Source organism: Mastigoproctus giganteus, chromosome 10 (genome assembly GCF_048544385.1).
Source record: "Mastigoproctus giganteus isolate SK-2022 chromosome 10, ASM4854438v1, whole genome shotgun sequence".
In the NCBI taxonomy this organism is placed as follows: Eukaryota; Metazoa; Arthropoda; class Arachnida; order Uropygi; family Thelyphonidae; genus Mastigoproctus; species Mastigoproctus giganteus.
In genome coordinates this window covers 225,370,644-225,489,791 of record NC_143584.1, presented here as the reverse complement: position 1 = coordinate 225,489,791, position 119,148 = coordinate 225,370,644, and the positions used below count along the sequence as shown (strand labels likewise).

The 119,148-nt window shown below is 38.7% G+C and overlaps 2 protein-coding genes across 3 annotated transcripts; one reads left to right on the top strand and one right to left on the bottom strand.

Moving 5' to 3' along the window:
• Positions 1-4,154: 4,154 nt before the first annotated feature.
• LOC150079989 (TNF receptor-associated factor 2-like) lies at positions 4,155-100,034 on the top strand. Of its 2 annotated transcripts, XM_090384093.1 has the most exons (15): positions 4,155-4,415; positions 72,944-73,039; positions 83,726-83,960; positions 86,397-86,485; positions 87,771-87,996; positions 88,243-88,356; positions 90,048-90,209; positions 94,654-94,725; positions 94,827-94,922; positions 95,605-95,655; positions 95,749-95,790; positions 96,041-96,103; positions 97,988-98,050; positions 98,692-98,967; positions 99,423-100,034. In XM_090384093.1, exons 2-15 carry the CDS (start codon positions 72,960-72,962, stop codon positions 99,639-99,641), a joined length of 1,788 nt encoding a protein of 595 aa, XP_090240219.1. In that variant the 5' UTR covers positions 4,155-4,415; positions 72,944-72,959; the 3' UTR covers positions 99,642-100,034. The 2 variants fall into 2 exon arrangements, with proteins under 2 accessions (XP_090240219.1, XP_090240221.1); XM_090384095.1 differs by lacking the exon at positions 90,048-90,209.
• Positions 13,203-65,480, bottom strand: LOC150079990 (uncharacterized). The gene is made up of 10 exons (XM_090382729.1): positions 65,091-65,480; positions 63,166-63,321; positions 62,799-62,957; positions 62,102-62,260; positions 61,666-61,827; positions 61,364-61,537; positions 49,974-50,162; positions 31,408-31,470; positions 25,077-25,172; positions 13,203-13,636 (listed from the first exon to the last, which is right to left on the bottom strand). Exons 2-10 carry the CDS (start codon positions 63,292-63,294, stop codon positions 13,223-13,225), a joined length of 1,545 nt encoding a protein of 514 aa, XP_090238855.1. The 5' UTR covers positions 63,295-63,321; positions 65,091-65,480; the 3' UTR covers positions 13,203-13,222.
• Positions 100,035-119,148: the final 19,114 nt, after the last annotated feature.

Below are 119,148 nucleotides of genomic sequence, written 5' to 3'. Positions count from 1 at the left end.
CATATTGCTCTATATATACTATTTGTAAACTTCGTGTGTTCTACGTCTATCGTGCAATTTCTGTTTGCATGACGAAAAACCAGAGTTTCCGGGAGAATAAACAATGCTGCCCTCCCCAGAGACCAACTAACTCAACGACGTTGTGAAAAATGCCCATAAAAATTTTTCGCGTAATCGACGGGACTGGAACTCAGGTCTTTTCCATCCTGTGTGGGGAAGATGGGGATTCTATCAACTGTACTACCCACTAGGGCACATTCCATTATTGATGATCGTATTTTCATTTAAAAAGTGTTAAACTAAAAGTCAAGCAGGTAAATCTTGCTGTAAAAAAGCGCTGAGAAAAATAATCCTGTCAGATTAAGATCAGATGGTAGTAACTTTTGTGTTTGTAGGCTGTAAGGTTTTATGGTCGTTGAATTCTACGGTTGAATATGAGACGTTTTGTGAGGATTAAAATGCGTTTTGATTGTCGAGGAAACGGATTAGGTTATCAGGAGCCATATTAACAACAAAAGAAGAAAGAGCATCTGTGAAATCATTATAATGATTACAGTAAAAAGGAATATGTTTCCAATCTTCAACCTGTCCACGCGTACACAAATCTGAATCTTTCAGTCCCAATGCAAAAAAAATTATCACGAATCGACTCATATTCCATGATTTTAAGTGGTGTCTCTCCTCGTTTGCCACAGTTAATGCCAGCATATTAAACTTTCCTTTTCAACGTCATTTTCAAGGTTTATAGATATTTCTAGAAATTCCATAGAAATTTTCTTCCTGATACGATAAGATAAAATTCGAAAAGCACCAGCGAAGATCTGCAAGGCAGCAGAAGAAACGTGCGACAGACTCAAAGAATAGATAGAAGCATATGTTTTTGGAGAGATATTAGCTTCGCTTGAAATTTTTTGTTGATAACACTGTAGAACTAGCTACCATCAGCACAGGAAACCGAGGGAACGAAACCAGCGTGATAGCTGAGTGACAGAGTTTTTGGGCCGTCCCCGGTCAAGTTTAGATATTCTGATTAAGGCAGCAGTAAAGTTGTTATCTTTTGTAGCGAAATGTTAAAAGTGTGAATGGAAATTTAACCGGTCATCAGTTAGGATACCAAGGTATTTAATGTTCAAAACAAGAGGTAGTTGCAGGGTGCTGATTTTTATTTGAGGAGTTCTGTTTTAGTTTAGTATTTTTTTTAAAAATTACTCTCTTTGTTTTTGTTGGGCTAAAATTTAATTTGGTCGGTCTAATGAACTAAGTCATTTCAGACATAGTTAGCTTGAGCTTCCAAAGCAGATTTGGTCGAACCGCTAAAGAAAATGGCCAAATCATCTGCGTAGGCCAGGATACTGATCTTAGAGAAGGTGCAACAAAAATATTCATTCAAAACAATATTCCTAATGAGGCTCTTAGGACAGAACGCTGAGGACGCTTCTAGAAATATCACGGGTGGTATGCTGGAGTGTAAGTTGGAAAATAATGTTCTTGCCGATCTCACTTCTGACGGGCCTCAAATGTCTTAGAACAGCTGGCTGCTCTATGCAGCAACCAGCTGTTCTAAGACTTTCGAAGGCCTCTCTCGCCAAAGTGAAGGAAAAACGCCATCAAAATCAACAAATATGCCAAGCTTGTACTTAGAAACAATGACGAGATAGAATCTGGCAGTGTGAGTGTGTTCGTTGGGCATGAAAGGACCCAGTGATGTCGCCACGATACCACCGACCCCCAGGACTGTTTGCATCTAATTGTGCAGTGCAGCATGGTTGCAGCTGTTCACCTGCAGGACGTCGAATACGCACACGTCCATCTGCGTGGAGTTTTAACCTTGATTAATCAGATGAGGCGATTCTTTTCCAGTCTTCCAATGCCCAGGAACAGCACTTCTATGCCCAGTGCAGGTGGAGATGGCGATGACTGTCGATCAACATGGGCACATGAACAGGTCGCCTATTCCGTAGGCCTACCAGCAGGAGTTTCCCGTGGGTAGTAAATGATATAACGATCTCGGAGAATAGTCTATCAGAGAAGCTACTGAGGCTGTGAAAGATGAGGAAATGAATAATATACATATATATACTGTAATGGAACCTTTGGAACGGAGTTGAATTATATTCTCATTGGAATGGACGATTACACTGGAATGAAGAGGAGCTGATGTTTCTCGATTCCACAACGGAAATCTAAAAGAGATTATGGCCATTTGTATAGACTACGTAGTTTGATAATTTTACAATTGTTTTTGCCTTAGTACATGTAGAAACGAAGCTAACTTGTACACACGCCAATCACCGTATGCTATGTTGTTATCTTTAACAACCTTAGCATATGTATTAGAAAACAAGGTTTAGATAAAGGATAAGACACTAGGAATAGTATAAAGAGATAATGCACGAGAAATGAATGATGTCGAAGCATGAGGATAAAGGATTAGAGAGAGAGAGAGAGAGAGAGAGAGAGAGAGAGAGAGAGAGAGAGAGAGAGAGAGAGAGAGAGAGAGAGAGCTCCATTGGAATTGACTGTCTGGTATTCTGATAGTTCTGATCAACCAAGTTATGTGAGTTCGATCCCAGATAGGGGCTAGAGAGGTTATCTTCCCCTCCCCCCGTGATGAAAATGACGTGAATCGTTATACTACTGAATGATGATTAAAGTTTGATCATTTTCTGCGAACACTGCTTTAGCTCACTCTTTCTGCGAACACTGCTCACTCTCTAAAGCGAACACTGCTTTAGCTCGCTCATTCTGAGAACATCCCTTAGTAAGGCCATTACTAATCTCAAAAGCATTAAGCATCTCCATCCGTGTAACTAGAAAACTGAAGTCACCGGGTGGAAAAGACCTGAGTTCGAGTCCCGACGATGACGTCAGAATTTTTTATGGGCCTTTTTCAAAACACGGCTAAGTTAGCCGGTCTCAGGCAAGCGTAGAAAGATTTTTTCTCCCTGAAACTCGAGCTTTTCGTCGCAAACAGAAAATCGAACTCAGAACGCACTCAACTTGCTAATAATATACACGGAGCAACATGGCTTTAGTTGCCGATGCTCCTAAACACCCAAACAACAACAACAACAACAACCTGGAGTAGTTAACCAAGTCATTAACCTGGAGTAGTTAACCCCTGGCATTGCTGCTGTGAAGGGTCTATTGTATATACCATGTTTGTATACAATAAAGATTAAAGAAGTCAGCAAATAAATTACCCCACTATTACGAATGAGGAAGTTTTTGGGATGTTTAGATCTTTTCGCAGATATGTAAGTTTGTTTTGTTAATTTGACCATCCTGAATTGGTGATGAAAGAATGTAAAAGTTGATTGAATTCACGTGTAATTAGTGCCCGCTTTATTGCAATAAATATCCATAATTTTTATTCGTTATTTATATTTGGACTAAATTTTTGACATTTACATCTGTGGTGATTATAAATAGCATGCTTATACACTGAGTTGTCGTTTTATTGACACATCTACGCTCCACAGTAGCAGCACCAGTACCGTGCACGCGTTGGAAGTTCAGCAGATGAAACAATATACTGTACTTGTTGACATTAGACTTGAATTTCTGTAGATCGTAATTTTCAGGAATTATGTGAGAAGTTGGACAGTAACGTAACACCTGATGCTGAATTCCATTTTTAAGATCTCTTTGCAGCATCAGTTTTTTCTTTTGGAGGTATAAAGCAGCAAGTGGGAGGGTGTGTATTTTTCCAGAAGAACCCTAGTTACAGAGTGAGACGTCGATTAACTGAACTAATTGGAATCATCTTATATGGTTCATTTGGATAATCGACCTTTCGATACTCTATAGTCCAATACATCTAGTTGCAGGACACGACATAGCAAGCCGGTGTATATGTAACAGGCTGTCGCAATTTGAGGGAAGCGGCTCGTTACTCCTGGCAACATCTGTTAGAGCTACGTTGTGGTGGTGCACGTGACACGGCGCTGACCACGCAAAGTAAGTGCACGCAAGCAGTTGTCGCTCTCTCACCGAACCATCTGGCTAGATTTAAACCACGTGGTTGATGACCTTCGAAACCGTTGGTAAATATCGACAGGAGGAAGTCCGCTGATACGAGGAAATTGTTTTGGTTTTGGTCCTGCAATGGCGGTGCGATTGCGATTGAAGGGAACTTTCCCGTAACTAAACTCAAACGGGGGAGATTCGCAATGAAACTGATCTTCTTAAGATATCTTAGAAGATTGACCGAGCCGTCATACCTCCATGCGCAAGATCTGGCGATTCCTTTAACCCTTTTTTTTCGAATTGTCTACGCCTCTGGGTGATCAACATTCAAGATTCACTGTCAGCATACCGAACACCGAATTTCATTTTGTACTGAGAGTTCTCCCTGGTGACTGTTTTTGCGTTTATTCTGATTGGAATTGGTTGAAGGTAACGAATTTTTTCAGGTAAGAATATATTCTCTTGGACAAAATATGTATAAGGAATTTAAAGTTTCTTTTTCTGTACTTTAATGCAACTTCTCCAGTGAGGTGTACGATATACATTTTCTTTTACCATCCATCAAGGTTTTAGTGGATTATTAAAAAATATAATTCTAAAATTAGGTGCATAGATGGAGCTGTCGATGGGAGGGGGGGAAACAAAACTTAATACATTCTAAGTTTTAATTTTATCGAAAATATTGTAATATTTTTGTAACTTTAATAGTTTTATTTAGAATTAACATGGTTTCTGACAGTGCCATTACTGACATGGCTCTGTTTTTTTTTTTTTTTTTTCATTTATTTTTTTAGACACAAACAAACCATAAATCTATGAGTACAGACTTAAGCTCCGTCCGTACATAACACTTTTATTTACTAAATAACACATAGTAAATGAAAATTATAAATAAACAACATATGCGATAAAAACGAAAAAATTACAAGGAAGTCGAAGTAAGAAAAACAAATATTTTATATAATAGACATCCTGGCATGGAAATTCCTAGTATCCAATAGTAATCAATCCACCACCTTACAAAGGCAAATATTACGCAATTTTTGGCTTGCTCAGTAGGATAGTTACATCTCCAGTACTCAGGATGGCGAATCATGGTCGTTTAGATGATTCTTTAAGGTGGCGAGCCGTTGGACTACTTGAAGCTGGGCAGTCGCAGGCGAAGTGGCACGTTGGCTTAATATGTCAAGCAATGTCGTCTCGGCATTATGGAAGCAGTTTCAGGAGAGAGGAACCATTACAAGAAGAGCTGGCCAAGGTCGCCCGAGGGCTAAATCAATCAGAACAAACCGATATCTGGCTCTAACATCAAGAAGAAACCCTACGATGTCCTGTCATCAACAGTCTCTTGAGGTTACTGGAGCCAGAGGTGAAAACATTTCCAATGGGAATGTGTTAAGAAGACTCAATTGAAGTGGACTCTATGCTAATAGGATACAAACCATTGGCAACATGGAAGCCAATAGTTTGTATCCTATTATCCCCCAAACAACCGCAGAAACTTGTGCCATGAACATGTGACTTGGAGCTCTGAAAATATGGCAGAGTTCTGTTATCTGATGAATCCAGTTTTAACCTACAAACATATTCTAGACGTTATTCCATCTGGAGACAACGAGGAATGCGATAAAAAGAGAGACTGTTTTTACAGGTTTGGGATACACTTCAATGGAAGGGGCAAGAATATTTGCTGATGCTATAGAAGCAATGATAGGGGTGTGGGAAAACTGCTAGCTTGGGGGGGGGGAGGACAGAGAATAATAATAGTTTCAGGAGCGCAGCTAGATGTGAAAGTAATTCTTGCATTTATGCTTTGGTACCTGCAGCAGCATGGAAAGCAAAAGGTGTCTGGAATTTCAGGGTCTGCTGTGGGTCGCCATGGTGTTAGGGTAACTAAGAGTAAGAACACACACATGTATACTTGCATGTATACTAATGTTAGGAGCATTGTAGATAACTTTGATGAATTTGAAGTACTGATTAAGTCGCCGAACGCAGACACTGGAACAGCAGAGACGTTGTTTCGCACAGTGCAGATTTGGAATTTGAGGAGTGCAATGTATACAGGAAGCACAGCAGAGGTGAAGGGGTTATGCTCTTAGTTAAGAAGAATATTAAATCTAAGGCAGTACATCCACTTGATTTGGGTGACGAGTGCAATTTTGAGACAGTTTGGTGTCGCATAAGTGCTGGGAAAACAAAATTGAGAGTAGGAGGTGTTATAAATGTAAGGACTGCGATAAGCATACCAAACAGCTATACAAGAAAATAGAGTGGGCCAGTAAATCAGATTGTCAATTTAACTTCCCAGATATTGACTGGAACTTGTGGGTTGGTCAGTCGTACACTAGCAAGGCTTTTGTGGATTTATTGGATGATTGTTTTCGACAGTAGCACGTTCGAGAGGCAACCAGAGGTAGTAATACTCTTGAAATGATTATCAGCAGTGATTCTTCGTGCAATTAAGAATTGGCAGATAAAAGACCCACTGGGTGGCAGCGATGTTAAGGTAAATGGAAAGGCTTTTGCTCTAGTAAGTGTGATTACAGTGGTCTCAGACAGTTTTTAAATAATTGTGTGCAGTGGGACCTACTGATGATGTTACCCGCAGCAAATTTTAAATAGGAAGTATTCATGGAAGTTATGAAAAACCTTCTAGCTTCTTTCATACTGTTACAGGCTTAGAGATATACGGATGTCAGATGAACTACTGAGACACGTGTCAGAGAAAAAAAAGTGCAAGGGATTCATAGAAATTATCGTGTGATACAGAAGCCTATTATAGATATAGATTTGTTGTAATCGAGTCACAAAGGAGTTATGCAAGCTAAGAGAGATTATAAGAAGTCCCTGGTAAAATATATAAAAAGAAAAACAGAAAAGACTGCTATGCCAAAACTTAACAGTAGAAGAAAGGGGTTGAATCACATTGGGCCACTTGATGTCTTGATGCCTAACTGTGGATAACCTTGCTTAGGTTTGGGACAAATTGAATGGGTGTTTCGCAACTGCATTCACATATGAGCAATTCTTTAGAGTAGCGAATCCCAGCAGTTTATCAAACTCGAACCAGGAGCTAAACGAATTTGCGATAACTGAAAGGAAAATGGAGGGGAAATTGTTGAGGATGGATATAAAAAGGCACCTGGGGTGGATGGAATCTATCCAATTATATTAAGGAAGGCCGCAAATGATTAGAAAACCCTTAGCCATAATTATGAGAGCGTCCCTGGATTCATGGGAGATCACTACGGACTGGAGAAGTGCGAATATATCCACAATTCATAAAGGGGAACAAAAGGCAACATGGACAATTACAAACCTGATAGCTTAGTATCTGTTCTAGGGTAAAATAATGGAATCACTGGTTAAAGAAGACAATTTAGAACCACTTGGACAGGAATGCAGTTACTGCAATCACAACATGGAATTTGTCACAGGACGGTCTTGTGTAAACATTCTGATAGTCTACTATGATGCAGTGACCAAGGAAACGGATGCAAAAAATAATTTTGACATCATATACTTAGATTTCAGGCAGGTTTTGACACTGTTGCACATAAAAGACTGCTCTACTAACTGGAGCAATGTGGCATTAAGGGTAAGTTAAATGAAAGAAGACAGACAATGGTTATCAGAGGACACTGCTCCACTAATGACATTAGTTCAGTGTCCTCTGTTATCAGAGGACTATGAACTAATCTCATTAGTGGAGTTCCCCATGTGCTGGGTACATTGTTGTTTTCAATATTTATCAATGAAATAGATGAAAGTATATCAGACTTAATGTCTAAGTTTGCAGATGATGCAAAGGTTGGCAGGGTGGTTAACACAGTGTTAGGTACTGCAACAAGATCTAGGAAAATTCTATTAATGGGCTAAAAAATAGCAGCTGAAGTTCAATGCTGACTAATACAAGGTGCTGTATATGAGCAACAGTAATCCCAGTAACTTATCAGCTGTGTAGTACTACACTCAGGGTAGTGGACAATTAAAACGACTTAGAGGTAATTCTGAAGTCACACATTAAATTCTCTGAGCAGTGCAATATGCTGCCAGGACAGCTGATGTGGTTTTGTCAGTGATATACAGAAACTTTACTAGCAGGGATAAGAATGTGATTATCCCTTTGTATAAGGCCATGGTTAGGGGGCATTTTAGGAAGGGGCACATTTTAAGAAGGATGTAGATCTGCTGATCGTCCATCCTTTAGGAAGGATGTAGATCTAGTGGAATGGGTGCAGAGAAGGGCAACCAGTTTGGTGAAGGAAAACAAAAGGTTGCTCTTATCTAGAAAGGCTTCAGTTCTGCAAATTGTAGCGTCCCGAGACCAGGCTCTGCTGTGAGTGTTAATTGAGGTACTTCAAGCCTTTCCTGGATTGGAAGTGAATGTTAATGGTGCTCTTATACTTGCTGAGACTACACACATGAGGGGGCATAAATTCAAGTTGATGAAGGATGATTGCTTGCAGGATAGACATGCGGAAAGTTACCTTCAGCCAACGGATAGTTGATTGTTGAACCAGGCTTCCATCTGTTGTTGTGGAAGTGGATAGGTTGAATAAATTCCACGAAGAGAACTAGCCAAATTTTTAAAGGGTACGGATGAGTAAACTGGGGTTTTTTTTTTTGGCTAATACTTTATAATCTTGCTATCTTGCATCATTTGCCATTTTATTACTACTACTACCTTCCCTCCAACTTCTGAGAAAGGGATACCTACTGTGGTGGCGGTATTCTTGTGTAGGGCGGAATAATGATCAATGGCTGCATCCTCTTCATATTTTTGTTAGTGCTGCCGTAACTGCGCAGAGGTACCAACACCAGATCTTCGAACCCTATGTGCGACTTTTTAGGGATAAGGTTAGCCCAGATTTTCATTTCATGTGCGACAACGTCACTGCAAATAGAACGAAAGTGGTGGAGGAATATCTTGTAACTGAAGATATCCAGCAACTGCTGTGGCCAACACGATCAACAGATTTAAATCAGATCGAACATGTGTGGGACGCCCTTGGGCGTCGCAATACATGCCAACAGCCATCGAGCATGGCTGTTGGCATGTATTGGCAGCATGGCCTTATATCGAGCATGGTTCACCGCTGTCAGGACTGTTTATTGGAGGGGATCATATGCTGTATTGATATCATGTGACTAAATTTTCGCGCATCTTATACCAACTTCTGTAACGTGGCCTTTTTTGGTAATTCTTATAGATGTCCCTTATCCTTGTGCGGAGTTTCTCACTGGCTACTCATTTCATCGTTATTCTATGGTATACTACCATACCAATTTTTTCTCGCTTCATCGCAAGCTGCACGAATTTCACCACATTTTATCCGTGTTCTGTAATTTTGTTGAGAAGCGTATATGAATGAATATGGAAAAGTATTTATCGTAGGTGTTTGAATATTAAAATTTTCGTTTTATTTGTTTAGTAAGAAACAACTTTACGGCAAAATTGGTTAAAATTTAATTGTAATTGCTGATTTATATTTGAATCTCGGCTTTATGGTATATTTCTGTTTGCTATGTGTACGTAAAGCAGCAAAGTCAATGAGGGGATCATATGCTATAAAAAATACAAATTATTTACTTCCCGCCTCACAGAGTTAAGTATCCAGTTGACCTCTGAATTTATTCAAACTGTCAGCCTCAACTGCATGTGAAGGCAATCTATTTCAGAAATCAATGACTCGCTGGCAAAAAGAAAACTTCCTACAATCAAATCTAAACCTCAAACCCTGTAATTTGAATTTATGACCGGAGTTTTGGAATTCTTTATAACAGTGAGAATTCAGCCTTCATTCATTTTACTAATCCCTCTCAGAGCCTTATAAATCTCACTCAGGTCACCTCTGAGGTGCCTGGTTGCCAAGCTGTGTAGCCATTGTGAGATCGACAAAAGGTAGCCCTTTTGTCAATCTCACAATGCGAGTTTCACGTCTTTGGACCCTTCCAAGAAGCTCAATGTCTTTTTTTTTTTTTTCAGATGAGATCTCCATACACAGTATTTCAAACGTGTTCTTACAATTGTATTGTTGTTGTAGTAGGGTTTTAGAAGCATCGGCGACTAACGCCATATTTCCCAATGTATTCTTTCTTTAAACTGTGTGTGTGTGTGTGTTCTGTGGTCGATTTTCTGTTTGCTGGATGAAAACCTGAGTTTCCGGGCGAAAAAGCCATGCTGCCCTCGCCCGACTAACTCAGCCACGTTATGAAAAAGGCCCATAAAATTCCTCACGTCTTCGACGGGACTCGAACTAAGGTGTTTTCCATCCGGTGTGAGGAAGACAGCGATTCTATCAACTGTGCTGCCCACGAAGGCGAAATAGGAGAGCAGAATTTCATTATGTTGAGCATAATGAACGCTGAATGCTACCTATACATTGATGATGAAAGACCCTGCAAAGAGACCATACAACCACTTGGGAGCAATCGATGGGTAATATACTCGATACAATTTTCAAGGAATCCGCGACCTTAACTCTGAAAGACCAACATAAAATCTGCAAAGAAAATGAAAAATATATCACCCTGCGCTCGAGCTCCCCTTCACCCATGAGGAACTCAGCGCGGCTGCTACTAGGATCAGAAACCGGAAATGCCCGGGACTTGATATGATCGAACCGGAGATACTGAAAAAAATAGTAGAAATTGCCCGCAAATCCTACTCACCCTCTACAACAGATGTTTGGAAACAGAGAAATTCCCTGCGGTGTGTGGAAAACTGCAAAACACCAAGCTAATTCTGGAAAACCCTACCAAGAACGCAGAATGTCCAGCATCATACAGACCCATCGCGCTGCTCTCAATGGTCAATAAATTATACGAGAGGCTGCTCCACATGCGGATACAGAACCACTATGAAGGAGCAGACCTGGCAGCTAAAAATCAGTTTGGCTTTAAGCCAGGATCCTCTACGGTGGATGCCCTTGGAGATCTGCTTAGGAAGGCAGAAGAGTGCATGAAAAAAATATCTATAAGTCATTTCAGTTGATTTCGCTGGGGCGTTCGACTCACTTTGGTGGCCGAGTATCCTGAGCAGACTGAGAGGAGCTGCAGTACCCATCAATTTATAGAAAGCAATGGAAGACTACCTTTCAGGCAGAAGAGTGGAAATAAATACAAATTATCAAAAAATCACAAGAAACGTACATATGGGCTGTCCGCAGGGGTCTGTCTTGGGGGGGTCTCTCCTTTGGAACATGGTCTTGGACAAATTCCCGTGCCAGGACCTGGGGCTGGCCAAGGACGATCTCATTGTTAATATTGAGGCGGATTCCAGAGTCGATCTGGAAAACATCGCTAATCAAGCAATGCAGAAATTACAATACTGGGTCACAAAAAATCCAGCTAAAAATTGCACCGACGAAAACCATATCCATCTTGCTGAAAGGAACTCTTCAGGTACAGCGTCTGCCCCAAATAAAAATAATGGCCTGATCATCAAATTCACCAAGCAAATGAAGTACTTAGGAGTTATCTTAGATAATAACCTATCCTTCATACCCCACCTAAAATACATAAGAATGAAAATAAGAAGATACCCAGCCGGGTATCTTCTTATTTTCCGTGGATCGAAAAAAACGAACCCTAATGCTATATTATAAGTCAACCTTCATCCCAGCAATAACCTATGCAGCTGCAGTATGGTACACCAAAACAACACTAGTAACCAACAAGAAAATTCTGGACATGACAACCACACGAGCGTGCTGCATGGTACACACACCTGCACTGCAGGTACTTGCTGGAGCACTCCCCCTGGATTTAGAAGCTGTGAAAGCAGGATTGCTCTACCAGCACTCAAAGGTAGTGGCCGCAAATCATCAGGACTTCACAATCAACCCAGCAAGCAGACAAAAAACGGAAAAAGTCCAACTATAGATCTACCTCCTTGAACAGTGGCAGCAAAGATGGACAGAGACGACAAAAGGTGAGATCACGCGTAAATTCATTCCAGAATGTAAGCAACGTGGAGATGGGGGAAACCCCTGGTGCCACTAGACATCAACACACTTTACACTTTACTTATACATTAATGCTAATCAGTTACATATTTTCATGATGCCTGTATTCCTGGATGACACAGGTGTGTTCCAGCACGATATTGCCCCCTACCACGTTGTTGGTATTGTTCGAGAATGGTTCGCCGAACACCAAAGTGATTTCCACGTGTCTTATAGTCCTTGATAATCCCAGAGATATTCTATACGAATACGGGGATCAATAGATCCGGAGTTCGGATCGTCCACCACGGACTATGGTAGATCTAATGGGCTCCAATCCTGGGGACTTGGGGCAGCATACCTCTTGCAACATTCAGAGGCCTTGTAGAGTTCATGCCTCTCCGTGTGGAGGCAGTACTGTCAGAAAGAGGACATATCCACAATTAGCTCGATAGTCATAATGTTTGACTGGACATGTCGTATGCCGAAAGGCGCTGCACTCTGTTGGAAAAAAAGGGGTCATTGTTTTGTGCACCACCATTGTTCAAACGTCTGTAGCAAGCAGTACCACTTGCTACACACACAAAATGTCATATGTGACATTGTCATATGGAAATGTGATGTACATAATCGGTGGTTTAAATACTGTATTAAAAAAAAGTTTGTTTGATAGTTCATTTAATTTTTGAAAGTTTCTATGCCTCAGGTCAGGCTGTTTGCAAGGTGATACTGGTTATTACCAATTCAAGAAGAAATTCCTTATCCAAGTTTCCTAAATTAGCTGATGAAGATGATATATATATAGTGTTGGTTCATTTCATATGGATATAATGCAACTGCACCGATCAGCTTGAAAAGATAATTACAGATATTCCCAGCCTCTCATCTTCAAAGAGAAATTGGATGTTGCCAAAAGGGGGCGTGCAATATTCTTCAGCAGTGCTGCCTGTGTATTGAACAAAGAAGAATCGGTCCTGCTGGACTTTTTATTTTATATTAAATAAATAAATGTTCTATTTATACTCCGAGTCGGCCACATAGAGTTGGAGAAATTCAGAGACAGAATCGACAAGACTTCCCTACCATCTGACTACTATTGTACCTTTGCCTTTCTATGAGCTACCACTATTACATCGAAATGTGGGATTTCTGTTCATTTTGTGTAACTTCTGTGCAGCATTTTGTTTTCCTTCCAATAAATGTACAAAGAAATCCTAGATAGTTTATTTTTTGACTTTATGTTTATTGGGACATCGATATAAACACATAGTTCAGGTCCAAATTCACTGTTCATTTCACCCTTACCATTCAAACTGCCTCGGTTTTCCATGCAGTTTCAGCCTCGACCCTCCTATTGAGTTATGAATGGTGAGACTCGTTGTAGAGTGCTCGGAACGTTGTTCCAAAATGGTGCACACTTGACAGTCACTGAGATTGCAGTTCTTCCAGTGGTCGATGATTATTTTACAAGATATGCAATGTGGAATGGGACAGGACATTCCAGCCCGACAGGAACGTATGTGGTTCAACACATTTCTCATTCTTCGACAGAGTGGAAAGTAACACGAAACGTCCTCTTCCTCTCGGGGCCTTTGTAGCAGTCCGCATTGGTAAGCATGCAGTAAAACTCGAAACTGGGCTTTCAACAATTTTTGCTCCACTGGGGACAGCGACAGGAGGGTTGCTTTTGGGTCCTTAAGCGAAATTGCTGGTTTCTGTAAATGAATGAAAAGTTGTAAATTCAGAATTGAAATGGATCGAACAATTTGTATACTATTTCTACACTAAATAATTTTAATTTCGATTATACGCACACTGGTTAAAAAAATATGAATCTTTATTCGGTATCGAATCGGGTCGCATTTGTTTCGAATAACAGTGTGCGCTGTGGCATGGATTGTATAAGGTGTTTTAGTATTTTGGTCTAATTGTAACCATTATTAAAGAAAAATATCATGTAGCTGCGACAGGAAAAGGACTTTATTGCCGAATAGCTCTTTAGCATATCCTACACAGTCTCAGTAAGAGAGAGAGAGATAAAATGAATGTGGGGGTCACAGAAGATGGTGAAAATCTATAAGTGGTCATCACCTTCAGGATGAAAGGGTAACATTGCAGGGTATATTTGATACAAAATTCAGGTACTCCGTGGATGACATCGGCCTTCCAACATTGTCAACGGACCCAGTCCATTCCACAAAATATTCCCCTTACCATGATACCACTTGAAGATACTTGGGTTGCTTAACAAGGCAAGTAGGGTCTATCGCTTCAAGAGATTCTTGCCACATTGTCTGCCTACCATTAGTGCAAAACAATGTACTGTATATCGTGATTCGTCAGACCATGACTTTCTTCCATTGTTCCAGTGTTCAATCACGATGTTCTTGGAACTACTTCAAGTGGATTTTTTTTTGTTTTCCCCTGAAACGATTGGCTTCCGAATAGCTAGGTAGACAACTGCCAATACATACCCAATTTCTTCAATTTGGAATAGGGCAGTCTTCATTGAATTGGAATGTTACAATGGATGCACATGTCATTATCATACAGGCCTCCTTAGAGTAGCACAGCTTCGCTCTTGAAATATTGTGTCTGCCACATTCATGCATTTGAGATGTGGAAGAACCCCTTGCTTTGCAGTTATTAAAAACCTTTGAGATGGTTGCATTTGAGAATTGAGTTTTGTCTTCCAATTTTTGGACTGTACCTCCTGCTAAACATATACCCATGATAAGCCTTTAAGTCTGAGAGATCACGCATTTTCTCCATCCTGGCTTCAGATTAGTGTAGTCGAACAGCATGTACAGTCTTTATACTCAACGAGGCAACATCATCACCCCCACATCAGTTTTCTCTGCAACTCTTTGCATTTCTTCTGTCTGTGACTGTCTTAATACAAAGGTTCATATATTTTTTTGGTCAGTGTGTGTACATGTACATAACATTGTACTGAGACAATTAATCATCTGCTGATTTCTTCACACTGTTGGGACTGCGAACCGTGCTGAAGAACAACCCTGGGATATCGAAAAAATGAGCTACACCAGTCATTCACGTAGCAGGAATATGGATAGAAGCAATTGCGTTCATGCTAGATGTTAGCAGATCAATAAAATACAGTAGACGGGTCCAGGTCACAAGTTTAGCGATTTCCAATATCAGCAATCAATGTGTTCTTGCCTTTTGCAACTAAACTTCAGCAACCTAAATTTACGATGTCTGACGTAGTCACACCAAAAATATAAACGTCATGAGAAGAGATCTCAGAGCGTTCAAATTACTACAAGGATAAGATACGTTTGGAGCTGCATTGAGTCAGCTTTTATGGAACAGCAGCCCACAAACATCAAAACATGCAATGCCACTTGCTTAGTGTAGAAACTATAGTAATTGTATCCTGAAACTTTGGAAAACTGTGTAATAGAACGATGCATCACTACATGCAGTTTTCTGGTCTGATGGATGTTTGGTGTGACTGTGCCCAGAGAACGTTATTTACTAGAATGTGTCATGCAAGGGGATGGAGGAGCTATCACTATCAGGAGGCCTTCCTCCTGGGTTGGGCTTGAATCACTGGTCATTGTTTCGGGAACGGTGAATACATTGACATTCTGGACAATTTTGGTCTTTCTACACTGTGACAGTGGTATAGGTAAAACTGGCCATTTCTGTTTCCTCGTGGAACGCCCAATGTCTTTGGTTGAGAAAATGGATGAGCAAAGCTTCATGGCACTCTTGGCAGGCCAGGAACGCCAAACCTTAACACCTTTGAGATGAACTGTAAATTCGTCTTTGGGCCAGATATACTCTCACGAGTGACAAGCATGGGGGAAATTCCAGGCCTTACGTCATTTCCGCGGAATGCAACTCTTACGTAAGTCGGGGAGTTACTCTATTTGAATGTGTCCAGTGTCAAGAATACAGAGACTGCCTCAAGAACAAGATCCCTGGTTTCTTCCCAGACCAGGTCCATCAACTTATCAACACCTCAATTAACCTCGCTGCCATTCAAGCTTTTGCTGTGGACGTCTTTGCCTGGCAGAAGTCCTTGATTGCAAACCGTGAACAAACTAACTCCAACTAACCGTCTTTCTTTCTTCCTTTTTTTTTTATATAAATGCACCATGAGAACCTTTTTTTTCCCTCCTTCTTCTTCTTTTTTTTTTGTTTCTTTTTTATTCTCTTTTTCTGTTTTTCTTTTTTTTTCTCTTTCCCTTTTTCTGTTTTTCTTTTTTTTTTCTCTTTCCCTTTTTCTGTTTCTTTTTTTTTTTATTCTTCTGTTTTTTTTTTTGAAATACACCATGAGAACCTTTTTTTTATTTTCTCCTCTGGAGTGGGCCTCTAGAAGAATCTGGCCCACCTTTGGGAACATCAGGTGGGTCAAAAAGTCTCGAATTCAGACACTATGAGCACAATTGGGACTGGCCTAACTTCCTGTGGTGTGGAGGAGTAACCAGAATCATCTCTCCAGGTGATTGATGCTTCTGAGTAGCCAACCAGCCAGACAGAACAGCAGAGCACATAAACATAATACATACAAACGTACACTACTCACATATCTGGCCCTTTTGCAGTAGTACTGCTCTTCACAGAGATACGGGGTGGAATTGAACAAATGTTCTAGAAGCCGCCCTTTACAAAATCACATGTCCACATGCAGTTGCCAGTATCTGGACAACCAACATGATTAAGTGCTCCCTTGTGGTGTTACGAGTTTGCCGTGACTGGCTGGATAGTGGTCGAACAACCAAATACGACACATAGGCTCGACACTTGTGCTGAGCACCATATCTCATCTTGTCTTGTGTCAGCAGCAACACAGCATACTGTCCAGCTAACCACCCCACAGAACAATGCAGGAATAGCAAAACTAATATCCACACTGGCTATGAGCTGGACATTAGATTGCATAGCCTATGGCAGTCAATGACCATCAAGGGTATCCATGCTTACTGTGAGACACAAGAAACTGCTCTTTGCATTGGTATGTCAGCACTGACACTGGAACACCACATGTGGAAACCTGTCACCTGGTCTGATGAATCCCGTTTCCATTTCTCTCACGCTATTTGTCGTATCCACATTTAAAGAAAGGAACATGAGGTTGTGGCACATGCATGCACTGTTACTGTTCAGCAGCTGGAGGCAGGGGTGTTATAGTTTAGGGACTGCTTTCATGGCATGCCCTTGGTATTCTGATCAGAGTTAATGAATGGCTCAATGGAAATGCCTACATTTCTATCATTGCCAACCAAGTACACCCATTCATGATGAGTGTAGCCAGACAACTCCGGTGTCTATCAGCATGATGATGCACCCTGCCTCAAGGAATGGCAAGTTGCTAACTAGGTCAGGAAGATGACAGTGAATTCTCTGGCACCCTATAGTCACTAAACTCGATCCTAACTGAATTTGAGCATGTTTCGGACCTATTGGAAAATAACATTCGATGCTACAACCATCTGCTGACAATGTGTGGTATTACTGGAGACATTGTACATAGTATGGGTAGTCCCAACACAGGACACCCTATAAAACCTTTTAGAATCCATGTGAAGATGTGTATGGGTTGTCTTATGGGCAAAAGGTGTCCCCACGAAGGATTAGGTAGGTGTTGCTAATGCAATGTCAGCTGAGTGTATATAAACAAAGAAATCAATCAATCAACAAATAAATTTATATATATATATATATATATATATATAGGTAAATGAATTAGGTGGTAGTATAATAATATAATATAAATAATATATTGGCTTGTCAGTTAAACCAATAACCAAGATAGGTACCTAACGTGACCAGGAAAAAATACATGCTATGCATTAAGCAATATATTACAAAATATATAAAAATCGATATTTAAAAATCGTATTTAATATTTAATTTTATTTAATTTTACAATTTATATTTATTTAATAAAACAAAATAAAACAAAATAAAACAAAATAATTTAATTTTACAATTTATATTTATTATAATATTTATATTTCACTTTCACATACTAGGATATATATATATATATATATATATATATAAAATCAAGAATAATGGTATTGAGAAGTTAATTAATATAGGGGAGAAATGTGCCTGTACTAAAAAGAAGATAATATAACTTATGGATCAGGGACACTGCATTAGCAAAACGTACCCTACAGCCATAATGTGTATATATATAAAAATTTTTTATGTATAAAATATTGTAAGTAGAAAGCGTGAAGGAGATTTTATTGAATTAGATCTAATGAATATACGGTACACTGGGAGCGATATATGGTATGAAAAGGACCAGAAATTAAAATAAAGATAAGAATTGAAAAAGCGACCAAGATGAAATAACATTGCGGTGTCTTTCACAATTTCAGTGTCATCATCAGAGGTCATCCACCGAAATTATGAAAAAGACAGCAATGTTCTTGCTTCTGTTTCCGACATGCTCTGTACGCTATGGTGCACGTGTATAGTAGCCACGTGTTATGAAGGCAAATTTAGATTTTGAATTTTGCGGTAAGATTATAAGCTAATGTGCCAATAAAATAAGCTAATGTGCCAATTATATTAATTTCTGGTCCATTTCTCCCTTCTTTTCATACCATATATCGCTCCCAGTGTATACCGTATATTCGTTAGATCTAATTCAATAAAATCTCCTTCACGCTTTCTACTTACAATATTCTATACATAAAATTTTTTTATATATACACACATTATGGCTGTAGGGTACATTTTGCTAATGCAGTGTCCCTGATCCATAAGTTATGTTATCTTCTTTTTAGTACAGGCACATTTCCCTCCTATATCAATTAGCTTCTCAATACCATTATTCTTGATTATTATCCTAAGCATTGTCCAGGCCGTGCTCACGCCACCTAGAACTGCTTATATACAATCTTCTTGATAAATATGTTCACCATTCCTATTCCTACTTTTGAACTTACGATCTACACTCTTCATTGTTGCATTCACCCTTCATTCACTCTTCATTTCTTATATATTTTTGACTTTTTATATATATTTTTATATATTTTTGTAATCTATATAAATGGAGCCACATAATAATGAATACATACTACATGGGCAGAGTAGTGTAAATTTGATCCCAGGGACACATGCTCTGCAGAGTACCCCGCAACATGTCTATCAATCTATTCATACACAATTTACACACACAGAACAGAGCACAGCAGCATCTAATGCTTCTAACTTGGATAAATATGGGATCTATAACCTTAAATACAACACATGTAATAATAAACTATGTTTAACCTGTCTACGCATGCACCCGCAACACATAACAAATGACACTACAAAACCTACCTTTTGTAAATCCAGTAACGTTATATACCTAATAACATGCAAAACCTGTAATATAAAATACGTTGGACAAACAAGTAATAAACTACACCTGAGACTAAATCTACACAGATCAGACATCAATAACTACAAATATAGACACAGTAATAATATAGAACAAGAATAGAATATATGCACTTTCAAAAACACAGCTTCAACAATATATATAGCGCATATTAATAATACCGACATTAGAACTAAACAAGAACTATTTATGTTAAAATTAAAAACCTTATACCCATACGGTCTAAATAATAAATTCAACCATAAAATTATTACTAATAACATAGCAGACTGTTGTATATATGACAAATTCAATATAATTAAATTCCACAGTAAACCACACAAATATTCTAAAAAATCTAAGAATACTAACATCAAACATAAGCCTATTTTAGGCAACTTTCATGCTACCCTTAAAGACTGGGACAAAAATAACATAGATGTACAATATATACATAACTTACTTTTCAGCACTAAACACAGTATACTGAAAGCACTACACAGGTTCATACACACATTCAACTTTGAATCCAAACATCTCTTTCATATAATAGATGATATTTGTAAATTCAATCTAAAAAACCCACACACTATAACAGGTACTAAAGAATCAATCATAATCTTAAATTTCCATAGCAAAATAATGGATAACATCAACATTAATAAATATATAAATCATCATAATGACTTGCTTCCCAACAATAGCCAAAACAATATAAAAGTTAGATATAAATATAAGAAACCATTTCGAATAATAGCCTGCAACTACAAACCATAGCAACCAATTTAATATACTATAATACAGACATTAATGACTGCATATGCAAACATAGTACATGCAACAATATATTGATCCTGACCGTGGGCACATCATTACAGGAAATTTAAACATTGTTGCAAACCCAACGCTCAGATATATACTATCACAAGGATTCAAATTCAGACCATGCACCAAAATAAATCTAACTGCTTTCAAGAAACAACTATATCAAGACCTAATAAACTACTGCTTCCGACAAGCATATAAACATAACACACCTATAGAGGCATACCATATGTGGATTAGCTGTACATTCACTCTATTAAAACATAAATATGCATCACTAAGTTCAAATATATATAGCCAGTACAAAACCAACTACCATAACATAGCTAAACTAAAACAAAAACTACTAGAAATACACAAAGACTTCATCATTATACCTGTGGATAAAGCATCAAACAATTATGCATTTATTTGCAAATCATTTTATGCACACACCTTGAGAACTGAACTTAACTCCAGCAATACATACAAACCTATATCCAGTGCCTGCAATATTATTACAAAGAAACTCATAGCCTTCAACAAAAAACTAAAACTGAATATTAACAATTACAGCTAACCATATATATACTTCATTCCAAAATTCCACAAAAAAAAAATAGGATTCAGATTTATAATGTCCTGCAAGAATAATTATGTATACAAACCAGGAAAAACACTTGAACAGCTACTGAAACCTCTGTTAAACATCATATATAACAGAAGAATCATAGGCAACAACCTACCAGTATTAAATTTCTTACAGAATAATAATGTTACCAATATACAAACCTTTGACTTCCACAGCCTATTTACAAGTACTGTATAAACCAAATTAAAAACAGTACTCAAAAATATTTATACAAAATATAAAGAGAATATAACCTGCAATACCAATTACTGGAACAATCTACTGAACTTGTGTATCTCCAATAACTTTGTATACGACGACAAAACAGTATATCAACAAACGAACGTAACACCTATGGGTAGTCCTGCTTCATGCATAATAGCTAACCTATATCTATATTGGACAGAAAACTCATTTCCACAGGACCTTAACCTCTACAGATATATAGATGACCTCATAGTTATCAACTGCCCTAATTTCATCAAAGATTATGGACACTTATACAACAATGATCTCATACTAGAAAAAACAAACAACTACAGCATATTTCCTAGATCTAGAAATTACATTAATAAACAACAAAGCTACCATCAACCTGTATAACAAACGTGATGCATTCAACTTTAATATAGTCAACCTCACACAATGGAATTCCAATATTATCAGAGGAGTACATGCCAACGTTATTAGCATTAGCATAAGCATTTGATGCAAGAAAGCAAGCTTATGCAGCATCAGCCAAAAAAAAAAAAAAAAAAAAAACCATTTCCACTTTACCCCTCTATTCGTTCAAAATACCTGTCCAGCTGAGCCTTAAACTTATTTAGGCTATCAACTTCCACGACAAGGGATGGAAATCTGTTCCACCAACCAACCACCTGCTGGCTAAAGGCAAACTTCCACACGTCTATCTTTCCTAAATTTGAATTTATGCCCTCTCAGGTGATTATTCTGAGCAAGAGGAAGAATCCCATCAGCATTGAGCATGCTCAAACCATTCAAGGCTTTATACACCTCTATCAGATCACCTTGCTGGTGCCTAGTCTCCAGACACTGTAATTTGCAAAACTTAAGCCTTTCTTCGTAAGAGCACCCCTTTGTTCCATTCACTAATCTTGTTGCCCTTCTCTGTACTCATTCCAGCATCTCTACATCCTTCTTGAAATGAGGCCTCCAGACCTGTATACAGTACTATAGGTGTGGCCTGACCATTGCCTTATAAAAGGGAATAATCACCTCCTTATCCCTACTAGAAAAATTCCTCTACTCTTGCAGCCCGTCTGCACTGCTCAGAGAACTTCATATCTGCCTGCACAACCACCCCAAGATCCCTTTCATTCTCTACCACTGTCAGTGTAGTACCACAGAGTTGATACGTTGCTCTGGGGTTGCTGTTTCCCATATGTAGTACTTTACATTTGTCAATGTTAAACTTCATTTGCTACCTCTCAGCCCATCTGCTCAACCTTTCCAGATCCTGTTGCAGCAGCATAGTGTCAGTAGTGTCCTTGACAACCTTGCCAACCTTTGTATCGTCTGCAAATTTGGACATTAAGCTTGATATACCATCATCAATATCATTTGTAAACACAGAAAACAATAATGGACCCAACACTGAACCCTGTGGGACTCCACTAATAACATTAGTCCATGATGAGCAGTGTCCATTGATTACCACTCTCTGTCTTCTCCTCCTCAACCACCCCTTTATCCAATGCAGCAATTTGCCTCCAATGCCACACTGCTCCAATTTGTGCAGCAGTCTTCCATGTGCAACAATATCAAAAGCCTTTCTAAGATCCAAGTATATAATATCAAAGTTATTCCCTGCATCCAGTTCTTTTGTGACTGCATCATAGTATCCAATCAAATTGGTCAGGCAAGACTTCCCCTTAACAAAACCATGCTGTGTCGGAGCTATAACTGAAGTCTTGTCTAGATGATCCTGCAGTGCTTCTTTAACCAGTGCCTCCATTAATTTTTCTGGAACAGAAGTTAAACTCACAGGTCTATAATTACTTGACCTGTGAGTTTAACTTCTCAGGTCAAGTAATGTGTCAGCCTTTGATCCTCCTTTGTGAATTGGGGTCACATTTGCACATCTCCAGTCTGTGGGTACCTCCCCTGAGTCCAAGGAAGCTCCCATAATTATGGCTAAGGGTTTGCTTACTTCCTTTGCTGCCTCCTTTAATATAACTGGATAGATCCCATCCACCCCAGGTGCCTTTCTTGTGTTTATCTTCAACAATTTCTCCTCCACTTTACTCTCAGTTATTACAAGACTCTCTAGCTTACTGCCAGAGTTGAATACACCTCTGGCATTCCCCTCTCTGAATAGCTCCTCATGTTATGCTAACGCAAAGGATCAGAATAGCAACTATTTGCAGCAATAAGGAAACAACCATGATAACATCAATGGTTGTTTCCATTGATGGTACTAAATACTAAAGAAATAAAGAAAAAAAGATACTAAAAAAAAATCTTGATGATACTAAATCTTCATTAAGATACGAAAAAAAAAAAATTAATAAACAACTATTTTCCTAAAGCATATCTTCGCCACCACTTCTGTAAAGACCTTAACATCATAAAGCATAAAAAACTAAGGGACATTAAAATAAACAGCATTATCTTTAATTAATAACAAATCCCATACACATCAAGTATGTAAATAGTGTATATACAATACACTAGGCCTCTGTGGTATCTTACGGTCTAGAAACCTTGTACCCACCAATTGGCCTAACACAGTGTATTAAACATGAATATATTGTAATCATATTTAATCTTAACTCTCATTTCATTATATTCCTACCACATTTTTCACACAACTGACATTAAATACATGATGCACTCACTCCCAGACCTTCTTTCAGGGTCCTAACTATAGGAACGGGTTTGAAACCCCAAACTACTCGAGCCCAACTACTTGGTTCTACTTCATTCTTCTTACTGCTTTACTAGCCACTACTTCTTATGTCCTGTGAACCATTAGTCTACCGAATGCAATAGTGGGATGCTACTTCCTAACTTTACCCAATCTATTTTTCGCCTTAACAAAGTTTAGCTGCTTTTTACTGCCACTTTGTCAGCTATTATATTTCTTAACTATCCTGGGCAGTTTGTACATCATGTATTTAACCAAGCTCATCATCACCACCCATTTCATTTCAATCCATACAGTCATTATGACCACTCATTTCATTTCAATCTATATAGACACCATAACAATATATATGTATTTTTTTCCCCACACCTAACGGTAGCAGCTGCTAGCGTACCTACACATAAATATACTGGCACCCCACCATCTTGGTCTTTTGGTCAGTTTTACAAAGTAACGGTAAGGCCCTTCTACCTGTCTATACCGATATTCCTTACTTTAGTCTATCCAGTTTTTTCAATTCTTTTCACTTGCTTCTGTAAGGTCATCCATGATCTGTATGCACTACATATCATAACCACTTTTATTGGCCATTACCTTATTATCTTACTGCAAAATTCAAAATCTAAATTTGCCTTCGTAACACGTGGCTACTATACATGTGCACCATAATATACAGAGCATGTAGGAAACAGAAGCAAGAACATTGCTGTCTTTTTCATAATTTCGGTGGATAACCTCTGATGATGACACTGAAATTGTGAAAGACACCGCAATGTTATTTAATCTTGGTCGCTTTTTTCAATTCTTATCTTTAGTTTAATTTCCGGTCCATTTCTCCCTCCTTTTCATACCATATATCACCCCCAGTGTATACACCTTATATTCATTAGATCTAATTCAATAAAATCTCCTTCACGCTTTCTACTTACAATATTTTATACATCAAAAAATTTTATCTATATATATAACAGATAATGAAAAAAATTACACGAAAAAAGTGAACATAATATCTATTTATTCAAACAATATCACCCATACAGGAACTTAGTTTAGAGTTTGATATCCTTTTCCCTAAAATTGAATCAGCCCTGTAATTTAAAATTTGTAGTTCCTATCTTGAGGACATTAGTCACTGGTCCATCAGATAAAATCAGATTCTGCATCTTGATTTGCACAATTCATTTTGCAACTTTTGATTTTGGCACATAATTTAAACAATCGAATATTGAACCTTCAAGAATCCATCATTGAAAAAAAATTGGGCTCCACCTAACTGCAAAAAATACAAGGGCCCACTGAAAAAAATTGTCTGCATTCCTTTAGTTAACAGGATGTGCAGACTCTCTACTTAAGAGACAATAAGTTTTATATACACTATTTGGCAGTATGCAATGTTACATCTCATGCTCCAGAAAGGGTTCTATTCATTCGGATAGGTATAGTTATTTATCTCGGTAGTGTTAACGTTTCACTCACCACAAGAAAGGTAGAGAGGTCATGCAAGATACCAGTGAGTCTGTGTTCACTTATTTCCAGGTCAGCTCTGAGTTCTTCATTTTCCCTGTGTAATTCCTAAGAAAGTCGTAAACTTAGTATAAATAGAAACCAAAAACATCTACCATATGAGCTAATTTAAACAGGAAATAAATTTTACAGCAATGGTTGCATTATAAAGATTTCAATAAGTTAAACAAATGCATTTATCATTAAAATAAGGTAGTTTATCTATGAAGAAATTTATTCGACCGTTTTTCAGGGCCGATTTCGTATCTAGAAAAATATAACTATTCGCTAGGATCCGTAATTTGACAGGGCTTGACGAAATTGCTGATTTGTGCATCATTATTTAAATTTTTTAACAAGATCATTTTGTGTGGTCTCATACATGAGATTTATAAATTTGTTTGTGTATTTCTGTAGTAAAGTAAACGTATTGGAAGCCAAGACCTTGGGGGAGTTGATCTTAAAAGGAAATTGTAATATATGACAAATTCAATTTCACAGATATTGATAGATTTCCATATTTCATGGAAATTCTGATGCTGTAGTTATGGAGCTATATGCTTCTTCAATTAGTTTGCCTGAAGAAAAAAAAAAATCCAAAATTTCTAGGAGATTGTGTGACAAAATTTGTTGGACAATTTATTGTTGTCATGTCTGTGTGTGACTGATCAAAAATCTGCTGGATTGGCGACTGCATTAACCAAGGAACCGACAAAAATTACTGCTTCCTCCTACAAGGAACTAGTTGGGTGTGAATGTATGAAAATACTTAAGTTGAAGTAAATACAATAGAGCTGAAGGGATCCATGCAATTAAATTGGAAACAGGCAATGTTGTAGACCATAAATTAAGATAATGATCAATGAATACAATAGAGGCAACCGTCCCCTGATCGACTCCTCCCCTAGCTGAAGGAACAAATTGGACATGGTTGACAGAGACAAGAAAAGATTTTTTTTGTTCTAATCATTGCGATATCCACCTTAACCTAGTAGAAAGACAGTAAAGAAGGCAGGAAATACCCAGAAGAAAATTCATGTCGGAAACTTTTTGTGTAATACATGAATATTAATGAGATTAGTTAAAAGGAGAGAGGATGTGTGTCTGCCAACTGTTGTGCAATTAGATATATATACAGTATACACATATTTTAATTTTTTAAAGAAAACCCCAAGCACAAGATGTAAAGATGTTGTTTGTTTGTTTGTTATTTGGTTTTTAGGAGCATTAGCAACTAAGGCCATATTGCTCCGGGGATATGCGGTGGTCATTCCCAGAACTTTCCGCATCCTCCGTATTTGGTGGTGACGGGTTCGAACCCCAGTCTAATCAAGAAGCGTGTGTGCTACGCACTGCTGCTCCTTCCCACCTGGCTACGGAGGCGCCTAAGATGTAAAGAACCTACAGTTCTTAGTACCATGTATGGGTTGAAGGTTGCGAAGAGAGAAAGAATGAATTTATGTAGATTGTAAATTACTGTAAATTTGCATGAAGGAAGGTTGTTCCAGAGAACGGAAGTTGAGTGAATAAATGAGGAAGAAGAAAAGTTGGTTCGCTTGAAGTCGGACAGTAAAAGGATGTTGACTGGTTACACCACATGTTTGGACTGCTTTGGAAGAGAGAGCAGGAATTATGAAGGCCAATTCAGAAGAATTGGCCTTCGGTGCTCAGGTAGCTAACAACCTAAATGAATATTTTGCATCGACATTCACACATGAGGAGTTATTCAGCAAGGGGAATGCCAGAGGTGTATTCAACTCTAGCAGTAAGCTACAGAATCTTGAAATAACTGGGAGTAAAGTGGAGGAGAAACTGTTGAAGATAAACACAAGAAAGGCACCCGGGGTGGATGGGATCTATCCAGTTATATTAAAGGAGGCAGCAAAGGAAGTAAGCAAACCCTTAGCCATAATTATGAGAGCTTCCTTGGACTCAGGGGAGGTACCCATAGACTGGAAATGTGCAAATGTGACCCCAATTCACAAAGCAGGATCAAAGGCTGACACAAGTAATTATAGACCTGTGAGCTTAACTTCTGTTCCAGGGAAATTAATGGAGGCACTGGTTAAAGAAGCACTGCAGGATCATTTAGACAAGACTTCAGTTATAGCTCAGACACAGCATGGTTTTGTTAAGGGGAAGTCTTGCCTGACCAACTTGATTGGATACTATGATGCAGTCACAAAAGAACTGGATTCAGGGAATAACTTTGATATTATATACTTGGATCTTAGAAAGGCTTTTGATACTGTTGCACATGGAAGACTGCTACACAAATTGGAGCAGTGTGACATTGGAGGCAAATTGCTGCTATGGATAAAGGGGTGGTTGAGGGGGAGAAGACAGAGAGTGGTAATCAATGGACACTGCTCATCGTGGACTAATGTTATTAGTGGAGTCCCTCAGGGCTCAGTGTTGGGTCCATTATTGTTTTCTGTATTTATAAATGATATTGATGATGGTATATCAAGCTTAATGTCCAAGTTTGCAGATGATACAAAGGTTGGCAGGGTTGTCAAGGACACTACTGACACTATGCTGCTGCAACAGGATCTGGAAAGGTTGAGCAGATGGGCTGAGAGGTGGCAAATGAAGTTTAACATTGACAAATGTAAAGTACTACACATGGGAAACAGCAACCCCAGAGCAACGTATCGACTCTGTGGTACTACACTGACAGTGGTAGAGAATGAAAGGGACCTGGGGGTGGTGGTGCAGGCAGATATGAAGTTCTCTGAGCAGTGCAGACGGGCTGCAAGAGTAGCTCATGGAGTATTGTCAATGATATACAGGAATTTTTCCAGCAGGGATAAGGAGGTGATTATTCCCTTGTATAAGGCAATGGTCAGGCCACACCTAGAGTACTGTATACAGGTCTGGAGGCCTCATTTCAAGAAGGATGTAGAGCTGCTGGAACGAATACAGAGAAGGGCAACAAGATTAGTGAATGGAACAAAGGGGTGCTCTTACGAAGAAAGACTTAAGTTTTGCAAATTACAGTGTATGGAGACTAGGCACCAGCGAGGTGATCTGATAGAGGTGTATAAAGCCTTGAATGGTTTAAGCATGCTCAATGCTGATGGGTTTCTTTCTCTTGCTCAGACTAATCACCTGAGAGGGCATAAATTCAAATTGAGGAAAGACAGATGTAGGATAGACGTGCGGAAATTTGCCTTTAGCCAGCGGGTGGTTGGTTGGTTGGTGGAACAGACTGCCATCCCTTGTGGTGGAGGTTGATAGCCTAAATAAGTTTAAGGCTCAGCTGGACAGGTATTTTGAACGAACAGAGGGGTGAAGTGGAAGTGGGTTTTTTTTTTTTTTTTTTTTTTTTTGGCTGATGCTGCATAAGCTTGCTTTCTTGCATCAAATGCCTCTACTAATGCTAATGCTAAAAGAACAGTACCCATGGAAGCATCTACAGAAAAGGTATGCAGAAGGTCTATGAGACAGTCTGCAAAGACTCTGTTGGAGAAGAATCATTAATTTACCTAACTGCCCTCTTCTGAATGGAATCAAGAAGCCTGAGAGAGGTTTTGAGGGCACCACCCCAGATGTGGGAACAATATTGCATGGTATGCTGCATTTGTGATCTGTACAGAAGAACAGTCTTTTGGAAGAAAAGTAACACCAAGAGTGAAAGAGAAAACCAAGTTTTTTAGATGCAGAGGAAGCAACATTTGTGATGTACTTCTGCCAAGAGAAAAAGAGAGAGAGAGATTAGAACTCAGGGATAGAGATAATAGAGATATATGATCTTGCCTGGAAATTGCAGTGTCATTGAAGATAAACATAGGAGCAGAAGAATCCTATTTGTGAGATATCAGACAAGATTGAGTTTTAGGATTGAAATCAACTAAGTTATCTTTGCTCTACTGGAGAATTACCTGGAGATCAGGATTTAAGGAATTGGTAGTGGATATTTGAGAAATTGAAGCTATTTGAGCAGGGCAAGGTTTCTCAAAGTAGATGGTGGAATGCAATATGCAACATGCTGTTATCAGCAAAATTATGGATAAGATATATGGGAGGATTATATGAATAGGAAGAAAAAAAAATCATTTATTTAATAAAGTGAGAAATATGGAAGAGGCAGAATTACTGATGTATGATGGAATTACGTTGAGTGTAAAGGGAAATCTCATTTACATAACAAAGTGAATAATTTAAAGATAATATATATTTTTCATTAAATAATATGTATATATCAATACGTGTTATATTAAAATGTTCATTATCTAATATGGTGTGGTTGGAATTTATGGTCTGCTAACTAGCCGTTTCACACACCTACACCCCTAGAGCTTGGAAATTTTGAAAAATTAGCAGTGAGAATTGTGTGTTGTGTCAGTCTATAGCTTGAATATGGGAAGCCGTTTACCCAAGATATATCCAAAAGTAAAAGTAAATGCAATGAGTTTAATGCTTTTGCATAATGTTATGCCAATGAGCTACACCACATTCTTCATGACAGTATGGTGGTTTTGCCACTTTGTCATCAAGTTAGTCAGGCTGCAAGAGTTTCATTTTTTTCGTCGTAAATATCAACTATACACTGCCCTACCATTAATATCTGAACATCCCTTCATGGATGGGGAAACAGGTCCTATGCATGCAACATGTCACAGAACCTGCTATAAATATGCACACTGGGCTTCGAACAGACAAATGCAAAAGTGGGCATACAAGATGACACGTTGAACAGAATTAACGGACTTCCAACATGGAAGTCTGTTAATTGATAGTAAGGATGTCACCTAAGCAAGCGTTCTGTATGAGACATTGCAGTCACACTGGGGATCCCTAAGTCAATGGTTAGTGATGTCATATGCAAATGGCAGAGGAATGGAATCTGCCAAAAAATGGCCTGGAAAAACTAACAGACAGAACAAGAGAATTCTGCAAAGAACTGTGCATGAAAATTGTGATTTGCCATTGTCTCAAATCACACAAATCCTTCTGTGAAAGTATTGCGACTAATGTCAGCACTAGTACAATATGAAGGACACTCCATGATATGGGTAACAATGGTTGTGCAGCTGTTCACAAGCTGTCGATCACCTCAACAAACGCAAGACGCTGATTAACATGGTGTAAGGAGTGTAAATCCCAGGCTGCAGAGCAGTGGAAAACAGTCCTATGGACAGACGAGTCGAAGTTCGCTACCAATCTAATAGCCATTTCTGGGAGTGGAGAATGCCAGGAGAACAGTTCCTTCCCTATGGGCTGCTTTTCATGGTTTGGCTTGAGCCCATTAGTCACTATTGACAAAACCATGAATGCTGTGCAATACTTGGATAATTATGCACTTCCAACATTATGGCCTCCAGGTAAGGCCCATACCTGTATCAGCAAGAGAAGGTACCGTGCCATACTGCTCGGGTCATGAAGGAGTGGTTTGAGGGCATGGGTGTGGAAAGTTGGATTGGCCAGCCCAGAGTGCTGATCTGAACTCTATCGAGCGTCTTTGAGATGTATTGGATCATCGGGTGCATGCATGTCAAGATCGCACAAAGAACAAGGCGAAACTAGTGGCTGGATTAAAGGTAGAGTGGAGGAACACATCACCAGAAATTTATAAGAAGCTGGTTGAAAGTATGCCGTGAAGATTGAAGGCCATTATAAAAGTAAAAGGTTTCAGCACAAAACATTAAATGACACAATAAAAGATCTTGTTTTGTCTAAAGCAGGTATCCTGATATTAATGTTAGGGCAGTGTAAATATATAAAGAAAATTTTTGGTGGTCCACTGTGTATTTACGTTTTTGTTGTTTATATATAAGCAACAGAACAGTAACTTGGTATTATATATAGAGAGAAATGTGAGATATGTGTCTGCTTGGAATTCCCTCTATTGCCTGCTAATTCAGCACTTCTCTGCACTGATAGCTTGCAGTTCAGGTTGGTTCTATTATGCAGTACGAGACCCTTGGACAGTTGTATTGTTGACCTACAATATGTGGACTTGCTACGAAACACAGCTAGACTCTCTTGACATCTCGATCAATCCATACCAAGATGAATCCAGGCTGTCTCGACTGAAGAGGGATCTACTTGCTGTTAAGTAGGTGTACCTAATAAAGTGACCAGTTGCTGTATAAGACCTGAAAGGAGGCCAGATTGAAACAAAAAAAATACCTTTATGCAAAATATACAGCATACTTGTAATAATGCTGTAATCGATGAGCTGCTGAAGGCTGGAATAAAATACATACTTTCCTTTGTAAATCTGAAACTGATATGCAAAATAATTCCTAAAATGGAAAATTTCTACAAAATTGAATGCTGATATCACAGAAAAAGATACCTGAATGATCTGCTCTGCGCCCTTCAGCTTACTTTTCAACTCCTCTATGGTGCTTTTGAATTCCTAAAATAAAAATAAAATCATAAGCATTTAGAGTAAAATATTTGAAAACTTTATGAGAATTTCCAAAATATTTCAAGATTGATAAAGCAGAAATCTGAATTATCAGAATTTTTATGATAAATATATCTATTCTTTAACTAATGCATTAAACTTAGTAAAATCGTCTAAAATAATCTGAAGTTTGATTGCAGTAGTCAAACCAAGGATTGCACAGATTTTATTTTAAAATATGTACAAATTTTATGAATTTATCAATTTTAAGAATTTTTTAAACTTGCAACCCATAAAGGTGGAGAAGCATGTATTACAGAATTAGGCTCCATCTAGCAGTGATAACAAAATTTCATTCATTTATATTCCACATAGCAATTTAAGGAACTGCAATCCATTATGTTAAAAAAAAGGGGGGGAGGTGGATATATGTCTGTAAATACAGTATTAAAGTCAGGATAATACTATAAAAGTTTTTTTCATGTGACTTTTTATTTGTAAGTTAATATGGATATCCGAAGTGTGAACAATGAAAGAATTGGAATTATTCTATAGCCATTCTTTTAAACGCAAAGGAGGTAAATCGATTCTTTATAGTTTTAACAGCTGTCATAGTTTACCCTTCAGTAGTGGCAGGGATGACAATAATAAACTTCTTTATTTCTGCTAAGTACGGTGCAAGTACTAGAAACAATAGTTCTCATCCCGGCCACATGGCCAGGAGTTTTACATTAAGGAATGATACGTGTGATTAAATTGGTAAAATTAATAGTTACATGGGATATTATAAGTTACACAAAATAAAAACATGTAAATTGAAATGATAATAAATAGGAAAATATAACAGAAAAAGAACTGAACATCGAAACACAATATGGAAGAATTTATCCCAGTTCAACAGATTCGATCCACTTGAGGAGAATGCGACAGTATTTGTAGTCTGTAAATATTTTCTGCAGGTTAATTCCAAGACAGAGCAGTGCCTGAATTTTGGGGAGTGCCTGGGCAGGTAGAAAATGATTACACAGTTTCAGCTGGTTGTATTTGAGGATTAGTATGGGCTTTGACCTCATGGATGGCAGAGAATTGTGCCACTGACAGAATCACAGATGTTTGGGGCGTTTATCACTCCTGTGTACATTTTTACTGTAGTCATTAAATGTGTGCTGTCAATTAACTTAGGGAGCCTGGGTATATTTAGCTGCTTAGCCATGTCAGTTGTTCTCAATTGAGAGGAGTCGGCAATGCTTATTTATGGCCCATTTCAGGGTCCAGAATTCACATGCGAACACCGGTTTTTGAAGTGAAAGTGAAGCAGATGCCAGATTTCAGCAGCGTATAAAATAACCGGATAAACAGTGGTTTGAAGTTATCTATGGAACAAAGTAAGTGTTGCTTTGCTCTCCAGCATAGGGTGTTAAATAACTTTCGGAAGTATTCTGAATGCACATCAAATCTTAGCTTCAGATCAAAATTGACACCAAGGTTCTTATAGCAGGTAACCACTGGGATGTGAGTGCCAGAAACGGATGGTTGAATTACTGTTGGTTGCTGTTTCAATGAATAAATCATTATTGCAGATTTTGAAGGGTTTTAAGGTTAACCCAAACATCTCCAAGTAAGTTGAAAGAGCAGTCAAGTTCTCAGTGATTGAAGATGTAATTGCCTTTGGGTTTCCAGATGGTGGGATTAAAGTAAAGAACTTTATATCATCAGCGAATATTAGAGCATCATCATGGGGATGCATGAACGGAATTAGAATGACTGAGGAAAGGAGGCTAGACAGGATGCCACCTTGTGGGACTCCTGCATTGATTTTCCATGTAAAGTGAATCTTCTTCATTGCTAGATCTCCCTTTATCCTGAAGAATTGCAGAAGGCTGAGAAGGGCTGTGATGTCTAAGCTGTCAAAAGCAGCTTTAATATCAGCGTACACTATAGCTAATTCGGATTTACTTTCAAAGGCATGAACAAATTATGTCTGTGCTGCCATGAAGTTTGTTATGGTGGCTCTATTTGCGACTGCGAAGTGAAACTGTTTCAGTTTCTGTGGCATCAGCTGTTTGTTTAATGCTGGAAGGAATACCTTTCCAAGGAGTTTGAGAATGGTGGAAGAAGTTAGGATTAGTCTGAAATCTTTTGGGCTTATTGGCACTTGAATGAGATGAGAATAGTCCATGGATTTTTAAACTGGAACTAATAAACAGTAATTGCGCTTACAGCTTTAAATATCTTCCTATCTTAAGTTAATTTATTGTGTTTATGAAATCAAGATCAGTTTCGGTTAGTATTCCAGGTAATTTTCATAGAAACTGGACTGGAACACAATAGTCATCCACTCCAGTTACATTTTCTGCATTGCAATTCTACTCTGTTTCACATGGCTGCATTCTGGTTTGTTGTTGATTCCCACACCTACCCATGAGTTTATTCTATCCTTCTTACAATTTCAGTTTTTGCTTAGATTTTAGAGTGCAGTGTCCTCGTTTGCTCTTATTTTATTTGTATAATTAGATTTTGCCGTGTTCTAAAAGAATTAGAGTAGGTGATTTAGTACTGAGAGACAAGCACATACTCAGAGTTTATACACTGATTGATTCTGAATTATGACCATTGAGCTAATACTATGTTAAACCACTGTTCGCATGGATAACAGCCACTATTTGAACAAGCGTTGACTCCACTAGATGTCTGAAGATGTCCGTAGAGATCTACAGCCATTCTGCTTGCAAGGCTTTTCACAGTCAATATAGATGACAGTTGTGTCAATTTGTTCACTTCCCATTACAAAACATTCCACAGGTGTTCAACTGGATTGAGGTCAGGCGAATTTAGAGGTCAGTCAAGATGGTGGTACGTTCACTGTGTTCTTCGCACTTGAGGACTGTGCGAGCCGATTGGCACAGCACATTATCATCTTTAGCATTAGCATTAGTAGAGGCATATGATGCAAGAAAGCAAGCTTATTCAGCATCAGCCAAAAAAAAAAAAAAAAAAAAAAACAACCACTACTCCCATTTCACCCCACCGTTCGTTCGAAATACCTGTCCAGCTGAACCTTAAATTTATTTAGGCTATCAACTTCAACAACAAGCGATGGGAGTCTATTCCACAAACCAACTGCCCGCTGGCTAAAGGCAAATTTCCGCACATCTATCCGACATCCGTCCTTTCTCAATTTGAATTTATGCCCTCTCAGGTGATTATTCTGAGCAAGAGGAAGAATCCCATCGGCATTGAGCATGCTCAAGCCATTCAAAGCCTTATACACCTCTATCAGATCACCTCGCCGATGCCTAGTTTCCAGGCTCTGAAATTTGCAAAACTTAAGCCTTTCTTCGTAAGAGCAACCCTTTGTTCCATTCACTAATCTTGTTGCCCTTCTCTGTACTCGTTCCAGCAGCTCTACATCCTTCTTGAAATGAGGCCTCCAGACCTGTACAGTACTCAAGGTGTGGCCTGACCAATGCCTTATACAAGGGAATAATCACATCCCTGTCCCTGCTAGAAAAAGTCCTGTATATCATTGACAAGACACCATGAGCTACTCTTGCAGCTCGTCTGCACTGCTCAGAGAACTTCATATCTGCCTGCACAATTACCCCCAGGTCCTTTTCATTCTCTACCACTGTCAGCGTAGTACCACAGAGTTGATACGATGATCTGGGGTTACTGTTTCCCATATGTAGTACTTTACATTTGTCAATGTTAAACTTCATTTGCCACCTCTCAGCCCATCTGCTCAACCTTTCCAGATCCTGTTGCAGCAGCATAGTATCAGTAGTGTCCTTAACAACCCTGCCAACATTAGTATCGTCTGCAAACTTGGACATTAAGCCTGATACACCATCATCAATATCATTTATAAATACAGAAAACAACAATGAACCCAACACTGAACCCTGAGGAACTCAACTAATAACATTAGTCCACGTTGAGCAGTGTCCATTGATTACCACTCTCTGTCTTCTGCCACTCAACCATCCCTTTATCCATAGCAGCAATTTGCCTCCAATGCCACACTTCTCCAATTTGTGCAGCAGTCTTCCATGCGCAACAGTATCAAAAGCCTTTCTAAGATCCAAATATATAATATCAAAGTTATTCCCTGCATCCAGTTCTTTTGTGACTACATCATAGTATCCAATCAAATTGGTCAGACAAGACCTGCCCTTAACAAAACCATGCTGTGTCTGAGCTATAACTGAATTCTTGTCCAGATGATCCTGCAGTGCTTCTTTAACCAGTGCCTCCATTAATTTTCCTGAAACCGAAGTTAAACTAACAGGTCTATAATTACTTGTGTCAGCCTTTGATCCTCCTTTGTGAATTGGGGTTTCATTTGCACATCTCCAGTCCATGGGTACCTCCCCTGAGTCCAAAGAAGCTCTCATAATTATGGCTAGGGGTTTGCTTACTTCCTTTGCTGCCTCCTTTAATATAACTGGATAGATCCGATCCACCCCAGGTGCCTTAGCATTAGCATTAGTAGAGGCATTTGATGCAAGAAAGCAAGCTTATGCAGCATCAGCCAAAAAAAAAAAAAAAACCCACTTCCACTTCACCCCTCTGTTCGTTCAAAATACCTGTCCAGCTGAGCCTTAAACTTATTTAGGCTATCAACCTCCACCACAAGGGATGGCAGTCTGTTCCACCAACCAACCACCCGCTGGCTAAAGGCAAATTTCCGCACGTCTATCCTACATCTGTCTTTCCTCAATTTGAATTTATGCCCTCTCAGGTGATTTTTCTGAGCTAGAGGAAGAATCCCATCAGCATTGAGCATGCTTAAACCATTCAAGGCTTTATTCACCTCAATCAGATCACCTCGCTGGTGCCTAGTCTCCAGACACTGTAATTTGCAAAACTTAAGCCTTTCTTCGTAAGAGCACCCCTTTGTTCCATTCACTAATCTTGTTGCCCTTCTCTGTACTCGTTCCAGCAGCTCTACATCCTTCTTGAAATGAGGCCTCCGGACCTGTATACAGTACTCTAGGTGTGGCCTGACCATTGCCTTATACAATGGAATAATCACCTCCTTATCCCTGCTGGAAAAATTACTGTATATCATTGACAATACTCCATGAGCTACTCTTGCAGCCCGTCTGCACTGCTCAGAGAACTTCATATCTGCCTGCACAATCACCTCCAAGTCCCTTTCATTCTCTACCACTGTCAGTGTACTACCACAGAGTTGATACGTTGCTCTGGGGTTGCAGTTTCCCAAGTGTAGTACTTTACATTTGTCAATGTTAAACTTCATTTGCCACCTCTCAGCCCATCTGCTCAACCTTTCCAGATCCTGTTGCAGCAGCATAGTGTCAGTAGTGTCCTTGACAACCCTGCCAACCTTTGTATCATCTGCAAACTTGGACATTAAGCTTGATATACCATCATCAATATCATTTATAAATACAGAAAACAATAATGGACCCAACACTGAGCCCTGAGGGACTCCACTAATAACATTAGTCCACAATGAGCAGTGTCCATTGATTACCACTCTCTGTCTTCTCCCCCTCAACCACCCCTTTATCCATAGCAGCAATTTGCCTCCAATGTCACACTGCTCCAATTTGTGTAGCAGTCTTCCAGGTGCAACAGTATCAAAAGCCTTTCTAAGATCCAAGTATATAATATCAAAGTTATTCCCTGCATCCAGTTCTTTTGTGACTGCATCATAGTATCCAATCAAGTTGGTCAGGCAAGACTTCCCCTTAACAAAACCATGCTGTGTCTGAGCTATAACTGAAGTCTTGTCTAAATGATCCTGCAGTGCTTCTTTAACCAGTGCCTCCATTAATTTCCCTGGAACAGAAGTTAAGCTCACAGGTCTATAATTACTTGTGTCAGCCTTTGATCCTGCTTTGTGAATTGGGGTCACATTTGCACATTTCCAGTCTATGGGTACCTCCCCTGAGTCCAAGGAAGCTCTCATAATTATGGCTAAGGGTTTGCTTACTTCCTTTGCTGCCTCCTTTAATATAACTGGATAGATCCCATCCACCCCGGGTGCCTTTCTTGTGTTTATCTTCAACAGTTTCTCCTCCACTTTACTCCCAGTTATTTCAAGATTCTGTAGCTTACTGCTAGAGTTGAATACACCTCTGGCATTCCCCTTGCTGAATAACTCCTCATGTGTGAATGTCGATGCAAAATATTCATTTAGTTTGTTAGCTACCTGAGCAGGATCATCAACAGTTGACCCATCAATATCAAGTGGACCAATCTGATTCATCCCCTTCCTTCTAGAGTTTACATAAGTAAAGAACTCTTTGCTGTTTTTCTTTGCATCCCTTGCCAAGGATTTCTCGTAATCTACCTTCGCCTGCCTAACCTCCTTTGTAACTTGGTTGCATATCAACTTGTATCTATCATAGGCTTCTGTGTCATGTGTTAATTTGTAAGTATCCCATGCATTTTTCTTCTCTGCCATATGCCTCATTAGTTCATCTGACATCCATTTTGGCCTAAACCTTGAACAATATTTCTTAGTTGGTATGTAAAGCCTAGTAACTTCCAAGATAAGTTCTTTGAATGCTTCCCATTTTGAATTTGCTGTTGGTAACATCATCAGTTGGTCCCACTGTATAGAATTTAAATACTGTCTCAGTCCATCGTAGTCGCCTTTACGGAAGCAATAACCCTTCCCTTTACCCCTAATGGTAGTTACCTCTTTCAGTAAATCCCACTTCAGCACACTGTGATCACTGCCACCTAGTGGTTCATTTATCTGCAGATTCTTAATGCATGAAGAATCACTGCTGATAATCAAATCAAGAGTATTACTCCCTCTAGTTGCCTCCCGAACATGCTGATGTAGAAAACAATCATCCAATAAATCCACAAAAGCCCTGCTAGTGTGTGAGTAACCAGCCCCCAAATTCCAGTCAATATCTGGGAAATTAAAATCTCCCATTATAAGACTCTCTGATTTACTGGCCCACTCTATTTCCCTGTACAGTTCCTTATTATACTCATCAGAGTCATTAGGCCTATAGCACACTCCTACTCTCAATTTTGATCTCCCAATGCTTATGTCACACCAAACTGACACAACACTGCACTGTCCAGCGATGTCAACTGGCTTCACTTCCTTGGTTTTTATGTGTTTCTTAACTAATAGCATAACCCCTCCCCCCTTCCTATTCTGTCTATCCTTTCTGTAGACGTTGTACTCCCCAAGTTGCAGTTCTGCATCCCTTATATCTGTGTGACACCACGTCTCTGATATCCCAACAATATCTGCCTTTGATGTTTTGAGCAATACCTCAAATTCAAATTTATTTACTAAACTCCTAGCATTGGTGTACACGCAAGTATACCTGCACCTGTTTCTATTCTTAGCTACCCTAACACAACCCATGTGTTTACTTGTACCGCAATGGCTCCCAGCAGTCTCTGAAATACCATGCATCTTGTTTTTCAGGCTTCTGCTCATTCTAATAGAAGCAGTGCAAGAATCTCTTTCACCTCTGCCAGTGGCTACTGTCAATCTATTGGTCTTTGTCTCCCCCCAAGCTAGCAGTTTTCCGACCCACCTAACACTGCCTCGATAGCATCAGCAAATATTCTTGCACCCTTTCTATTTAAGTGTATCCCATCCCTGTAGAAGCAATCTCTCCTGTTAACAAGTACAGTCCAGGCTGAAAAAAATTCTACCCCTTTAGCCTTGCACAATCTTTCCAGGGCCGAATTGATCGACAAGGCTCTCATCATATACTCCCTCCTATCGTGTCTGGGCAGAATTTTATGTTTATCCTCAACAATCTCTCCTCCACTTTCCTCTCAGTTATTACAAAATCATCCAGCTTACTGCCAATGTTTACTTCACCTACGACATTCTCCTTCCTGAATAACTCCTCATGTGTGAATGTAGATGCAAAATACTTGTTTAGATTGTTAGCCACCTTAGCTGGATCCTCAACTGTTGAACCATCAACATCCAGTGGACCAATCTGATTCATCCCTTTCCTCTTGAGTTTAAATAGGTAAAGAACTGTTTTCTGTTTTTCTTTGCGTCCTTTGCCAAGGATTTCTCATAATCTGCCTTTGCCTGCCTAATCTCCTTTGTGACTTGGTTACAGACCAACTTATATCTATCATAGGCTTCCATGTCACCCATTAATTTGTATGTATCCCATGCATTTTTCTTCTCTGCCATATGTCTCATTAGTTCATCTGACAACCATTTAGGCCTGAACCTTGAACAATATTTCTTGGTTGGTATGTAAAGCCTGGTAGCTTCCAAGATTAGTTCCTTGAATGCTTCCCATTTTGAATTTGCTGTTGGTAACATCATCAGTTGGTCCCACTGTATAGAATTTAAATACTGTCTCAGACCATCATAGTCGCCTTTACGAAAGCAAAAACCCTTCCCTTTACCTCTGATGGTAGTTACCTCCTTGAGTAAATCCCACTTCAGCACACTGTGATCACTGCCACCCAGTGGTTTATCTGCAGATTCCTAATGCATGAAGAATCACTACTGATAATCAGATCAAGAGTATTACTCCCTCTAGTTGCCTCCCGAACATGCTGGTGTAGAAAACAATCATCCAATAAATCCACAAAAGCCCTGCTAGTGTGTGAGTGACCAACCCACAAATTCCAGTCAATATCTGGGAAATTAAAATCCCCCATTATAAAACTCTCTGATTTACTGGCCCATTCTATTTCCCTGTACAGTATCTTATTATACTCATCAGAGTCATTAGGCCTATAGCACACGTCTACTCTCAATTTTGATTTACCTATGCTTATGTCACACCAAACTGACTCGACATTGCCCTGTCCATCAATGTCGACTGGCTTCACTTCCTTGGATTTTATGTGTTTTTTAACTAATAGCATAACCCCTCCTCCCCTCCTGTCCTGTCTATCCTTTCTATACACATTGTACTCCCCAAATTCCAGTTCTGCATTCCTTATATCTGTGTGACACCACGTCTCTGATATCCCAACAATATTAAGGAAGATACCGTTTCTTGTCTTCCTTCACAGATTCGGCGATCCGCCTGTTCCGATCTCAAAGAGATCTGCCCATCTTTTATTCGGTCTTCCTCTGTCTCTTTTACCTTTTGCTCTATATGTGTAAGCTAATTTAGGAAATCTATTACCTTTCATTCTTTCTACATGTTCTTTCCATCTTTGTCTATATTCTATAATTTTTTTCATTAATTGAGTAAATCTTTAATTCCTTTCTTATATTTAAATTTGGTATTTTATCTAATTTTGTACATCCTTTAACATATCTTAAAAATTTCATTACTGCAGCTTGTATTCTATTAATGTCTCGTTATCCATGTTTCAGAACCATAAAGTAGTATTGCCATTACTTTGTAAAATTTCAATTGTTTCTCTCCTTGTTTTCTTAGCCTGAGTTCTTTTTATTGTTCCATATATATTTTGAAATTTTGCCAATTTCTGGTTCATATCTTCTTCATCATATGTTATATCACATATTAGATATTTAAATATTTTACTTGTTCTAATATTTTATTGTCTATAACTGTTTTTGTTGTCACCATATTTTCTCCCTTTCCCTTATGCAAACAGGGAAGGTTTTTAATAGAGCTGTCTGACTGTGCGTCACTCGGTTCGATTGCGCACTGACATCAAAACAGGTCAGAGTAATATTCATGTTCAAACAGCACAAGGCACTGTATAAGTGATTCACTATGTTGGAGAGCAGTCTGAAGGAAGAGGCAAGGTTTGGAAAGATATCGCATTTCTGGAGACAGTTCCAGTAGATAATATAAGTGTCCAAAAGTGCTGTCCAAGATGGACCATTAATTGTAACACCAGCAGATGACCGACATCCAACGACTTTTCATCATCTCTTTCATCTGGTGAAAGAAAAAAAATACTAATAAAATTTTCTGTTTATACCCCTGGATGACCACACGGTCAGAGGAATTCACAAGGTAGAAAGAATACAAGAAACAGCACTGTATTCAGTAGTCACAGACTTGAACCTGGGTCACTCATGGTACGTGTATGCACCTGCTTGCCTGACCACTTGCTACGGCAGCCTCAATATGGGGACTGCAAGAGACAGGTCACGTGTGTAGGCTGTGTGTTGCAGCACTTCCCATCTACACTGTGCTGCCACTTCATTAGGTACACCCCTGCTGTGCACACAAACAGTTTGTCCCACAACATTAGAAATATTAGAACAAGTAAAAAATGTTTTACTTGTTCTAATATTTTATTGTCTATAACTATTTTTGTTCTCACCATATTTTTCCCCTTAAAAGCCATTGTTCTAGTTTTCGTTGTTGATATTTTAGCTTTATATTCTTCTGTTATTTGGTTTAATTTAAATACTGCTCTTTGCAAATTATCTTCACTATCTTGAATAATTACCTGATCATCTGCAAATAACAGTGTATTAATCCTTATTTAAATTTCCTATTTCCATTTACATATCATATCCTCGATATATACATTGGTGACAAGATACATTCCTGTTGGCTCCTCCGTAGCTAGGTGGGAAGAAGCAGCAGTGTGTAGCACACACTTCTTGATTAGACCGGGGTTCGAGCCCGTCACCACCAAATACGGAGGATGTGGAAAGATCAGGGAATTACCACCGCATATCCTGGAGCAATATGGCCTTAGATGCTAATGCTCCTAAAAAAAACCAAACCAACAACAAAAGCAACATTCCTGTCTAACTCCTTGATTTATTATACTTTCTTCTGTTAATTTATTACCTGTATCTATTACTATTTTTGTTCCTTGATACAAACTCTATATTATTTTAATAAGATGCTTTGGGTATCCTTTATTACTCAATATGTCCCATTGTTTTCCTCTGTTTACTCAATCAAATGCTTTTTCATAATCTATAAATGCTAAATGTGTTTCTAAATTAAACTCTTTTCATTTTTCTATTATTTGTTTTAATATAAATATATTATCTGTACATGATCTTCCTTTTCTGAATCCTGCCTGTTCTTCTATTAATATTTCATCAGAGATAATTTTAATTCTATTATTTATTATTTTGCTATACATTATATATACTGTATTTAGTATGCTAATCCCTGTATAAATCTTTGTATCATTTATATTTCCTTTTTTAAATATTGAAATAATTTTTGCTATCTTCCATTTCTCTGGTATTTGGTATTGTTCCCAACATTTATTAAATAAATTTAGTATCCTGTCTTTTAAAAAACTTCCTCCATATTTGATCAGTTTTGCATTTATACCATCCATTCCCACTGCTTTCCTATTTTTTGTAGCCTTCAATGCCTTTTCCAATTCTTCCTTTGTTATTGGATCTATGTCACTAACTGAGTCTAACTGTATCTCTTCTGTTTGATGTGTTGGGTCTTTCCACAATTCTTCATAATGTTTTTTCCATTGTTCTTCCTTTATTATATTTATTCTTGAAGTGTCTTTCTCTGTGCTATTGAAGAGTTTCATCATTTTTGACAAATTTTGTCTTCCATGAACATCATATTCTATTGTGCTTATAAATCTATCCCATGACTCTGTTTTAGCCTTCCTTATTATATCTTTAGTTTTATTATGTTCTTGTTTGCATATTTCTTCATTCTCACTTGTCCTGTTTTGTTTATATTTAAGATATTTATCTTGTTTGTCTTGTACTGCTTTAGCTATTTCTTCATTCCATATCTTTACCCCCCGTTTTCTTATAGTTTTTCCTGAATTGTCCTAGTGTCTCCTTTGGTATCTTTTGAATTATATTTTGTATATTATTCCATTCTTCTTCTATTTGTTCTCTCTCCAATGTTTTATTTATTTCTTCTTTAAGCCTTTTTTCCTATAAATTTTGTATACTTTCTTCTTGACGTATATATATTTTGTAACCTAACTCCTCCTTCCTCTGTTTAATAGCTTTTCTCCTCTTCCATTTAGCCCATAACTCTATTTTTGAAGCCACTAAAAAAATTATCTGAATTGCTCTCACCATATTTTTCTGTTTCTGTCCAGGATTAAAAGCAACCTACCAGAGAGTGCACACAGTTTCTTAAGCATTGCCAGTACACCACACCAGTGACACATTGATCCATATGTATCAAGGGTACTAGTTCTTTCCAGAAAAAGATGCCCCATATAATCAACCACTGCCATCATCTGCCTGAACAGTGGGCACCATGAACAATGGTCCAAGAAGTCAAGTTGTAATTTTTTATGGCAGCCCTTTTTTTTTTTTCAGAAACTTAAATGGTTTATATTCCTGAATAGATCAATAAGGACACTTATTATGAAATTACAATTAACGATTATTAAGTACTCACTACATTATCATTAGAAGGTTCACCTCCCAGGGAGTCATCTGAGTCAGTTTTCTCTATAGCTTTCCGCTCAACACCGCCATCCAGTTTTCCGATTTTGGCAGTATCATAAGTGCTAATAACTGTTTGTCCTATGTATTCTTTGTGGTTCTGTAATTGAATAACTTAATTACATTTTAATACTTTCAAAAGCTCTGAAGAGGCATATTTCTGCAGATAATAAGCCAAATATCAAAGAGAAGACAAGACAAAACAATACTGTGTATGTTAATAACCTTAAGTCTATAGTTGTTGTTAGTAGGGTTTCAGAAGGATCAGTGACCAAGGCTCTATTGGCCTGTATATACTGTACCTAAATTGTGTGGGTTCTGTGTTCGAGTTTCTTTTTTTTTTTGGAAGAAAAATCCGAGTTGAGTTTCCAGGAGAAAAATCCATGCTACCCTTGCCTCAGACTGAATAACTCGATATGAAGAAATGATGTCAAATGTGGAGTTTTTTGATCAGTGCAGACAGGTTGCAAGAGTAGCTCATGGTGTCTTGTCAATGATATATAGGAATTTTGCTAGCATGTATAAGGAGGTGTTATCCCCTTGTATAAGGCAATGGCCAAGCCACACCTTGAATACTGCATACAGGGCTGGAGGCCTCATTTTAGGAAAGTTGTAGACCTGCTGGAATGAGTACAGAGAAGGGCAACAAGATTGGTGAGGGGAACAAAGGGTTGTTCTTACCAAGAAAGGCTTAAGTTCTGCAAACTGCAGCATCTGGAGACTAGGCATCTATGAAGTGATCTGATTGAGGTGTATAAGGTTTGAGCAAACTCAATGCTGATGGGATTCTTCCTCCTGCTCAGATTAGGAACTGGAGGGGGAGTGCATAAAGTCAAATGGAGGAATTACAGTTGCAGAAGAGATGTGCTGGAACAAAGTTGACTGTTTAAATTCAAGGATATTAGACAAACTTAATGTCTTTTGTCACTTGAAGTTATTTCATTTAATTTGTTTTATGTCCTATATCACTTAATGGCAATTTATTTATTTCTGTAGCATATCTGCTTGTTATCATCTCTATAAATGTTAACCCCTGGCCCTAAGGCCGTGAAGGTACATTGCAACACGATCCAATCATGTAACTGTCACAATTGAAGGTGGTACAATAAAAGATTCTCTTTTTTTCGGTCTGATGCTGTATAAGCTTGCTTTCTAGCATCATATGCTTCACTAATGCTAACTTAGCTACACTGAGAAAAAAGCCCGTAAAATTTCGTCACATCATCGACAGGTCTTAAACTCGCAGTCCTCACAACACCTACACGGTTTTGGGGGTAAGGATTCTACCAACTGTACTACCCAAGAGGGCTTGGTTTATAGATAATAGTTTCAGTATAATGCATCCGTAATTTTTCTAGAAAAGTGCATCAATTTCTAGTTGTATTTAGTCACAATAGCAAATTAGCAGGAAAAAAATGCATATCATTATTTAAGAGATGGGCGAGTGTTTTAATATCATTATTCTCTGATATGAACTCGAGCCATATTTATTTTCTGAATTAATCACCTACAATTAGCATTAGCATTAGCATTAGCAGAGGCATATGATGCAAGAAAGCAAGCTTATGCAGTATCAGCCAAAAAAAAAAAAAAAAAAACCACTTCCATTTCACACCTCTGTTCATTCGAAATACCTGTCCAGCTAAGCTGTAAATTTACTTTGGCTATCAACTTCCACAACAAGGGATGGAAGTCTGTTCCAGCAACCAACTACCCACTGGCTAAAGGCAAATTTCCGCACATCTATCCTACATCTGTCTTTCCTCAATTTGAATTTATGCCCTCTCAGGTGATTATTCTGAGCAAGAGGTAGAATTCCATCGGCATTGAGCATGCCCAAACCATTCAAGTCTTTATACACTTCTATCAGATCACCTCACCAGTGCCGACCGGGCTAGCCGGGTCGGTAAAGCGCCTGCCTGGCAACCCAAAGGTCGCTGGTTCGAATCCCGCCTCGGGGTGGATCAAAGTACTGCAAAAACCTTGGGAGGTGCATTATGGCCAAAGAAGCTGATGCGCCAATAACTACCAAACAAAAAAAAAACCTCACCAGTGCCTATTCTCCAGACACTGTAATTTGCAAAACTTAAGCCTTTCTTCGTAACTATTAGCATTAGTAGAGTCATTTGATGCAAGAAAGCAAGCTTATGCAGCATCAGCCAAAAAAAAAATAATAATAAATAAATAAAAAATAACCACTTCCACTTCACCCCTCTGTTCATTCGAAATACCTGTCCAGCTGAGCCTTAAACTTATTTAGGCTATCAACTTCCACAACAAGGGATGGAAGTCTATTCCACCAACCAACCAACCACCCGCTGGCTAAAGGCAAATTTCCGCACGTCTATCCTACATCTGTCTCACAGGTGATTATTCTGAGCAAGAGGAAGAATCCCATCAGAATTGAGCATGCTCAAACCATTCAAGGCTTTATACACCTCTATCAAATCACCTCGCTGGTGCCTAGTCTCCAGACACTGTAATTTGCAAAACTTAAGCCTTTCTTCGTAAGAGCACCCCTTTGTTCCATTCACTAATCTTGTTGCCCTTCTCTGTACTCGTTCCAGCAGCTCTACATCCTTCTTGAAATGAGTCCTCCAGACATGTATACAGTGCTCACGGTGTGGCCTGACCATTGCCTTATACAAGGGAATGATCACCTCCTTATCCCTGCTAGAAAAATTCCTGTATATCATTGACAAGACACCATGAGCTACTCATGCAACCCATCTGCACTGCTCAGAGAACTTCATATCTGCCTGCACAATTACCCCCAGGTCCTTTTCAATCTCTACCACTGTAAGTTAGTACCACAGAGTTGATACATTGCTCTGGGGTTGCTGTTTCCCATATGTAGTACTTTACATTTGTTAACGTTAAACTTCATTTGCCACCTGTCATTTGCCATCATCAATATCATTTATAAATACAGAAAACAATAATGGACCCAACACTGAACCCTAAGGGGCTCCATTAATAACATTAGTCCACGATGAGCAGTGTCCATTGATTACCACTCTCTGTCTTCTCCCCCTCAACCGTTGCTTTATCCATAGCCGCAGTTTGCCTCCAATGCCACACTGCTCCAATTTGCGTAGCAGTCTTCCATGTGCAATAGTATCAAAAGCCTTTCTAAGATCCAAATATATCAAAGTTATTCCCTGCATCCAGTTCTTTTGGGACTGCATCATAGTATCCAATCAAATTCGGCAGGCAACACTTTCCCTTTAGAAAACCATGCTGTGTCCGAGCTATAACTGAAGTCTTGTGTAGATGATCCTGCAGTGCTTCTTTAACCAGTGCCTCCATTAATTTTCCTGAAACAGAAGTTAAGCTCACAGGTCTATAATTACTTGTGTCAGCCTTTGATCCTGCTTTGTGAATTGGGGTCGCATTTGTAAGTCTCCAGTCTATGGGTACCTCCCCTGAGTCCAAAGAAGATCTCATAATTATGGCTAAGGGTTTGTTTACTTCCTTTGCTGCCTCCTTCAATATAACTGGATAGATCGCGTCCATCCCAGGTGCCTTTTTTATGTTTATCCTCAACAATTTCTCGTCCATTTTCCTCTCAGTTATTACAAAATCATATAGCTCACTGCTCGAGTTTACTTCACCTCTGTTATTCCCCTTCCTGAATAACTCCTCATGTGTGAATGTAGATGCAGAATACTCGTTTAGTTTGTTAGCCACCTGAGCAGGATCCTCAACCGTTGAACCATCAATATCCAGTGGACCAATCTGATTCCATCCTCTTCCTTCTAGAGTTTACATAGGGAAAGAACTGTTTTCTGTTTTTCTTTGCATCCTATGTCAAGGATTTCTCATAATCTGTCTTTGCCTGCCTAATCTCCTTTGTGACTTGGTTACAGACCAGCCTATATCTATCATAGACTTCCATGTCACCCATTAATTTATATGTATCCCATGCATTTTTCTTCTCTGCCATATGAACTACTGAGACATCTGACATCCATTTAGGCCTAAACTTTGAACAATATGTCTTAGTTGGTATGTAAAGCCTAGTAGCTTCCAAGATAAATTCCTTGAATGCTTCCCATTTTGATTTGATGTTGGTAACATCATCAGTTGGTCCCACTGTATAGAATTTAAATACTGTCTCAGACCATTGTAGTCGCCTTTACGAAAGGAAAAACCCTTCCCTTTACCCCTGATGGTAGTTACCTCTTTCAGTAAATCCCACTTGAGCACACTGTGATCACTGCTACGTAGTGGTTCCTTTATCTGCAGATTCTTAATCCATGAAGAATCACTACTGATAATCAGATCAAGAGTATTACTCCCTCTAGTTGCCTCCCGAACAAGCTGATGTAGAAAACAATCATCCAATAAATCCACAAAAGCCTTGCTAGTGTGTTAGTGACCAAACCACAAATTCCAGTCCCCCATTATAAGACTCTCTGATTTACTGGTCCACTTTTTTCGATGTACATGTTCTAATTATACTCAGAGTCATTAGGCCTATAGCAGTCCTCTCAATTTTGATCTCCCGATGCTTATGTCACACCAAACTGACTCGACACTGCACTGTCCAATGATGTCGACTGGCTTCACTTCCTTGGATTTTATGTGTTTCTTAACTAATAGCATAACCCCTCCTTCCTTCTTATCCTGTCTATCCTTTCTGTAGATGTTGTACTCTCCAAATTCCAGTTCTGCATTCCTTATATCTGTGTTAAACCACGTCTCTGATATTCCAACAATATCTGCCTTTGATGTTTTGAGCAATACCTCAAATTCATCAAATTTATTTACCAAACTCCTACATTGGTGTACATACAAATATACATGCACCTGTTCTTTTTCTTAGCTACCCTAACACAACCTATGTGTTTATTTGTACCCCAATGATTCCCAGCAGTCTCTGACATATCCTGCATCTTATTTTCCAGGCTGCGGATCATTCCAATAGAAGCAGTGCAAGAATCACTTTCACCTCTGCCAGTGGCTACTGTTAATCTATTAGTCCTTGTATCACCCCAATCTAGCAGTTTTCCGACCCACCTAACACTGCCTCGATAGCATCAGCAAACATTCTTGCACCCTTTCTATTTAAGTGTATCCCATCCCTGTAGAAGCAGTCTCTCCTGTTAAGAAGTACAGACCAGGCTGAAAAAAATTCTAACCCTTGAGCCTTGCACAATCTTTTCAGGACGAATTGATCGACAAGGTTCTCATCATATACTCCCTCCTATCGTGTTTGGGCAGAATTGCATACACTTTCAAATTCAACCCTAATTTACGGCTTTTTTTCAATAGTGACCTGTACTTGTTAAGTAATTCTGCCAGTCTCCTACTCTCAATATCATTAGTGGCAACGTGTACAATTATATCATCTTTTGTGCCCTTAAAAGATGATATCCGCTCTACAACGTCATCAACCTTTGCCCCTGGCAGACATACCCTGGTCCTGTTCCACCTATCCTTTTAAAAAGCATGTTTCCCGCTTCCCTGACAATAGAGTCACCAACAACTACTAGTTGCTGTGGGACCAGCGCATTCTGCCTTTAGGGTTGCTGCTGTGTTGCGTGATGACCAAGTACAAGCTCTGTCATTGATGTGGGCAGCTGAGAGCTTGATAGGCCCCTCAATTTAGATCCTTCGAGGGAATTCTCCCTGTCCTTCAAGCTCTCGTATAGGACCATAACAACGCTCAGTTGTCGCCTGATTTCCTTACATCGCACACACACAAAGACATCCCCCATGGCAATATCATGTCTTCAAGTTATCTTCAAGTTATGACATAGAAAATAAACAGCTGAGTGCTGGAAAATGAATGATAACACAGAAATAAAAGGCTGAAAAATGTTGACTACATTTTAACTTTAGATTGAAGGAACTTGAAGGCTTTGTTAATATATATATAAAAAAAAAATTGGTTTTTGTAAGATTTTAGGTGTATGTAACATATGTGCAAATTTCTTGTGCTCTGTGGTCGATTTGCTGTTTGCTGGACAAAAAACCGGCCTTTAGGAGGTAAAAAAAAAAACAATGGTACCCTCTTCTCTGACCAACTAACACAATCAGGTTGTAAAAAAAGCTCATAAAAATTCCTTGCCCCACTGATTTTCCCCAACAGATTTTCCATCCTGTTGGGGAACGGACGGTAATTACCTTAACTGCTACCAATGAGGGAAAATACGGAGATGGTCAATAGGATAAAATTACTTACCGATGTATTATAGGAATCTAGGAAGCCTGGATTGTCGTGAACTGGACTGTTGTCTGTGCTGACACCGACAGTGGAGGCAATTTTTGAATGACATTCCGATGTCTGATGGGAGGCTAGATCCATCTGTTTCATCTTAATATGAAAGTCGGGACATTCGATAATTGCTTGGTTGGAGTTTCTTTTGTGGTGCTATTGGAAATTCAAAAATAAAGTTTAGGATGTGTCAGTGACAAATATGGAGCTTCTTAAAATAGTATTAAAAACTGAAACAGGAAGTATGATTTTCTACATTCTAACATTGCAACCTTGAATGGAGTTAAATTTACAAATGGATTTCAACTTACATCGAAGTACATCTTGAATTTCTGAAAATAGTGTGGATATTTGTAAGTAATGATCTTTAGAACATTACTTATAATGATTTGTAAGTAATGATCAATCTCATGATTTGTAAGTAATGATCTCCAGACATTTTCCACCACATGCGTCAACACTGATTTGCTTTTCATCTCAGCTGTGCAATGAGGAAAGCTTACCTTTGCATTATCACATTGAAATTGCTGAAAAAAAAAAAGGATATGAACAATATAAAATTTCTTATTAATGGGATTTGACCCCTGGCTGTCTACCATTCTGGAAATACATGAAACCGTCTGGAATTCAGAAATATGAACTATTTTAAAGGAGATATCATCTCTAAATGTGAGGAAGCCAGAAAAATGGCTAGAGGCCATAGCAAAGTATATACAGTAAGACACCTGTATCCGCGGGGGAGGATACAGGGGTCTTACTGCCATGGATGGCTGAAACCCTGCTGACCCCATATACTGTATAACATGATTTCCTTGAACATACATACATATAATAACTATTAGTATTAGTAATGGCCGCATGGTGCAAGAAAGCCTATGGCTTATGCTGCACCAGCCAGAAAAAAAAAAAAATCCGAACAAAACAATGATAAAAAAAAAATAAATAAATAAAATAAAATAAATAAATAAATAATAATAATTAATAAAAAAAAAAAAAGGAAATTAAACCTATCATCCTATGCGCTTCCCTTACCCGAAAGTACTATCCAGATGACCTTTGAATTTCCCCAAACTATCGGCCTCTCCCACCCATGAAGGCAGCTTATTCCAGTAATTTATAACTCGCTGGCTAAAATAAAAATTCCTGCAGTCCAATCTAAACATTTCCCCCGTAACTTGAATTTATGTCCCCTAGTTCTAGCATCATTTATAATCTTGAAAATTTCGTCCTCATTCATTTTACTGATGCCTCTCAGAGCCTTATACACCTCAATCAAATCTCCTCTAAGGTGTCTAGTTTCCAAACTCTGCAACCCACATATTCGAAGTCTTTCTTCATAAGGACGCCCTTTTGCCGATCTCACCAGGTGAGTTACCCGTCTTTGCACCCTTTCAAGAAGCTCGATGTCTTTCTTTAGGTGCGATCTCCATACTTGAACACAGTATTCCAAGTGTGGTCTAACAAAAGCCTTATATAATGGGATTATCACGTCCCTATCTCTACTTGCAAAAGTTCGATAGATCATAGATAGGACACCATGGGCCTTCCTTGCAACCTGTTTACAATGCTCAGAGAATTTCATGTCTGACCGTATCGTTAACACCCAAATCCCTTTCCTCCAGTACTGAGTTTAGTTGAACTCCACCAAGTGAATAAGTTTTTTTGGGATTACTGTTTCCCAGGTGTAATACCTTACACTTTGTTGGATTAAAGCATAGCTGCCATTTTTCTGACCATTCCTGAAGTCTATCTAGGTCTCTCTGAAGAAGCTCAGCTTGACAGTGATCATTAACTACTGTACCAATTTTAACATCATCTGCAAATTTAGACATCACGCCCTCTATCCCTTCATCAATGTCGTTTATGAAAATTAAAAACAACAGTGGTCCTAATACTGATCATTGGGGAACCCCACTTCTTACATCAACCAAATTTGAGGAATAGCCATTTATCACAACCTTCTGCCTCCTGCCCTGAAGCCATCCTGCTCTCCATCTAAGGATTTTCCCACTAATTCCAACCTGTTCCAGCTTATAAAGCAACCGCTCATGTGGGACTGAGTCAAAAGCTTTGCTGAAATCCAAATAAACAATGTTGAAATTATTCCCTAAATCCAGCTCATGAGTGACCCTTTCGAAATAGCGAACCAGATTTGTTAAACATGATTTTCCCTTTACAAACCATGCTGAGTATCCTTGAGAATTTCAATTCGATCCAAATGATCCTGAATTCCACCCTTGATCATTGCCTCCATGATTTTCCCTATTACTGAAGTCAGACTGACAGGTTGATAATTTCCAACTTCACTTTTAGAGCCACCCTTATGTATGGGAGATACATTTGCACTTTTCTAATCCAAGGGAATCTTCCCAGAGCCTAGTGATGCTCGCATAATTAGCCTCAATGGTTCAATGCACTCGCTTGCCACCTCCCTTAAGATTATAGGGTATATTCCATCAACTCCAGGGGCCTTACTGGTCTGTAGGCTCGAAAGTTTTTTCATTAAATAATCTTGCGAAATTTCAATATCATTAATTACATATTTTTTAACTTTGCTCCCACAATTTCCCATTGCCACAAAAGGCTTTTCATTTGTAAATATCGATGCAAAATAACTGTTGAGTTCATCTGGAACGGCAGCTGGTGTATTTATTACTATCCCCTTTCTCTTACGTAAAGGTCCGATCTGGTTTGTCCTGCTCTTCTTGGCATTTATATATGTGAAGAATTCTTTATCCCCCCCTCTTTGCTCTGTTTGCTAGTGATATCTCATAAACTGCCTTTGCCTGTCAAACCTTTTCTGTGGCTCTATTACACATCACCTTGTAGCTGTTATAGGCTTCAGTACTTTTTATTGCTCTCTAATCTTTCCATGCCACATTTTTCTGCTCAAGTAATGTGGCAACTCCACTCTTCATTCTACTTGGAACCCTCCTCGTGGAGTATTTTTTTAATGCTATATATGCGCATTCAAGGCATCTGTGATTAATGTTTTAAAAGCGTACCACAGTTCAATTGTATTCATTCTCTGCGTGATATCTACCCAGTTAATAGAGGCCATGTAGTACCTTAAGGCATCGTAATTTCCTTTTCTGAAATTAAAACCCATAAAACCCTTTTAATTCTGCTACCTCTCTCGTCATCATCCACCATAGAACTTTGTGATCACTTCCTGCTACTGGTTCCTCTACTGTCAGCCCTGTTATGTCATCTGATTCATGTGTGATGATGAGGTATAGGATATTCTTTTCTCTAGTACTTTCCCTGACATGTTGATACAAATAACAGTCATCTAGTTGATTTAAAAATTTTGTTCCCCATGTCGAATTTCCTTCCCATTTACTCCAATCAATTAGAGGCAAATTGAAATCACCCATAATAAGGCATTGGCGCTTACTTGCCCATTCCATTTGCATGTAGAGGCTTTTGTCATAATCTTCACAATCACCTGGTCTGTCGATTACTCCTACTCGCATTATACCTTTGTTTCCAACTATCTCACACCATACAGACTCTATGCTAGCATGTGAAATGTCTGAATCCGGGAAAGCTATCATTGCACTCAGGCTGCTTCTGATAAGAAGCATTACCCGACCACCCCTTCTATCTACCCTATCCTTCCTAAATACATTATACAAGCCGTACTGAAACTCATAATCGCCAATTTCCGGGTGGCACCACGTCTCTGTAAGCCCTATTATGTCCGCGTTACTTGTTTTAACCAGCAGTTCGAATTCGCTCATTTTATTGACGACACTTCTAACATTACTGTATAAACAATTAAGATTTACTGTTCTTGTATATTTAACAACCCTAACACAATCCTTGAAGTTTTTTAGGCTCTCTTCCCTGATATTAGCTACCCGCTCACGTGAAACGTTTCTGCCCCCAGAACATCTAGATAATACGTCCAGTTGGGGTAACAGATAAGAACTCTTAAGGTATGTGCAAGAGTTACTTTGACCAATATTATCAGATAAACGTGTGTCAGTATTACCACACATCCCCCCCCTAACTAGCAGTTTCCCTGAACCTTTAAGGTATCCTCAATAATACTGGCAAAAACTTTTGCACCACCTTTGTTTAAGTGTATCCCGTCTCTACAAAACAAATTCCTTCTACCTACAAGTGTGGGCCATTCTGATAGAAATTTACCCCCTAAAGCCTTGCAGATTCCTTCAAGGCTTGAGTTAATCCACAAGGCTCTTAACATATAATCCCTCCTATCGTGTCTGGGCAGAATTGCAGACACAGAGACATTATGGCCTAGCTTGCGACATTTCCTCAGCATGGTCCTGTATTTTTCCAACAAATCGTCAGATCGTGTACGTTTAATATCATTAGTCCCCACATGAATAATAATATTTTCTTTACTCCCTTTAAAATCTGACAATCTGTTGGTGACATCATCAATAGTTGCTCCCGGCAGACATACCCTGGTTCTGCCCAACCTATCCTTGTTACAAAAAATATTTCCCGTTTCCCTGACAATGGAGTCTCCTAATAAAACAATGTCCTTTTTTAACCAGAGTAGTTTGCACTTGGTTTTTCTGTTTTGAGGCTCGAATCGGGTGTGCATCACTTGGTAGATTGCTGGAGTTTTGAGTCCCCCTGACGAGCTCCCAGATGCATTATTCTCGAGGGCAAGCACTCGTTTTTTCAGGGACTCAACTTGTTCCATCAGTGCACCGAATTGTAATTTAAGATCGGTGCACTCCTTACATCGATCACAAAGAAAAGAATCCCCAAGAGAGATAGGATTAGTCATCAGGTCGCTCTTTGAAAACATTCCACAGGTTCCACAACAAATTAAATCATGACTCACCCGTAAATCGCCATCTGCTATTTCCGTGTGAGTCACGATACCATGTGACGTGTTTAAGGCAGATCTCGTAACTACCATTATAAAATTAAATAAATATCAATAAAAGTAACTTTAAAAAATATATATCTATAATATTATTAAAATCAAACAGTTACAGGAAAACCTATAACAAAATAATCCAACAATATCTAAATAAATCAAATATTTAAAAGCACTATCCAAAAGTAAACTACTTAACTGAGGAGCCTTGTCTAAGCGCGTCTGCTCACCTCAAATGCCAACAGTCTTATGTTTAATTGATAAATGAAACACACAGTAAGACATTACCAACATTAAATACAGTAATGATAAAATACAGCACTCTCGATTTACCGGGATTGGATTAACCGGAAAGTGGATTAACTGGGACACATCAAGGCTCCAAAAAAAAAAAAAAAAAGAAAGAAAATCAACGAGGAATCATAAGATTCAAGCTAGAATAGGTATAAACAGATATTTTGCAAGTCGTAAATTAGCGACAAGAACCGGCGTTATAAGTCGTCATTAGGAGATTAGTGTACCTATTATTTTGTAACCCCCCCACTGTCTTCACACCTACCGCTAAAAACAACAAAAAGAGAGAGAGAGACCAAATGTTTAGTTTGTTTTAGTGTGTCGCGTCGATTCTTGTGTTCCGTTGCACCGCAAAAGGGCAAATTTTGTTTCATTATTTATGTCAGGGATGTCGGAATTTTTTTTTTTTTTGTTTAGAAATCGCGAAAATGATGGGCAAACGCAAGGGTTGTGCTTTCAAATTAAACAAAAACTTGAAATTATTCAAAAGCTTGAAAATGGTGCATCCATGAAATCTCTAAAGAACCATTCTAATGTTGGTGACCAAACCATACGCGACAAAGGGAAGCTATTCGATTTAAAATCAACATCATAAAAAATAAAGGGAAGCATTGCATTTGGACACGCGAGTAGAACGTGGTAAGTTTTTTGTTTTTTTCCCATGGTTAACCGTGGGTAACTGAATCAGCGGATACGGGGGCACAACTGTAGTCAGAAACAGAGAGACAGGTTAAACATGCAAAGTTAGCATAAGGGGTTCTCAGTAGGAGATCGGGTACTGATAAGGGAGGGCAACAGAAGGAAAGGAGGATGGAAACGGCTAGCCCATGGTCACTATACAGTGATGGAAAACTATCTGATGTTATCTATAAGGTAAAGGAAGTCGGACGAAATGGTGAAAGGAGGGTAGAACTTGAAGGCAGCTTGAAATGATATTTCTTTAGAGGCAAGACATAGTTACAGATTTTGTAGTCAAGGAGAACAAATTACGAGGAAGCACCGCCCCATACAAAACCCAAGAGGGACGACGCAAGCTGTGTAACGAGGACAGATTATCACATTAAGCTTGGTGTTTCTGAAAATAAAAGGGTATGAATAATCTAAAAACTAATCTGAACAGTTGAGGTTTTATCTTTAATACATTTATATTCAGAAATATAAATTCAACTGTTCCATCGGAAATCTTTATCTTTAATAGATAAGGATTTCCGATGGAACAGTTGAATTTATATTTAATTTAAAACAGCTCCAGTAATTATCATTTAACTGATTTGAAGCTCCTCTATCGGATCAAAGGGACTGACCAACCTGAGACTGCTTCCGACACCATCAACAACAGCCTAAAAGCTCTAGTTACGTACTTAGCACATTTCTCTCACCAGATTAATCTAAATAAATCTGCACAAATGATGTTCTCACTCAAACCACACCCACCTCAACTAAACCTGAAAATCAATGGAACCTCCATCCCTCCAGTAAATAAGCACAGAGATCTCGGGGTCGTCTTTGACCCTGAGCTTAGCTTTAAACACCATGTGGCAGATATTCACAAGGTCTGCCGATCCAGATGGCTTGCCAAACAACACCTCCTTCATGTCACAGAGTCTAAGTACACTTTCAATATATTTACCGATTTCTTCAGCCAGTCATTACCTACGGATCTGAAATCTGGGCGTCGGCAGCAAAAACCACGCTAAAAACCATCTCATCCGATGAGTACTGGCTTCTTTGGTGGGTGCTCTTCAAGCACAAGCTTCCACCCCTCACACATACTTCAGTAATGACCAAACTTCTAAACTACAGAAAAGTCTCAGAATGGATCTTCACCCTCCGCTTACTCGTCACCATTAAAATGACAGTGGGTGAAATCAACACGCCAAGTTTTTGACAGATTTGTAGTTGGAGAATCCCCTCCGAGACCCTTAAGGGCCCTCCCTTCTTTACAGTCCGTGGCGTGGAGGCTCAGGAAGGGCAACAGATTCCTGCCAATGTAAATGCTCCAAAATGTACAGGTGATGGATGATGACTACAAGAAATTCATTGAGGACAAAGCCTACAGAAGACGTATCCTCAGAGAGCAGCTCTCATCTTCAACCGAGTGACTCTCACTGTTTTTCCTTGCTCGGTTTTGTTGATATTGTGAAGAAAAAAAAATCTGTTTTCATGTGTTTACAACTTATTTTTTGTTGTTAGAGTTTTAGTTTGTTTCTATGTTAAACCCCTAGCATTTTTGCTGTTATGGGCATTGCATCAGGCATACATGTAAAATTTACTTATTTTCACAGATTGCAATAAAGATATATAACATCTTTAAGTAATACCATCTGCATGGCAAGGGATCAGTGTTAATTTGCTTATGGCTGATTTTTTTTTTTTTGCTGAAATGAAATTCAACTTGTATTCCGATGTCAAGTGTTGCAGTGACCTGCCATTGAACCATAGCAATGCGCTGCACCTTCGCTCACCAGCAACATCCGTCTTGCGTAATCCTTTGCTGTTCTGTCTGCGGGAGGTGGTTTTACCCGTTCGAGACATTCTTTGCCCGCCTTAACCACAGGGGTTATGAACAATACCGACAAGACATGCAGTTTCTGTTATGGAAAATATATATATACACTATATATCAGGGGTGGCCAACTTAATTTGTGAAGCAATCTACTTTTTTTCTTCAAAATGTGCCGCGATCTACCATCTCAAGATTTTCATTGCACATGGTTAAAAAAGTTAATCAACACATATTGAAAAACGTTGTCTTTAAATTTAAATAAAATTCATAATTCTTATTTTAAATTCATACGTATTTAAATTTTTAATTTATGCGAAGTTTGTGTCTTCATGTCATCTGATAAGCTTTCTAAATCGGGAATATACTGTGACAAGGCGAACCGTAAAGAACCTTCTATATGCAAGTCCATAAGAATAGAGCGATTCTCCATCTTTTTTTTTTCAAATACGAAAAGGCCGATTCACCCAGATATGTGGAACCAAAACAGCAATTTAAAAGTTCACTGCATTTTTTTACATTTCGGTACTTCTCTCAGCAAACATATTTCCAAATGTCGTCTTCTGATAATCTGGATTTTAGGAAGATATCGTTTCGCAATATAATAATTTCATTTTTAAGTAATATTTTCTCCATGTAAAAAATCTCAGCGATTTTTTTCTTCAATTTGTTTCGTATCTAAGTCGTAATTAAATGGATAAGAAATATATTGAACAATGTCTTCAATTGTTTCAAAGTAATCCACAACTTCCTAAATTTCAGAAACATATTTCTTACTATTAAATTCAAAAACAGGGTATATTTGCAAAATGATAATTTTTTTTCTTTGAGATCCTTAGCCATTGCCAAAAATTAATATTTATATGCAAAATTATTACTAATCGTGCTACCCACATTTTTATTTCTTCCTTGTAATTCCAAATTCAGATCACTTAATTCACTGGTAAAATCTGCCAAAAAAGCCAGACCACACAACCACTCTGTATCTTGTAGCTGCTGATAATCATCTCTCCCTTTGATTAACAATTCCATTTTTTTAAAAATTTCATTCAGTAAATTTCTAAATCTCTGTAGAAACTTACTCCGACTCAACCACCTCACATTTGTGTGTAATATCAGATCTGGTTCATTTTCATCGAGTTGCATTTTGAAAGGTCAATGACGCGAGGAATTTTAATGGGCTTTTTTCACTCTGTGGCTGAGTTAGTCGGTCTCAGGCGTAGATAGCAAGATTTTTTCCCAGAAACTGGGGTTTTTCGTTCAGCAAAACAGACAAATCGACCATAGAACAGGCACATGAATTTAATTATTCGGGTGGCCTTAATATAATAGTTTGATTTAGTTTTTGTTATGGAAACACGCGACGCACGAACTCACCAAACGATCATGCTATTTTGAAACTTTGTCATATCTTTACTACATCTCATAACTGCTACTTTATCACTTTGACTTGCATGATCAGATGCAGATTACCACCGCTCTAACATATATTTACTACGAGAAAATATTATTATTTCTCAAAAGAAATATTTCTACAAATATGTAGCACACATATGGAAACAATATATCTTCACTCTGTTTAGTGGGCGTGAAATACTAATTTTTGATGTTCTTTTAGTATTGAACATCAAATTATTCAATGATTATCTTCCTATAAATAATGATCTACTGATAGATAGAATAATCATAATCGATACAAATATTCAATATTTATATCATCATTGATAGAATATTGGCCATCGATTCTCTATATAAATATTATACCAACGTTGATCATTAAATGATTCTTTATGGCAGTCCTGCTTTTCCAGGAACTGAAGAGGGATATAATATCCCTGATTAGATCAATAAGGAGACTTATTAAGAAATTACAATGAATGCTTATCAACTACTCACCACAACATTCTCTTTAAAAGATTCACCTCCCAGGGAGTCCTCAGAGACAGTTTTCGCTATTGCTTGCTGCTCACCAGCATTCCGATTCCGATTTATTTTTCGTTTTCGTTTTCCGATTTCGGCCATGCAATCAGAACTGCTAATAACCGCTTGTCCTCCGTGTTCTTCGTGGTTCTGTAAATGAACATCACTTAATTACATTTGAATGGCTCTGAAGATGCAGATTTCTGCAGATAATAGCCAAATATCAAAGAGAAAACAAAACAATATGGTGCATAATGTTCATACGAGATACTGTAACTTTCAGTTTATAGTTGTTGTTGTAGGAGCATCAGGGACTGAGATAATATTGCTCTGAGTACACTGTCCGTAAGACGCCTCCGTAGCTAGGTGGGAAGCAGCAGCAGCGCGTAGCACACGCTTCTTGATTAGACCGGGGTTCGAGCCCGTGACCACCAAATACGGAGGATGTGGAAAGGTCAGGGAATGACCACGCATATTCCACGAGGAATATGGCCTTAGTTGCCAATGCTCCTAAAACCAAATAACAAAACACTGGGTATATTCTGTGGTCGATTTTCTTGTTGCTGGACAAAAAAACCAACTTTCCGGGAGAAAAAACCATGCTACCCTCGCGTGATACCAACTCAGCCACGTTGTGAAAAAGGCCCAGAAAAATTCCTCTCATCATCGATGGGACTTGAACTCAGATTTTTTTCCACCTGGTGTTGGTAGGATGGAGATTCTGCAAAATGTGCTACCCACTAGGGGTCAGTTTATAAATAATAATTTCAAGATAATGCATCTATTAGTTTTCTAGAAAAGTGCACGTTTCCAGTTGTATTTGGTCACCAACAGCAAATTAGCAGAAAAAAACAATTGCTGATTTTTATTTAAAAGATGGTCGAGTGTTTTAATATCAGTACTCGCCGATATGAACTAGAGCCATCTTCATTTGCTGAACTAATCACATATAATGGGAAGGTTACCACGTGAAAAATAAATAGGTGAGTGCTGGAAAATGAATGATAAAACTGAAATGCAAACACTGTTGACTACATTTTAACTTTAGAACAAAGTAACTTAACTTAAAGCAACTTCATTAATAGAAAGAAAAAACATAATATTTACTGCAACAGTATTTACAATTTGTAAATTTTAATGTCGCTGGAGACAATAAATTCTCTTGACTTCAGTTTAAATTTAATGAGTGACTGAAAATCTTTCCGATAAGAAAAGTAAAAATGGAATGCTTCTTTTAATTACAAGGTGTAATTACAATTTTATAATTTATAAACTTTAATTATACATATTAATATATAAAAGACATTACTTTTTGTAAAAGGGTAACTTCCACTTCTCCTGAAGGTCACTGTTAAATTTTATGGCCTTTTAACCGAACCCAACTATGGAAAGTTCTTGCTATTTCCTGAAAATTAATCTAAGATTTTCCAGCTGAGTGTGATTGCCTCATAGAAATCATGATTTTTTTTTATAATGCTGATTGGTTATTGTAAGGTTTTAGGCGTATTTAGTATGCCTGAAAATTGCGTATGTTCTGTGATCGATTTGCTATTTTCTGGAAGAAAAACCGGAGTTTCCCGGGGGGAAAAAAACGATGATACCCTCTCTTGAGAATGAGTAACACAACCATTTTGTTAAAAAAGCCCATAAAAATTCCTCACGTCGTTGATTCGAAACTGGGCTTTTATATTACCGGTTGAGGAACGGCCGGTGATTATATCAACTGCTACCAACGAGGGCAAGTTTGAAGATGGTCAATAGGATAAAAATACTTACCTCTGTGTTCTGGTAATCTGGGGAGGCTGGATTGTCGTCTGTGTTGACACCGACGGTGGAGGCAATTTTTGAATGACATTCCGATGTCTGATGGGAGTCTAGATTCATCCGTTTCATCTTAATACGGCAGTTGGGACATTCGATAATAGCTTGGTCGCAATTTTTCTTGTGATGCTGTTGGAAATTCAAAAATAAAGTTTAGGATGTGTCAGTGACGAATTTTTACATTCTAACATTGATATAAAAGTGATAAAATCAGCAACCTTAATTGGAGTTAAATTTAAAAATGGAGTTCGACTCACATCGAAGTACATCTTCTTGAATTTCTGAGAACAGTGTGGACATTTGTAAGTAATAGTCTCCGGACATTTATTCTTCACATGCGCCGACAATGTTTCGCGTTTCATCTGAACTGTACAATGAGGACAGCTTACCTTTGCTTTACCACATTGAGCTTGGTGTTTCTGAAAAAAAGAATATAAAACAATATAAAATTACGTTTACTTTTCATTTTCATCATTCCAATACAACGTAAGAAAACTCGCGTGGTCCCTCAAAAACTAATCTGAACAGTTGACGTATCTAAGAATTTTCGATGGAATACTTGAATTTATATTTAATTTAAAACATCTTCAGTAATTATCATTTATCTGAAAACGTCTTTAAGTAATGCCATTTGCATGTCAAGCAATCAATGTTAATCTGCTAATGGCGGAATTAAAAGGAAATTTAACTTACTTGGACGTGATCCTTAGGAAACTTTAATTTGCAATGGGGGCAGCGTAGATGGTCGCTAAGACAGCTTTTGTCCAGGTGATCTTTCAATTTCACGTAAGCTACTTGTGTGCTGCATTGCGGACATCGAACGTTTCTCATGTTGCATGTCAATTTATGGTCCTGAGGAGGAAACAAATGGAAAAAAACTTAACCAAAAACTTCTACGAAATTTCAATTCCCTAAAAAAGCATTGAATCAATTCCCTAAGAAAATTTACAAATTTACTAATATTCACGTAACGTTGGATTTCCCTTCTACTCTGTTGAGGGAAAATCCATCCTTATTGTGAAGATTTAGGAGTTTGAGAATATCTTTTTACCGTTATCGTAGGCCTCCAGGGCTGAAGATCGAGGTTCGCAAGAGGTTTCGATCTTCAGTTTATTAGGTGAAGTGTTTCTAACTTTGCACATGGGGAGCATGTTTTACAAACACTCCCCTGTCATGAAAGCACAGGACATGGCTGTGCAGAATGACAGACTTGAAAGATTAAAGGATGAAAACGTTTTTATATGTCTGGCTTTTCCCGCTCTCTTTTTCTTCTAATCCAACAGCATTTTCTCTTCTGTTCACCAATCAGCTGAACCACCTCTTTGAGGGGTTTAATGTCATGTGTGGTAATGTAATGCTAGTATAAAGAATTGTTTTATTTTACACTTACTCCAAAACATTCTTCTCGAAACTTCAGAAAACAGTAGGGACATTTCTGGCCGATCCCTGGGCATCTGTTTTGTATGTGTGCATCCAATGTTTTTCGTTTCATCTTACCACCACAGTGAGAGCATCTTACTTTGGCACTGTCACACTTCTTTTCATGTTCCTGTGGAATACACAAACAAATATTTGTTCATTTTCTTGGTAAGTTTATACAAATGTGCATGTGTATCTCATTCGATAGCATATCAAAAAGATGTATCAGAATGGAAATAACCATATTAGCTAATGGTGTCATTCGAAATTCTAAATTTCCAACAAAAATACCAATTTACAATAAAATTTAAAATAAAATAGCTTTTCCCTACATTTACCTTGATGCTGAAATATTCGAATACCTTCTTACAATGAACACAAGGGACGTCTTTGAGGAACTGGGAATGGCTCTGCTCTTGGGGATTCGTACCAAGACGTTCGGCATAGCTTTTCGCAGCGTCACCCATTACAAAATCACAAATAAGTCCGCGTGCCTGAAGTAAACAAATAATTCTTAAATTGCTGCACTATTTATGAGCAGTTAGATCATCAAGTAATTTCTTAACTCAAAACGAGAATTCATACTGAAAGTTGTTAATCGCAACTAACGCTTTTGTCGCAGTTTCTACGATTGCGAATAAAAACCAAATCTGCCCACTAATCGCTGACAAGCGCAAAGAACCACCTCTTTTTAAACATGCACACGTAGCCTTACACCTCGATAAACTAACACTCGATAAGCCTGTCTCTGACAGATAAAATGGCCATAGCAGATGACGCTTATCATCAATAGGTTACCCTGTTGAACAGGACCAGTGTTCATGCTGTACAACGTTATTCAATAGGCTTTAGAATGAAAGGGTATGCGAAGACGGCAACATACTTCTACCATAGGTAGATCCTTTTTTAACTTAAGGTGGAAAAATCGAAAACTGTGTCAGGATCCCACATTTTTGATTTGTATATCGAATGTCAAAGAATCATCTTTGCTTGGTTGGTAAGGTAAGTGAAAATTTTCACGTCAATTATCAGTAATATAGTAGTTGTACTGTATTTTTTGATTACCCCAGAACAGCCTCTCGTTCATAACTTGATCAAGAGGTACAGGGTGATTTAAAATTTATGCAAATAAAATTGTGTTAATTTATCCTTGATGGCATTTAGGACTAACTGCTATTGTAGTTAAGTCTTAAATGTGGTCATCCACAAATGTCCAATAGCTGTTATATGTTAGCTTTCGGTCAGTTTGGGGCAGTGTTTTGAAATGTTTGAAGGGCATGTTGTACAGTTTATCTTTATCCAAATACTTGAAATGAAAACACATAACAAATAAATTCTGAACTGTACACAGATAAGTGTAAAGTTCAGAATTTATTTGTTATGAACGGAATCTAAAATTCATAGCTTTAGGGAATGTTTTTCTCCTCTTCTTCGGTGGCTGAATTAAATATAAGACGGTTTATGTATTAATTAGTTTTATTATTTTTACTTAAACTATTAATTTTAATAATTATTATAATAGATTTATATTAATTATATATTTATAATATATTATATATTCTTTTTAAAGACTAAATGCACAAGGCATAATTATATTATATTTTTAATACCCTCATAATGTTGAAGCTTTTCCAATATTCCTTAATGGCCTGAAAAAGGCGATGTTGTCGAAATACTTTTCGTAGGATATAAACTCTCCAAACTCTTGAATAATTATGTTGTTTTAATTATGAGTTTGTTCAGAGAAATTCGTATCTATTCAAAAAATTAAATTAGTCTTCTTAAAAAAATAAAAACATATATTTAATATAAGTTTATATTTAAAATATATACTTATATTTTATAATAAACTTATAAAAAATAAACTTAATAAACTAAAAAATATGCATAAAAAGTTCTGAAATTTTGTTTTTGCATAAAATACTGAAATATTGATATTTTCACCAATAATTAAACATTTATTTTACATAAGAATGATATTTACAAATTTTGGTTTTATAATGCCAAGATTAAAATCGGCAAATGAATTTTAATTTTTTTTTCTGTCCACTAACTATTTCAATAATTAATGTATATGTTATTAAGTATTTTAATAATTAAAGGACAGAACATATTATTATTCAGAAATAGAGTATCTTATATAAAGTAGTTGAAATCGTGCAACAGAAAGAAAACTACTTAGGCAGGGCTGAAAAACAAGGGAAAGTATTCACCTCCTCTACAAATAAATGAATAAATTAAATAAAAAAGGGAAAGTATTTACTTCATACTACTCAGATTTCTACAAATAAATTGCTGAATTATGTCCTCTCTGGAACAGTGCCAGCTGGAGCCTTCAAAATCGCCCTAGAGGTCAGGATGGTCGTCTGTTGTTATTGCAATCGTAGTACACCGGTCCTCTTGCGGGGAAACCCCTGGAATCACTTATCTGCTATTCGTTGCGTAAACTGGTCATGCGAGGAAAATATACCAGAGCTGTGGTGTGCTAAAAGTAGCGTTCCGGGGTGAGCCAATCAAAATTTGTCACATTTTCTAACTCTAATATTTACGCATATCCTCGCTGAAATAGGAAACGTATTCTTACAAACACAACGAATGACAAAATCTTGTCGAAATTACTCCATACTTTCGTCAACGATTTCTGCGCAGTACAGTCAGCAAGACATTTGTCACGCAAGTTCGTCTGCAGCGAGGCTGTCTTTTGTTTGATTGCCACGTGAGGCGTGGTGCGCAGCGCGAGGAGTTGTTTTGGTTTCGTATTCAAAAGGCGGAAGTTACAGTGATTCATTGCCAATATTTTTGGAACAGAAACCTAAAAAGACCCAGTAGTGTGAATAAAGAGAAGTTTCGTCTGTAGGAGAAGCTGCAGTGTGTCTGTTCTTTTCTTTATTTTTATTCAATTTCGTCTGTAGTGACGCTTTTTATTTTTTAACTTTTTCTCCTTTATGAGATTTTTTCTGCCCCCTGTGACAGTACCGGTACCAAGTGCATGGGGTAGTTGGTTATGTCCAGTTACTATTATTATTATTATTATTGTTATTACTACTGTTGGCCGAGGAACTCTCGTACTGTTCTACAGGTGTTGAGGATCGCGGCTTTAAGCAGTTCTACAAGCCTGTGGTCGACAGGGTAACCAGGATGGTCATTACTTGTTCCCAGTGATGAGCTGTGAATATTTTAACAATGGACTCGCAGTTTTTCCGACTTTTTGATGTGAAACATCCTTGGGGATTCCTGCCGCAGAAAACGTCATCCGTGGCAGGATTCGCCAGAGGCGCTTCCACGTTCACACTACAAGTCTGCGTCGAGCACTCACTCGACATTAGAACGCGTGACGCATTTTTCGTGACCGGTATGATATCTCGAGTCAGCCTGGTCATCTCCCCCACCTCCCAAATATCCAAATCAAAATATCTAAAAGAAACAAGAAGAATTCACATAAAATCATCTACGTCCGTAGAGTACGCCTGAAGAACGATGGTGTAACTTGAAAGTAACAGTTCACGACGAACAAATGTACTCGCAGGAAAGATTGCTAGATCATGTTAGCCAAGACTCATTGCAGTATTGTGTATTTAAGTATGTATTAATATTCATTTTTAAAATACCGATATTTGAAAGGACAACATTCGAAACTTCCCCATACTGATCTTTAGTTACGCCTCTGAGAGATGTAAGCTGGATTAATATCTGCACCTGCTTTCATCTTCCAGAGAATAGTTCTCAGGGTTAGATGGTGAATCTAGTAAATGCGATAATTGAGTTTACGCTCGGAATCATGTTCAAGTAAGGACACACATGAAAGGAAGTCGATTAATTATTATTATTATTATTATTAAATCCGTTTATTATTATAGCAAGTGATTGCTTTCACCCCTTTTACACAGCCGACCGGCTAGAAGGGTGTACAAAAATGCGAGAATGGCAAATTTTACAATGCAATATTTACAGATCATGTTTACAATATTTACAGAAGTGCGAATCATTTACAGAATGATTCGTATCGACTAATACTAATTCGCATCGAATTAGTATTATTTACAGAATGTAATTATCGACAACTTTAGAAGAGGAAATTATTCACAGTACCATTTAAAAGTAGATGTCCAACAGTTATTTTATATTTTGGTCATTCCTTCCTATTTATAAAGTTCAAGTTCCTAGCTTTTTCTAGTTCAAGCTCCTTCTTCATACTTCTATAGTTCAAGCTCCTTCTTCATACTTCTATAGTTCAAGCTCCTTCTTCATACTTCTATAGTTCAAGCTCCTTCTTCATACTTCTATAGTTCAAGCAAGCTGTAAGCTTCAGAGAGGCTCTTCACTCTGTACTGCTTGCCTTCACAGTATTTCACAGGATCTATTGCCAATGTATTGAAAAGCATTGTAACGGTAAGTAGGGATTGTCATTACTGCGTCCAGCACGTGGAGTAGAGATAACTCCGTGAAGACTGGGGGCGTCAATCACACCAGTTAGCATCTGAGACAGAAGAAGAATATTCCTGGATGCAATGCGAACTCTCCAGGGAGTGATATTTAAGTTGGCATATAAAACAGCCCTGGAGATGGTGAATGCGCTGCCCGTGACTCTGTTCATCCATCGCATTACCCAGTACTCGACTGCCAGGAATCTGTTTATTACGAGGTCGGTGCAGAAGACCAGATTGGTGATGCATATAGTGCGATGGGTTGTAGGCACCGCTGGACGTGTCCTCCGACTACATCGACGTGGAATAACCCCGTCAGCTCTTGTCGAATTGCCCACATCGCCGAAAATGTCTTAGTTTTCATGGTCGAAAAATGGTTTTGAAAAGCGAGGCCCTCGTCCCAAGTCAAGCCGAGGTCGGTGTGAGACTTCATTTTCCTTATCTGCACACCGTTGTGATAGGCTGTGATGTCATTTTTGATTCTCTTTTTTTTTGTAAATGTGATTTGGGCTGATTTAGATATGTTTAGCTCCAGACCTATCTGCAATAGATATGTTACAAGGCTGTTGATCAGGACGGCGGCTCGCTGATTTATCAGGTGGGTTTGTTCAGAGTCATTTGATTTTATATATAATTTGAGGTCATCTGCATATGATGAGAAATCAGTGTACCTTGCGAGGAAAGGTTCAAGGGCCGCGGCGAACCATAAACCGAACAGGACACCTCCCTGCGGTACTCCCCGCGTTATAACACGCTCCTGTTTGAAGGATTTATGGCTGATGATGAGTTGTCTTGGCGTAAGGATGAGGTTGATGGCTTTTAGCAGGCTTCCTGTAATGCCAAAGTATTTTTCCAGAATGTAGATGAGAGCAGGAATTGAGAGCTTATCATAAGCAGATGAAATATCAAGGAAGATGACGTCCAGCTGAGATTTACTGTTGAGAGCAGTTTGAATTTTAAACAGGGTGTCTAGTAAGTTTGTATATGTAGATCTTTTGGGGATCATAGTATGCAGATGTTTGGGTCTATGAGAGAAGCATTGTTCGATCAGTGCTGATAAGATGGGTTTCTCAAACACTTTTAATAGGGTGCAGCCCACCGAGGTCAGTCTGAAGTCCTTAGGTTCCTTAGGGTTTCTTCTTTTGGGTATGGGTTGTACCTGTAGTGATTCTATATTGTCGGGATTGATCCAGAATTTAATATCTGATTAAAGATTGACAGAAGGGGCTCCACAATGAAGGCACTGCACACTTTAACCATGAATAGAGGAAAACCGTCAGGACCAATTGTAGTTTTATTGGGAAGACTATTGATGGTATTTATAAGGTGTTGCTTTGTTAGAGATATAGTTGAAAGGGGCTGCCTGGAGTGTATGAGGAAATCGCCCAGTTTTGGGGTTTTTGGGTCTGATGGCACCTCGTTGAAATTCAAAGATACTCATTCCTGAAATACCTTCTCTTCCATATGGAAAACTTTGTTGCATTTGGATGCAATACGTTTGGAGTCTGTACGTTTGGATGCAATACGTTTGGAACAACTGTTCTGAGATCTTCAGTGGGTTCATCATGTCTAGGCGTAGGCATGTTAAAATAGCCTATAATGAAGGTTGGGGTATTGGGGGCTAGGTTGGCTGCTATCAATGCTTGCAATTCACTCCGGGAATCTTCTGTATGATCGGGGGGTAGGTACACCAGACAAATTTGTAGTAGAATGGCATCCTTTCTAAATGTGGCACATAGGGCTTCGAAGTTATCTGATTTGGTCACCTGAAATCTCAATTGTTTAAATCTAGATGAATACAGCAGTGCAATACCTCCGCCGCGTCTGTTATCCCTGGAGTTACAGAGGCTGAGATAATCGAGAGGCTGGCCTACATCCAGTTGCCTTCCGTGAGATAACCAGATTTCGGTCAAGCAGATAAACTGATATTCGGATAGTAACATGATTGTTTGTAGAGGATGTAGTTTATTGCTAATACTGCGTACGTTTTGGTAGAAGCATTTAAGGGGAAGTATTGGGACAAGTTGGCATGGGGTTGACATTGGTTGCTGTCCCTCTGTTGTATTCGATCTTATGCGGTAGGGCGAGGAAGAGGTCCGTTCTTTGTACATTTTTATTAGAGTTCCTAGGTGCTAGTATCCAGTACTTTTAGTTCATCATATTTGTCACAAGTAATAATGAATGAAGCATAGGAGAGATATCTTGTTTTCAAAGGTTTCACAGCGACCTTGATCCCTATTTGCTCCTCAAAGAACTTAGATATATTGGCACCGGTTGTTGAAGGCCCGAGTCTCGATATGAAGATTTTAGATTTTGTTTGGATTGATGTTATATTGTATATTGTCTCCAATATGTTGGATTGGTCGACTGGTACGGCTTTGTTGGGACATGCTGGGGTTGTTCCTTGAATGGGACTAGCCCTCTGGGTAACCGTTCTATTTACAGAGCTATATTGGTGAGAAGTTGGATCATTGGCCATTAATGTAACTTCCAAAGGGGATTTAGGTCGCGATTTTTGTAAGAGTGGCTACTGGGAGACAATATTGGCATAAGTGGGTTTTTCATTGGTGTCGCAACTTATGCTTGAGTGTAGGCGCGAGGTATTTTGGTAAGCCAATTTTGACGGGAGATATGGTTCTATGTTGGGGCAGTGATTCATATCTATGCAGGGTTGGTTTGCTGGTAACGCAGTGTTAGCGAAAGTTGTCTCTGCTCTGTTTTCTGTTCTGCAGTCTTGATTTGTAACGTTCGGGAAGTAGTTTTTTGTACTTTCCATAATTTCAGGGCGTGTCTGTTCTCTGCAGGGATCACCTTCGAGCAATACTGTTTTTGCTTCACCTGGGAAGGTAGTCCTGAGGCGAGTATCATGCTCATTCTTTGCTTCTTTAGGATATGTAGCAGGGCCAGCTCCTAAGTGTTCAGGTGTCTGGTTATCTGGTCTGTTAATATCTTGTAGCTGTGATAGGACGGTGTCCAGTTTCTTATCCATTACTGGCAATTAGTTTCATGTTTTGTTCTCTTAGTTCGTGATTTTCCTTTTGCATTGCCTGGAGAGTTTTGAAAATGGAGAGAAGGAGTTCTTCAAGCGAGTCTTCCTGTTTCCGTATGTCGTGGGCTAGTTGGTTGTGATTCGCTTCGTTTTTATTTTCTCTATGAGATTCATTGCAGCTCCCTTCCATAATGTCTAAAATGTTACTAATTTTCTGGGGGTTGTCACTTGTTTTCTTATGTTCACATTGTTCCGGGCTTGTATCACAGCCTAAAATTTGAGCTAAGGAGTAATTTAGTTTCCCTCTTCCTGCTCCGTTGCCGTGTGGATGCTAGCAGGCTGTGGGGAGGGGTCTTCATTTTCAGAGTCAACTAGTGGTTATGATACATTATTATTATTATTATTATTATTATTATTATTATTATTATTAGCCATATGGTGCAAGGAAGCCTGAGGCTTATGCTACACCAGCCAAAATAAAAAAAAAAAATTCTGACTTACCCTGAGAGAGAGAGAAAGAGAGAACAAGAGTCAGCAGTAAAAAGGAATCACCAAGAGAGGGAAGAATGATGTGATGGCACTTCAGTTGTTTTATAGTTAGGCAGGATATTCCCGTCGTCCTTAATTTCATTCTGAGTAAGATCAGGGCTTTTATCTGCGATGGACAGGCCAGGTTGACGGATTTCTGCCATGGCGGCTAAAGAGCAGCAGTTCTGTGGGCTTTCTAATAGCTCTACGCCATCACTTGTTAGTAGCGCTACACCCCCTTCGGATTGGGTAGTTGCCTTACCAAATGACGCACGCTGCGGTGGATGAGATGGCGATAAGTGAGAGTCGAGCTTTGATTTGGTTGTTGAACCCAAGGCTGTTGGGGAAGGGCTCACCTGCCCATTGGCCAACCTTTTCCGGCAGCAGTATGCATTAAATTTCGCGCGAGCCACACTCGATAGTTTTTTCAGGCTTAGGTGAGAAAGGCTGAAGCAGCTCTGACAAATTAGGCATTTGCATTTGGAGCATTATGTATATTCTCCTTTGTTTTTATGAAGAATTGCTTTTTCGCATAATTTGCAGGTATCAGTGATTATAGGAAAAGGCGCTTCTTCCATGATATATCAAAATGAATGAAAGGGTAAACTTGCTCCAATTCGGAACTTCACGGGCGTTTCGTAATCCCAGCAATACGGGAACCCACTAAGCCTAACTGTCAACAATGCGTGTGTGACTACAGCAAAACGTAAGCGTTAGCAGAATGCTAAGCCTAAAGGGATTATGTAGATGACGAGAGAGTACAGACATGATAACCCTCGTAATAACAAAAATTTCTCACCCACGTAATCCTCTTGCGAAGTTCTTTGAGCTGGTACACTTTTCCGGTGGAAGAAAACACTTTAAACATTAAAATAACTCAACATTCAGGAGCTCCAGAACACGTGGCTACACTGAATGACGGCCATTTAACTAATTAATACATAGACTCTAAAAACAGTGAAACGTGACTTAGGTTGCCAGTAATATTGAGTCAACTGGAATGGCATAAACATGGGAAAACGGAAATGTGAGTTGGAGCCTATTATAGGCTAAATTATTGTGTAGAGTGTATTTAACAACTACAGACAAATAGAGCGGGTCAGTAAATCAGAATGTCTTATTGCAAGATTATGATTTAATGAGCTGGACTAACTACCAAATACCAAATGGTAAGGGTTCAGAAAGGTAACCAAAGGGGTTAAAAGTTCAGAACGGTAAACATACAGGCTGAACGTTTTATACCAACTAAGAGATATTATTTAAGGTATAAAGGGATATCAGGAATGAGACTTGTGGCAGAGAAAAATATATATGGGATGAATATAAATTATCAGCGGATAAAGAATCCTATAGGAGTCTTTATTATAATTATAATAATAAGTCAAAATGGTATGTAATCACACTAATATGGAAGTTAGCAAGGTCAGGCAGATTGCGAGGAGCCTTTGGGTAAGAGTGCAGAGAAAAGAAGCAAGTAAATTTTATGTTAACACTAGAAGGAAAGGGTGACCCACATTGGGCCAATTGATATAAATGGTGTAAAGAAGAACTGTTTATTGTATACAGAAGGTATATTACTTTCACGGTTACAAGCTTTCAAGGTTGTATTTGATATAAACTATTGGCGACCCTGTGCAGTTTTTTGGTAAAGCGAATCCCTCGCCATAGCATAGTGCATATAAGTACCGTTCTTGCGACGGCGGGTGGAAAAGGCCTGGGTTCGAAAGGGGAATTTTTATGGGCATTTTATATACTTTGGTTTCAGATCAATTGGAACAGTGTTGCATCAGGGACATCTTGCTATTGTGAATATGATTTCATAACTGCTGCTATACAGCACAGAATTAAACTGACAAGGAGTTGATCATTGCTAAAGGAGACTCGGGACCATTTCTCCAACGATACATTATGCAAAAGAGAGAAGATGGACCAGCATCTCAATTCTGCAATGTCAGCTGCGCTGCAGAAAAACTCTAATTTCATAAACTGCGGTTTTTCATCCAATAAAGAGGCAATCCGACAACATATTTACGACTTATGGCGTTAGCTACCTTTGTGCTTATCACACACGTACATGACAATTTGGGTCATTAAATTAGATTATGTATAGAAAAACTATGATCAAATAAGTTCCTTTTTAAATGTGCTTTTTTCTCCCCTTTGTTTTCTGTGCAGGTAACAATCCAAGATAATGGGAACGTCGAGTTCTAGAACATCATCTTCTAAAGAGTACTCTAATACAAGGGGTGCCAGAAACTCAGCCTTAAATAGGTAAAATGTGAAAATTCTTTATCTTCTTTAATATCTGTCTTTTATTAAGCGCATTCAATTAATATTTTCTATTTTAATAGTTTCGATCTTTTTTGTTCTTATTAAAGCTCCTTTATAATTTAAGGGCTTTTTAAATTACAGGTCTCCAAGTGATGAAGGTTTAGGGAATGAGGAAAGATAGACAAAATCAGTCACAATGAAATCATCCAATATTTGGAAAAAGAAAGGGACTAACTCCAAAGATAATTCGTGAAGATATGATTTCAAAATTGGGGGAGGATGCCCTTTCCTGTTTCACGGTTAAGAAGTGGGCAGCAGAATTCAAACGAGGGAAGGAGACCCTGGAAGATGACCAACGTTGTGGAAGACTTGCAACATCCCTCAGTCCAGACGTTGTTGACAGTGTGCATGAACTGATGATTAGTGATCAACAAGTGACATTTTGGTACATTGGCAGCAAATGGCGCATCTAATCTGAACGTGTACTATATAATAACAGAGGTTTTAGCTATGAAAAAGATGCCAGCACGATGGCCCAAAAGTTGTCGACAGACAGCAAATAAAAAAACGAAAAAGTGTTGTCAAGTCAAGTGAACAGTTGAATCACTTTCCAGAAAGTCCAGTAAATTTCTTTGAAAGGGTTTAAATGATAAGATATGGGTCTATCACTTTCAGCCAGAGACAAAGGAGCAGGCCAAACAATGGAAACACAGTCCTTCTCCCCTCCAAAGAAAGTCGTCGATTCCTTCTGTTGGCAAGATGATGACATCAATTTTTTGGGAGATGCTGATGGAGCGTTGCTAGTGGATTGCCATCAGAGAGGCCAGACAGTCACAGCAGTATATTATGTAGACCTTGTAAGGCGGTTTCGTGAAAACATCAATGAAAAAGGCCTAGAAAAACTCAACAAAGGAACCTTGTTGCACCCCACCAGGTCAACGCGACTGCTCACAGTCTGCCATTGTCATTGCTCTATTGCATGAGTGCATCTTTAAAATCTTAGCCCATATTCATCATATGTAGCACCATCATAGTTTCACCTATTTTCTAATTTGAAAAAAATACCTGGCTGATATCCATTTTCACTCCAATAGTAACCTCCCTGCTGCAGTGGATGAATTCATGGAAGCTTAAGAGAAAACTTTCTTCCCAGTTGGAATAAATGCATTTCAGCATGGGTGACAAAAAGTGTATTGACCGCAGAGTGGACTATGTTGTAAAGTAACTTATTACCAGACACCTCAGATAAACCTGTCATACCCAGGTCACGAACTTTTCAAGTGCCGCTCGTATTAGTCGGACGAGTACGCAAAAGGATCTGATGATAAAATTACGTAGATTTTTATTTATCTGGAATTTGATGTCTCCACTGCATCGCAACAGCTAGAAATCCCACTTGAGTTGTATGCTTAAAAAAAGAATAAATAACCGCCTTCTTGAAACGATCTACTGAATGGTTAAATAACTGCAGCGCTTGAAAAGCCTGTGTATGACGGGTTTATCTGATGTGTCTGGTAACAGGTTACTTTACAACATAGTTCCTAGGATATGTTCAGGAGAGAGGGCAAACGACCTGAGCCGAAATGGCAAAGGCAGATGGAAGCGAATCGCTGCTGAACAGGCGTTGGAAACCGCCACGGGTTTCGTGACGATTCCCAGCATCATCTGTTCTCTTCCATTTGCAAATATCATTACCAATCACTGACCCAAAAATCTTCAGTGCTGTTGAAATGTCACGTACATACCGATTGCTTATGCAACACCCTATTTATTATATTATATTAGGGTTACCCGTAATTTAATGCATTAACCTGTATTTGTATCTGTAAATTGCATGTGTTCTCTACTCGATTTGCTTGTTTTGCTGGACGAAAAAAACCGAAGTTTCTGGGGAAAAAACCTTGCTATCTACGCCTGAGACCGATTAACTCATCTACAGAGTGAAAAATGCCAATAAAAGTTGCTCTGGTCATTAACGTGATTCGAACCCGGGCCTTTTTCCACCCGGTGTGGGGAGGACGGTAACGTTACCACTGTGCTACCGCGGAGACATGCAGCACCCTGTTATCAGTGCGGGCTGGATGTGTGGTAATTCCATTGATCTCTGCATCTTTATTTAAAAATCGCACTACAGTCTCCTCGCACCTGTTGCAAATGTGGTAACACAGATGGGAGACATCTACCAAAGGACAAGTAACAGACGATTCATACTGATAGTTGCAAAGATCCCCAAAAGCACCATCATAGTTCGACCCACGGTTAAATACAACCTTCTTACTGACGGGCCATGGCCCATTTAAGGAAAAACTCAATGCACTTGGGATAACATAAGAGTCCACTTGCACCTGTGGGGTACTGGAAACTTGGCAGCATATCATGTATGACTGCGAAAACTATGAAGAACACAGATGCAGACTTACAGCTGAGATCAAATACCTGCCAAAAAGCCAAGATCACCACTCCCGGATTCAGAAGATGAATACAAAGTCCTCAGCCGCTTCGCACTAGACGCCTTCAACAGAAATTGCAAGCCCCAATGCCTGAATAGGTGCAGTGCAGCAAATAAATAAAATAGAAATAAAGCGGCAGCACAGAAGAAATGATGGAAAGCAATTCCAAGGAGACAAATGCCTAAAGATTAGACATCAAAAAGACATAACATGCGACAAGGACTTGGGCAACAGAACAGAAACACCGAAATGACTCCGACAGAAAAGGAACATGGAACCCAACATCAAATGGGAACTACCCCTCCTAGGAAGAATTCTCACTGGGCACGACTCTGATCACCATAGTCAGGAAAGACTCACATACGAGTGAACACCGGATTGGACTTAGCAAAAATCACTGCCAATATTGCCTTTTGGCGATCTGGGAGGGGCGCCCTTGCCCGACCCACTCCTTCTACTTTCCTAGGTGTGTGTGTGTGTGTGTGTGTGTGTGTGTGTGTGTGTGTGTGTGTGTGTGTGTGTGTGTGTGTGTGTGTGTATACTGTGTCAGGGTGGTTCCCAGGCAAAAGCCCATCTCCACCTAAATAGTTTTTAAACAGAAAATCTGTAAATTGGACCTGATAAATAAAAAGATAGCTAAGAAATAAGAAGAATAAAACATAATTTTGAAAAGAAAAGGGAGGGAGAAAATTACTTTAAATTCATAAACTAAATCTAGTGCATAATAAATAGTTTTCGTATAGGAAAGAATGAAAGTATATATAAGAGAGATATGTTTGTGAGTGTAGTATGTTGTTTATGTCAGGTCACTTTGCCATCAGAAAGCAGCTGGACTTTTCAACTGCAATCTGATGCCCGTCCCCGGCACGAGGAGCCGGACCTGCTACTATATTAAAAGCTGGAGCGCCAAAGCGCAATTCAACACTCAACAGAGAAAGTGCAATACTATTGAGTGCCAGCTGTTCAGACTTGGGCCGCCCAAACCCAAGAACTGAACAACAAAAAAAAAAAAAAAACCCACTAGAGTGGTCCATGCCGAGGAGCCCCAGACCCGACCAAAGGCTTCCAGGTCTGAAGTTCCCAAGCCCAGATGCAATCATTGAAGATTCTGGTTGTATACAGCCAATTCAATGTCTGAAAAGTTTCTTATTATACATCTTCTGGAAAACACAGTATTTGCGAACACCTGTAAGGCCTGAAAGTTGTCAACTCCTTGCACCAATGTATGCACATTATCTTCATCAAAATTAGTTATTTGTTCTTTCAAAAGATGCCTTTCTACATTATAGTAAGGACATGTGTTTTTGTAATGGGCGGCTCCTAGAACGTTAGTTCAACTCCGCCTCGTATCTCTGTGAAGAACAGTATCACTACAAATGGGCCAGATATGTGTGTGACGTCGGTTTGTGTGTATTATGTGTGTGTTCTGTTGTTCTGTTCTGGCCACTTGGCTACCCAGAAGCATCAGTCACCTGGACAGATGATTCTGGGTACTCGTCCACACCACGGGAAGGTGGGCCAGTCTCAGCTAACCACGTACTGTCTCAATATGAGACTCTGATCCACCTGATGTTGCCAAAAGGTGGGCCAGATTCCTCTAGGGGCCCACTCCAGAGGAGAGAGAAAAAAAAAAAAAAAAACATATATTTATTTAGATTTTCCCGTGGTGCAAAAGAAAAAAAAAAAAATAATAATAATAATAATAATAAAATAATAATATCACTGTAAAACGAAAAAAAAAAAAAAAACCAACCATGTGACTGATTTAGAACGCGAAGAGAAAAAAAAAAAAAAAATAAATAAATAAATAAAAAAAATAAATAAATAAATAAAAAATAAATAAATAAATAAAAAATAATAATGATAAAAGAAATAAAATAAATAAAATAATAATAATAATAATTAAAGAAATAAAATAAATTAAAAAAAAAAAAAAAAACAAAAAAACCATATATCTATAAAAAAAAAAAAAAAAAAAAAAAAAAAACATATATCTATAAAAAAAAAAAAAAAGGGGGGGGGGAAGAGAAAGAGAGAGAGAGAGAGAGATGTTTTCCTTCCTGAACACAGGCCGCAGAAACAAGCTCCACAGCCCATGCAGCAGGATGGGGGAAGGGGGGAAATACATGGTCGGTTTCAGTCCACTGCTGGGTCATCGATGTTTGCCACTGGTGGTCTGTTAATCCTTCTTCTGCGCCTAAAGACTTCAGCTGAGTAGGTTTGCAGTGCAGGGAGGTTGTTAGGGTTCTGTAGGAAGAGCTCTAGATGCTCGCCAGAGATCTGTGTACAGCTGACAAGGTTGTGTCTCAGATCAGCATACGCAATGCACTCGAATAGTACATGCCACCAGTTCTCTTTGGCTCCACAATGGCAGAGATCTGTTGTGTGGAGACCCAGATGGTGTAATTTTTCATTCATGGATCCGTGTCCGGTAATTAGGTATGATGTTTCTAGTGAAGGGGTGAACCAAGACTGTACAGATTTAGTAGCAGTGTATGTTACATCAGGTAGGAATCTTTTTGTGACAATGCCCTTTGTTGAATTATGCCATCGAGTTTGCCAAATGTTGAAGAGCTCGTTGTAGCAACGTGTCATCTCAGCCTTGGGGTCAGCATCCAGATTAACCTCAATGTCAAGGATCCTTGTTGGGATATTTTTCGTAATTCGGAAGCACAACCCTCGGAAGGTGACATGTAGATCGAGCGGATTATAGTAAGGACAAGAAAATAGTATGTGTTGCCAAGTCTCTACCGCTCCACAAGAACACCATGGATCTGGCTCCAATCCTCTAGAGTGCAATTTATCGCGGATCGAACCGTGTCCTGTCAGCAGAAAACTGGTATACATAGTGGGCAAAACCACGACGACACTAGCTTAGAGATAGCAAAATCTGCCACTGGAATAATCTTTCTAGTTATCGCTCCCACCTCGGAAGAACTCCATCTGGCTCTCCATATTCCAACCAAACCAGTCCAAATACGAAGTTTCTCCTCCTTAACTGTAGCCGTCAGATTTAAAGACAACCCCAGATATTGGGCAGGGATACCCTTCCTCATCGCGTACATCATTCCTCGGTATACCACGTATAAATCCAGAGGTAACAAGCCAGCTATCACTTGTAGCGCGACCGTAGACACAGTCCGTGGCGCATTCAAATAGGTCAGCATCATTGATCGCTGCAGCGACATTAACTTACGTTGAGTCTTGATCTTAAGCACAGCCTCCAGCCACACTCCAGCAGCATAGGCGATAACTGGTAGAAAGATCGTTTTGTAATACAAACTCATAGTTGTTTTGCTGAGTCCCCACTCTCGCCTGGAAATTCTTATAACTGAACATATAAACTTCTTAATTTTATCGTTAAGGTGTGAAACGTGCAGATGAAAACCCATCCTGTCGTCCAAAATAATTCCTAAATACTTGATGTTAGACACAAAGGGAATTTGTTTCCTATCCAACACAACTCTGGGTGGGCGGTGATAATCAAAATGGTTTTTGAACACCATGAATTTGGTTTTAGTAGATGAAATTTTCAATCTGTTCAATGTAGCCCAATTAGAGAGATCCTCCAGGACTTCCTGTATTCTGTGCTCCAGCACGGTTCTAGACCCACCTGAGACCCCCACAATCAAATCGTCAGCATATGCCACTTGTATGCAATTTATAGCTTGAGACTTATTTAACCACTGGTCCAGAACGGCATTCCAAAATATTGGACCCAAAACGGATCCCTGTGGACATCCACGACCTACATATTTACTGTACATCAAGTGCCCTGCACATACTTTCACCAATTTGTCGCTAAAGTATGAACGTATAACTCCATATAAGTTACTATCACAATCAGACCTCCTCAAAACATTCAAAACGCTCTCCCACCACACAGTATCAAAAGCACCCTCAAAATCTACAAATACTACCAAAACATACTTCTCTGGAGAAGACTTCACATAATTTATTAACTTCAATATCGCCTCCTCGGTTGAATGACCCTTCTTAAAGCCAAATTGAAAATCCGACATAGCATGACCAGCAGTCAAAACCTCAATTATTCTTGGAAGCAATAACCTTTCAAACAGCTTACCCAAGTTAGACAGAAGCGAAATCGGTCTGTAAGCTAGGACTCCCACGAGACTTACCCGGCTTATGTAAAATCTTGAGAAGAGCCACCTTCCACGATCTAGGGAATACTCGCTCCAGCAAACATTTATTAAACATATTTAACAAAACATCTGGGCAAATCTCAAAAAACTTCAATAGTATTTTGTTTTCAATCAAATCCAATCCTGGACATTATTTAGTGTTCAACCTCTCAATAGCTATACCGAGCTCCGACCTCGAAAACAAACCTATCTCCGATGAACCGACATATTCCGAGTTATTTCGACGTATTCTAGCCTGATCATCTGTATCCAATTTTGGCACATCGTCAGGAAAAAGCTCCCCAACTATCCGCTGAACAGTACTATACCAATCCTCAGTCTCTACCCCGTGTGTCACTACAGTATTGTAGATCTCACCATGGACAAATTTATCCCTTGATAATCTGTAAATCAGACCCCAAGGTTCTGAATTACCCACCTCCTTTACCAATTTCTGCCAGCATTCCATCTTGGCGCGAGCAATTTCACTATGATACTGTCGTCTTAAGGAACGAAAATTTTCAGTAAGCAACTCTACATCCTGTCTAGACAAATGCCTACCTCTCTGCAACAATTTTCTAGCCCTCATCACCCTAGCCCTCAAAGCAGACAATTCTATTGACCACCAAGGTACCGGGACCACTTTAGACTGTTTTCTTTTAGCACAATGTAGCATAGCTTGAAATAAGTAGTATTCAACGTGAGCTACCAACTCTTCCGCATTCAAGTAATTTAAAGATAATACAAAATCTTCATTATATACTGATTTTAAATAATTTCCAAATTTATCCCATTTAACTCTTTCCATAGAAAATCTTCTCAAATTTCCAATTCCAGAATCCCTCTTCACAGGGTTAGGAGCAATGCAAAAAGTAATAGCGTTATGATTGCTGTTTATCAAATCAGATTGTACGTCCCAATTCAATATTCTCTCGGCATACCCAGAAGAAACAACAGTCGTATCTATATTAGACTGTCCATGACAGGTAGAATAAGTAAAAGGCTTATCAGGCAAATTCTGCACACTTAAATTATGTGATAGAATTAAATCCTCGAAAAGATATCCACGTGAATCAACAACTCCGCTATACCAAAAATGAGATTTAGCATTCAAATCCGACGCCAATACCAATCCACCTTCAGCATACCTCGAGCAAATGCTGTCCAGATGATACAAACAAACTGATAAGTCCGCCGAAGGAGAACAGTACGCAGAAATCAAACAAAAGGAAAAGTCCTTCAACGCCACCACTGCACACACAATATCTGCAGAACATTCACTAGTAATAACAGTCAACACAATATCCCGATTTAGGACCACAATTGCAGACTTTGGAGGAGCATCCGAAGCAGCAAGGACTCTGCATGATAACGGATATCCCACAATCTTATATACAAGTCCTCCCACTTGGGCCGTATAATAAGGCTCCTGTATGCACAGTAAGTCAAACTTTCCCTCAAAAGCTGCAACTCTAATTTCGTCAGCTACAGCACGAGACCGCTGGCCATTTATCTGTAAAACTTTTAATCCTTTACGATAATTTAGTATCTCTGTGTTAGATTGCAAATAATTATTACTACTCATTATATGTTCTTCTGTCTGTCATCTCTACAGCTCTGATATATTCTGGACATTTACTATCTCGCACCGAATGATCATAACCTCTACCTCTCCTCTTACAGTTGATACATTTAGGGGGACTATCCTTGCTGGGACACTCTGCATAAATATGACCACTATTGGCACAGTGGCCACATGTCACAGTATTATGTGAACAACTCTGCGAAGAATGACCATAGCCTAGGCAACGAAAACACTTTCCCACCACAGTAAATTTTCTAAATCGGTGTGATCCAAAGCCCAGAAAGATTCTGTTGTTCTTAAACAAACATTTATAAAGACGTGGGCTGAATCCAATGATCCAGTTTATGACATTAGTTCCAGAGCCCGAACTAAACCGAAATGAAACTTCTTGATTAACCTCCTCCTGAGTGACATTATAATCCTGAAAGTTTTTGTAGTACAAATCCTCCAAAATGTCCTGTTTGGTAAAATCCTTAGGAACTCCATAAATTAATACAGTTGGATTGGTAAATTTTGGTTTCTCAACCGACAATCCTGCATGCTTAAAAGTTAAATTCTCAGTCATCTTACTTACATCGTCTTGGCAAGTAGTCTCCAAAAGTACTGCTTTATTTCTCAAGAGACGAATACTTTTAATTTTCATGTTTTTATATTTTTTTTAATCTCCTCAGTCACTGTCGATTTCACACTTTGACTCGAATCAATCTCAGAACCCTCAGTCGGACGACTGAGGGTTCTGAGATTGATTCGAGTCAAAGCGTGAAATCCCTTTCCTAGGTAGGGGAGGCGACGGTTCCCCTCCCATCTCCGCCACCCCTCTTCTTCTCTTCTCCTGGTGGGGCATGCTCCACTGATCTCCTGGGGCCGCCTTCCCTATTGGCCCCATATTTCTGACTTTTACTCCCAGCCTTCAACTGAACCTCACAGCGAATGCCCCACACAACAAAATCTAAATGTTCAAAATTTCGCATCATCCCTTCTTTGTCTCTAATCTTTTAGCGTCTCACCCCATTAATCGCGTGGTCCTATCTTTTCCTCCTCCTCGCCGCTCCTGTCTTTGCCTGGTGGGGCATGGGTCTGCCCCACTGATTATCTGGGGCCACCTTCTCCGTCGTCCCCATATTTCTGTATTTTCCCCCAACCTTCCGTCTTCTCCCCACTCTACCTAATACGCTAATGTATACCCCACATAAATTGCAAAATTTAATAACGACTAAATTTAATTGCGTTCACACTAACCTCATTTGGCTTTTCTACTCAATTTTTTTAACCCACACAGAGAGAGAATTTTTTTTTTTGAGGTCCTAGCCATTGAAATCTCAGGAAATTAGGTGGCAGGACCTGCCAGAGTAAATATCTAAATACTTGTGTACTTGGTCTGTCTCCAAGAGGCATAGTGTGGGTAACGCTGGGCCCCAGCAGGGGTGTAGCGGCGAAATGGCCAGAAGAACAACGATACACAACGCTATACTTACAAAATTCATACACTTTTAAATCTCTGGCCTTTACAGTGAACTGTGACACCCACAATGAAAGCGACGCGGAGATGGGGAAACCCCTGGTGCCGTTTGACATGAACACTCTATGAACACACAAAGACTTTAACTAACAAAATTCAAGCAGTCCAAAAATATTTTGTCCGTTACCTTACGTACCGCAATCCTCTATTCTATCACTCAGTGTATTATGAATCGCTGTGTGATTACTTTCATATGAGGCCTCTGTGCACTAGAAGAGTTACTGCTGACATCGCCCTTCTAGCCAAAGTAATCACTGGAATTTATGAAGCATCTGATATCCTGAGTAAAATAAACTTCAATGCTCCTTGTAGACAAGTCAGGAACCTTACACCGTTTCGCCTTGGCTCTGCCAACACGGACTTTATGAAGTTCAGTCCACTGAACAGAATCAGCAAATGACTCTCTCATTGACTTCTTTGACAACTCCCAATCACTGATGAACTCCATCCACAAGTTTGCCTCTTCTCTTAAACTGCAAAGTGACTAGCTCACATCTAATTATTGTAGCTTATTATTTGTTATATTATTTTTCTATTCTCTAACGGATTAATTATTACTTGTTTTACCGGTAACTTAACTTAATACAATCCTCTTTTGTACATATGCTTTTATTGTTTGAATCTATATCAATGTTTATCGTCCTGTTGGATTTCATATTATTGTTATTATGTTTATTGATCTGATCTCAGATACACTGTTAATGGTTACCTGTTGTGTATCTTGCTATTAATAAAATAAAAATAAAATAAAATATACTATATATACATTCTCCTCGACGGCCCGCCTAGCATATTTAAATTTGTGCATGACACTTGGTGCTTCAGAATAGGACGTGGCCAACTATCAACAGAGGGGCGCCCGGGCATTTATGATAGTGCAATGTATAAATTTTATGATTGCAAAGTGAACCCGTTAAAATGTTTTATTCCAATGTGATGGAGAGGAAACAACAAAATACAAAACGATTTCTGTTTTTTTAAATTTTTCAGTAAATTTCCATCTACTGGAATCAAGAATTCTGACTTTCCTTCAGTTTTAAACACTCGGGAAGTAAAAGTGGTTTCAACATCGACAATCCCAGAATGTTACAGTTGCCGAACAAAAAACAAGGTGTTTCAGAGGGAATGTGGACACGTTCTGTGTATGAAATGCATTTCGTTAAGTTCCGAAGGAACCTACGGTTGTCCACTCTGTTCGATCAAGAAAGACAAAATTCCCAACGAGGTCAGTAACGAGTCAAATATAATTTATTGAAATGTTACGTTTTCAATTATTGGATTATTTAGTTTGTAAAGAATTCGTTGCGTTCAATTTAGGGAGGTTGAACATCTAATCTGTACAAGTTGCTGAATGGCGAGCACAAATGACAGGCAACGGGAAGTAAGTTTAATTACAATTTAGGATGTAGCGGAAGATATCGGTTCGAGAAGAGATGGTTTAATCGTCTGGGGTAAAATTTTCCATTGTCCATCATTATCATGCAGCTCTACAAACATTAGATAGGTTGTCTTGTCTATGATTTGTATGACCTTTGACGGACGTCATTAGTTCTCTTTATAAGGCGATGGTTTGGTTAGACCGCATTTGGAATGTTGTTTTCAAATCTGGAGACTCCTGCCTAAAAAAAAAAATAGGAAGGGATTTAGAGAAGGCCACAAGAATGGTGACGCCAATCTTGTCGCCCTTCTCTATATAAGCGGATCTTCATATGTGCAAAGCGATGGATGCACATAAGAAGATCCGCTTAGAAGATGTGAACTGCTAAGTTTGACAACGCGCGTCTAAGGGGAGATCTATTTGAGATATTGAAGGGGATTGAGTAAAATGGATGAAGAAAGTCTTTTCTGCTTCGCCGATGAGACAAGAACCAGAGGAAACAAATATAAAATCTCAGGGAATAACAGAAGATTGTATCTCATTAAGTTCACCAGTGAGCAGCGGATTGTCAAAAAAAAAATTGAATAAATTGATTCCCAATTGGCAGAGGCAGTGAGCCTGGCTAAGGTCAAAAAGAAATTGGATATTGCCTTGTGGGATCAGGACTATCGTGATCATTACGGTTATCCTTTCTTCTCCTTATGAGTTTTTTCCATTCTCTTAACGGATACTGTTATCAATTGCGTGGGGATTGTTGTTATGTCCGGCTACGATTAGGGGTCGAGGAATTCTCAGAGTACCGTTCAGTTGTTCAGGATCGCGACTTCCTGGAAGGCCTTCCTCTGAGATATTCTGCAGGAGGCCTATTGCTGCAAGGTTCTTGTGTAGGCTCTTTAACACCATGTAGGTGGTTAACACGATGATCGGGAAGGTCGTTACTTGTTTCATAACCACATTTCTTTGGTTTCTTATCTTAGGTCTGTATACTTCTGATCTTTTCCTCTTAAGCTTCCTGGAGGTTGCTGGTGTTGGGCATCTCTATGTCGGTCAGGTAGGTAATCTTTCTTTCTAGGTGAGGGTTATGTCCGGTCTATTGTGAGGGATCATCTTGTGCGTTCTAAACGAGCAGTTCCAGTCCTACAGCTTGTGGTTAGGGTTCTCTAGTGTGCTTCGAGGTTCTTACTCGTAATGCGGTATAGTACTTTTTTGATTAACTGGTATTTCTTCGCTAGCTTCTGATGTATTATCCTGGCGACCTGGTCGTGCCTGTGAGTGTATTCTGTCTGTGTGTGTGATAAACCTGCATCCCGCAGTGATGTGCTAGATTGTTTCTGGGTGAAGGTGGCACATCAAAATTGTCACCTGGCACTCTGGAGTTCTTGGCGATGTATTTTTTCTAGTTTCTGATATTGATTACTTTGTTTTGGATGTCGAGCCTGAATCCTTCGGTCTCAGGAAAGAGCCTCTCGCTGTTAAGTCATCGTTGGAAACCTTATCTCGGTAGTTTTTTAAGGGTCATTGTAGTGGAGTGCCTTCTTCCCCATCCTCCTTCTTTCCGGGCTATGGCCAGTTTCTTGACTGCCGCCTCAGATGTTGTTGGTAATGATTTTCTTGGTCCTTCTCATGATTTCCACCAGCTCGGTGTTAGTTCACTTTACGATCCCGAAGGAGTACGTTAATACTGGGACTACGTGGGTGTTTATAGTTTTCACTGCGTTCTCTTCGTTTAGCTTTGCTATTAGCATAAATACGTCTGAAACACCCTAGAGAGACGTTCTGCAGCTCTTTCGGATTATCCAATAAAATTTAATGATCTGAAAACAGTAGTGTGGTGTGTGCATTAGCATCAAAGCAGCTAATGTTATGAGGCGTCAGTATACTGCAACTGTAATTGCGTATATTCTTTGTTATTTGATGGGTGAAAAACTTCTCCTGCGATCGAATAACTCAACCGTCTTGTGATGTGAGCTCGAGCCATTCCTCATAATGTAGGAGGTCGCTGACAAACCATCTATACCTTCATTTTATCGATGAATCGCCGATGCGAAATATGCCTGATGTCTATACACACGCATCAGAGAACAACAGTGCAAATCTATTCCGATTAGACATGGGAGAATATTTGTATTTAAGAGTCTTAACATCCAAATTCTAAGTACCTTAGTTGGAGGGGGGGGGGAGTTGTTTTGTGATGAACTGTAAAAAGCTATTTTCTTTGTGCAACCTTATTTTGACTTATTTTAACTTTACTAAAAAGGGCCTCTGTCTTTACTTCCTTTGCAGGTGAAACCACCAGTCGTTAAGTACACTGGACTGAAGAGCTCCATAGAAGTTCCGAATAAAATAACAGACACAACTGCTGCAATAAATAGGTAAATTGTGGCAAATGTTTCTCTCTTTAATTAGTTTATTATATATTGGTGGTCATTTAAATTACGTCACTAAAAGCAGCGGATAAAAGTTATTTGAAAATTTAGATGCAGAGGAACGGTTACATGGCCAAGGTCTCCTTGCCATCAAGCAAATATAGCATCAATAATCAGTGGATCTCATAAAGTCCTGATATATGAACCGTATACCTCGTATAGGCATTTTCTTATCCATAAGATTACAACTACTTTATATACTTAATATATATATATATATTTTTTCTGATAAATATATATTAAACATTTTAAGTTGCAGTGGACTCAGTATGAAATCTTTTCCCCCGTGTGCTAAGTTAGCCGACCCTGCGAATAACAGTGATTAATCCAGGTGGACTGTTATCAAATGAATTTTATCGCGTAAAAATTACAATAAGTATGGTAAATTATGAAACGATAATTGGAGACGTTTCTAGAATCCATATTGAATCCTATCATCAGGTGTAATCAGGACTATTGAAACCTGAGACTAACTGTACAGAATAGAAGGCTTATTAAGTCAAGCCTGTAATTAATATTCCAAATATAGTAGGCACTCACCTATCCCTAGCTAAGTGTTCCGTCATTCAATATTCATTTCAATACTTGCGAACGCTTTCCCTTTATCTTCTGTACCTACTGACCAAAAAATTAGGAAACTTTGTAACTGATATCAATAAATAGATAATTAAACGTGCGATAGGCAAATGTAAGTTATCACATGGAGGAATCATAGGTTCCTTGGCACGACATGTTCGCTTTCTTGGGCTCCTGAGTGACTCCGATCATAGGGAAGACAGATGATCTTTCCGATTTTCAAATACCGGAAATTAGTTCTACAGTCCGTGGAACCACAGTCCAAGCTTGGACTGTGGAATCCTCAAGTTGCTGGAGGTGGTTTCATTGTATGTGGTATGTTCTGTTGGTACATACTTAGATTGTTGTGCTATCTTCTGTTGGTACATACTTAGATTGTTGTGCTATCTTTAAGGAATATTTCTCTGTTGTATTGGACTAACTTTATCCTGCAAGACTTCATTTTTACACGAATTGCGACGGATTCTTTCAAGATGACACAGAAAGTATCCACCCGAAAAAGTTATATAAAAATCAGGACATGCGCTGGTGCGTAGTTTATTATATAAATAATATATGCGTATTATTTTATTATATAAATAAAATTCTGTCGTGTATGGTGCAACATTTATATTAATTTATATAAATTAATTAATGAAAGTTCGACGCATTTCAGTAATCTCTCGCCTGCTGCAGTTAAGGATTCGGACTTGCTTAACTGTCTCGTGGTAAATGACAACTCAGTATCTATCACTACAGAATGCTCTAATTGTCACAAGAAATGCATCAATACTTGGAAGACGGAGTGTGGACACGTGGTGTGTTCAAAATGCATAACCATGAACGAAGGAAAATACGGATGCCCTTCTTGTCCAGTCAGCCAAAACAAAAATCTAAATCAAGTAAGTAGAAATTAGCTCTCCATTTTCATAAATACCTAAAGGTTGTTGATTGAAACTTAAATCATTTCACAAAGATTTTATTTATGTCCGTTGTCAGATCTTAATTTAATAAGCCGAGACGTGTTCGCAATAATTTGGCAGGCAAAATTCACTGATGTGTCGAGTCTCGAATATTGCCACTGAGAATAGACTCAACTTTATATAACTTTCATTTCATGGCACTTTTACATCAATTTTTCCTTTTAGGTATTCAAAGCTGCCCATGATGTGATGAACCCCTATAAACAAGATCTGGTGAATGTGAAATGTGACTACAGTGACTACGGATGCAGCATAGAACTCCCTCTTAAGGACATGAAGGCAATTTATTTTTAGATTTTGTTACAATTTTAGTATAAGTCTATGTCAGTGGTATTCAACTTCATCTTCCCCTTAAAACGTTTTTCGCGCATTCCTCGTATATCCAAAAAGTAAAGCATCCTGTGTATTTTTATATTTACTTATATGGTGTTATATTTAAGCAAACACCAGACGTTCTGCGACAACCAAACTCTAAGTGTTACGTTTACTCTGGTGGGACTGCTAGTAACCCTGAGTGCATCATCCCCTCCATATCCAATTCTAAAGACTGGCGTTAGTGTAAACAGAGTCTAACGACAGTCAAGGCCGGAAAATGCTGGTGAACCGCTCAAGAAACGAATCCTTTTGAGTTACAAGATATACAGATACTATTCAAATAAAACAAACACAGTTTGGTCGTCCTTGAAACTTTGTCGGCATGGTATATCGCTGTCTGTCGGACTTCCCCAAATGAGGGATATACGACCCTTTTTTGGAGAGGTCTGGATTCGATTCCCTTTGATGACCGGAGGAATTTCTAAAGTTCATCTTCAATCCCATATCTCCGATGAAAGGAGTAGGGTTTTCTCCGTGAGTTGTATACAAAATGTTGTGGATTTTATAAGAGTACGCTTTGGGGCCGTTAAAATAATAATAAAACAATTTGTGTATTTTTAAAGGGTTTAAATGGATGGAGTAAGCTCAATACTGATCGAATTCTTTCTCACTCTCTGATTACACAGTCATGAAGAGCATAAATTCAAATCGAGGAAGGATGGTTGAGGACTGATACCCGAAAATTTTGCATTCAGCGGGTTGTTAATTGACGGAACAACAAACTTCCATTCCATGTTGTAGTTTGGGTTTTTTGAATTCAAATTTGAATTAAAATTGAGTTTTTTTGAATTAAAAGAAAGAGAAAACGAACAAAGTATAGGAACGGATGGAAAAAGGAATGTATTTTTTTTCGCTGACGTGCATAAAATTACTTCACTCCTTTGGGTCTCTTTCTCTTTATAATTTTCATAAAAAAACAAAAAAACTGTCATATTAGGGCCACCCAGGACCGAACGTATAAGCCCATATGTATTATGTTCATAAATGGCCTACGTTGTCTGGTCGATTTGCCTGTTTTGCTGGATGAAAATCCCCATTATTTGGAAAGAGGGAAATCTTCCTATCCACGCCTGAGACCAACTACCCACCCAGCCATAAAAATTCGTGGAGTCGTTGACGGGATTCAAACCGGGCGTTTTCAACGGGTATGGTGAAGTTGGTGGCTACAGCTGCTATGGCGTGAAGATTATAATATTCATAATATTAACAAGGTTATCCGAGCGAAGCTCTCAAACTTTTCTTATGATTTGAAGGTGAGAGCGTAGTTAACAATTCGAGCTACGCCATATTGCTTCCCAAAGACTTGGAGTAATTGAATATTACTTCAAGGTGCCATCTAAAGTTTATCAAAATATAAGGTTAGGCATTTTTGTAACAGAAATTCGGGAGTCGCGTATAAACTGGGAGGAGAGGAGATGAAAGTGGTGCGAGGTGAAAAGTATTAGGGATTAGAAATTTCTTTCCATTCTTTAATCCTTTGTCCCTGCTAATACTATTACTAATATTATTATAATACTAATGCTATTGCTTCTTCAATCTGTCTCTTCACTAACATAAATGTCGTATTTTTTCTTTCCTTCCCCCTCCCCGAACAGGATCACCTTAACTCCTGTCCCTACACAATAGTAGACTGTCCTCAGAACTGCAAAGAAAAGGTATGCAGAAAGAAGTTGTTTGACCATTTCATAAACGAGTGTCCTGCAGTGACTAAGAAACTTGAGAACCGTAATGAGGAATTGCCCAAAAAGGAAGTTAATGTAAGTATTGTCCCCACCACCTAATGCATTAGAATATCTATATCTATATTCAGCAGTATTTATACTAATTGTCACATATGAAGCTGCAGTATGGTACCACCGAATGACTTTAGTGCATGCTCAACGTAAAATTCAGCAAATTCAACGACTTATGCTACTACAAATGACCAGCCCATGTTACGCTACTACTACTAACAGGCTGCCTCCCCTTGGACCTCCAAGTGGCTTTTATAGGACTCTTTCATGCCATCAAGAAGAATAAGGAAGCTGAATTCCTTGCTCTTCGAACCCGTACCGATACCGACATCAAACAGGAACATAAACGAGTGTGGCTAGAATTGATAAACCTATGGTAAACCCGCTGGAATAACTCCACAACTGGTGCAACTACTAAACTTTTCCTCCCCGAGGTAATCTACATCAACAAACAACGTTCCACTTGGTTCTTCCCAAACGTCTATGCTTCCTTCCTATTAACTGGCCACGGGTCCTTCAAGAGACGCCTTCTAAAGCTCGGCCTAGTCGAGGATGCCCGCTGTACCTGCGGATAACCTGAAGACTGGGACCACGTGATGCACTCATGCAATGTATACATTGACCTAAGAATCCAACTACTGCTAGACCTCCACACTACATCACTTCGGCCAGAAACCAAGTTACTTGAATCTAACAATGCTTTCCGTGCACTAACCACTTATGCCAACGAGGTCTTTCGTCGTCGCTGGCATCACCTGCAACTCCTGAACACTACTCCTGGATAACTTCCTCCACACAGCAACTGATACCCAGCACCAGAAACTTCCAGTCATTAAATTAAAAATTGAGGCCAGCCCTGCCGACGCCGCTCCGTGATTCTCCATTGTGACGATCCTGGACTCTTTAATTTGAACTTTACCTGTTCTCTTCTTTTTACCCACAGTCCTTCTTCAGGACTCCCACAACTGCACTTGGCACTCTTCCTGCTCCTTTTCGCCTGGGAGGATGCCTACGCTCTGTCATCTCCCGCTATCTTGCCTGTCTTCCACTTTCCTCTCTCTTCTCTGCTCTTTCCTTGGCGCTCCCCACTCTCGCTCCTGCAGAAGTGTGGACGGCCCGCCAGATGTCTTTTACTCCCTGGTCCGGCTCCTCGTGCCAGTGGACGGATGCTGGGAGGCTCCTTCCTGATGATCGCACTCGCAGTAACGAAGAGGCCAGTCAAACAACACAAACAACACACTACTCGCACATAACCCACACTGACTGGCTTTGCTATGTTAACAGAGTGCTTAATGCGGATTTGTGGGGAACCACGGGAACCGCATAACAATAACACTATGTCCATTATATATTTTTCTTTTCTGCAGTGGGGCCACTGCAGCAAAGAAAAGTCATTGTCATGTTCCTGGAATCATTCCATAGTGATTCGGGCTTTGTGCACCGGCGCATTATCCTGCTGGAAGCAACCATCTGACTGAGGATAAACTGTCAACATGAACTTGGTCAGCAACGATGTTTAGGTACGATGTGGCATTGAGACGTGAATCTATAGGTATCAGTGGACTCAACGTGTGCCAAGAAAACATTCCCCACACCATAACACTGCCTCCACCACCTTGCACAGTAGTCGTCAGACATGACTGATCCATGGATTCATGTTGTTTTCGCCAAATCCTGAGCCTTCCATCAACATGATGCACCAAGAACTTCGACTCATCAGACCAAGCAACTGTTTTCCAATCCTCGGTAGTCCAGTACTGGTGTGGCTGTGCGCACAGGAGGCGTGCTCTCTTGTTCTTCTTTGATAACGAAGGTACACGATGTGGCCGCCCGCTGTTGTAGCCCATTGGCGACAAAGTGCGACTAGTGGTCCGTTGCGATATTTTGTTCCGCGCACCAAGATTGTATTCTGACGTGATGTGCGACATTGTGGTCCGTTATTTGCTTGCACAATTCTAGCCATCCTCCTCTGACCTCTCTCGAGGACATGCGGGGAATCTTCATAACGAGACTAAGATTCATACCCCAACGGCAAGAATATCACCTATTGGATTCAAGGGACGAATACCAAATCCTGTCCAGATTTGCCTGGGACCTCTTCACAAGAAGATGAACTCGAAATGCGATCAGGAACTGACGAGAAGATCCGCTGAAGAGAATGTCGTAAGCAAAACCACACAAGGACTAGATATCCCAAGACACATTGAGTATGACTCTGAACTACAATGATCAATCCTCCTGAGCACTCAAAGACAAATTGAGATAACCCGACCCAGCGAAACAACGATGGTGGACGCAGCGCCTGGCTGATAGTGATTCGCCATCAGCTGAGACAAATAAGGAACCAATCTCTCCATAGAAAACACCTAAAGCAGGAATAAGAAAACACAAGGACGGGGCTAGCCCCATAAATGATGCAACTAGAAACGACAAAACAATGTGCAGCTTAATTGCCAAATGCCATATGGCGACCTGAAGAGGGCACCCTAGCCCCCTTCTTCTTTGAATTACACTTCCCTGGGGGAAAGGGAGGGGACGGGTTTTTTCCCCCTCGTCTCCTCCCCTCCTCGCCACCCCAACTTTTCCTCTCTAGTGGTGCATGGGCCTATCCCACTGAAACCTTCTCTATTGGTCCCATACTTCTGCCTTTCTCCCTCCACATTCTTCACTCTCCCTCCCCTCTCCATCTGTACGCTAGCGAAAACCCCTCACACCTAAATTTAAACATGTCAAATCACCTTTCGCCCATATTTTGGCCTTTTCAAATTCAAGCGACACCACCATCACGCAATCGATTAGTAAAAATTTATTTTTATTTTTTTTATAGGTCCTAGCCGCCGAAATCTCAGGAAACTACGTGGCAGGACCTGCCAGAGTAAATGAGTCTACTGAGTTCCTGGTCTGCCTCCACGGGGCGGAAGTGGGGCAACGTTGGGCCTCAGCAGGGGTCCAGCGGCTAAACGACCAGATGAACAACGGTACACGACATCACACAAATACAAAGCCCACACACTTTTAAATCTCTGGTATTTCCCAGTGAACTTGTACACCCACAATGAAAGCAACGCGGAGATGGGGGAAACCTCTGGTGCCGTTAGACATCAATACCCTTTCACTTAGGCGCCTCCATAGCCAGGTGGGCAGGAGTAGCAGCGCATAGCACACGCTTCTTGATTAGACAGGGCCCGTGAGCCACCAAATATGGAGGATGCGGAAAGGTCAGGGAATGACCACCGCATATCCCCGGAGCAATATGGCCTTAGTTGCTAATGCTCCTAAAAACCAAATAACAACAACACTTTCACTTTCTCACCAACAAGCGATTTTCTTCCACAGGAATGCCGTTGAGAGGATGTTTTCTGTTCGTTGCACCATTCTCGATACACCCTTGAACCTGTGGTGCGTGAAAAGTTCAGAAGAACTGCCGTTTCAGAGATGCCTTGTCCAGCACATCTGGCACCTACTACCAATGCACGTTCGAAGTCCGTTAGGTCACTCCTTTTTCCCATTCTTCCTACGGTTTGTACGCTTAACTGATACTAGAAAGGTCGTTTTGCTGCATTTATATCCACAACTGTGGTCATGTGACTTGCAACGTTGTGGGATAAACCATTTTTGTGCACAGCAGGAGTGTACCTAATGAAGTGGCACCACAGTGTAGATGGGAAGTGCTGCAACACCCAGCCTACACACGTGACCTGTCTCTTGTAGTCCCCATATTGAGGCCGCCTTAGCCGAATGGTCAGGCGCGCGGGTGCATTAGTACACGTACCCGGGTTCAAGTCTGTGACTGCTGAATACGGTGTTGTTTCTTGTATTCTCTCTACCTTGTGAATTCCTCTCACCGTGTGGTCGTCCGGGAGTATAAACAGAAAATTTTATTAGTATTTTTTTTTTATCTTTCACCAGATGAAAGAGATGATCATCAAAAGTCGTTGGATGTCGGTCATCTGCTGGTGTTACGATTACTGGTCCATCTTGGCCAGCACTTTTGGACACTTATATTATCTCCTGGAACTGTCTCCACAAATGCCATATCTTTCCAAACCCTGCCTCTTCTTTCAGATTGCTCTCCAACGTAGTGAATCACTCATACGGTGCCTTTTGCTGTTGGAACATGAATGTTACTCTGACCTGTTTCGATGTCAGTGCGCAATCGAACCGAGTGACGCACAGTCAGACAGCTCTATTTAAAACCTTCCCTGTTTGCATAAGGGAAAGGGAGAAAATAGGTTCATTTTCATCTTCATCAGTTTCTTGATCTGTCTGCACTGTTTTCGTTTACAAGGAGTAAGTGTTCAATCTCTGCTAAGCCGTAATTTTTGTCTGCCAGTGTATATTGTCATAATTATATATAGTCTCTCTATAATGCCTTCAGAAATGAATTCTAATTTCTTAAACGGAATTGTTGCTTAATTTAAATTATAAGTTAATTAGAGTTCCTTAATTTAAAATATTATTTTAATAGGTCAGAACACAATTTCAGCTCTGCAATTTACCGAAGGAATGCAAATTTCATGATCTCGGTTGCACTTTTAAGGTAAGTTCTTACCTGCCTACCCATCCCTGTGTATCACAGATGATATTTCTATTTTCGGGGCGAATTTCTGAAGTAACTCTCTAATTCAATGAATTATTTAGGGGACTCCAAAAGAGCTGAAAATTCACGAGGAATCCATTGACCAACATCCCGATATTATGCTGTTTCTCGTACAAAAGCAAGAGGATCTTCAGAAAGTAAGAAATTTTCTTTTTAGATAAACGATCTTTATTACAAGCAATTATGTATTTATAAATCATATTAACCTGAACTCTAAATGAACTACATCATAATAAAGCACTAGGGGTGATCTAGTCGCTTACTCCTCATGTAGAAATGCCAATATGTTAGCAATTATGATATAATATAAGGAACTGAATGTTGATCTGATTCATAAAAATATAAGGTCAAATCTTAGTAAATTTTGCATAATATGTAATAACCTATACACTATAAACTAGTGTGTGTATATTATTTTTCTGCTGATATCATTGTGATAACACAGTTGGCAGAATCGCCAACCTCTCCACGCCGGGTGGAAAAGACCTGAGTTCGAGTCGTGAGGAATTTTTATGGGGCTTTTTCACAACGTGGCTGAGTTAGTCGGTGCAAGGCGGGGGGTGTCATGGTTTTTTCTCCCGGAAACTCTGGTTTTTCTTCCAGCAAAACAAAATCGACCTCAGAACACACGCCATTTACAGACAACATACACGAGCAACATGGCCTTAGTCGCTGATGCTCCTAAAACCTTACAACAACAGCAACGTACAGTGTTGAGCAAAGCTTATACATAATTAGAGAAAATATCATATTTCATTAGTTTACCGATATCACAGAGCAATGAACTTAAATTTAACCCTTTTTTTTCTTTTTACCTAGGCAGTCCAGGAGAAGAATACGGAATTGGACTCGTTGAAGAAGGAAATCAAAGTAAAGTTTCTTTGTCTTCTATCTTAAAATGAAATTTTTGTGATCTCTTATTTTCATTTTGAGATAAGACCATCTGTTTTTGTTTACTTTTAGGAAGTGAGAGAAAAAAACGTATTACTTGAAAATCAAGTAAAGGTAATGAACCTTATTTTTCTTATTTTATTGAAAAATCACATTAAGAAATGTATTTTGTGTTGGATGTAAATAACGCATAAATATAAAATATAAATATGTAAATAACGCACAAATATAAAACTTATTATTTAGAATTAAAATAAAATTTTAATCGTGTATAAATCTTTCGTTTCTGTTTCCTTGAAAATTGAAAATTATAATTGTCAATTCACATTTATTCTTATTAACTCTGAAAATGTAATTTTTTCAGGCTTTCCAACATAGTCTAAAACAATTTGATGGAGAGCACAAAAAGAATTCAAAAGAAATAACAGTAAGTGTATTTTAATTTACGAAACGTAAGAAATATTTGGGCCATAACACCGAAAATTGCTATAGTTATTTGGAACACTGATTTTTCATTAGAAAGAATACTATAATATAGACATAATAACTCGAATCAGGTCAATGAACAACAGCAGAGATGTGGAGTGGGCCAGAAAATAAGAATGCCTTAAAATGGTGGAATTTAACTTTCCAGATATTGACTAGAACTTGTGGTTTGGTCACTTGCACACTAGCAAGACTTTTGTGGATTTGTTGGATTACTGCGTTCTACAGCAGCATGTTAGAGGCAACCAGAGGGGGGGTAATACTCTTCATCTGATTATCAGCAGCGATTATTCATGCATTAAGAATTTGCAGATAAAAGAACGACTAGATGGCACTGATCACAGTGTATTGATTTGAGATTTACTTAAAGATGTAACTACCATCGAGGGTAAATGGAAGGGATTTTGCTTTCATAAAGGTGAATACAGTTGTCTTGGACAGTTTTTAAATTCTATACAGTGGGACCAACTGATGATGTTACCAACAGCAAATTCTAAATGGGAAGTAGCAATAAATTTGTCATAGAAGCCTTCCATACTAACTAAGAAATACTGTTCAAGGTTTAAGCCTATGCCGGATGAACTGATGAAACTTGTGACAGAGAAGAAAAATGCATGGGATGCATATAAATTATCAGGCAACGCAGAAGCCTATGGTAGAAATCAGCTAGTCTGTAATAAAGTCACAAAGGTAGTTAGGAAAGCGAAGGCAGATTACCAGAAACCTTTGGCAAAGAGAGAGATAAGAAAAATAGCAAAGGATTCTTTACTTATGTAAAATCTAGAAGGAAGAGATGATCATGCTTACGTTGTTGAAAACCTGAATGAGTATTTTGCATACAGAATCACACATGAAGAATTGTTTAAGGAAGCGGGGGGCCAGAATTTTACTAAATGATTTTGTAAAAACTTAGAAAAGTGGAAGAGAACTTGAAGTTAAATTTAAGAAAGGCACCTGGGGTGGATGGAACCTATCCAGTTATATTAAAGGAGGCAGTGAAGGAAGTGTAAGCAACTCTTTACTATAATTATGAGCGCATCCTTGGATTCACGGGATGTCCCCGCGGACTGGAGTTGTGCGAATGTATCCCCAATTTCCAAAGGGGGAGAGAGGGGATGACATGGGTAATTACAGACCTTTTAGTTTAACTTCTCTTCCAGGGAACTAATGGAGTATATTGGATATAATTGGATACTTTGATGTGGACTCGAAGGAACTGGATGAAAAATATAATTTTGATATATACTTATACGTTACCACATCTAAAATTGAAAATTGTGCGCTCTTTGAAAAAAAATAATATTGGTTACACTTCCACAATTATTAATATTAATTTTTAATATGAGCTTATGGCTTTTGCAGCCGCAAATGACCAGCTGCCAAACAGATATCTAGAAGTTTACAGAAAAATTCATGTCTTAGAGTAAATCCAATTTCATTTTGGTGGTTTCTTAAACGGATTGTTCTGCGCTATTAATGGACGGTTTTGAAGAAATATAAGGATTAGCCGAGAAATTAAACTATCTCAATTAGAATGAACAAAAATATTCAAATATTTTAAATAAACCTTTTTCCAGTAAAATCTTTCATATAAGGGATTATAGGAAAGGCCAATAATATTGAAATAAAATTGTTTTATCAATAAATATGGATTATTCGTCTTTATACAACCTCTAAAAATTAAATTATATCATATGGTTATTGAAACTTGTAAAAATAACGTGGGCTCAGTCAGTTACATACCGAAATACTTTCTTTTTTTCAGTATTTTTTTATATATATATAATATGTGAACGGTGATATATGATTGTCTCTTTCCCTTTAGAAAATCCAAGCCAACGCTCGTCGCATGGATGGTGAAATCAAGAAAAAAACCAGAGAAGTGACTGCAAGTATCTTTTTTTACGTTTCCTTTTTTGATTGGCTATGTATTTGAGCTAATTTTTACCCTTAATACCCGACGAATGATGGTTATTCCTGATTCACCATTTTTGTGTTTAGTTGAACCCACAATAATTTTTAGAAGTTGGAACTTATTGCCTACTACTACTGCTACAGAGACTTGATTTTCTTCTATTGATTATTGGATTCACATAACGCACTCATCAAAAATTTGTAATTTCAATTGATGTAATTGAAACGCGCATTAAATTTGTATCCTCTTAGCCTTAATAGTGCGATATTAGTCCAATATAAATTTAGAATGTACCCTGTATTCTTCAAAGCTTTGCGGGGTTACAGCAAAACTGCTTTATCTCTAGATTAAATTTCAAGTAAAGTTTTTAAGCATTTTAATAATTGATTAAGTCCGATGTGTTCATTGCTCACTTTCGCGATGTTTTCGTGTTTTTCCATTTCCATTTTCTCCATACTGCCTATTTCGATTTTAAATTCTCTACAAGTAACCGTTTATCGATAAAGTTTAATTAAAACAACTCTCCTGTTGCGTGATTTCCTTTAAAAGCACAAAATGTTTCCTACTTGCATTATTTCAACCTAATTAACTTCAATTATTCGTTTTTTGACTAGGAACTGTATTTGAAATGGGCGAACACCTGTTCGAGGGAATATATCTGGAAAATACAAGGGTATCGCGAAAAGAAACTTCGTAACAGAGTTGGGAGAGGTTTTTGCGTCGATTCTCCACCTTTCTTTGTGTTTCCCAATGGACGAACTGGATACAAAATCGGGCTGACGATCTGCCAGTTTGGAATGTCACAAATTACCGGCACTCATTTAGGACTCATCTTTAGTATTAAAAAGGGGGAAGTCGATGGTGCTTTAGAATGGCCTTTCCGACATTTGGTGAGTTCATAGTTTCGTTCATGCTTAATTTGAATTACCTCTGATTTGTAAATTAAGTTTTATTTTAAGTCATAGAATTTTAAAGTACCAAGAGATAATACCAAGAGATAATAATAATAAATTAATAAATCAATTTATATGTTTTATGTTTATTTTTATTTCTGTAAAAATCATATTTTTCAGTTTTGAATGCCGATATACTTTATTTGTCTATTCTTTGGCCATCTCTTCTTCTGTCTAACGAAAAACTCCTTGAAGATTCGATTAATATTTTCTCAACCAATAAAGTCAACTTACAATGGAATATGAAAGAACATTTATTTAAGTTCTAGAAGTCCTAATTTAATAATAAATCCGCATTTTATTGAAATACAATCAGAAACTTATTAATTAAAATGGATTTGTTTTAGACATTTATTTCTAACAGGTATTCATTCCTCATGTATTCATTGCAGGTGAAAATCGTTCTTCTAGACCAGAAAAACGGCTCTAATAACAAAGAAGTGATAATGGATCCTGAAAAAATTGGTGCAGGTGAATCTTATTTCCTGAGGCCTGCAATTCGCGAAAATCCAGGCTTCGGTTTTCCAGATTTCATTCATCTGGAAGAATTGGAATCAAAATATCTTGTTGATGACGTCATATATTTCAAAATGATTGTATACTTTTCATAATAGTGTTCCGAGACGGTCATCACATAATTCTCAAGATGATGAGCCTTTCCATTCAAAGAGTAACATTGCACACATAGTCTTTGGCCATTGTTATTTGCATATACTATGGTAAGCATTGCACACCTCTTTCAAAGACTGGCTAAATATGTTAAGCAATTTGAAATTATCGCGTGTTTCGTTTTATAAAATGAACTCCTCTGTTTTGAGTTATATAGGTTTTTTGATTCTACCATACCAAATTCCTCTTCCGGAAAGCTCGTCCATCTATTGCACATAATTTGCATAGACAAAGTCTTGTCGATGTGTATCTCACCAATATTATCAATCACTCTCTTCATAGAATGGCGAGAAAGAGGAAGAAAATTGATTGAAAAAAGAGTATTCAAAAATATTCAATGGAAATGTGCCTAATGTAATCATATTCAACTTTTTATTTTCACTTAATTTTTCAAATAATATTATTAAAGGAACCAAACAGTGTAGAACTAAGTCTGTATGTTTTGTGGACTTAAATATTACAAACAATTCAAGTGTAAGTTTTCCAATGAGGTCCAACTAAAGACTGTAAGGAGAGGTTTCAAGACCTAAATATAACTCCTGGCATATTCTTATTAGCATTACAATTGCATTGCAATTGTCATGCTAAGAAGCACCGGAATTCTCAATGATAATTTTATTCCTAATAGAAATATTGAGTATAGGTGAACATATCCTTCCCATTCCTTTTATAGAATTCACAATGTAAAGAGAAATGGTAAAATATGGTGGTCTTGATTACCAAAGTGAATAGTTTGATAAACGCCATTGAAAAAGTCAAAATTATGGTTCCTAAAGTGTCCTTGAAGTAGAGGATAGATGACAGGGGCTCTAGAGAGATAGTGGATTCGTTTAGGATAATCTACAAGGCAACTATTATTGTTATTAATAATTTCAGTTTATTTCCGAAAGCCATTAAATGTCAGTATATAGCGTCCATAAATTGTTTATATTATGTGGTACATATTTTTGTTTTCAAAGATGAAAAATCCGAGTTTCTAGGGGAAGAAATCATATCCACCAGTCTTATCTACTTATATCCTTAGAAGTAACCCACGAGCTTCCAGTTTTCGTGGTTACTTCTAAGAGACTAAATGACTAGTATACGTCATAGCTGTTAGTTTGCACAATTTGGATCGTGCTAAGAAAGGATGGTTGTTTAAAAGTACAAACTACTCATAGTTTCTCTTTTATTGCAAATAGACACGTGCCTTCTTAACAAGGTAGTTAATTTTATGGCAGCATTTCGTAGAATCTGTTCTTGCAGATGCCACAGAAGTGCCAAGTTCGCATACTAGGGTAAAATCACCGATGCATTTTCTAAAAACTATCGTGCAGTCCACGCCAAAGCAATTATAAATTGTTTGTATTTATGTTTGCTTTGCCTCTTTGTGGAATGAGAAACATACCGCTGTTGCCCAATGCGGTTCAATTTACAACGTTTCTATTACATGGACTGGTCCATTCTGCGGAGCATTGAACATTGAACTGCTCAAATTATATGCAATTATGAAAAAATTAGTCAGAGTCCAGTATTCATTTTAATGTAAAAGGAGTTACACCAGTTGCACAAGGATTATGACAATTATAAATCCATCGCATATGCGAATGGCTTAGCCCTTATTTTTTTACTCAAAGGGAAGAAATAAGTTAGAGAAAAATGATGCTTTTGTCTTTTAGTGTCTTCTTGATTGGTCCATTAACAATAAATTTAGCATTTCTAAAACTAAGAACAAATTAATGGTCCTCAAAGGAATTTTTCCTTCTACTAGATCTCACTTGGTAAAGATCAAACCACTTCTCTGTTCCTTATGTTAAATTAAAATACTTACGATTGATGATTGACAGCAGGTGTCCTCGTGGGTAGCAAAGTGCATATCAGCACCGTTCTTCCCACACTGGCAGAAAAGACCTGAGTTCGAATCCCGTAAATGACGCGAGAAATTTTTATGGGCCTTTTTACCAGCATGGCTGAGTTAGTCGGTCTCAGGTGAGGTTAGTATGGTTTTATCACCCGGGTACTAGGGTTTTTTATTTAAAAAAATAGAAAATTGACCACAGAATATACGAAATTTACAGATCTATTAAAGACGGTGCAATATTTCCTAAGTTGCTGATGCTCCTACAAGAGCTAGCTGACAACAGGCTAACTTTTACTCGGCACATAACAAAGTTATCGCAGAAACTGAAGTCTTTCTTGTTCAAACTAATCATGATAACCAGAATGGGATTTAAATTTTAAAACCCATCGGGTAATATATAATCCAGTGTTTTTAACGTTAGCGACATACACCGCTGAAGTTTAGTTTGGCATAAACTGTTCAAAATAAACTTGGTTTCCTTCAGATTTCCATCATCATCATCATTCCCTAAGCTTGAGAGGGCAAAGATGCATGAAATTCGGATTAGTTGTTAGTAAAAAAGATGGTCTGATGATACCAAAAAAACGCTTTACAACAAAGTCCTGTATGTACAATGTAAATTTTGGAAATGAATAAACTTCAAAATAGTTCACTCCAAGCGTATCCACTAATTTTCTGTTTACTCAAGTTAAATCTTAAGTCCTTAAATCTCAAGTTAAACAGCTTCACTCTTTCCACCCGTGGTGCTCAAGATTGGGTACACGTTCCCTATTGTACACGTTCCATATATGACGATCTTCGGCAGAAACTCGTTTCTGTCACAGAATCCTAGTTTGTAGACAGGAAATTCATTTTTTAGGCAATAAGGATAACGTCCAACAGCAGCAGAATTTTGCAGAATTGCCTTTCTCCCGAAGGAAAACCTTAATTTCAAGAATTAAACAGATTAGATTACCTTGAATAATATACCTTCTGTACCCCATATCTCTCCTATTTGTTAGTACTAAGTATGTACTACTTTTATCTTCTTGTTTATTGGATAAGTTTAAGAATTTGTACCGATATTTAAGGTATGTACGGTTTTTTTTTTTTTTTGCAGGCTCTAGTTTCTAGGGCGTTGTTTCTGGTGTCATAAGATCCTGCCTGCTCTACCGGAAGAGATTTCTATTTTGGTATGACGGGATTTTGTTATAGTAATGAATTGTTGGAATCCATAGGACTTGCACTACTTGCGGGGTTTCGTCCATTGAGGACAGCATTATATAGTTGTGACCCGTCTCATTGTGGCATGGACGGGTACTGAGAAGCGATCTTTCTGGTGGCCACTGCTTTCCAGTTGCAAAGTGGCTAAGCTAAACAACATAACACAAACACAAACGTAATACACAAACAAACAAATTATACACATAGAAAACAACCAGATTATACACAAATAAATACGATACACAAATAAATACGATACACAAATACATCATTATACTCATGTCTAGCCTCCTGAACGTTAGTTCAGGAGCCTCCATGCACACTTGTCCACATATATAAAAAGACTGGACCACTTTCGGTCCGAAATTACAAACTTATGCAATTGAATTAACGGACAGCAAAACTGATACACTGACATTCCAAAATAATTACCTGAAATAGCAATTCAGGAGCAACATTGATTGACCCACGCACGCTGTAAACGAAATCGCTAATTAATACCAGAAGTGTCGACTCCCATTCTTACGAAAAGACTGAAGCAAATTCAGTGAAATTTATTGGAGGCTTCAGAATTGTGACTGGCAAGCCTCCTAACTAGAGCAGCCAAGAAATGCTTTATTGAATTGAACTTGTTGAATCTTGTAGACTGCGTAAGTCTCAAATCGAGTTTGCGTGCTGTGAAATCTCTATGAGGCCATGCAATACAGGTGAGGTCAGGACTTCGAGAGAAAATTTGCATATGTTGTAATTGGTTCCACAGGCTGTTTAAAATGATGGCAGTTATTTGACATTGTTTTGTTTCACAAGACTAATTTACTTTTTGACATGTTCTTAGTTTCTTTAGCATTAGCATTAGCATTAGCATTAGTAGAGGCATTTGATGCAAGAAAGCAAGCTTATGCAGCATCAGCCAAAAAAAAAAAAAAAAAAAAAAAAAGTAACATAAATAAATAAAAATAACCACTTCCACTTCACCCCTCTGTTCGTTCGAAATACCTGTCCAGCTGAGCCTTAAACTTATTTAGGCTATCAACTTCCACGACAAGGGATGGAAGTCTGTTCCACCCACCAACCACCCGCTGGCTAAAGGCAAATTTCCGCACATCTATCCTACATCTGTCTTTCCTCAATTTGAATTTATGCCCTCTCAGGTGATTTTTCTGAGCTAGAGGAAGAATCCCATCAGCATTGAGCATGCTCAAACCATTCAAGGCTTTGTACACCTCTATCAGATCACCCCGCTGGTGCCTAGTTTCCAGACACTGTAATTTGCAAAACTTAAGCCTTTCTTCGTAAGAGAACCCCTTTGTCCCATTCACCAATCTAGTTGCCCTTCTCTGTACTCGTTCCAGCAGCTCTACATCCTTCCTGAAATGAGGCCTCCAGGCCTGTATACAGTACTCTAGGTGTGGCCTGACCATTGCCTTATACAAGGGAATAATCACCTCCTTATCCCTGCTAGAAAAATTCCTATATATCATTGACAATACACCATGAGCTACTCTTGCAGCTCGTCTGCACTGCTCAGAGAACTTCATATCTGCCTGCACCACCACCCCCAGGTCCCTTTCATTCTCTACCACTGTCAGTGTAGTACCACAGAGTTGATACGTTGCTCTGGGGTTGCTGTTTCCCATATGTAGTACTTTACATTTGTCAATGTTAAACTTCATTTGCCACCTCGAAGCCCATCTGCTCAGCCTTTCCAAATCCTGTTGCAGCAGCATAGTGTCAGTAGTGTCCTTGACAACCCTGCCAACCTTCGTATCGTCTGCAAACTTGGACATTAAGCCTGATATACCATCATCAATATCATTTATAAATACAGAAAACAATAAAGGCCCCAATACTGAACCCTGAGGGACTCCACTAATAACATTAGTCCACGATGAGCAGTGTCCATTGATTACCACTCTCTGTCTTCTCCCCCTCAACCACCCCTTTATCCATAGCAGCAACTTGCCTCCAATGCCACACTGCTCCAATTTGTGCAGCAGTCTTCCATGTGCAACAGTATCAAAAGCCTTTCTAAGATCCAAGTATATAATATCAAAGTTATTCCCTGCATTCTTTTGTGACTGCATCATAGTATCCAATCAAATTGGTCAGGCAAGACTTCCCCTTAACAAAACCATGCTGTGTCCTAGCTATAACTGAAGTCTTGTCTAGATGATCCTGCAGTGCTTCTTTCACCAGTGCCTCCATTAATTTTCTGGGAACAGAAGTTAAACTCACAGGTCTATAATTACTTGTGTCAGCCTTTGATCCCCCTTTGTGAATTGGGGTCACATTTGCACATCTCCAGTCAATGGGTACCTCCCCTGAGTCCAAGGAAGCTCTCATAATTATGGCTAAGGGTTTGCTTACCTCCTTTGCTGCCTCCTTTAATATAACTGGATAGATCCCATCCACCCCAGGTGCCTTTCTTGTGTTTATCTTCAACAATTTCTCCTCCACTTTGCTCTCAGTTATTACAAGATTCTCTAGCTTACTGCTAGAGTTGAATACACCTCTGGCATTCCCCTCGCTGAATAACTCCTCATGTGTGAATGTCGATGCAAAATATTCATTTAGTTTGTTAGCTACCCGAGCAGGGTCATCAACAGTTGACCCATCGATCTCAAGTGGACCAATCTGATTCATCCCCTTCCTTCTAGAGCTTACATAAGTAAAGAACTCTTTGCTGTTTTTCTTCGCATCCCTTGCCAAGGATCTCTCGTAATCTGCCTTCGCCTGCCTAACCTCCTTTGTAACTTGGTTACAGATCAACTTGTATCTATCATAGGCGTCCGTGTCACGTGTTAATTTGTATGTATCCCATGCATTTTTCTTCTCTGCCATATGCCTCATTAGTTCATCTGACAACCATTTAGGCCTAAACCTTGAACAATATTTCTTAGTTGGTATGTAAAGCCTAGTAGCTTCCACGATAAGTTCTTTGAATGCTTCCCATTTTGAATTTGCTGTTGGCAATATCATCAGTTGATCCCACTGTATAGAATTTAAATACTGTCTCAGTCCATTGTAGTCGCCTTTACGAAAGCAATACCCCTTCCCTTTACCCCTAATGGTAGTTACCTCTTTGAGTAACTCCCACTTCAGCACACTGTGATCACTGCCACCTAGTGGTTCATTTATCTGCAGATTCTTAATGCATGAAGAATCACTACTGATAATCAAATCAAGAGTATTACTCCCTCTAGTTGCCTCCCGAACATGCTGATGTAGAAAACAATCATCCAATAAATCCACAAAAGCCTTGCTAGTGTGTGAGTGACCAGCCCCCAAATTCCAGTCAATATCTGGGAAATTAAAATCCCCCATTATAAGACTCTCTGATTTACTGGCCCACTCTATTTCTCCGAACAGTTTCTTATTATACTCATCAGAGTCATTAGGCCTATAGCACACTCCTACTCTCAATTTTGATCTCCCAATGCTTATGTCACACCAAACTGACTCGACACTGCACTGTCCAGCGATGTCGACTGGCTTCACTTACTTGGATTTTATGTGTTTCTTAATTAATAGCATAACCCCTCCTCCCTTCCTATCCTGTCTATCCTTTCTGTACACATTGTACTCCCCAAATTCCAGTTCTGCATTTCTTATATCTGTGTGACACCACGTCTCTGAAATCCCCACAATATCTGCCTTTGATGTTTTGAGCAATACCTCAAATTCATCAAATTTATTTACTAAACTCCTAGTATTGGTGTACACACAAGTATACATGCACCTGTTCTTTTTCTTAGCTACCCTAACACAACCCATGTGTTTACTTGTACCCCAATGATTCCCAGCAGTCTCTGAAATATCCTGCATCTTATTTTCCAGGCTGCGGCTCATTCCAATAGAAGCAGTGCAAGAATCACTTTCACCTCTGCCAGTGGCTACTGTTAATCTATTAGTCCTTGTATCCCCCCAAGTTAGCAGTTTTCCGACCCACCTAACATTGCCTCGATAGCATCAGCAAACATTCTTGCACCCTTTCTATTTAAGTGTATCCCATCCCTGTAGAAGCAGTCTCTCCTGTTAACAAGTACAGACCAGGCTGAAAAAAATTCTACCCCTTGAGCCCTGCACAATCTTTCCAGGGCCGAATTGATTGACAGGGCTCTCATCATATACTCCCTCCTATCGTGTCTGGGCAGAATTGCAGACACTTTCAATTTCAACCCTAATTCACGGCTTTTTTTCATCAGTGACCTGTACTTGTCAAGTAATTCCGCCGGTCTCCTACTCTTAATGTCATTAGTGCCAACGTGTACAACTATATCACCTTTTGTGCCCTTAAAAGATGATATCCGCTCTACAACGTCATCAACTTTTGCCCCTGGCAGACATACCCTGGTCCTATTCCACCTATCCTTTTTACAAAGCATGTTTCCCGTTTCCCTGACAATAGAGTCACCAACAACTACTAGTTCCTTTGGGACCAGCGCATTCTGCCTTGGGGGTTGCCGCTGTGTTCCGCGATGACCAAGTGCAAGCTCTGGCATTGGTGTGGGCAGCTGAGAGCTTGATGGGCCCCTCACTTGTAATCCTTCGAGGGCATCCACCCTATCCTTCAAGCTCTCATATAGGCCCATAACAACGCTGAGTTGTCGCCTTATCTCCTTCTCTTTTGATGATGAAAAATCAGAGTTAGTCAGGAGTGAAAAAGCCCATAAAAGTTCCTCGCATCATTGGCAACATTCCTACGCTGGCTTTTTCTACTCGTGTAGAAGGACGGTGGTTGCAATCACGGTGCTACCGAGGGCACAGTCCATAATGTACTACACTTTTCTTATCTTCTTCTCGAGAGTCCTCATTTACAAGAAAATAGGGTGTCATATTCGAGCCATCGGAGAACTAATTCATCAGCCCATGTGTATTATATTCGCAAATTGCGTGTTTTCTCTGGTCGATTTGCCTCTTTTGATGATGAAAAATCAGAGTTAGTCAGGAGTGAAAAAGCCCATAAAAGTTCCTCGCATCATTGGCAACATTCCTACGCTGGCTTTTTCTACTCGTGTAGAAGGACGGTGGTTGCAATCACGGTGCTACCGAGGGCACAGTCCATAATGTACTACACGTTTCTTTTTCATAAGAAATTGATTGTGGGAAAGCAGTTAATGGTCTCAGTGCAGATACCACACAAGTGGTAAAGCCTCGTGCTACGATCAGTGAATTAAGACTGACGATTAAAATTATTTTATGAAATAATCACTACTTTTGTTTCCGTCCAAACCGGATCGTAAATGGGCTATTGGAAAGTCCCACAAAACACAATTAGGGCTCTCTTACCATGAACATCACGAAGAACACTTCTTGTTCCTCCGTGAATAGAACTTCTTACGATCAACTTTATCCTGTTTCATTTTTTAATCCATTATTTCTTCCTCTGCAACAACCACCCTAGACTTTGTAATTCTTATACAGGTTTCTGCCATCTCAGAGCAAAGTTTTTTTGCCGTATTCGGCGTCAGCTCCTTCATCACCACGGTGGCCATCTTAAGGGTCTTTTGTGTTCCTACTAAGATTACGCAATCACTTGAAGATCAACATAATTTAATTGATTTTGCAATGTTTACAATTGTATTAAAACATGTAATTGTACAGTGTACTGTTACAACTAAAAATTATATTTGTTAAATTGTTTTTTCATCAGTTGCATTCATTTCTGCATGGGCAAAGATATATGAATTCCAACTGATTCTTGTAATTTACTTGAATCTGAATTCAAGCTCTCTGAATGTGAATGCTATCTGAATGTTAACTTCTAAAAATATCTTTAAACAATAATTTGTATATCTTTAATTAATTCTTTACGAAATACTACTTTAATGTTGATTTATTGTTAATGATTTTTAAGCAACATACAGAAATTATTTTGGATGACATTTTTATTGTTTAATAAAGATTTTAGTATTATTTTCACCAGTGTGCTGTTATGAATCATGAATATCTTATTTCCAAAAAGAAAAGAAAAAGAAAAAGGAAAAAAATGCAGAATTGTTTTTCTTAATATAAAGTTAATTAAATTTAAATTTATTGTAACAACTGTTACAATATTTACAAACAGTTTTTGAAATTTCTCCGATGAGAAGAATAGTCTCTTCTGTTCTGTTTTTGGGCTGGCCACAGTCCAGCCGTTAGCGTGAGTGACCAGAGGTAAGAAAGTTGCCCGTTTAACCCGATAAGCTAAATTTATTATTAGTATTAGTAGTGGGCAAATGATGGGCAAAGGCAAGCGTACCCATCCATTCCCTACAAAAGTTTGTCCAGTTTTCCTTGAATTTATTTAAGCTATCAACTTACTCAACAACAGATGGAACAGACAATTTGTTCCAGCAATCAACCACCCTCTGGCTAAAGGAAAATTTCCGTACATCTGTTCTACAACTGCGTTTCCTCACTTGGAATTTATGCCCCCTCAGGTGCGTAATCTGAGCAAGAGGAAGAATGCCATCAGTATTGAGCTTTGTTAATCCATTCAAGGCCTTGTACACCTCAATCAGATCATCTCGCGGGTGCCTACCAGACGCTGCAATTTGCAGAAATGAAGCCTTTCTTGAAAAGAACATCCCTTTGTATCCCTCACCAATCTCGTTGCCCTTCTCTGTACCAGTCCCAGCAGCTCTACCTAACACAAGGCCTTCAGAATTGTATTTATAAACTTCAGAACTGTATTATCTATTTCCTTGTTGTACAATAACCAATAACATGCCTTGAAATCCGCGGTACCTGGCTTTTCGGGGTGCTGCATGTTTCGACAGAAGCAGTTGAAATGACCACTTTTACCTCTGTCTGAGAATATTGTTAAGCTATTATTCGGTGTCTCCCCCACAGTAACAGTTTTTCCGATCCATCCATCACTGCCTCGATAGCAAACCAAGCCAAACTATTATATTAGGGTCACCCGGTAATTTCTTACATATGCCACGATAGTAACAGCAAATATTCTTTGGCCTTTTCTATGGAAATGGATCCCATCCTTATAAAAATAGACTATCCTGTTAACAAGCAAATGCCGAGAAAAATACTTATCCCACTAGCCTTGCACAATCTCTTTCGTAATGTACTACCTCCTATCGTGTCTGGGCAGAATTACACACAATTTCACATTCCACTCTAACTCGAGACTTTTTTCTCAGCATTGCCCTGTACTTTTTAACCAAGTGCTCAGGTTTCGTTTTCTTTACTCGTTCTAGCCGTCTACATCCATCCTAAAATTAGGCCCCCAGACTTGCATGCAGTATTCAAAATGTGGCCTGGTCATTGCCTTATACAAGGGGATAATCAGTTCCATATCCCTACTAGCAAAATTCCTGTACATCATTCATAAATCCCATGAGCTGTCGTGGCAGCTTGTCTGTATTGCACAGAGAACTTCATATCCGACTGCTCAATTCTCCCTTGGTCTTTTTCATTGTCCATCGCCCTAAGTGTAGTACCACAGAGTTTGTACATTATTGAGGGGTTTCTGTTACCCGTATGCATTACTTTGCTGCAATAATTAAAGACAAACACGAGCCATGGAATTTGTGACCACATCGTAGTAACCAATCAAATTGGTCATACAAGATTTCCCCTTAAACCCATGCTGTTTCTGAGATATAAATGCAGTCCTCGCTATGTGACCCTACAGTGACTCCGTTATTTTTCCCGAAACACAAGTCAAACTAACAGGTCTGTAATTACTGTCACCCTTTATGAATTACGGATACATTCATACATTTCTGAAGGTTTACTTACTGCCTTTGCTGCCTCCTTTAATATAACTGGATAGATCCCATCTACACCAGGTGTCTTTCTTATGTGTAACTTCAATGAATTCTCTTCCATGTTCTCACTTATTACAAAATCATTCAGCCCCCTGTTAGAGTTTGGTGAGCGTCTGGCATTCCTTTACTAAAGAATTCCTCACATCTGAATGTAGATGCAAAATTCAGTTTGTCAACTACTTGAGCAGCATCACTAACAGTGGAACCATCGATATCAAGTGTACAAATTGGATTCATTCCCTTTCTTCTAATGGTTACTAAGTAAAGAAGTCTTTGCTTTTTCTTGTAAAGATTTCTTGTAATCTGCCTAGTAATCGCTTCTGTGTCACCTGATACTTTATATGCATCCATACATTTTACTTCTCGGCCACTATTCTCATTAGTTGATCTGACATCCATTTAGGCCGAAACCTTGAACATCGTTTTTTAGATGGAACAAAAGGCCTAATAGCTTCCACGATTAATTCCTTCAATGCTTCCCACTTAGAATTTGTTGTTGGTAACATCATCGGTTGGTCCCACTGTATATAATTTAAAAACTGTATGAGACCACTGTGGTCACCTTTACGAAAACAAAAACCCTTCCCTTTACCTTTCAGGGTAGTTACACCTTTAAATAAATTCCACGTAAGTGCACTGTGATCATCCATTAAATACACAAAAGTCTTACTAGTGTGCAAGTGACCAATCCACAAGTTGGATTCATTATCTAGGAAGTTAAAATTGCCAATTATGACTCGAAATTGCACTGGCCAGCAGTGCCAACTGGATGCAATTCCTTAGATTTTATGTCCTTTTTACCTACAGCATAACCCCTCCCCCATCCCTATAGTGTCTGTCCTTTGGGTTCCTTATATTCAAATTCTGCGTCGTTATATTTGATATCCGAACAATGTTAATATTTGGTATGTTGACTGACCAGCACTTCGATTCGATCAGTTTTTTTTATTATGCTCCTAGTATTGGTGCTCATTGAAGTATAGATGCACCTGTTCAGATGAGTGTGGCCTTAGATGTGAACTGCCGCTCAATGATCGATTCTTGGACCATTGTTGTTTCTGGTTTTCATGAATGCCATCGACATGTGGACAGAAAGTGTGATGACTCAAATTTTGTCTGGTGCAGCATAAACCTCCGGCTTCTCTTCACCATATGACTAATAATAATAATAATAATAATAATAATAATAATAATAATATTGATGATGATGTAAAGATCGGTAAAGTAGTTAATGATCCGCGCTAAGCAGCGCTTCTTTCGGATGATTTAGAAATGCCTCCGGGAAGAGTAAGAAAGTGGCAGCTATGTTTTCGTTCAGCAAATGTAAGTTGTTACACGTAAGGAAGATAAACCTCTAAATAACTGAAAATCTTGGTGTGGCTGAATTGAAATCCTTGGAGGAAGAAAGGATTCGAGAGTAATGCTACTGTCAGACACGAAGTTCTCCGAGTAGCGCAGACAGGCGGCGAGGAAGGCCCACCGATGATTTATCGTGCATTTGTTTGTAGAGTTAGAGAGGTCATAACTGTATTAAAAAAGGCAGTTGTAAGATCACACTTGAGTAATGGGTCCAGAGGTATGTAGACCGAACCTAAAATAAGATATCGATCTCCTTGAAAGGGAAAAATATTTTTAAAAAAATACTACATGCTTAATGTACAGTAGTAGTCTGAGCTATTTGAATAAAAGTTGGAAATAAAAGTTGAATAAAAGTTGAGGAAAGACTTCGATTATAGGGTCAACAGAGCTTTGCAAAAAGGTCCTTAATGGAGAGCCAATATGACCAAGTTGTCCAAAATGACTCCAGAAATGAATGATGGTGAAATTTTCACTGTTAATATCTGGTTACAGAACTACTGACCATAAATTAAAATTACGGAAAACAGATTTAGACTGGATTGCAGGAAGATTTCTTTCAACCAAACAGTTATTAGTTACTGGAATAAGCGGCTCTATGGGTGGTTGAGGCTGACAGCTTTCTGAAGTTCGGAGATTAGTTGAGAAGCAAAACATATTGGTTTTTATTATTTTTAATATTTATTGTGGACAGTATTAGAATAATCCACTAATCCACACGCGTGGGTAGCAAAGGGATGACCATTGCACAAAACAGAAGGAACTAGAAGGTTGCTGGAGAGGACCTCATCCTGCAGTGGATTGAAAATGGCTGATGATGATGATGATGAATCCACTATTTGGATTATACTAATACCAATAGTGTTTGAGAGAATCTAAGTATTTTTCTTGCAGCATCAGTAGTTCTGTTGTCTTGGAATGGTTCTGGTGTCTCTGCTTTATACGAGTAATTACCTTAATGAGTATTATACCAGCAATTTATTTCCTTAAAATTAATACAGACTTTAAGCACTCTCATTACATCATTTACTCCGATACATCATTTCTCCTCAGCGCAGGAGATGAGATAAATGAGTTCGTGATTAAGAATTATTATTTGATATCTATCGTCGGTTCTCGTAGTAGACAAAGATGCTGTCCCTCATAACGTACATAATTACAGAGAGCAGTCTTTATTCGTACAGGACTTTTCATGTTCCTGGAGAAATTATAAATAAAGCAGGAAATTTATTAAATATATAGAAAAGAAAATATTTTTAAAAACTGCGAATGCACTTATAGTGTAGCAGTCTGTGGTGTATTCGTTCTTTAAGTTGTCTTTGGAGGATTAACTGAAGGGGATTTAACATCAGGTGTCCGGTAGACAAAAATTTGGTTTAAAATTTCTTTAAATTTAATTCCCATAATTTTTAAGTCTTATATCAGCCATTATGCAAATTTTATTTCAGTAGTTTTGTGAGATTAATTTCTAAGATATTTTGATAATTTTTACCTTTTCCAAAGTATTTCTGCAAAATTTCAATTCTTTCCAGCAATGTTGGTAGCATTTTAACTTCACAAGTGGGCAAAAGTTCATCATGACTAAGACGGAAATGTCAATTGGCATTTCAGGTGTGTGTCATGAGTTCATGGCTTGTTTAGTGGCATGTATTTGTGGTGTTTATAGTAGATAAATCATCCCAACTTACGATTATTTTCTTTGCAACCGATATAAGGAGTGTAGCGATCTCAAATTAAGACATGGTGCATTACTGGAAGAATTTGAGTCACTGAATAAACGAGTGTTTGCCCTAGAAACAAATAAGCGGGGGCTCGTCAGGCACTGATGCATCTCTTTACCTCTCAAATGATGTACCCATCCCCGTATTGGATCCCAAACCAGAATAGCCAAGTTCGTACTTCTCTGAATGAAGAAGATTCACTTTTATTGGGAGATTAAATTGTCAGGGAAACAGGTAACATTTTTTGTAATAAAGACAGGTGGAACCAGAGAATGTTTGCTGGGAACAACAATTGATCATGTCACCAACAGATTATCAGAATATAAATGGGGTAAAGAGAACATTATCGTTCATGAGGGGACTAACGATATTAAAGAATAAGATCTGGCGGTCGTCCAGGACATTTTTCCGAGTTACGTCAAAATGTGTGTCTGCAGTTCAGCCGAGATTATGAGGAATTATATACTGAAAGTGTTGGGGGTTAACTCAAGACTTGAGAGACTCTGCAAGCGTATACAAAAGCGTATTCGAATGTCTTGGGATAATCGTATGATATGTAAAATATCGACTACATTCTAAGGTCTTCAAAAGCTGCTATTTTTGCTTTCAGAAAAGGATTATCAAGATTAATACAAGATGTGCATCATTGAGAGTTGTGCCCAACTAAAACTGTGACATTCTGAGCCTTAAAAGAAAGTATTAAAATTCAAGTTTAATATCTAGAATCAGGTATACAGTTATATCGGTTTGGCCAAGCCTAGTTTGCAATCCTTGAGCAGGGATTGCAAACGTGGCTTCTACCGATGACAGTCATCGGTAGAAGCCATGTTTATTTGCCCCTTATTTGCCGAGGTAACCAAAGAGATATTTCAGAATGTACAAAGGTAACCAAAGAGATATTTCAGAATGTACAAAGGTAACCAAAGAGATATTTCAGAATGTACAAAGGTAACCAAAGAGATATTTCAGAATGTACAAAGGTAACCAAAGAGATATTTCAAAACGTGAAAGATAATTTCAGAGATATTATCTTGCACCTCGTCACGAATGGGACATCAGCCGATGACCGACCTGGTTACACCCCATTCAGCAAAAAGCACTAACAATGGACCTGCTAACCTGGTTCTTGCTGTTTCAAACTAATGGGAGGACCAGAATGGCGAAAGCATCATGAGGACATAGACCAATCTCCCAGGTGACAACAACAACGCAGGCTAGTAGTGACAGGAAAATGGTGCAGAGAGGGGATTCGTGGTGTATATTTTGCCTTTTGATGCCAGTGGAGCAATAATTGAATGTCAAAGGTTGTGTTGAAATCAGTTCTCGCTAGATGCAACTTTCATGGATGCAGTATATCCATCTGCGAAAGGTTTCTTCCAACAGAATAATGCACTATTTGCAAGGCCAGAACTAGTTCAGAAACAACACAGAGAGTGAATTCAGCCTACTGCAATGGTCTCTCCAGTAATCAGACCTCGGTCCAGTTGAGCACTTGCGAGATGAGGTGGAACAAGTTGTTCGAAGTAGAGATCCGTTGCCACCAATTTGCAATGACCGGGCAGCAATTGAGTCGATATGGCCGCATCCCATCAACACTCTTTGATTCTATGCCACAATGAAAGGCTATTCGGAGGGCTAAAGAGTATCTAATAAAGTAGCCACTCAGTGTATTTAACTGAACGTGACCGTATAGGAAATTTATTTCAATATTTACATCATTAAAATACAGTTTTTTCAGAGCGAATAACTGTTTACTTTAGTATTAAGCATGCATTTTCAGAATATATTGGGTACTTACTTTGATGTATTTTCTCTGGAAGAGCTTTTCACAGGCAGAACAAGGTACATCTGACTCCGGACACTCGTCACTTATGTGTCTTTCCAAATTCTTACGAAACTTATAAGTAGTGCAATATTCACACTTGATTAGAGCTAAGTCACACAAACTTTCGTAGCTCTGCAAAGGAAAATATAACCAGAAAGTCTGAATTAATAGCATACTGTCTGCGAAATCAAAGTATGTATTCATTATTTTCATTCAAAAGTCATATTACAAATTAGATCTAAATTTAGGTTCAAATTTCTGCTTTCTTTCTCCTTATGCTAAAGCGTTTAAGGCTATTGATGGTTGTTTTGTCTTTAAATTTTGTGCACTGAAAGACGGACAGTTTTAAATAAAAGAACCCATCGGTAGGAATAAATAACAACATCAAAAAGAAAACAAGGTTCAGCCTTCAACCCATGCACAGTATGAAGTATTGTATTACTTCTTACCGTGCAATGTTGATATATGATGTCATCTAAAATGTAAATGTCATTGATGAGGAACAGACTTTTTTCGAGTCTTCTCACTATTACTTTGTAAATAACACAGGATTGAATTTTATAAGGAGTAAGATTTATTAAGTTTTCTTCTTTTCATTGGACAAATAACTGCAGGTCAGAATTTAAGGAATTGAAAACTATTGCAGAATTTGAAGCTGTTTGTGCAGGACAAGGTTTGTCAAACTGAAAGGTAGAATGCAACGTGCTATCGTCACCAAAACTATGGACAGGATTTCCAGTAAGGGGAAAATCATTAATATTCCAGAGGAAAAGAGTGGGAGAAAGAACTGAACCTTGGGGAACTCATTGTGAAAAAGTTAGAAGGAAATTTGTCCTCACCCTCTAAGAAAAATATATCGTACTATTTTTAGGACCTGGCTAGCTATGAACAAGTTCGAAGCCAAGGAAAACACCAGAACAGGAGTACAGGCTTTGAGAACTAGTGGAGGAATATTATCAGAACCTGGAGTTTTCTTGGCATTTCGAGAAGACCAAAGGGACAATGATTGGAAACGGAACGAGTTGTTTACCAAGGACCTCAACAGAAGAGATAGAAAAAGTCGGCTTTATCTTTAGCTGAGCAGATTTTTTTTTTTTTAATTGATTACAAATCTGGTGCCCTTCGTAGCTCGCGAAATTTGAAATTAAGTGTGTTGCTTTTTGCAGATTAGTGGCTATTTAGAAAGGGCATCAGAGTAGTGTATCGTCTTTATGCGATGAATACAGAAATATACATTTCAAAACATCTAAAACAGTAGATGTTTTTACAACTACAGTAGTGGGAGAGGAAAAGAAGTAAGCTGAAAGAAACTTGTTCGATACCATTCCATTCTTCAAGCAACAGCGTGGAAAACTGTATTTAAGAATGTAGAAAAAAATTCAGATTTTTAATCAGTGATTAACGGTTAACGCGTGAACGTTTTCTTTTTTTTTTTCGAGGGATACGTGTCACAATCGGTTTCCATAATGTTTTAACGGGAATGATTTAAACGCGTATGATTTTATTAACGAATAAGATCGTACAGAAACTTACATCAGTGTCTTTCCGTCCAGTTCTTTGAGAGAACCATGGGCAATCCTCTTGTTCCATTTCAGCACTCCCATTTTCTGAGTTAGGTCTTATTTGTCCTGTTTCAGGACACTCATTTTCTATTTCAGGACGCCCACTTTCTATTTCAGGACACCCACTTTCTGCTTCAAGACGCTCATTTTCTGTTTCAAGACACACATTTTCTGAGTTAGAAAACACTTGCTCTATTTCAGGACACTGTTCTTTCTCAGGACACCCCAGTTCTGAATTAGGAGACTCTTGTTCTATTTCAGAATATACCTGTTCTGTCTGAGGGTAGTAATCTTGACTGTGATCAACAGAATCTTTAGACGAGAGTACAGCTGTGCAGTGAGAACAGTTCATTCGCATTGAAAAACAGACATCTTTGTGATTCTGCGTGGAAAAGAAAAAATACACAATTTACAGCCAATGTGGATTTAATATCTGAAGATGAAACTGTAAATCTGAAGAGTAAGCTTCCTACTGCTGGATTTTACTAGTTTCTGCAAAATACGAATAGTAAACAGGATGTTATTGCATTTTAAAACTTTTAAGGTTTACTGCTTCAATATTTTGTAATTAATCGATTCTTCACTTTCAAGAAAATTTAATTATTATGTACAACAAACGGTTTCCAATACCTCCTAATTTCAATTTACAGTTCCTTCTATTTACTAGCTGGATCATATAATTAATTGGAGTAATGACTTAGAAAAGTGGAGACATAATGACTTAGGCAAATTTTACTTCGACATAAAAACTTACATCGAGGTCTTTTCGTCTAATCACTTGCAAGCACCAAGGACAGTCTTCGAGCGATTCAGGACACTCACACTGAACGTGATCAATCACGTCTTTTAAACTGATTTCGGATTTACAAGCAGGACAGTGTATTCGTAATGAATTGCCGTCATCATTGTCATTCTGGTGGAAAACAAAAAAACAGACCATTAAAATCCAATCTTAGCGAAGGTACGATTCGAATTTTTATTTGGGTATTCTCTTAATATTTATAAGGAGACAAAAAGCAAGGAGTTTTAAACACGTCATTAAAAAAAAATGAAACTTACTTCTCCTTGGAACTGCTTCTGAAAACTCTCAGCGAGCCTAGGGCAGTGATGATTCACGTGCACAGGAATCTTCAGGAGACATATCTGGCAGGTCTGCATTGTATAATTGCGACCACGTTTTGATCCTAACGAAAAGAACGTCCTTTATAATTTACTCCTAGTGTTCGAGAACTCAAGTACTTTCATAAATGAACCACTTAAAGTCACCCACTACATATTAAACGGAAGTAAATGCAGAAATTACTTTAAATTTTAAATAGATATTAATATGTAAACATGGCATAACTCTAATATATTCAGAGTGCTGTCCTCTTACTTTCTTAAACTAGAATAGGTGGGCTAATTTCCCAAACATTTAAATTATCTTCAAACGAAAATTGTCATAAAGTACACCTGCCATGTTTAAAAATATAAATATCACATAATTATGTCAAAGAACTGAAAAGGCAATAACCTACGATAATAATAATCTACGATCCATTATAAACCTGGCGTATTTAGGATAAAAGGGTTATTCTTCTTCCCGATGCTTGATATTATCTTCGTCTATTATCCTTATCGGTGGCTAGATAAGAATCTTCGGGCCCTTCCTCCGTCAACTGTGACAGGACTTCTGTACTGTGTTGAGTCCTGCCGAATGAAGTTGGATTGCAAATGGCTGCTTGCTGGTTGGCGCATGAGCTCTGACCGATTAGTAGACGCCAACTGAAGCCATTTATATGGTGCGGTTCCAAAATTATTCTAGAGCACGTTGAGTGACCGAAGAAGGTAAATAGATGCGCCAAAACAAACACTTTCTATAGGAGTGCACACTGATTAGATGAAAAAGGTTGGTAGCCACCCACACAAAAGTAATTTCACTGAAAACATGTTTCCACTTACCAACAGAGCCTTTCCGAACGGAGTGTATAAAATCGGCGATAACACAACCGTCTGCGAGTAAATTCGTGAAATACACCCACCTCACTATCAATCCTGAGATAAGACAGCAGCAGCAGCACCAGGATATTGAACAAAGATAATCTCGATACACGTTCCTAATATAGTTCCTTGAATGCCCTAAAATTCCATCTCGCAATGATAATGTTCCAACTTAAATAACGTAAATCAGATA

Coding starts and splice junctions, on each gene's coding strand:
- LOC150079990 (XM_090382729.1), bottom strand. CDS start 63,294: ATGGGTGACGCTGCGAAAAGCTATGCCGAACGTCTTGGTACGAATCCC. Junction 62,261..62,798: donor TTCGAGAAGAATGTTTTGGA/GTAAGTGTAAAA, acceptor TTTCCTCCTCAG/GACCATAAATTGACATGCAA. Junction 50,163..61,363: donor CAGATTACCAGAACACAGAG/GTAAGTATTTTT, acceptor AATTTCCAATAG/CACCACAAAAGAAACTCCAA.
- LOC150079989 (XM_090384093.1), top strand. CDS start 72,960: ATGGGAACGTCGAGTTCTAGAACATCATCTTCTAAAGAGTACTCTAAT. Junction 83,961..86,396: donor AAGACAAAATTCCCAACGAG/GTCAGTAACGAG, acceptor CTTCCTTTGCAG/GTGAAACCACCAGTCGTTAA. Junction 87,997..88,242: donor AAAACAAAAATCTAAATCAA/GTAAGTAGAAAT, acceptor TTTTCCTTTTAG/GTATTCAAAGCTGCCCATGA.